General features: G+C 44.6%; 2 protein-coding genes across 4 annotated transcripts; both read left to right on the forward strand.

Moving 5' to 3' along the window:
* Positions 1-2802: 2802 nt before the first annotated feature.
* Positions 2803-86040, forward strand: RALGAPB (Ral GTPase activating protein non-catalytic subunit beta). 3 transcript variants are annotated; one of them, XM_045885759.3, is made up of 30 exons: positions 2803-3079; positions 15845-16060; positions 19042-19244; positions 24328-24491; positions 26095-26281; positions 29354-29485; positions 30142-30320; positions 31763-31911; positions 32041-32257; positions 35730-35931; positions 38740-38907; positions 39443-39557; positions 39941-40088; positions 42666-42730; positions 44586-44715; positions 46490-46611; positions 48112-48294; positions 49369-49520; positions 55934-56121; positions 58464-58570; positions 60353-60505; positions 62691-62900; positions 64697-64855; positions 68310-68475; positions 71065-71187; positions 72794-72930; positions 77611-77719; positions 78501-78579; positions 81244-81392; positions 82093-86040. In XM_045885759.3, the coding sequence occupies exons 2-30, from the start codon at positions 15875-15877 to the stop codon at positions 82284-82286; spliced, it is 4476 nt and encodes a 1491-aa protein (XP_045741715.1). In that variant the 5' UTR covers positions 2803-3079; positions 15845-15874; the 3' UTR covers positions 82287-86040. The 3 variants fall into 3 exon arrangements, with proteins under 3 accessions (XP_045741715.1, XP_045741714.1, XP_054366066.1); XM_045885758.3 differs by having other exon boundaries at positions 2804-3079; positions 46478-46611; XM_054510091.2 differs by lacking the exons at positions 2803-3079; positions 15845-16060; positions 19042-19244 and adding an exon at positions 25716-25840 and having other exon boundaries at positions 24354-24491; positions 46478-46611.
* A 2203-nt stretch (positions 86041-88243) lies between these two features.
* Positions 88244-94950, forward strand: ADIG (adipogenin). The gene is given in 4 exon segments (XM_045886257.2): positions 88244-88785; positions 92351-92430; positions 92433-92466; positions 93540-94950. Coding segments are annotated over 4 exon segments (459 nt in total). The 5' UTR covers positions 88244-88660; the 3' UTR covers positions 93760-94950.
* The last annotated feature ends 49229 nt before the right edge of the window (positions 94951-144179 follow it).

A 144179-nucleotide genomic window follows, 5' to 3' on the forward strand; every position in this document is an offset into this window, starting at 1 on the left:
GCCAAAGGCAGATGCTTAACGACTGAGCCACCAAGGCGCCCCAGCAATGCCTTTTAATACACAGTATTTAAGTACACAATACAAAGTGATATTCTGACATAACAGTTTCAGAGGAAGACACTCCCCCAATTTATTCTACTCTTCTAGTTAGAAATTATGATGTGTAACATGTTTGAATTGGGCACTGTGTTTGGAGAAACCGTAAGGTTTCCCTCTGTACAGCATTTCATGTTTCCTCAGTTTGTTGCACAGTCTGAAACACTTTCCTCACATGTTTCAAAGTGTTATGTTTAGTCTTTTTTCCCCCCACAGGTGTGCGTGTGTGTGTGTGTGTGTGTATGTAGGTTATAACTTTATTCTTATGTTGGTTTAAGTGAAGCCCTCAAAAATTTTTTAAAAATGGTAAAGAAAAAGGTGCAGAAATGTATGACCTTTAAAGAATGACTCTTGGGGCATCTGGTTGGCTCAGTCAGTAGAGCATCTGACTCTTGATATCAGGGTCGTGAGTTCAAAGCCCCACACTGGGTGTGGAGCCTACTTAAAAAACAAAGAAAGAATGACTCTCTTGTATCTTTTCCCCACCAACCCCCACCAAATATTAAATCTTATCTTCCGACCAGTATAATAGTTCTTACATTTTGCATTTTATGTAAAAGCCATACTCTTTTTTTTAAAGCCATACTCTTGACTTAAAATTATTTATTGCTTATATAATTTTTATTTGCATTATTCAATTGATATATTTTTCTATTAAAATATTTCAGTGTCTTGGGTTGGAATTGAACTTTTTTTTTGTTTTCCCATTAAAATTAATGGAAACATATACTCCTTAATTTAACAGCTTTCACTTAAGAGTCAGAATTTTCAGAAATGAATTGAAGTCACTAGGGGGGAACTAGATGCATTTTCGTTCTCTCCCTAAGAGCTTTCAGACAGCTTCCTAGTCCTGTGTCTGTCACTTTTCCAATTCCCACCATCTGTTGCTCTTTCATTCTGTCACCTTCATTATCAGCCCTTACCTGTCTGATATATTACAGATATTCAATATTATGTTAGAAATGAGTCTGGTTGAAAGTAACATATAACTCAACAAACTCTGGTCTAAAGATTTTCCTCGTCTCATAAAACAGGAAGGCAGTCCAGGGTTTGTGCAGCTGCTTCAATATGTCCTAAAGAACCGGGCTTCTGGGGCGCCTGGGTGGCTCAGTCCTCAAGTGTCTGCCTTCAGCTCAGGTCATGCTCCCAGGGTCCTGGGATAGAGCCCCGCATCAGCCTACTTGCTCCCCGGGAAGCCTGCTTCTCCCTCTCCTACTCCCCCTGCTTGTGTTCCTGCTCTCACTACCTCTCTGTCAAATAAATAAATAAAATCTTAAAAAAAAAAGAGAGAGAACCAGGCTTCTTTTGTCTTTCTGTTCCACCTTCCTTAGCACAGTCCTCCTCATGGTCTCAAGATGACTGCAGCACCTCCAGGTGCTGTGCCTGAATTCCACGAGTGAAGTAAGGGAAAGGTGAAGGTCACCAATGTCTCCAAAGACTTCCTTTTTATTCTGGAAGGGAAGATCTCCCTTTGGACTTCGTCTGCATCCTATTGGCCAGAAACTTCGTTTTGTTACCACTCCTAGCTGTAAGGGAGGTTGGGAATGGTATGCTTTGCTTTCCAGTCTCTGTAATTCTGAAAGGCAAGGGATAAGTGGTTGGAAGAGATACTGAGTGATCCTCTTACAGTGTCTGTCACACTGTGTTTAATTGAAATGCATTGCTTTGATCCACAAAGTGTCCTGCGTATAGCCCCATTCCCGTCCTAGAGCATTCTTACTCCTTGTTCCTCTTTCCTCTAACAACTTTCCTGGGGTGGAGCTGGGGGGAGGGGGCGCGGCTGGCAAGGTCTTGAGGAAACACTCTTCTCTTTTATCCTTTTTATGAGAGTATCAGTTCATGGTCTCTTCTAACCGAAGGTAAGGAGGAGTCAGCATTTTCTCTGCTCTCTTCAGCCCTTTTCAGACAACCATGCCTTCAGCACTACTCAACACCCTGATCCTGTCTTCTCTAAATATCAAGGACAGTCTCAAAGCCGTGGCTTCCCTCTTCTTCTCTCAGCCCAAGTTTCCCCGTTTACACTCCCAAGGCACTTGAGCTGTACCTACCTAAGGGTATTTATTATTTTCTTCGTTGAGGCTGAAACCAAATTATTGAAAGTGGTAATGTTTACATAATCTATGGTGCATCATAGGTGCTCAAACCGTTATCTCCTGCTATTATTATCACTATTTATGTCTTCTCGCCTATGTCAGACTCAGCTCCTTAACCAGAGGCTCTGATGTCTGATTCATCTTTGTAGTCTGCTCCTGGCCTGGAATTGAGTATTTCTTACAGTTAATGCTATGCCCAGGTAATAAGGGAGCAGCGGGAAAAGGGCAACATTTCAAAGAAAGGGTGATGTAATGGTGGGATGTGAGAAACTTCTAGAACCTGGGTAGGAGCCAGAATCTTGCAGAGAAGCCCTTAACTCCGTCCGCACAGAAAACACGGAACTCTGGACTGATTCACAGGGATGCAGGTGGAGCACCCCCTCGGCAGTGTTGAGACGAGGTAGTTGCAGCCGTCACTTCACTCCTCCCACTCCACTGGATCCGGAAAGGAAGGAGGGAATGTGCCCCGCGCGGCGATCTGGGATTGCTGCGCACGCGCAGCTTCCGGCGCCGTGTCTCGGGAATTATTTGACGCCGCGGCTTCAGACCCGCAGAAGTCTCTGAGCGGGCACGCCGCGCACGCGCGGTGGTCCACTCGGTTCGGGGAGTTATTTGACGCTGCCGCCCCTGGCAGTCGGAAGTTGCCAGAGCAGAGCTCAGCCGGCCGGCCTGACCGGCCTTCGTCGTCCCCCGGGCGCCCTCGGAGAGTCGGTGACGGGTGGACGGACCGACCGCCTGAGGACAGCCGGCCTGGGCAGCAAAAGAGCCGGCACTATGGCGCGGGTGGCGTGAGGCGGAAGGCCGAGCGCGGCCGGCGGCGGCGGCGGCGGCGGCGGCGGCGGCGGCGGCGGCGCCCGCCCCAGCGATGCGGGCCCCGCCCGTCGCCTCAGGTAACCGGACGGCCCTCCCTGTCGCGGCCGGACCCTCCCCTTCCCTCCCCTCCGGGCGGTCCCGGAACGGCCAATTCTGTCTCTCGGGCCCGGGTGCCCCAAGGGCCCTGCCTTCGGAAGCACGTCTCTGCCTTTCTCGGGGGATCCCCGGGGTCCGGTGGAGCCTGGCCCTGACTCGGGGCTTGGCGGGGGGGCGGTGGTGGCGGGAGTCGGCGGCTTCTATCGGGTCTATTCCGACCGGGTCTAGCCCTTGGGAGCTGCCCGGGCCGGGCGATGCGCTCTCCTGGCAACCTGGGGGAGGGGGCGGGTCTGGAGCGGAGCTAGACAACTCCGGCGAGGAATTTGGTCCGGCAGAAGGGTTGCTTGAGTTGCTGCCGTCCAGTGGGGACGATGCTGCCCATTGCACGGTGACAGTCGGGTGAGGAAGAGTTAATAACGAGAATAAACAGCAGACCCTTGTTAAGCGCTCACTACACGCCAGGCATTGTGCCAGGCCATTACGTTCACCACATCTAACTTCACAACAAGCCTGTAAGGTAGGATGGTTATCCCCATTTTACTGACGATGCAACTGAGGCTCTGAATGGTTTGGTGACTTACTTGCCCAAGGTCACATAGCTGGTAATTTGGACCCAGGCAGCCTGACTCCAGGTCAGTGGCTGTCCAACTTTGCTGCATGTTAAAGTCCCCTGGAGCCCCTTTTAAAGATTCCTGAAGCTTAGGCCGCAGACCCAGACCGATTAAATCAGAATGTTTGGGGGAAGCGGGGGAGTCAGACGTCAGTATTTTTTAAGGCGCCCCATGTGATTCCAGTGTGTAGCAAACTTTGGGAACTGCTGGGGTGGGCAGTCCTGTATCTCAGAAGACGTTTCAGTGAGTCTGCAGTTTAAGTGTGTAGGAGAATCATCTGGGAGTTTGTTAAAAATTCGAGTTCCACTTGCAAAGATCGTATCTTTAGGCCCAGTGACTACCCCACTTTGAAAGCCACTTGGAGATGGAAACTAACTTTCTCTGCAGGATTTCTGAGTTGCTGTACCTTTACAGTGAATGCATCTCATGTAAAACTGTTAGTTTCCAGTTTTCCTGGATATACAGTACTCACGGGTCTAGTGTCTTTAACTTCTGGGTCATCTTTGCATATGCTGTTCTTCTGCCTAGGCTATCCTCCATGCTTTGTCCCCACTCCACCCAAACGCATACACTTCTGCTCTCTCTTATACATGTGCACAGAGCTTTTTCTTCCAGTCTCTGCCTGCCTAACTCCCAACATGCCCTTCGGGATGCCTATGTCTGTGACACTCAACCACCTTGGGTCGTTCTTATATGCTCTTTAGCACCATCGTAACGGAATTTACCAATTCTTTATCTATGTCCAGTAGAAGAGACAGAAATGCAACACATTTCTGTCTCTTCTACTGGATTATGAGCAACTTGAACTATTTTTTTTTAATATTTTATTTATTTATTTGACAGAGAGACACAGCGAAAGAGGGAACACAAGCAGGGGGAGTGAGAGAGGGAGAAGCAGGCTTCCTGCCGAGCAGGGAGCCCGATGCGGGGCTCCAGGACCCTGGGACCATGACCTGAGCCGAAGGCAGACGCTTAACGACTGAGCCACCCAGGCGCCCCTTGAACTATTTTTTTGATCTCTGTTCCGCCCAGTGTTTTGATATAGACTTACACAGCTTTTACTGATTGGCATGTTTGAGTCTCTTCTATGTCATAGACTTAATGCTGTAAACAAATTCTTCTCTATTTCCATTTTTGCAAGAGGTGTTTGGTAGTTCTTAGCCTATAGAGTTTTGTTCTTTTTGCTTAGAAACACTCTAGTTAGGTTCATTAATTTATCCATCCAGCAGTTGGACAAACACATTGAGTTCTCACACTGGCAAGGCACTATGTAGGATATGTAATCAACACTGGTTGATTTTTCTTAAAATCGGATTTTATCATAATCAGATATGATCAGTTCTGCAGTGGAGACCTTTAATTGTTCTTAGGCCTTTGCGTATGTTCCCTACCTCGTTGTCCAAAATAGTGTTTAGTTGTCATTTACTAAATGTTATTGCCTTGTTGGTACTTGATAAATGCTAGTAGATGGAATTGGCTATTAGTAGTAGTTCATCCTGTTCATTAGGAGAGATGACATAAGTAGTACTTATGTCGGAACAGACCCGACAGAAGATTAAAACCTTGATGTCAGAGGATTTGACAAACTTAGTATATATTTATTGTAAAATGCCCAAACTGCTATTGCCCAACATATTTACAGATTTTAAAGAAAGGCAGGCCAGTAATTCAGATTGTATTTGTTCTTGGCTGGTCGTCAAACCATGTAAAGTTTATAAAAGGGAATGAGTGAATGAATATGTATGTGAAGGTCATTATGAAGAGGTTTTTGGACAATAAAGATCTTTTTTATAGCAGTTAAATATGGTGAAGTATGTGGACTAAATAAAAATATATACATTTTATAAAAGACATTCTTTACAGGATAAGGATTGTTACAGAAAGATTCTCTTGGTTCTGTTTTGGACTGTTTTGTCAATTTTTAGGCTAAGGCTAATAGAGAAACTGATGGGACAATTCTTGTTAAATTCAGATACTCAAGAAACTTGCCCTTGTTTCTCTCTGATCAGATTGGACAGAGTATCCAGTTCTGGCCTTGGCGCATGGAAGAAACTCAATCTTTAAGCCTGATGTTTTACTCTGTAGTTGATATCCAAAGTAAAGGTGAAATATTTCACATGTTCATTAAAGACCAAAAGTGGGTCCAATCAAGATAGCCTGAGACTTAGAAATGGATTCTGTTTAATTTGAGATATTCATCATTGTTAGCAGATGTGTTTTCTGACATGTGTAAAGACCTTTTGGGTAGAATACATGATTTCTTTTGGTACAAGATGATTAAAGTTTTAAAATTAAAGTACATGGAGTTTAATTCTAAGTGGTTAGAGGTGAAGAAAGACTACCCAAGACTACGTGGTTGGGTTCTAGCACATCAAGGGCTAGAAAGCAGGTTCCTTCCTCTGCACGCAGTATTTCCTTCCACCTCCATGCCCCACGTGAGAGGATGTCTTGTTTGTTGTTATTTTGTGTTTGTGTGTGTGTGTATGTGTGTGTGTGTTTTGGGGTTGCAGAAATGACAGAGTAGTCTGCTATGTTTGAGATACTCAATTAGATGTATAGTGAATGCTTGGTGTGTGACATGTATTTTATATATTGAGGATACCAAGATAAATAAGACACAGACTCTGTCCTCAAGGAGTCTATAGTCTAGTTAGAGTTGTAATAAAAATAGAAGTATAGTATCTAAGGCAGCTCTGCTGGGTAGAATTTTCTGCAGTGATGGAGCTATTCTGTATCTGTGCTGTCCAATATGGTAGCCCCTAGCCACATGTGAGTACTGAGCACTGGAAAGGTGACTAGTGTAAATGAGGAACTGAATTTCTAATTTAAATGTAAGTAGTTATATGTGGATATGGCTACTGTATTGGACAGAGCAGGCATAAAAGGCATAAAAGATGAGAAGTGTGGTGGTGCTGGTGGGGGGCGGGCAGGGTATTCATAGTATTCATGGTTTTTTTTTTTTTTTTTTAAACAGACTAGCAGAAACTACCTATTTACCCTTTTAGGGAGGAATGTCTGTCTTTCTTGTGATTCAGGTGTTTGATAGGATCCCCAACAGAATCTGGTGTATAGGTGAATACATTCCTTTCTGATGAAACTTGATTGATATTTGCCTTGTAGGGTCAATGGGACTACAACAGAAATGTGAACTATAATCCTTTTGTCTTTATTCGTCATAAAGTTATATGGGTGACCTTGAGAGCAATGTGTGCTTTAAAATCCAGCACGGTTCATTTATTTACTCAGTGTTTTGGCACCCTGTGTCCTATTTTTCCTAAGAGAAACAAGGCATGCCTGATAATGTTTACCTTGCCTTTGTACATCTTAAAGTATGTTGACTTAATGTCACTTTATTTGATCCTTCCCCTGAGTTACTTTAGGTAGGTACTGCAGGTGTTCTCCCTGTTTTGCAGATGAGAGAACTATGACAAAGAAATGCCAAGTGACTTGTCCAAGGTCATAATGATGAGGTATGGAGTCAGAACAAAAGGGAAGAGCACTGGACTTTGGAGCAAAAGGTGGAGTTTCTTGTCCCAGCTCTACTGTCACTTGATGTGACTCTGAGCAAGTTATAGCCTTTTTTGTTTCCTCACCTAGTGTGTCCAGTACCTCTGTCTTACTGAACTTTTTAGGCTTGTTATTGGAATAAAATGAAATAACATGTGAAAGCTCTTTCAAAATGATCAGTTTTACAAAGGTACATTGTTATCAGGCAATGTTTTTCTCTTGTTTGATGCTGACTTCAAAACTCACCATGTCAGTTAATCATGTTGAATACTGCAGTACTCTGGTGTTGTCATAGATTTGTCTTCCTCACTATGAAACCTTCCCTTGGGCAGCCATCGTGTCCTGTTTATATCTGCATACCTATACCTAGGACAATACCTGATACATAGCAGGTGTGTAATAAATTTGTTTCATGAAATAACTGATGTCTGGATTTACTTTATAAAGTTTTAAAAAAAAATTTCTCTGTAATTAGACTTGAAGCTTCTTGGGAACAGGGATTTTATTTATTCACTGTTATTATTCCCTATAAATATTGATTGAGTCAGTTGATGTAATTAATGTCTAGCTGTGGTCTCAGTGCATCTACCACTGCCACCATATCGATCATTTTGGTAATCTGTCAATTAGACCAAACCTTCATGTTACTCTGCGGGTAGTACCTACAAACCATAAGCTGTTACCAGCACACGGTCACCTGATGATAGAAACCTCCAGGGAGATTACCTAGAAAATGGACACATAGAGTTGGGAAGAAATTAAGTGATCTGCAGGGGAGCATTGTCATCATCATCTCCTTCCTCCTGTCATATTTACTTCTGGAGACTTCTCTGCTAGTAGCTCAGGGTGCTAGCTGACTGAGCCTATCTGGGGAAGATCCTTAACTTAGCAGTCAGAGCCCTTAATTATCTAACTTCAGTTATGTCTTCTTTTCTCACTGCAGTGCCCGGGCCTCCCTGCCTCGTCCTCATCCTTCCCTCCCTCCCCCTCCTCAGTATATTAGCTACACTGGAGTTTACTTTTCTATTGTCCCTTCAGCCTGTCTTGGACACTTAGACGAAATTCTAGTTTCTGTTGTATCATTTCTATGATAAAGTTAATATTCTCTCATTCTCTGCCCCAGTTTTTACTGAATTAATTATAAATCTCCAATCCTAGCATTCATACTCTTTCAAAATTGGTCACCGTTTATCTTTGAAATCTTATCCCTTCTACATACAGCTTTTTTTTCTGCCACTCTAGGTTTTTAGTTTCTGGTGCTGTTTGTTGCTACTTGAAGCAGGCGTCCTTCCTCGTATATTTTTCTTTTCTACCCGCCTCTTTTTACTCTCACTCTTATTCAGTTAATTTTCTTATCTCTGTTAAAATCGTAACCTTCCTTCAATACCCCATTCATTCTTCCCTGATCTTATCCTGTTGTTTTCCAGCTCAGCCCTTCTTTCAATCAAAAGTAATCTTTTGTCCTCTGAACTTCCACGATGTCTTTCGGATAGCTTACCATAATATGTTTAGTTAATATCCATCATCTCCTATAGATACATAAAAAGAAAAAAATATTTTCCTAGTGATGAGAACTCTTAGGATCTGCTCTCCTAACAGCTTTCCTGTATGTCCTATAGCAGTGTTAACTTTAGTCATCATGTTGTACATCATATCCCTAGTGTTCATTTATCTTGTAACTGGAAGTTTGTACCTTTTGACCACCTTCCTCCAATTTCTCCTCCCCAAAGCCCCCATCACTGGTAACCACAAATCTGATTTCTTTTTCTAATTTTGGTGGGGTTTTTTTGTTTGTTTTTAAGATGCCACATATAAGTGAGATCATACAGTATTTGTCTTTCTCTGTTTAGTTTCACATAGCATAATGCCTTCACGGTCCATCCATGTTGTTGAAATGGTAGAATTTTCTTGTTTCTTTATGGCTAAGTAATATTCCATTATACACACACACACCCCCCACAACTTCTTTATCCATTCATCCATCAGTGGACACTTAGGTTGTTTCCATGTATTAACGTTGCTATGAACGTGGGGGTGCAGATATCTTTTTGAATTAGCATTTTCATTTCCTTTGGATATATTCCCAGAAATGGAATTGCTGGATCATATGCTAGTTCTTTTTTAATTTTTTGAGGAAACTTCATACCTTTTTCTGTAGTGGCTGTACCAGTTTACAATTCCACCAACAGTGTACAAGGGTACCCTTTTCTCCACATCCATGCCAGCATTTATTGTATCTTTTTGACGATGGCCATTTTAACAGGCATGAGGTAAAATCTCATTTTGGTTTCAATTTGCATTTCCCTAATGACTAATGATGTTGAGCACCTTTTCATGTACCTGTTGTCCATTCATATATGTTCTTTGGAAAAATGTCTATTCAGATTCTTTGCCCATTTTTAATTGGATTATTTGGGGGTTTTTTGCTATTGAGTTGTATGAGTTCTTTGTGTGTTTTGGTTATTAACCCCTTATCAGATACATGGTTTGCAAGTATTTTTTCCCATTCAGTAGGTTGTCTTTTCACTTTGTTGATGGTTTCTTTTGCTGTGCAGAACCTTCTCAGTTTGATGTGGTTCCATTTATTTTTCATTTTGTTGCTTGTGCTTTAGGTATGATTTCCAAAAAATCCATTATCAAGACCCATGTCAAGGAACCTTTTTCCTATGTTTTCTTCTAGGAGTTTCATGTCTTACAGTTAAGTCTAATCCATTTTGAGTTCATTTTTGTGAATGGTGTAAGATAGGGGTTGTTTCATTTTTTTTTACATGTGAATATCCAATTTTCCTAGCACCATTTATTGAAGAGACTTTCTTTTCTTGTATATTTGACATTTTGAAATAAGGGCTACGGAAGTGTGTATGTAGTTCTTGTGATTGTGTTCCCGATAGCAGTGTGTGCTATCAGCAGCTCAGATGCCACCAGTGGCATGGCCTTCGGTGATGTGATTTTTGTGAAATGGTCAACAATTTTTTTTTTTTTTTAACAATTCTTGATATGGTAAGGTTCTAAACATAAAAGGTCCAGTCTTTTCGCAGTTTACACAATTGCATTACTGGAAAATTCAGTGTATATTAAAATAGCACAAAATATTTTTTATTTTTGTATAAAATGGAGTTACATTTCTAGGTTTAGACAGTTAAGGACAGAATGATTTTCTGGCAGACATTTGATAGTCATGTGAAAAGTAGCATAATTGTTCCTGGTGCAGGACTGTCTCCTGCATTGCAGGATGTCTAGATTTCCTGCCTCTGCCCATAAATACCAATAGCACACCCCAATCATTGTGCTAACCAGAAGTGCACTTAATATTTCTAAAATGCCCTCTAGGCGGCAGTTCTTCTGTATTGAAAACCATTGACTTAAATTCTTGAGTGTGTCTTGTTGGCCTTATCTCCTAATCAGAATTGAGTTTTATCACTTGTTTTGCTAGTTTAATAGGTACAAAACAATATCTTTGTTGCTTTGCTTTGTTTTTTTTATTCATGTTTGTTTCTAATGTTATTTTCTCTTCATTGTTTTATTTAATTTGCCTGTAATTATAACACATCTTTGTCTTAATACTTTTTGTCTGTATATTTTGTTAAAATTTAGCATGTTTTTTTCTGTTACATACATTTTAATAGTTAAGTTAAACTTTTTCACTATCTTTTCTATACCTTTCTCCTTTACACGTTTCATTTTCTTACATTTAATTATTTAAAAATACATTTAAAGAATTAAAATTTCTTACATTTAAGTTTTTAAGAATTTAAGAGCTATTAAACCTGTTTTGATTGGTCTTTCACAGTATTGTTGTTGTTTTTAAAGAATAATACTGTCTTTTTTCAGAATTGGGAGGGATAGCAGCTGTTTCTTAAAAATGCTTATTCCCAGGTCCCAATGTAGACCTATACAGAATTTCAGTTTCTATTGATAGGGCCTGGAGATACGCAGCAGCACCACCACCACCCCTGTCCCCCCTCCATGATTCTTACGTGTGCAATGGAGTTTGAAAGCTAACTTTTCTTTTTTTATTTTTCTTTGAAACCATTTTTATCCTCCAATAGTGTGTTGTCTGGAATGCATGCTAAATATTAATGAAATGTTCTTTAGATATTTGGAAACCATCTAACTACTTTTTAAAAAACTAATAGTATAGGGGCACCTGGGTGGCTCAGTTGGTTGAGCATCTGCCTTTGGCTCAGGTCATGATCTGGGAGTCCTGGAATCAAGCCCCGCGTTGGGCTCCCTGCTCATTGGGGAGTCTGCTTCTCCTTCTGATCCTCCCCCTTCTCGGGCTCGCTCTCTCACTCTTTCTCTCAAACAAATAAATAAAATCTTAAAAAAATTAATAGCATAAAACAAATGGACATGTTCCAATTTTATTTGTGTGTGGCATGCAAAATTTGGACATCTCAGTGGAATAAAGGGAACTTTCTGATGTCTTCCTGTTTCCCACTGGTAAACCTTAACATTCTGAAACATTTATTTACTATCTACTGCATGCTAGGAATTACTCAAAGATTTAGGAAGTGAGGTTTCCATTCAGAAAAGGTTGATACCCTTATGGCGAAGATATCTTTACACGGCTAACAAATAAGTTAATGTGAAGCTTGATATGACCAGCCTGAAATACGCACATGGAGGAGGGGTGATTTGAGGAGGGTAGAAAAGCCTTACCAAAGGGGGGACATTTGTGCTGTTCCTCGAAGGAGTAGTACTTCATAAAGTGGATCAAGGTGGGGTGTGGCAGTGCAATCAGTGGGAGTAGCTCGAGCAGAAAAACCTTGTTGGGTTTGAGTGATCTGTCAGTAGTCCTTTTGGCCATAACTGCAGGGAAGGGTACGCGTGTTGGAAAGTGTCAGTAGAAGATGAGGCTGGGAAGGTGGAATAATCAATCTCAATTAGATTCCTAGCAAGGTTTTGTTTATTTTTTTAATTGTATAAAATCATCTTAAATTTTATATAGAAGAATACATATATAATAATTTGCTCTGAGAACAGCCAATGAAGTTTTGAAAAAGAATAGGGGAGGTGGAGGGGGCTTCCTTTTCAGATCTTAAAACATTGTATAAAGCCACTGAATTTAAATCATTATGGCATTGGTATGGGAATAGATAAATAGTTGAATGGAACAGATCCATAAGTAGATTCCTTTATAAATGAGGATTTAGTATATGACAAATTGGTGTTTCAGTTTGGTGGGAAAGGATGTATTTTTAATAGACGATGATGGCACAATTGACTGTACATCTACAAGAAAATAAATTGCACCTTTCCTACACCACTTACAGAGAAGTGAATTCCAGATGAATATAAAACTTAAGTGTGAAGAAATAAGCAGTTGTTTTGCAGGAAATCTGGGAGACTACATAAACACTTGAGGGTTACATTTTCACACTTTTGGACCTAGTCCCATCATAAATGTATTTTACACTGTGACCCAGAAATATGCATTTATGAAAAGTGAAACAAGTTTCAGAGAATATTGCTTACCTTTACTATGTGTGATGCCTTTATTGTATATCTTATTCCATGTAATTAAAAACAAAAGTGTTACCCATTACATTTATTTCATGACCCACAGTTTGAAAAACACTGATAGAGGAGATGAGAGGCAGAAACCACCTAAGCCATACTCAAGCTGCAAAATGGAAATATGTGACTAGAACAATGAAATTTCACTTCATACCTATCAAACTGGCAAAGAAAGAAAGAAAAAAGCAAGCAATTCCTGGCAGGAGAAGGGGAGTGAGAGGAGGGAAAGGCTCGCATCCATTCCTAATGTAGATGGAAGTTGTTACAGCTTTTTTTGGGAAGCAATCTGGCAAGACCTATTAACAACAAAAACAAATGCCCTTTGACCCAATAGTTTCATTCTTGGGAACTTGTTCCATAGAAATTAAAAGGCCAGTGTTTATATGAACAAACATGTTTATTGCATCATTTCCTGGTGACAAAAAAATGGGAACTGAAGTAAATACACATCATTAGGAGACTGGTTGAATAAGTTATACCACACCCATGCCATGGAATGTTACACAGTCATTAAAAAGAATCTATTATTAGTTGGAAGGATGTTCATGAGGCATTGTTGAATGGAAAAAAAAAAAAAAAACAGAGAAAAGTATACAATGCCTATCTATGCAAGTATGTATATTATTTTAACATGATTGAGTTAGGGTAGAGAAACACAAGAGGAAATGTTAGGTTGTCAACATGGATTATCTGTCTAGGGAAGTGAATTATTTGGACAGGACATGAAGCCAAATAAAATGAAAAAGGTAAAAAAAAAACTACACTAAAACAAAAGTCCCTGCGGTATAATATTCTTGTGCATTTACGTAAGAGACTATGTATGGTGTGTATATGTGTATTATACTGTGTATGCACTGTATGTATATGTATGCATATATGTTGACTAGAAGAGGTGAGAAAAAAATGTGTGGCGTGGGAATATAAATTGTCACCTGATGGGGATGGCTCCCTATCAGAACTTTCCCTTTTTCCCCTTCCATTATTTTGGGAGGGCTGGGGAGGGCACCAGAATATCCTTGGGGAAATTCCTTATAAACCCAAGGAAACTGAGGCAATCTTAATAGTCGAATCCACCCTTCCTTCACATTGTAGGTACCTTGTTAGATGCTGGCCCATCTCTCTTGCCTTCCCATTTTCAGGGCCTTTTTGTCCAGAGGAGGACATCAGATCTCATAGGGTACCGAAAGGTACCAGGGCCCAGAGTTCATCAGATTCCCAAAGAGGATGAGAAGTTTGAGCAGGGTTGGGGGTGGGAGGTATGCAAGAGGGGAAGAGAAGGTGGTGGGTTCCTCTGTATGGAAATGTGAAAGAAATGTAGCTTGGGACCAGTCTGTGAATGACTTTGACTTTCGTGCTGAGGAGTTTCGTTGTCATTCTGCAGGCCTATAATTCTCAAATGCCATATCCTCTTGAAAAATACTGATACTTGTTGAGTTGGAATGAGGTTTTTTTTAAGATAAAATTGAACAATGCTAGTCTTTCCCAGTGTGAAGAAAAATTAGCTTAAGGGATAGACTTTTTATTTTTTTTAATTTAAAAAAAAATTTTTTTTTTTTAAAGATTTTATTTATTTGCGAGAGAGAGAATGAGAGACAGAGAGCATGAGAGGGAGGAGGGTCAGAGGGAGAAGCAGACTCCCTGCTGAGCAGGGAGCCCGATGTGGGACTCGATCCCGGGACTCCAGGATCATGACCTGAGCCGAAGGCAGTCGCTTAACCAACTGAGCCACCCAGGCGCCCAAGGGATAGAACTTTTTAAAGATTAAGTGTACCCATGTATTTTGCTTAAACTCTGCTGGCTGGGCATACAGATTTCAGAACAAGTAGAAGTTGGAAGTTAACAGAAATTAATTGGAAAGAGCTAACCATCCTTGATTCTCTTCATGAGCATGGTGTTTATGATTGTAACATTTACATTGTATTCATACAGATATGTTTTCTGTGGCTGAAAGTTTTTCATTTGTATGGTAGACATAGATCATTTCATGGAGAATATACAGCACAGGGTGAAGCAGTACATGCATGGAGAATGTATAGGATAGGGACAAGGTAGTACATGCCATGGTTAAGAGAATGGTCCCTGGAACCCAACAGATATGGATTCAAACCCAGCTCCACCATGTTATAGCTCTGAAGCCTCAGGTAAGTAGCAAACCTCTCTGTCTCAGCTTTTTCATCTGTGGAATAGAGATAACGTTCATTAATATTCACTGAGTTGGGTTTTTTTTCAAGATTTATTTATCTTTAGGCGGGGAGAGAGAGAGCGAGACCATGCATGCATACACACACACACAAGTGGGAGGAGGGGCAGAGGGAAAAGGAGGGAGAGAATCCCAAGCTGACTCCCTGCTGAGCGTGGAGCCTGATGTGGGGCTGGATTCCAAGACCGGAGCTGAAACCAAAAGTCGGGACGCTCAGCCTACTGAGCCATCCAGGCACTCCTATTCATTGAGTTGTTTTGATGATTGCATGAGTAGCACGTAAATGCTCAGTGAGTGGAGCTCTTAATATATTTTCTGAAGAACACCGTGACTTCCAGTCTACACTGTTGTTAGAAATTTGTGTGTCACTGCTGCAGGGAATGAAATAGTCTCAAAGAATTTTATGTCTGATTTGAGGACATTGATGGGAAATTGCAGGGGTATGTTTCTAGCATGTAATAGGTAGTTGGAAATTGTTGACTGAAAAATCTGGATCTTGGAGTAAACTCTTTCCTTTGTCTTCCTTTCCTACTTAGGGCGCTTCATTCTGCTATCTTTTTCTATCCTGGAACATAGAATGAGGAGGGCTCCCTCTTGTTATGAGTACCAAATCAGATAATTTTATCCCCCTGCACAGTGGCATCTGTCCCAGTTCCATTCCAGGGCTTCTGCGGCTCTTTTGGGGAGGTGCTCAGACAGCTGCTTCCCAGGATCTGCCTTCCTACCTGATCTTGCCATGAGGTTGTTTTAGGACATTCTCAAAACATTTAGATGTATTTTTTTCTCAGTCTATTTGGCAGTGTGTTCGTAGCTGCTTTATCTTACCGTGTAGGGTAAATCTGTGTTTTACTTATTTTTATTAATTTGCAACAGTGTAATTTAACAGTAATTCTGTTTTGTCTTTTCAGGTGCCATTTGGATAGTCCTTTAGCGGCACGATGTACTCTGAGTGGAGGTCACTGCATTTGGTGATTCAGAATGATCAGGGCCACACGAGTGTGCTGCACAGCTATCCAGAGAGCGTTGGGCGAGAGGTGGCAAATGCAGTGGTCCATCCCCTTGGGCAGGCCTTAGGTACCCCTTCAGTGGCTGGTAGTGAGAGTTTATTAAAAACTGACAAAGAAGTAAGTGTTTCTTCCTTTCATTCTACTGTGTGAAAACATAATTTTGTTACTGAAGAATTTATTTGACATTGTCCTTTTAATGGGTTTCTGTCCAATGCAGTACAACTTTTTAAAATTTTGACCTTTGTTTGGGTTGAAGGTTGGGGCTGAGAGTTTGTGGGGGTCAAGGAATAGGTTGTACCATTGTGCTGCTGGCTCCTTACTAGCCAGACCCAACTCTCTACTTGAGCTGTGTGCCCAAGACAGAGGCTTAAGTGTCAGGCCCTTGCCTCTAAGCTCTGGGCCCAGTTTTCAGATTTTTATTCAGAGGTGTGTTCGGAAGGTCTTCATTGCTACTCCAGTATGGCCTCTAACTGAAGGCCTGTCTTGTGTCAAGTTTTCAGGCTTCACATATGCACTGAACTTGAGGCCCTCCTGTGTCTCCATGTCTGCCTATCCTTACCTGACTCTCAGATTTAAGAGTGCTGCAGAGCAGCTAAGCGCATATGGCTATGAGCCCAAGTGGTTGGAATGGGGGTTGTGTTTGCTGTCCCTGAAGATAAGGGCTCCTAGAGTGGCTTGGCCTGGAGGTGGTCCTCTGATCTTAGGTTCAGGTGACTGGGCTGAAGTGAAGTTTTCAGGGGCAGGTCATGAAGGGACCCTGATAATGAAGGGATACAGGAATTTGCTAGTGTGATGTCTGGCTAAGATATGGGATTAGAACTTTGTCTCTGTACTTGAGGAATACAGCCTTCAGACTTCAGGTTAACTTATTTTCCAGACCCACTTTTTCTCCCCCTTACTTTTTGATTTCTTTCTGGTGAAGGAGAGATTAGACCTAATCTACATGGAAGACTGGATACAAGCCTAAGCTTATAGCTCTAAAGGCAGTTTATTTACCCTCCACAGGCCATGGGTTGCTGGAGGATGAAGCCTCTCGGTCTGAGGAGCGTTTTTCTCTCTTCAGAGTACCTTAGCAGAGACTTACCCTGAGGTCCAGCGCTTGGCCTGGTGCACTCTCCTCCTGGTGGGTCTGTAATTATCTCCTGGGAAGAGAGGGCACATTAGTGGATAGAGGTGCTGTGCTGCACTCTTGTTCGTTCTCCTTCCCCACCCTTAAAAAGATACGAGAGAATAGTCCTTGAATCCAGTGCCCTCTAGAATTATACAATTGAACTATTATGGAGATATCACCGGAGATATTTTCTCCTTTGTCTTTTCATCTGACAATTACGGACTTGCAGTCCCTTTTAAAATCCTTTCTTATGCGTGGTTAAATTCCTCCCACCCTCCTATATTTGTCCCAGCTTCACTGTGGTGTTAAAGCCTTTAAAGTTTATCACTGTTGCGGATAATATTGTATTATATTATCTATGTTACATTGTTGTTACGTAATTTTACCCTTAGTCTTTGTAGTTGTTTTTGAGCTTAAAATTTTCTGTACATGTATTTACCTTATTAGATTCAACTTTTGTTTTAAACTGCTAAAGTCTTTTTGAATCCTGAATTTCTATCTAACAAGTTAGCTGTCCATTTTAGCTTTGTGATATCTACAGATGGTCAGCCTATAATCTGTTTTTCTGTCTTTTCCTAAGTTACAAATCTCAGCAGGGCCTTTGGCATGCCACTGGGCACCTTCTTCAAAATGATCTTCCTGCATTAACCCACCGTGTTCTCTCATCTTGTGTCTCAACCACTTATAAAAACAGCTGTTCTACTTTCCTCTGGGCCATAGGTCTCCATCCTGTCCAAAGGATATCCTGCATCTGACCACATTTCTTGCTAAAACCCAGGTCCCCCTAGCCAGACAAGGCTATTGATAGTATGGTGAGAGTAGCTTCAGATGTCTAGCTGGAAGACTAGGGCCCAAGTTTTCAGTTTTACCATTTCCACACCAGTGACTTGGGCCAAATTGCTTAATCTTCCTAAGTGTCATTTTTCTTATCTATAAAGTGACGATAGTGTACCCTCTCACACAGGGTTATTTTGATGGTTAGATGATATTTATGAAAGTTGCTTTGTAAATTGCCAGGGTTATGCAATTGTCCACTGCCTTCATAGTAACCTGTTAGTAAAGGAATGAAGCTTGTCTGGCATGACTTGTTCTTTCTGAGTAGGCTGGTTCCTAGTGATCATGCTTCCTTTTTGTAAGTGCTCACTGATCATCTGCTTAGTAATTTTGTCCCACGGTTTTGTCTGGCATTCACTGAAACTTTCCAGTCTACAGTATCTGGAATATTGTTTCATCCTCTTTTGTAAATTATGCTATTTTCCCTTTCTGCTCATATCGTATTCATTCTTCATGACTGCAGGCAATGGTTTGGCAGTTTCTTAGGCAAGTTCTCTCAGCCTCTATGATGTAATGCAGATGGGTCAAGAGGCTAGCACTCATTTAGTGCAGCTAAGTGCCTTGTTAAGATCTTACCCAGCTTAAGTCCCTTCTCACTTGTGTTTGTTCTTACCTTCCCATGTTAATTATTTTCTTTGGCAGAAAAAGTCACAGAATAAGAGTTGAGCAGTTAATATTCCTTCCTGTTGCTTGTTAATGTTGCATAATCTGGAAATGGAATATGATTGAATTTATGTATATGATTTCCTAAATGACACACATACCTGTATACAAATTAAAAGAAGAAATATAGCTAAAATTTTCTATTTCTGTGCCTCCAGCCTCTAGGGAAAATCAAGATGGCCCGTAATTGCTTTTTATTTCACATAGCAAACAATAATAATGTCTAATGGGTAAAAGCCAACATGGGCTTAATATTTAGAAATAAATAATTTATTTTCTTCTTAAATATTTTGCTTAGGAAATGTTGTCTGAGTATGTTTTATCCATGGAAAGTACATTCTTGAGAATAAATCTGATGATACATAGTTGAGATGAATATACTGTCACTTGAGAGGTTTTTGGTAATAAAAGAGGTAAATATTTTAAATCAGTCTACTGAAATATAGTAGGGATGTGTGATAATTCTGTATGTATATTTTCTTTTGTTTAGGTGAAATGGACGATGGAAGTAATTTGCTATGGACTGACCCTTCCATTGGATGGAGAGACTGTAAAATATTGTGTTGATGTATATACAGACTGGATTATGGCTCTAGTATTGCCGAAAGATTCTATTCCATTGCCAGTTATTAAAGAGCCTAATCTATATGTTCAAAGTATACTAAAACACCTGCAAAATCTTTTTGTACCAAGGTAAGCTATACCTGTCTGTCTGGCCTGTTATCAGGATCATAATAAAATATTCATAAATGTTACTTTTTTGTATTAATAGGAGCTGATTTCATTGTTAGTCTTTTGAAAAGTAACTTTCATTACTGTTCAAAGAATGTATTAATATGAATGATAAGAGAGATGGGCTTATATAATGTTTACTAAGTTTTGTTTTTTTTTTTAAGATTTTATTTTTTGACAGTGAGAGAGGGAACTCAAGCAGGGGGAGTGGGAGAGGGAGAAGCAGGCTTCCTGCTGAGCAGGGAGCCTGATGCAGGCTCAATCCCAGGACCCTGGGACCATGAACTGAGCCGAAGGCAGACGCTTAACGACTGAGCCACCCAGGTGCCCCTTACTAAGTGTTTTTAACAAGTATGTGTTCACTAAAGGCTTTTGGTTTCCTTTCTAAGATCTGATAGCTGTTAGATATTAAAATGCTATGACACCTTTCCCCTCCATTCAAAAAACATACTTTTGCCTATCATAATTCTTTTCTAGGCACCTAAGTGTTTACCTTAAAATGAATCTTTCCTATGAGAGAATGAAGACATTGAAGTAAGCAGACTTGAAATTATGGGCAAATTCATAGTAGGCCAAAAGATTATGTTAACAGTTTGTTACTGATTTTTTTCTCCTATCTTCTAAGACAAAGATCTTAAATATCATAATATGTGATAAGTACCTTATGTGGGCTTAAAATTTTTTTTCCAGGGGTGCCTGGGTGGCTCAGTCAGTTAAGTGTCAGGCTTCAGCTCAGGTCATGATCTCAGGGTCCTGGGTTCAAGCCCGCTCGGCAGGGAGTCTGTTTCTCCCTCTCCCCTGCTTGTGCTTTCCCCATGTTGCACTCTCTCTCTCAGATAAATAAATCTTAAAAAAAATTTTTTTTTTCCAATTCTAAAAGATTGTATGTCATTGTAAAGAGTTTGGGAAATAGAGAAAATAATGGAGAAGAAAGCATTAATTAGTTTCTTATCCATTCATGAGAATTTCCTTTAAGAAAAACCTGTCTTTAGCGATTTCTTAATATCTTTGAAAGAGGCAAAGAGGCTTCCTTTTGGAAAAGTTCTTGTTACAGCTTTTTCTTTATCAGCTGGTGAGGGACTTTGAATCATCCAAAAACTACTCTATAAATTTTAACTTTTTGAATTTAGAAGGAAGTTTACTTTGGGGGCACCTGGCTGGCTCAGTCGGTAGAGCATGCAACTCTTGATCTCAGGGTCATGAGTTCAAGCCCCGCATGTGGCATAGAGTATACTTAAAAAAATTATTTTTTAAAAATTTTATTTATTTATTAGTGAGTGAGAGAGAGCATGAGCAGAGGGGAGGGGCAGAGGGAGAGGGACAAGCAGACTCCCCACTGAGCAGGGAGCCTAGCTCAGGGCTGGATTCCAGGATCCCGGGATCATGACCTAAGTTGAAGGCAGACGCTTAACTGACTGAGCCACCTAGGTGTCCCCCCCAAAAAAAATTTTTTTAAAGAGTTTTAGAAGATTACTTTGTAAAATTTGAATTAAAAAAAAATCTCATTGAGGGGCACCTGGGTGGCTCTGTCGTTGGGCATCTGCCTTCAGCTTGGGTCATGATCCCAGGGTCCTGGGATTGGGCCCCACATCAGGCTCCCTGCTCTGCGGGAAGCCTGCTTCTCCCTCTCCCACTCCCCCTGCTTGTGTTCCCTTTCTCCCTGTGTCTCTCTCCGTCAAATAAATAAAATCTTCAAAAAAAAAAAAAATCTCATTGAGAACTGTGATGTGTAGGATCAAATACAAACTCCTTGCCTTGTGTGAAATGCTGGCTATAATCTAGCCAGATTATCTGCTGCTAATTCTGCATGAGCCCTGCTCATTGGTCAGACTCATAAATTACACATTCCCTTAAGACTCCTTAATGATTTTCCACATCTTCACCTGGCCTTTTCTTTTTCTTCCTCTTCTCCCTCTCCTAGTTGTCCACATCTCACTTTTGTTGGTTCATCTTAAATCCTGCCTTATAAAAAGAAGCCTTACTTGACCATCCTGACCCACAGTGATCATACCTTTTCTGAACCAGTGTGTTACTTCCTGTGTCACTCTTTTATGTCTTCACTGTTTTATTGTTTATCTTTTAAAATGTGTGTGTCTCATTTCCCCAGCTAACCATCTGGAAGGCAAGAATTAGGTTGTACATATTTTGGGCTTCCACAGTACCTGGTGCAGTCCTTACATTACTTTAGGTGTGAATTAAATATTAGTTGCTTATTATTTATTGATTTCAAAGAGAAGTAGTAATAGGAAGTAGTTGGCCATGATTAGCATATTATTTGTGTCTAAGCAGGCTCTTCTAAAATGGTGTAATAGTTTTAATGCTTTTGTCACTCCATGTAGGAGACTAATTTACTGGCCTTTTTCTTTGGGCATGGGACAGTTTGATGAGTAGTATTGTCACTGTGTTTCTTTCCTTTTTGTACTCTTACCACCTCTCCATGCTCAATTCATTTGTATTGATAAAAAATATCAATGGCATTTGAGTTAATTGGGCTTTTGCTTTTTTTCCCTTTTGAGAACATGAGTACCTTGTTCATTAGCTTGTTTTCTCAAGAGTGTGTGTGCATTCTTTGGAGAGGATATTGAACTGAGTACTAGAGTTCTCCTGGCCAACAGTGTCTTAGGGAGCTGAATATTTTCAGTGCTAAGTATTGGGAGGTATGATCTCCTCTCCCTTTATTGGAAGTATCAGGGTTGTTTTTTTTTTTTAATTCAGATCACAAAATTGTCATCAAGTTTACTTAGTTGTTTTTATAAAAAGTGACACTCAGAAGAAACTTTTTACCACTTTGCTAGAGATAAGTCAGGAGTAACCTTTCTCTTTTTGCCTATCAGTTTTTTTGTTTGTTTGTTTGTTTGTTTGTTTTTTAAAGATTTTATTTATTCATTTATTTGAGAGAGTGATAGAGAGAGAGCACATGAGAGGGGGGAAGGTCACAGGGATAAGCAGACTCCCCGCCGAGCAGGGAGCCCGATGCGGGACTCGATCCCGGGACTCCAGGATCATGACCTGAGCCGAAGGCAGTCGCTTAACCAACTGAGCCACCCAGGCGCCCGCCTATCAGTTTGATCTCCTTTTTATTTGCATAATGGAATGAAGAGTGAATCATCTTTTAAAATCGATTAGGGTTTTCATTGCTCAAATATAATGTAGTTTAAAAAATGTAATATTCTTCTAAAGCAGTGGTTGGCAAACTTTTTTGATAAAGACCCAGATAGTAAATTTGTGGGCTATATGGTGTCCTAACTACTCAACTCTGCTGATGTAGAGAAAGCAGCCATAGATAATGTATAAATGAATGAGCATGGCAGTGTTCCAATAAAATTTCAACAAAAACAGGTGGTAGTCCAGATTTGACCCATGGGCTATAGTTCACCAGCCCTTGTTCTAAGAACAGTTTTTCTGAAGATCATAAATTCTTTTTGAAAATGTTGAGGGGGCACCTGGGTGGCTCAGTTGTTAAGCGTCTGCCTTCGGCTCAGGTCATTGGGAAAGGAAAATCTCTGGTGTGTAGACCTTTCTGTTTATTTTTTAGTAAAGATGATCCTGTTTCTCTTAGCTTTAGAAACTTGGACACTGCTCCTAAATTTAGGTCTTCGTAGTGAGGCTACAGTTACCTATAGAGCAGATGTTTCCTTTTGTACTAGCAGACAGGTACCTGGAAATAGTGGGTAGGCCTAGGTTACTGGCTTGGAGTCTTATCGCTAACTTGGAAGAGTGTCAAACCCAGAGCTATTCTTATTTCTTATTCTGGACTTCTTGTATGGCTAGATGAGATTTGGGGCTATTACATAGTTTTCTACTGTTCTTCATGTAGCTAGAGCAACAGACACAAACTTGAGACTCATGGCTTCACATGAGCTGGATTCACTGCCAGCTGAACATGGGACGTCTCCCTGCTCTTTGGGGGTCTTTGTCTTTCCTAGGTGAATGTCTCATTTTACTCTTGGTAGGACTTCTTTAGGAAAAACTTATTGGTGTCATTTGTTTGCAACTTTAGGGTAAGTGTCTGGTTTTCTGGGCCATGGCCCAGAATCTGAGAATCTTCTATCCTCAGGTTGGGGCGGGAGTGGTAAGGCCACTCACTTCATTTTCTAGATATTTTGAGGAAGCTCTGTTTTAGCAGTTCTTTGTGACATAAGTCATAATATAGAAACTTGTCCTCGAGATTTATTTCAGTAATATTAGTTACTTGTCTTAGGTTTCACATAGGAGGTCTGGAGGCCAACTCACCACTCATTTATGCAGTGAGTTTCCTACTATTCTCAAAATTCTCAGGTGGTCCACTTTGGAAAGTAGGGATAAGGGGCTGGGGCTTGGACCTCTTTCTTCAACTCTAGCTCCAATACTTTGATCTATTTTATTCTCTTGAGAAAAAATGGTCCTGTAGACTAAAGAGAGTTATAAAACTTTTTTCTAGGGTATCTTGGGAACCATTGGAACCCCCATCTTAGGTTAAGTTGCCTTTTTTATTAGAACAGCAGTAGCAGGGTGCTCATTTCTGAGGCAGTTGCCTCCATACCTCATCAGTTTCAGGGTGAGGATATTCCATTGGGTCTATAGGCTCTTCTCTAGCAGACATTAGCTTCAAAGGAACTGTGACCACCATAAATTCACATTCTAAATTCTCGTGAATGTGTGTTTAAAAAATGTTAAAAAGAATACAAAGGCCATTCTGCTTCATTGTGAGCAACAGAAGGGGCTGTGGGTATTTACTCATTCACTCAGCAGAAAATGGTGTGCCTGTTATGTGTCAGGCACATTTTAGACTTAGAAAATCCAGAGGTGAAGCTTACATTCTACTGTTCCCCCCTGTCCCCAGGAGCTTTTCAAGCTCTCATAGAAATGGTAGGTTGAGATCCCAGAATGCCAAACTGTATGGTGGCAAAATATCTTTGAAATGAAGAGGCTGCACCTTGTCCTGTCCTCTGATGCTCTTAGGGAGTGTCATTGGACCATTGCTTGCTGTGTCCGTAAGTCGCCTGTCCTCAAGCCTTTGCTTTTTCTCCTCAAGGCTTGTCAGTGATATGTCTGTCTTCTTCAGACAGGAACAGGGCTCCAGTCAGATCCGACTATGCTTACAGGTCCTGAGAGCCATTCAGAAACTGGCCCGTGAGTCATCCATCATGGCACGAGAAACGTGGGAAGTCTTACTGTTGTTTCTTCTGCAGATTAATGACATACTTCTAGCCCCACCAACTGTTCAAGGTCTGTTTATGTTTTTTCTAATTTATTTCTGAGCTCTGGAGGCAGTTCATTTTAAACTCAATGAGTAGTAGACTCATTAGGGATTTACAATTTGGCATGACATTTGACAAACCAAGGTTAACAGGTCTTAGAATGGAAGCCCTGAAGTTATTTTACTTTCAGTGATGATTTTGCTAATCTAGGGAGAGACTCAGTGTGTTAATGCATATTTGATAATGATAGGAACAGTAGGTTTTGTTTAGTCTATTAAGATAGAGCCTATATAAGAAACAGCTAACTGAAGTAGAACCTGTAAGTACTGTGCCTGATTACAAAGTAGTTACCAAAGTAGACGCTGAAAACTTGACAGCTACAGAAGATATTTTGTTCAGCAAATGAAACATACAAAATCTTAAGGGTTCTATTTGGAGATATGACAGGATGCCACTCATTACCTTGTCATTAAGAAGCCTCCAGTTTTATGCCTTCAGAATGTATTTTAGAGGCCCTGCTGTGTATGTTACAGCACAATGTACACAAATTGTAAGTTGATATTCTAGTTCTAGGTTCCCTTGTTGCCTATTCATCTGTGTAGTCTCTTACTACAGACATACAAGTGTGCACTTGTGATCTCGCACAAATGCAGCGTCCAGGAAAGTATCTAAAGGAAATCATAGAATTCCACTGTTGAAAGTGAGTCCATAGTAGGAATACCTTGTCTGTTATGATGATAGCTAGCCAGTCATTGACTCATTAGCTCTTTGGTACACAGTCTCCATGCCAGGGGTCTCAGCAACTCAACGCAGGCAGTTTCTCCCCTTCTGGGGCTCATTGTTGAAACTTCATTTTTGCTTATTTGAAATATGCATCCTTATAACTTTTCCTACTAATCCCAAGTTTGCCTTGTGGAGCTATGCAGAGCACAGACTACTGCTTTTCTCCCTGGTTGCGGGGCTCAGAGCAGAGGAACAGGTCTGTTTTTCATGGTTGAGCCTCTGTCCTGCACAGCACCGGTCCTTTTGCTCCCTTCTTTATCTCCCTCTCCCCGAAGGGTAGCTTTCAAACACCTGAAAGTTTTACAACAAAGGTTGGAGGTAGAAAGACCTGAGTATTTATTTGCTCTGATTCCTTCACTTACTGACTTTGTAAACTCGGAGGTTACTTAAATTTTCTCATCTAAGTTTTCTCTTCTTCAAAATGTGTTTAATTGATAATTGGTAAAAGATATAAATATCTATCTTGCAGAATTAATGTGAGGAATACGTGAGGTCATGTGCATAAACCAGTCAGCACAGAAACTGACCCAGTAGTCACACATCCTAGACATTCGTCCTTCCCCTTCTCCTCTGTGTCTGTCCCACTTGCTGAAGGTAAAGATCTTTGATAAGAACCAAGCAGGGTGACTTGAAAACTTGATAAATGATAATTGGTTGATGTAGTCATGATTTTCTTCATAGGAGCTCCTAAGAATAGTTTCTCATTCCTACTTAATAAGTGGCTATTTGAAAGTCAGAACTTAACATTGCAGTTATTTTGATTTTTTGACCACTTATCCTGAATCAATGAATTAAAGGTTTTTCTTTAAAAATAAGTATGCCAAAGATGTTTTCTTTTTGTTGGTAAGGTGGCATTGCTGAGAATCTAGCAGAGAAGTTGATTGGTGTTCTCTTTGAGGTTTGGTTACTAGCTTGTACTCGGTGCTTCCCAACACCACCTTACTGGAAAACAGCCAAGGAGATGGTGGCAAACTGGAGGCACCACCCGGCAGTGGTGGAGCAGTGGAGCAAGGTCACCTGTGCGCTCACTTCAAGGTAGGTCACTCTCATTGACTTGCCTGCCTTCATCTACCTGGTCTAAGGCAGCTTCCTTCTAGTTCCATGTCTTCCTGGAATTCACGGAATATGTTGTGAGAAGCCTGTATCCTGTGTCTGTTATTACTTGCATTTTAGGTACAGAAGCAAGCCACTTCTTAAATATGGATATAGCAGTTTGGCTACTGCCTGGCAAATTTAAAACCTTTCAGATTAAGCAAGTATGGAGAAGCAGTATGGAGAAGAATTCTGTACCCTGCCTCCCTTGCCAAAATCCCGTTCTTAATCTGATTACTAAAATACCATGATTATTATTTTTAAAAAACCATAGAGGGGCGCCTGGGTGGCTCAGTTGTTAGGCGTCTGCCTTGGGCTCAGGTCGTGATCCCAGGGTCCTGTGCCGCATTGGGCTCCCTGCTCAGTAGGGAGCCTGGTCTCCCTCTCCCCCTGCTTGTGTTCCCTCTCTCGCTGTGTGTCTGTCAAATGAATAAATAAAATCTTTTAAAAAATAAAAATAAAAGAAAATGTGTTCTCTCTCTTGCTCTCTCTCTCTGTGAAAATAAATAAATAAAATCTAAAAAAAAAAAGAGAGAGAAAAGAAACAAAGGAGACCTAACCATATCAAAAGTACACCATGTCACTATTTGATCCTAGGTTTAAAACAAAAAAAATAAAAATAAAAAAAGAAAAGAAAATGAAAAACCATAGAAAGGTATGAAAAAAGTTAAGTTCACTAGAAATCCTATTATATATATTTATACATAGTTTTACAGAAATGAGACATCCTATAATGTGCTATATTATAACACAAATAGGTAGTTTGTTATAATAATTTTACCTTTTTTACCATTTATATGTAATGTGAGTAAACTTTAGGCTTTATTTTTTTTCAGACTTGTTTTTTCATTTCAATTCTACATATTTTTTTCCCTACAGATTTTATTTATTTATTTGAGAGAGAGTAGAGAGAGAGCACAAGAGCAAGGTGAGGGGCAGAGGGAGAAGCAGACTCCCCGCTGACCAGGGAGCCTGATGCAGGGCTCGATCCCAGGACCCCAGGATCATGACCTGAGCTGAAGGCAGATGCTTAACCGACTGAGCCACCCAGGCGCCCTCAACTCTACATATTTTAGTATGTAACTCTAAAAGATGAGGATTCTTTTTAAAACAATCACAGTACAATTATCATACCTAAAAAATTTTAACAGTTCCTTTAATATCAGTTAGCCATTCAGTGTTTAAATTTCCCTTGCATGCCTCCTTTTTTTTTCTTTTTATGGTTGATTCCATTGAATCAAAACAAGCAAGGTTCTTAAGCCTATCTTAAAACTGTAGGTTCCTACTCTCTCATTTTTATTTCTTTGGGGTTTTTGTTGTTGAAGAAACTGGGTTGTTTGTCTTAGAGTGCTTCCACATTCTGAATTTTTCTGATTATGTGCTGGTTGTGTTGTTTCTCTGTCCTCTGTGTTTCCTGTCAGCTGGCATTTAGATCTAGAGACTTGATCTGATTTAGATTTGTAGAGGGGAGAGCAGTGTGAAGGCAGGAACAAATAACTTATAGGTAGCATTATGTATCAGAAAGTAGACTGGTCTTTTTCTGAGTTAATGAAATGTTTATGTTTATATCTTTATCACTATTTAAGGTAAAAAAAAATGGAAGTTTTGGAATATTCTTTTTATTGTTATATTGTAGTGAATGTCAAAATTATAAGTCTATTTTTAAATAATAATTAAGTGTAAATGAAAAATAAAGGAAAAAAAACAAAACAAAAATTTTTAGCAACCAAAAAAAATAGTCATCTAAATAATACCTGTATCATGTTAAATAAGTCAACTAATTTCTGCTCCAAAAAAATAAATAACACTTCTTTTTATCTTGATTATAAAAGCAATACATTCTTAAAATAGAAAATTTGGAAGATATAGGGAAAAATATCCATCACTTACAGATAGCCAGTGTTGTTAACATTTTAATGTATTTTTTCCATTTCTCTTTATTAAAAAAAATTGAGATTATTCTATATAGTATTATCTGTTTTTTTAATTTGATTCTTGTCCCATTAATTATAAGTGCCTTTTCCATTCTTAAATCTCGAGATCATATTTTTAATGTCTTTGTAGTTTTTCATTATATAAATGAAATTATAATTTATTTAATAATTGTTCAGACATTTATGTTCTTTAAAAATGTTGATATGATACTTTATACAAAGTGTGTGTATTCTGGTTATTTCAGTAAGATGTAATTTCTAGATATAAGATGATTGAGTCAAAGTTTAAATACATTTGGAATAGTACTATTAAATTAAGTAATTGAATTGCTGAATTACTTTTAAGGAACACTATAAATTCTGAACTTCATGCAAGTTATATAGCAGTTATGGATAAATTATAGCTTAGTTGTGTTGAAGGAGTTTGCAGTAGGATGACTCTTTTAAAAATAATTTAAATAACAATTTATATTATAATTATATAACTATATAAACATCAGTTTCATATTATATGATTATACAATTTACTCATGTTATTTGCAATTATTCATAAATAAAATTTAATAATTCATAATTTGTAATTTGATAATATATGATTTGTAATTTTATAAATTATGAAATTATATCACATATAATTTTATATATTACATATTATATATTTAAAAGCTGTTATATAAAGTATAAGATCATAATGTGATACATATCTAATGTATAACATTATATATATAGTTTTATAAATTATAGATACATTTATAATATAAATTATATAACAATATAAATAGGTATTTAACTAAATAACAAATAATTTTTAAAACAAATACATTATTCAAATGTTGAAACATTTTTTTTAATCTTACAAAACTGGAAATCCCCTTATAGTTTGTTTCTTATCAACAAGCGTTTTCATTTATCTTATTCACTTCCGTGAGGTATAATACACATCATCTATTTTCTCTTGTATTTCTGTTATCATATTTTAATATTTAGTATTTTAATACTTAATACATATTTTAATACTTTAATATATTTTTCATTCTGCTAAGAAAGGAACTTGGTATTATGCATTTTTTTTGTATTTCAGATTGCTACGCTTTACATATGGTCCTTCATTTCCTCCATTTAAAGTTCCTGATGAAGATGCCAGTCTGATCCCTCCTGAAATGGATAACGAGTGTGTAGCACAGACATGGTTTCGCTTCTTACATATGTTAAGGTACTATTATTTAGTATCGTGTGTGCTCTTTCCCCGGTGTCTTAGGGCAGGAACCATGCTATAACTTTTGTGTTGGTGCTCAGTGTGTGACGGCTAAGTACAGCCCTCAGATGGAGCCACGTTGGACAACAGGCCCATCTACATCATTGCCTCCTGCTCTCCCTGTCCCAGCAGAGTCAGGCTGCCCTCAGCTGCACTCAGTCTGCAGTCTCTAGAAGCTTGTCCCCTATGGTACATGTAACATTTGTTCTCATGCCTACTGCTGCAGCCTTGATATTATCTCTCCCAGGACCTGCTCTCTCTTTATAGTAATTCTGTTCAGTTCGGTTTTATTGCTTCTTACTTTTCTCTCTACTAGCTACATCCTTGTGTCCTGTGGAACTTTTGTTCTGTTGCATACTGCCCTAATTCTTAAACCATTTTCTCTCCATATCTTCTCATTCTGGTTTGACTGGCCTCATTTTTCTGTTTGTGTTTCTAAATTACCCTTTTTATAAATTAGGGATGTTAACTATTCTCTTTTTTCCCAGTTTGTGTTTTTCATCTTTCAGTGATTTCAGTTTTGTTAAAATGTCTTTTTCTATGATCATTTTCTATTTTCCTTTAAAATTAGAAAGCCTTTCTGTGTAATTAATTCTTTTTCTCTTTTTTGATAGTAATCCCGTGGATTTGAGTAACCCAGCCATTATAAGCTCAACTCCCAAATTTCAGGAACAGTTCTTAAATGTGAGCGGAATGCCACAAGAATTGAATCAGTATCCCTGCCTTAAACATCTGCCTCAAATATTTTTTCGTGCCATGCGTGGAATCAGCTGTCTGGTGGATGCATTCTTAGGTGAATTTTGTGTATGTTGCTAAATGTTTGGAGACCTACATGTAGATAACTCTAGAGTATAGATTTAGAAACTTATGGAAAGCCCAAAGAAAAAGATGAACAGATTTGATTACAAATGACAAAGAAGGAAGAATTATTTGCAACAAATGTAATAGTTGAAGGCTTTTGTTGTCTTTATATAAATAGATCAAAATATGTTAAGAAAAAGAATAAGACTTGGTAGATAAATGGAAAAGGATATGAATAAATGATTTGCAGAATCCAAGAAAATACAGATTAAAATACATTAGGTATCAATTTTTTGTGTGTCACTGGGAAGCAGATTAGACCTTTTGTGAACCACTGTTTTATTTTATTTTTTTAAAGATTTTATTTATTTATTTGACAGAGAGCGGGAGAGGGAACACAAGCAGGGGGAGCGGGAGAGGGAGAAGCAGGCCTCCCGCCGAGCAGGGAGCCCGATGTGGGACTCGATCCCAGGACCCTGGGATCATGACCTGAGCCGAAGGCAGACGCTTAACGACTGAGCCACCCAGGCGCCCCATGAACCACTGTTTTAAACCATTTTGGGGCAACTGAGTGGCTCAGTCAGGTAAGTGTCTGCCTTCGGCTCAGGTCATGATCCCAGGGTCCTAGGATCGAGCCCCGTATCGGGCTCCCTGCTCAGTTGGGGGCCTGCTTCTCCCTCTCCCTCTACCTGCCGCTCCCCTTGCTTGTGCACTCGTTCTCTGTCTCTCTCAAATAAATAAAATCTTTAAATAAAAAACCTATTTTTCACATTTTAGGAATGTGAAAAGTCTACTTTTAACCTACCGAAAGGCATTGATATTTAAGATCTATTTTTTCTAAAACATTTATTATGTGCACTTGTTAATACATTACATAGGTAATATATTATTCAAATTAAGTTTGGCCACATAACAACCAAAAATACCAGTGGTTTGAACAGGGTAGTTTATTTTCACATATGGTAAGGCCAGGGCTAGGCAGTATAGGGCTGCTATAGCTATTCCATTATTGTAAGGGACCCAAGGCCCTTCTATCTTGTGGCTCTTTGTGTACTCTCTCATGGGCCGTGATGGTTAAACGAGTTCCAACCATCCTGTTCAGGAATTAGGAAGGGAGGAGAGTCTGTACTTGATTGGTCTTTCTAAGATTTCTTGGAATACCCACCCAACAATCACCCACTTCTCTATGGTCAGAACATGGCCACATCTAGCTGTAAGGGAGGCTAGAATACGTAGTTGTGTATTTGGGGTAGCCATGTCCAGCTAAAGTTTGTGTTCTGTAACTCAGGAGGAAAGAACGAATAGATACTGGGAGGCAGCTAGCAGTGTCTGCCGTAGTCTGTCCTGAGCCTTCACTGGTGTTATTTGAGGCAGATTTTCTAACCACACGTTTGAAACTATGAAGAATAACTCCATTTGTTTTTTTTCTTAAAGGCATCTCTAGACCCCGGTCAGACAGTGCTCCTCCAACACCCGTGAATAGATTAAGTATGCCTCCGAGCACTGCTGTCAGTACCACCCCACCACATAACCGGAGGCACCGGGCTGTTACTGTGAATAAGGCCACCATGAAGACAAGCACAGTAAGGGTTTTTGTCTCCATGATTATGCTGTATAAAGTTGACTTTTTAATCTGCCAACATTTTAGAAAAGTCCTGCTGTTTTCTCAAACTTTTCTTGAGTGTGGATATATTCTCGTACTCCTCTAACAGGTTAGTACTGCTCATGCCTCGAAAGTTCAGCACCAGACATCGTCCACCTCTCCTCTGTCAAGTCCCAATCAGACCAGTTCTGAACCCCGGCCGCTGCCTGCCCCTCGGAGACCAAAGGTTAACAGCATCTTGAATCTCTTCGGATCGTGGTTATTTGATGCAGCATTTGTTCACTGCAAACTTCATAATGGGACAAACAGAGACAGCAGCATGACTGGTAAATATTGCTCAAGAAATATGTTACCACGTTTTTCTTCTCTTTTCTTTTCTTTTTAATCTTTCCTACCTGCAAGATTAATATGTACCTTAAAAAGCTTTCTGTCTCTGACCAAGCAGTGTCTTGTGTTTAACCCCTTCCAGCTGCAGTAACAGAATTTGGAAGTTTTCCTACCTGTCCTTTTTATGTCTATGAGGTTTGGCTTTTGTCTGGTTTTGTTAGACACACTTCAGGTTAGCCACTTTATGTTGAATCAAATTCCTTTCAGTAGGTGGCCGGAAGTTCCCTTCATGTCAGCCAGGATAATAATACTGATAGTAAGAATTAAAGATTTTGACCAGAAATTTATTCACAAGAAGTGTTTTCTTAGATGCTGACTGACAGCCATTCACTTATTGGTACATAAAATATTAGAAAATTTCTGCTTCATCAAAAAAACTTCTCAGGTTTTAGTCCAGAGAACTTTATTTCAGGGCACACTTTAAAAAATACCATTTGCTCTGGAACTAAATAAGACTGGTGGCGAATTAATAACTCAACCCCGATATCTTCATTTAGATTTTATTACAGAAATGACACTATTTAAATGAAATCTGATTGACTTGGAAGTAGTGGTGTAGCGTGCAGGATGGGAGTGTGGGGTAGTGCAGAATGTACTGGATATTTATGACATGTCTTATAGAGAACAATAATCATGGACAGCATTTATTGAGCTGCAATGACTTTGTGCCCAGACACCCTGTTATATGCACTAATGAATGTACTGGTTGTTTGGTAAGAAAGCACTTTTCCAACTGGGGTTAGATGTAGGTTGAGAGAAAAGGATGCCTAATTGCTTTAGTTTATGCATCTCTAGGGAGAATATTAGTTCCAAGGATTAAAACTAATATGATGACCATAAAACTAATATGATGACCTAAGATGAGTTCTTAATCATCTCAGAACTAAGGTCTATATGAGCGTTATACATGTCTAATCATTTTGGATGTCCTTACAAATCTTTTAAATAATTTAAAAAGGTGTGAATATTAAGATATTTTTGGGAGTATCATTTGAGATTGCATGTTTGAGTTTACAGATTCCTTTGTTTATTTTTTCAAATTCAGACACTTTATATTCTACCATTTCCATATTATATTTTATTTATAAGTTTGAAAGTCGTGCTTATGTATGGATAAGTAAATGTACTTATGACTAAATGAAGACTTTTAGAAAACCATTTTTGGCTTATATTTTCTTATGTTCATGTGCCTTATATTTTGAGTTTTCTGAACCATGCTTATATTTATTAATTCATATTGTATTTTCTAGAATGAATCAGTCATATTTTTAATTTTTATTTTTATTAAGGTGCAATTCTTAGAGTTGTAACTTTTGGGTATCAAGCTATTGACACTAAAATCCCTGAATCCAGTATGGCTCAATCTCCTGCCTCCTTGGTGGGCTTGCTTAAAGGGAATATACAGATCTTCTCACTCTCTAGGGAGTTTGTAACAGCTTTGCTCACCCTCTTGTGCCAAAAGATGGATAATTCAGAAAATATGTGGGCAACCAATTTTTACTTTTAACATCTTCCTCGGTACAGAAAAGATAGAAGCTCCTCTTTCCCCTATTGTGTTTGGAGATGAGAAAGGCTGTTACATTACCCAGGAGATAGGAGGTTTCCTGGTATTTCACTGGGTTTGAGTGCTATTGGGTGCTGCTCTTGAAGTCGTGGGGGTGGGGTTGGAGGGGCGGGGGTGGAAGGTTCAGAAATACTAACACTGTTAGTCTGTTTTCTAAGTACTGGCTGCCATCAAGGAATTCTGCCATGCAGTTCACCTCTAACTTAAAATGTTTGCTTCTATGAACTGGTTAGCTCTAGACTGATGTGACATTACACTGTAGTTTGTGAAAGTAACATTGAGCTGGGAAGGGTTAATGAACTAAAATTTTAATGCACGTTATTGGCAGTTCAAAACCTCAATTCTTTGTAGTTGTGTAATTTTCTTTGTTCATTGTTTTGCATGATACAAAAATCATAATTTTGGATCTGAATGCACAATTTCCTGTTTTTGAACTAGCTTGTGGTATCATAAAGCTTTTAATCTAACTTTTAAAAAGCTAAAAAGCTTCTTAACTTATTGTAAAATTTCACCATCTTTGAAGTATTTTATAATTACTGCTGTCCTTTGATTTGTTTCCATTTATTTCTATTATCTTGCAGCATCTTTTATCCAAATTCTTCTTTCTTATAAATCTTGTAAGTAGGAACCAGAAGCTTCTCCTTAATTGCAGTCATGTTTTTATTTTTTTCATAATTCCATTAAAAAATTTGATTGTCATTGTCTCTTGTAGTTTTTGCACTTGGGAAGAAAAATACTTTTCTGTGTTTTGAATGGGGAAGATTGTTGGCAAAAGCAAATTAATCTGCCTGAATCAGTCCCATTATTTCTGTACACTAGTCTGGTCATGTCATGAATTCCAGGACTTTGCACTAACTGTGTTTTGGCTTTTTTATTTTTTTTTTTAAAGCTTTAAGCTTATTTTTATACAGATTTAGTGTTTGATTTGTATGCATTCTGCATGTAGTGTTTTTCAAATGTATTATTGCTGGATAGCTTTTTCAGGACTAAAAATGGCTCATGGGAAGTTGCATAAAGATTTATGCTTGACTCTGCATTCTATTAAAACTATTACAAAATAATTTAAACATTTCATGTGGAGTGATAAAAGATTTCAGAGTGATTATTCAGTACACTGTGAAATCTTTTGTTAAAAATAAAAGCAACAAAAGCAACTTTCAAAGGGCTTCTGTTTCAGTGACAACGAATGACCATGATAATCTTTCTTACCAATCCAATTTTCTGATTTATCAACCTCAAGTTAGCTGCTGTCTGTGGTTGTTAAAATTCATTCTCATTTTGCTTGGTTGGGCGATTCTTTGGTGTGTGTTTTGGATTTGGGTGGGTGGTGGGAATGCTCTCTCTTCCTCCCCCCCCATTTCTCATCCTTACTTTGCCCTCTCCCTAAAGTATACAAACTGGCATGGGCTTGCCCATTCACTTATGATGTCTGTCTGGGGTAGTGTGTAAATTGAAGTAGCTATTTTTCTTAATGTTTAAGCATCATTCTACAGGGGGAGGAAAAAGCAGAATAAATAACAGAAAACCCAAATTCTTTTATTATATATCTGTATTGACATACAGATATATACACATGTACTCTGCTGATCAAAAAATTTAGTTGAAAAATGCTTCTAGTAGAATCTATTAAACTGATAATACCAGTGTAAATTAATTGTTGCCATTTTCAAAGAAGATTTCAGAGAGCCCCTTTTTAAAAAAATAAGACGTAGTTGCCAAACAAAAGCATTACTGAATTCTATTTAAGTAAAATTTAATGACACCAACACTTGATCTTTGTGTCCAGGGTCCCATGAGCCTATTTGCATATTGACAAATATAATAAAATGCTCCTTTTCTCTCCTCAGCCATTACAACACAAGCTAGCATGGAGTTTCGACGGAAAGGGTCACAAATGTCCACAGACACCATGGTTTCCAATCCTATGTTTGATGCAAGTGAATTTCCTGATAACTATGAAGCAGGAAGAGCTGAGGCTTGTGGGACACTGTGTAGGATTTTTTGTAGCAAGAAGACTGGAGAAGAGATTCTGCCAGCTTATTTATCCAGGTCTTAGAATTTTTTCGTTTATTTTTCCATTTATATAGTTTTGATAGTGAAACTCTATTATAGCATGGCTTGGTAGGCTGAAGTGATAAGTAAATTTGGGTCTGAAATACTTGCAAATGTCTGTAAGTAATTGGAATTTTTGCTTGAAATTCTTGCATTTTACCTGCCTCATCAAATTTGGTAAAGATCCTTAAGATGCTTTTTATTTTAGAAGTATTACTTATTTCATTATATTTTACTTTTATTAATGATGGAGAGATTTGGAAGGATCACATTACTCAAGTAAATTTTTAGCACAGTATTAGGCACTATAAATGGTCCAGAAATGTTAGCTGTAAATCTGGTCTCTGAGGAGCTTATCTTCTCAAGTGAGCAAAGCCGTGTACTTAAGTAACAATGATCCAAATAGTAATAGGAAGTTGGTAGGAGAGAGGCAGGGATCAAGTGCTGTGGGCATTCAGAAGCAGTAGCAGTATACACTTACCCCAGGGGTTCAGGAAACAGTTCCAGAGGATGGGATGATTGTGCTGGACTTAAAAAGGATGGGTAGTGTTCAGCCTGTGTTAGCAGGTTGGGTAGGGTCCTCTTACCCAAATCGGTGACTTCAGCCATCTTGGTGAATGGCTCCGGCAGCCATTTAGTTGCTCAGGCCAGAAACTAGGAGTCATTTTAGACTCTTCTCCCTCTTTATCTTTGGATGGTGAACAACTCCTGCCTTTCTGTTACTTAACCCTCTTTCTAATCTCTCCCCTCTGTCCTCACCATGACACTTTAGACCTTGTCACTTTTTTCCTAAATTAATTTGTAGTGGCCTCCTATTTTTCTTGACTCTGTTTTGCTTTCCTGAACTGATCATTCGCATAGCTGCTAAAGTGATCAACAAGAACATTCAGGTGTCTGTACCTGCTGGGTTCTCAGGAATGAAGATTAAGCTGAATCAGAGGGAACTGAGTGCAGAATCCTATAGGCCTGAAACAGAATGGTACATGCAGGCAGCTGATCAGGGGTATCTTAATAGGTTCTTGGCTTTAAGTAACAGGAAACTCCTCAATGTGATTTAAGCAAAAATGGTAATGACTTATGAGAAACTGTGCTATTTAATACATTCTAAGGTTAGGACATGCACCAGGGCCTCAAAAAGGGCAGGGATGAGAAACTAGAAAGTGTCCAAGGAACAAAACAACTTCCTTTCTGTTTCTCTATCTTCATGGTCTCCCATGCTTCATTCTTCTCTTCTCTGCAGATTATTTTCTTATATTCAGTATGCCTCTGAGTTCCCAAATTCCATGACTTTGGTCTAGATGACCAGCGGGGCCAGTTAACATTTCTGAAGCCTAATTTCAGATTCCTGGGAAAGAGGATCTGATTAATCAGGTGTCTTCCTCTGGTCTAGCCAGCAACAACTGTGAGGGTGGGTCACACGAAGTGCTGGAGCTCATCCCTTGTGGTGGGGGCATAGTCTCAGGAGAGAGACTATGGGTTGGGGAGATACTCCAAAGAGTAAATAGCAATAAGGGAGAAGGCTGTGATCGTGAGCTTTCTGTCTGGCCCCTAAGACTGGATGGGTGGGAGTACAACCACCTGAAAGAGCAGATTTGTTAGAGGGCAAGTGATGAATTAGTTATGAAACTATTGAGTTTGAGATGCCTGTAGGATATTAATCAACAAATATTTAAGTTCCTACTGTGTGCCAGACACTGTGCATAGGAAGTACTGGAGTAATCAGTACAAATTATCAGTAATCAATAATTAGACATGACCTGCTTTCAGGTATCCAACACACTTTTGGTTAACAGATCTGGGGCTCACTTGAGAGGCATGGGCTAGAGATTGGTTTGGTTATATTCAGGAGCTTAAAACCAGGTTAGTGCGAGAGAGCTTATTAGAGAGTGGAGCTTGACAGCCTGATGGATACCAGTATAGGAGTCAGGTGGAGTAAGAGGGTCTATTACAGAAAACATCTACAGAGGTCACAGAAGGAAAAGAAGAGAAGAAGGGAGTAATTAAAGGGTTGAATGCTTTAAAAAAGGCAGAGGAAGTTAAGACTTAGACATGTCTTCTGGATTTAGCAGTTGAGCGGCTGTTGGTTATTTGCTGACATGGTTTCAACTGATTCTAGGAGGAGAAGCTAGATTGCAGTGTGCTGAGTAGTGACCGGGAGGTGAGGAAGTTGTTTCCCGAATAGGTTTGTGGAGAAAAGTGCCTCATGGTGGTAGAAGAGTTTACCGATATAGTTGCTCTTGAATGATGGAAGATCGAATACTTAGTTGATTGGGGGTTAGGAGAGGAGGATAAAAGAAAGTGGGCTCAGGATTATTCCTAAAAGGAGTCTTACTCAGACTCACCTCCATGTCGTGGTAAATGCAGGGTTGAAAGGTTTCTTTCTTTCATTGTCGCCCCGGAAATGATGGGGAAAGAAAAGCCACAACACACACTTTTTTTCTTCTTCAGGAATTGGGAAAGGTTGCAAAATTTTACTGGCATGGAATTCAGTTCACTGATTACTAATTACTCCAGTCATTTGTCTTGTTTTGGTGACTTCATTTGCAGGCACCTATAACTGAGTTGCAAGGCTTAACACTTCAAGAAGGTGTAATAGACATGAATCTTTTTTCTCTTTTCATTGGGAAAGATAATTTGGTTTTTAGTATATTTGCTTTTGAATTGTTCTAACTCTAGTAACACCTCTTAAAGGATAGAAGTAGTGAAGAATGGAAATAGACTTTCAGATGACTGTGTAGAAAATATTAATAATTATGAAAACAATTGATCAGCAGTTTATTTAAAATTTTTTTCTTGCTTTCCTAGATTTTACATGCTTTTAATTCAAGGTTTGCAGATAAATGATTATGTGTGCCATCCTGTCTTGGCCAGCGTTATTCTAAACTCCCCTCCTTTGTTCTGCTGTGACTTGAAAGGGATTGATGTTGTGGTTCCTTACTTTATTTCAGCTCTTGAAACCATTTTGCCTGACAGGTAAGTTCTCACTCTGTACTAGCATATCACTTGTTGGGTTTGGCCTGGTCTGTTTTGGTGCTTCCTCCCCAGTTTCCTTATTTATCCTGTGCAGTTGTCTTTATAGCCCAAGGGGACTCAGATCACATTACGTGAGCATAGAACATCCAGATATACCTCATCCCTGAATTCATTTAGTTCTAATTTGTCCTGGGCATGTTGAATCCTTTTTGGCCTGGTTTAGAGGGCTAAGAACAACCCCAGCCCTACTTTTATAGGTAGGTCATACATTTGAAATCAGTCAGTCAGATTCTAGTTTAATTCTCTAACAGTTTAACGTAAAAATTCACACACATGCACACATACACACACCCCGCAGAATATAAACTCAGTGGAAAGTAGTTACTGCATTCTTTATGAAACCAAATCCAGTGCTTATATTGTGAAAAATTGACATAATGTATATTTGGCAATAGCTAAAAACAAGCTTTGGTTTGGAAATACCAATAGCTATTTCTTTTTTTCTTTCTTTCTTTCTTTTTTTTTTTTTTGGCAGAGAACTCTCAAAATTCAAAAGCTATGTAAATCCAACAGAATTGAGAAGATCTTCCATTAATATCCTCCTTTCTTTGTTGCCCCTCCCACATCATTTTGGCACAGTCAGATCTGAGGTAATGTTTTATTAAAGTTTTTTATATTCTATATTCTGTTTTGTGTGGTTAAATCTGTCACATTGTATTTTAAAAATGGAACATGAGCTTTTTAAAACTTTTCTCAGATTATTTCAATCAAATCGACAAAGCTGATTTATTGTGGTATTTCTTCTTTCAGCCAGCCAGCATGCCTTGGTCCACTATTTCAGGTGGCGATAGCTAGTGACAGCTAATAATAACACATGTTGAGTGAGTTAGCGCCAGACTTAGCACAGGAGCTAATACTAGTCAGATTGAAAGCCTTGCTTGTTAGCCTGGTCTCTTTGTCCACTGTAGGAGTTGCCACATGGGCCTAGTGCACCACAACAGTTGATGTTGAATATTATTTGTTTCTTCCATAGGTGGTCCTGGAAGGAAAGTTTAGTAATGATGACAGCTCTTCATATGATAAACCAATAACTTTTTTGTCCCTGAAGTTGAGACTTGTGAATATACTAATAGGTGCCTTGCAAACGGAAACGGACCCCAACAACACTCAAATGATACTAGGTTTGTGTTCACACATTTTTTTGTAAGTGAACCCACACACTGTTGACCCCAGGCATGCTTGGAAGGCAGGGGTCAGTGATGAAGCCTGAGCCTAATACAGCTCTACTTATTCTGAATCAGAGGCAGAATTTGTTTGCTTTTATATGTGAAAAAGTTTAAAGGGGTGAGAAGAAGGAAGGGGAAAGCATTATAGTTGTTTTAGGGGGTCATTTTTGCTTAGTTTTATTTGTGTTATTTTTCTCTTTTCCTCTTGCCTTTCCTCTCTCCTCCTGTCCCCTTACCCCCTTCTTCCTCTTCCCTCTCTCCTCTTTCCTTCCCTCCCTTACATCTACGTTTTCCTCTGCCTCCTGCCCATTATGTCCATGGGGAAAAAATTTTGAGTTGGGTGTAAATCTGGAAGCTATGTCAGAACCCTACCAGGAGGAAACTGTTGCTGTGCTTCCTTCCTTTTTCCTTAATGTTCTCTGTTGGTCTCCTGATCGTACTGATTCTCTGTTTTATTTTTTTTTTTTAATTTTTTTAAAGATTTTATTTATTTATTTGACAGAGAGACAGTGAGAGAGGGAACACAAGCAGGGGGAGTGGGAGAGGGAGAAGCAGGCTTCCCGTGGAGCAGGGAGCCCAGTGCGGGGCTCGATCCCAGAATCCTGGGATCAAGACCTGAGCCGAAGGCAGACGCTTAACGACTAAGCCACCCAGGCACCCCTCTCTGTTTTATTTTTATTAAAAAAAAATTTTTTTAAGATTTTATTTATTCATCAGAGAGAGAAAGAGAGGGCACAAGCAGGGGGAGCGGCAGGCAGAGGGAGAAGCAGACTCCCTGCTGAGCAGGGACCCCCCCCCCCCCCCACCGATGCAAGACTTGATCCCAGGACTCTGGGATCATGACCTGAGCCAAAGGCAGACGCTTAACTGACTGAGCCACCCAGGTGTCCCTGATTCTCTGTTTTAAATGGCTCCTCATCATTATGCCCACTGCCGTATTTTAAGCCCCCATTATTTGTCAGTTGATTACTACAACTGTACAACTGTCTCTTTCTGTACTTCTGGCTTTTTTTTTTTTTTTTTACTTCTGGCTTTTCGTCAAAGCCAGGAGCATGGCCCTAGGTATAGGTGCTCTGAGGACAGTACTAAAGAACTGAATGGCATGGCTTTCATCCTTGAGCAAGTCTTATTGCAGAGATTAGAATATTCTCACAAAGTGTGAGATAATTACAGCGGGCAGAGCTGATTGCATGTCTTGTTAAATGTCTTTACTGTTGAGAGAAGAAACCAAAAGAGCAAGGAAGACTTCATGGGGGGAAGTGGAAGTTAAATTTGATCTTCTAGGGCAGAATTTGAATAGGCAGAAATGAGGTTAGGATTTCATTTCAGGAGAGGAAATGTCATGGCCAAAGAATTGGTGGTAGCAGGAATAGTTGGAGTGTTTGGGAAGTATAGTATGTTATGCAGTGAGAAGGTGGAATAAATAGCGAAGAATAAATCCTTTCATTTTGAAAGAGTTGAAAGAACAGAGGTTAAATCTTGCTATGAGGGGGCCTCCAAGTTGTAGTGTTTTAGGTTATTCAAATAATGTATCACTTGAAATCAGATAATTTTCTACAGAGTTGTTATTTAGTTTTGCTTTACCCTTGTTTTGAAGAGCTCCATGTGTACATCTCAAGGAAGAGTCAATTGTCAACTCTTGCCGTAGATTGGCAAAGCTGTGTCTGTCCTCTCTTTATCCATTCTGGACAAGAGTACTCCCATACTGAGATGAGAAGCAGTGTGCTAGGCTCACCATCTTATTTCTGTTCTAGCCTTTCTAGTCCTGTAAGTTCCTTGATAGTAAATATGTGCAGCCTTCAGAATATGCAGACAGGGGTAACCCTGAACCATGTGGCTTTAATCATTCTTAAAAAGCAGTCTGATCAGGGGCACCTGGGTGGCTCAGTTGGTTGAGCATCCGACTGGTGATTTCAGCTCAGATCATGATTTCATAGGTCATGGGATCAAGCCCCACATCTCGAGCCCCAGGCTCTGTGCCCTGCAAGGAGTCTGCTTGAGATTCTCCCTCTCCCTCTGCTCCTCCCCCAACTCACACCCTCTCCTTCTCTTGCTTTCTCTCCCTCAAATAAATAAATAAATAAGCAAATCTTTTAAAAAGGCAGTCTGATCAGAAAGACATAGCTGTGATTTTTATTTTGTTATTTTTCTTTTATTTCTAAAAGAACAGAATCTGTTTTTTTAAAGTATTCCATAATAATTTTTCTGTTTGTAGTAGCCTTGAAATTGAGATGCTTACATCTGGTCTTAAATATCAGTTTAAAAATATCTGATAGTGGTCATGTTTTTATATAGGTAAGTTTGACCCTCAAGTTTATTTTAGAAAATGTGGTTTTAAAACTTTGAAGGCAGATCAGAATTAGGGCATTTCTAAAAAGTGTTTTTTTCATACGTCAATAGATTTATTAGTAATTTTATGGACATTTCAAGAATAGTCAGCTAAAATCATATTCTTATCTCTATTGAGATATTTTAGCCATTTTAGTATTCTTGTCATGTATTTAAATAAAATGCATTTTTTTGCTGTTACAGGGGCAATGTTAAATATTGTTCAAGATTCAGCACTTTTAGAAGCCATTGGTTGCCAAATGGAGATGGTAAGAAGCATACCACATGTAATCTGTCAGAATATCAACATCTGATTTTATGTAAATTGCATTCCAAAATGTCTGTCCTTGTGATTTTTTTTTTTTTTTTAAAGATTTTATTTATTCATTTGAGACACAGAGATACGGAGAGAGAGAGAGCATGAGCAGGGGGGAGACAGAGGGAGAGGGAGAAGCAGGCTCCCCGCCGAGCAGAAAGCCCAATGCGGGGCTCGATCCCAGGACCCTGGAATCATGACCTGAGCCGAAGGCAGACGCCCAACCATCTGAGCCACCCAGGCGCCCCTGTCCTTGTGATTTTTAAAGGCATTTGTTCATAAATTCAGCTCACTGATTCAGAAGGATCATATTTTAAAATATATATTTTGAGGTTTCTTACCTTTGAGTGTTTCCTTAGCCATTCATCAGGTCCTTGAGAGATTCTGCATGAGAGAAATTTCAGCTAGATGCAGTCTTTATTTCTGGGCAGTCTCTACTTAAAGCTCTTAACTTCTTTTGCCGTGCTGGTGAACTGGGCTTGAGTAATCTAGGAAAAGCCTCCTATTCCATAATTCCTTCTATCCCTAGTAGATTTAATGCTGTCTAGAAACAAGTATTGAGTTTATTCTTTTCCATCTCATCAGCTCTTTTAGCTCCTCTAGACCAAAGTTTGAAGGTCCCCTTAAGCACCAGTACTTCCAAATTAAAAAAGCTTCCCAGTGGGGCGCCTGGGTGGCTCAGTCGTTAAGCGTCTGCCTTCGGCTCGGGTCATGATCCCAGAGTCCTGGGATCGAGCCCCACATCGGGCTCCCTGCTCAGCAGGAAGTCTGCTTCTCCCTCTCCCGCTGCCCCTGCTTATATTCCCTCTCTCACTGTGTCTCTCTCTGTCAAATAAATAAATAAAATCTTTTAAAAAAAAAAAAAGCTTCCCAGAGACTCCCACTGACCCTTGCTTCTGGCTTCAGGATATGTGATCCCCACACCTGGAGTAGAGGCAGGAGAGAGGGGAAATTTATAGGGTATACTGGAATGAGCTGGGTAGATGTAGGATGGGTGATCAAATTATTATTAAGGAAATTATATTTGTATCCCAGTAGGTAGCTAATAATAGTCAACTGATCTGGGTATAATGAATTTTGTTTATATGGGGGAAAATGAGAGAAACCTTTAACAGATACCTTTGTTAGCCCACATACATGTAGAAATTAATCTTTATACTAACCATGATATCTTATTGTTTGTGTTCTATGATGTAACTACATTTGAAAGTTACTGTTGTTTATTTGCGTTTTGTTTTTTTAAGCTTGTACTCCTGAAGTCTTGCTTAGGAGACATGGGGTAATTGTTTAAGGGCCCAGAGTCATTAGCTAGTGAAGTCTAGTGAAGATAGAAAAGGTCTTGGGCTGGCCCTTTATAAACAGCAGCAAAGAAGACTCCAGAATGGACACCCATAATCATCAGACCCTTCATACCCTTCAGTAGATGGTGTCTACGCAAAAACACCACAGTAATTTTAATCCCTTGTCCGGTTTTTTAAGATTTTATTAATTCATTTGACAGAGAGAGAGAGAGCACAGGCAGGGGGAGCGGCAGAGGCAGAGGGAGAAGCAGGCTCCCCGCTGAGCAGGGAGCCCGAAGCAGGGCCTAATCCCGGGACCCTGAGACCATGACCTGAGCCGAGAGCAGACGCTTAACCGACTGCGCCACCCAGGCACCCCTCCTCCTCAATTTTTATCTGTATATCAGTTTGTGCTACTTAGTTGGCCCATTCTGTTTTATCAACATGGCTTTTAATGACTGACTTCTATCTGTACTTGTCAATTTTGGTTGTAGCTCTCAAATCTTTGATCCATTTTTATTTGACTAGGGTGGTGGAGAGAATAACCTGAAGAGTCATAGTCGCACTAATAGTGGTATTAGTTCAGCAAGTGGTGGAAGCACAGAGCCCCCAACTCCCGATAGTGAAAGACCTGCTCAAGCTCTCCTAAGGGATTATGGTAAGCCATGTTTGTTTTTTTGAAATCCAAAGATTATTGAATAAGTTTTAATGCCCAGATTCATAAAACAATCTTTTTAAACAAAATTGTAATGTTCATGATTTTAATGTATTTAAGTATAATACTTAATAACCTAATACTTATTAGTCTAAAAGATTTTTTAAAAAGAAAACAAATCTTTTAAAATTACCTCTATAGCTTTTAGTAGCTAGATTTTGGGTAGTTTATTAGATTTTATAAATGATTATAGTGGGGGGGTCAGGAAAAATTTATGGATTCTTTTACCAGATACTGGTAATATGGAGAAATAGAACGTGCTCTGCCTCAGGCTCTAATGATAGGGATAGCCAGCACATCAATTATTGCATTGTGGTACGTGAAGTGATAAAATATACATTAGATGGAACCCAGAGGAGAGAGTCTTTGTATTTAAAAATTATATACCCTATAAATTTTAAGCAAAAGTAAGGAAACATTTGCTAGCAGAGCATCCTCTTCAGTGATGTCCTGTACCTTGGCACTTACTTTACGGGTTCTGTGAATTTGTGGGTGCCTTTTTTTTTATACATGATTATTAATATTGTATTGAGTCTGTGAGTGCTAGTCCAACATGACTGGAATGAAATCTAGATCCTTGGATGTAAATTTAATTTTTTAATTATCTGGAAAATTCATGAGCCTAGGAGTCCAGGCATGTTTCAGTTTGCTTTAAGTATCCTTGAGCATGTCAAATACATCTGGTCATTATGTTAAGGTTATTAAACAAATTTAAATATTGCATTTATAAAGCAGTTATTTAAATTGTTAACTTATTCATTATGTTCATGGATTTAAGTATACTGTGGGTGAAAATTTGTTTTTCATGCTTTCTAAAACACTTCTGAACTAAAGAACTTTTTGAATTATTGTATGTGTTCTAATATAAATGTTTGAAGTGATTATTGTTTGTTTCAGCCTTTTGAACTGGTGTTAGTGAGTTCTGCTTGTAATGTCGTAAAGTAGTTTTTACTAAGAAATCCAGATTTGTGTTAGTGTCGCATGAATGTCTCTCTTTAATGATCATTCCTTTTTCTGTTGTCACTGCCCTCTTTCTGATAGGATCGACAGGTATAATGTCCCTAAAGCTTCCTTTATAAAATCAGTTTAATTTGTCCTAATTTATTATTAGCTAATTAGTAATTACTTTTAAATGTAGAACTAGAGGCCAAATAAAAATATGTTGACTTGGTTATTTAATTTTTTTTAAAGAAACATTAAAGTAGCTTTAGAGAATTAAATGTTAAAATGTGTTTGAAAAGGCATTGCATGTGACTTTTGATAGTTTAAACCCTGAAAATAATTTCAACAGATGTTTTAGGGTATTCCTAACATCTGAGGAGATTCTAAAATGTGAATTCTTTTTTCTATAAAATTCCAAGGCAGTAATTGATAGCCTTTTCATTGTTTTTTTGAAAATGTAACTCTCTATGAGTTAAGAAATTTTTAAGATATATTGAACTGCCAAATCCTAGTGGATGTCTGTGTAAAAGTACCTGAGCTGGGAGCTAGAAGCTGCTTTGGTCCAGTGTGTGTGCCCTGTGCACTGTTGTTCAGTCAGGCTTGACGCTCAGGCCAATGGGGTGGGGAGCATAGCACTGTGTGGGTGCCCGTCGTGCTCACTGTGGCTGCTGTGGTCTGTGCCTGGTGGAATGCTGTGCTTCTCGTTACTAATGCTTAGTTGTTTTCCCTCCCTGTGGGACGTGGCATTGGGGTTATATCCTAGCTCTTAATACAGATTCAGCTGCTGGGCTCCTGATTCGCAGCATTCATCTTGTCACCCAAAGACTCAACTCCCAGTGGCGGCAAGACATGAGCATATCACTGGCAGCTCTAGAGCTCCTTTCTGGCCTGGCAAAGGTGAGGAGAACAGTCCTTTTATTTTAGCCCAATAGCTTGGGACCGTGACTCTTTTTCCCGTATCTCTCAACTCCTTGAAATGGGTTTTACAGCGTTGCTTATACTCAAACATAGTTCTATCCAGAGTGTGCAAAAGTAAGCCTCCAAGTGAAATTTTACAAAGTGAACTTTACTTTTTTTAATAGGCTCAAAGATTACGAATGATACTTTTGCTGTTAAGTTACAGGAAACATTTCAGTACTTCCTATTTATTTGCACATGATAATAGAATATCTGTTGATTTTTTTTTTTTAAGATTTTATTTATTTATTTGACAGAGACACAGCGAGAGAGGGAGCACAAGTGGGGGAGTGGGAGAGGGAGAAGCAGACTTCCTGCCGAGCAGAGAGCCCGGTGCGGGGCTCAATCCCAGGAGCCCGGGATCATGACCTGAGCTGAAGGCAGATGCTTAACGACTGAGCCCCCCAGGCGCCCCTACCTGTTGATTTTGTATTTTCTTATAATACCCTTAAATTTTCAACGTGACATTTTGTGTCATTGTAGGATCATCTGATTTTAATAAATGCACATAAAAATGTGCATAAATTTCAAAATATTTATGCTGAGTAGAAGAAGCCAGACCCCCTCCCCAAAAAAGAATACAATACATATGATTTTATTTGTATAAAACTCTAGAAAATGCAGATTAACCTGTATTGACAGAAAGCAGATCAGTAGTAACCTAAGGAAGGGGCACAAAGGAGTGGAAAAAAGGATTAGAAAGGTGCATGAGGATATTTTAGGGGGTGATGGATATTTTTCACTGTTTTGATTGTGGTGATAGTTCACAAGTGTATACTTATGCCAAAATTTATGAAATTCTTCACTTTAAATATGTGTAGTTTCCTATATGTTAATTATACATCTGAACAGCTATACAGAACTTTATAGCCCATAGAGCATTACTGCAGGGTTGGGTTAGGGGGCTTCAGAAATGTATACATGTTCCATTGCCAGATATTCTTTTGATATCTGACGATGATGGATAGGTGCACCCCAGGAGTTTAGGTTTTTAGCCAATGAAAAAATATGCTAAAATGAAATAACTGTTTTGGAGTTTGAAAAATGTTCTCTGATTTTATAGAGTATTTTATGATGATATATCTGAAATATTTCTCTGTATAAATAATACTTATTTTTAAGATTTATTTATTTGAGAGAGAGCAGGAGGAGGGGCAAAGGGAGAGGGGGAGAGAGAATCTCAAGCAGGCTCCACCACCAGCACAGTGCCTGACATGGGACTCGATCTTACAACCCTGGGATCATGACCTGAGCCACAATCAAGAGTTGGACACAACCGATTGAGCCACCCTGGTGCCTTTGTATAAATAAAATTTTTGAAAGCAAGGCTTCCTGTGGTGTATGTATCCCAGGGTCAGAAAGACCAGGCTGCAGTGCAGATAGTTTAAAATCAGTACAGTGGTTCCTGGCTAACTGTGTTCCCCATATGAATATGCTCAGGTGAAGGTGGTGGTTGACTCCGGAGACCGGAAGCGAGCCATCAGTTCCGTGTGCAGCTACATTGTGTACCAGTGTAGTCGGCCAGCTCCTCTTCACTCCCGGGATCTGCACTCCATGATAGTAGCAGCTTTTCAGTGTCTCTGTGTCTGGCTGACAGAGCACCCTGATATGCTTGATGAAAAGGTTAGTTTACTAGGTCTTAAAACAGGAAGGAGAAACAAAAATGTATGTTGGGAAGATGCCCTTAAAAGAGAATATTTAAGTACAATATTGCATACTTTAAACTGAATATACTTGTTATATTTTGGTAGGACACTTGCTCAACTCAAAAATTGTCATCATGCTTATATTTGGTTGCAAATTAATCCATAGAGAAGTTCTTTTGAAAGATGGAGACTTGACTAATTTATCTGAACTATCAAGAAAATTCTTTCTTGAAAGGATGTGGTAGCTTTGAGATGGCCAGAAGGCACTTTGGTCACCCATTGCCAAACTTCGAAGGGCAGTTGGTAGCCAGGTTGCAAACCTAGAGCACAGCTTGCCGTAACGGTTTGCCTGTATATTAAAAATTTCATTTCACACATACTTTCCACTTTCAAGTAGGCACAGATATATCTAGGCTGATTTCCCTTGCCATTGTTCCATTTAATATCTTCCTTATAGGGAGGCAGGTGGTTATCAAGAATTCATAGTGTAAATAAGAGGTATCAGTCTCATTGAATTTATGGAGAGCTTTGTATCATTTTAAAATAATACTATTGATTAAATCTTAGTTATTTTCATTATGGCTTCTAATGTTATGGTACCAAGAATTGCTTAAAAATTTCAGTAACTGATGAACTTCCCTTTGGATAATCTAATGTCTTAGGTTTCCATCTTGCTCCTGAATTTTTTTTTAATCTTAGTGACTTAATGTCTTAAACCACCCCAGGTTTAACTGAATTACAGTTCTGTCTCTTAAACTGGGGCTTTCATGATTTTATAGTCTGTGGTAATTTTATAAGAATTATAACTGATAAGATTGAATTGAATTTATCATTTATTATCTAACTCTGAACATTCAAATTCAGTTCTTTAAAGAAAAATTGGGGGGCAAAGTTTATTATATTATTGTGAAATTAACATACACCTTTTAAAGTGAGAAGGAAACTGAAGCCCACCACCAAAACACAACCACTGTTAGCATTTTGCTGCATTTCCTTATCTTCTCATAAGATAGGTTTATTACAAAAACTGATTTGCCTTTCCTGCTTCTAGGACTGTCTTAAGGAAGTATTGGAGATTGTGGAACTGGGTATTTCAGGAAGTAAGTCCAAGAACAGTGAGCAAGAGGTCAAGTACAAAGGAGATAAGGAGCCAAACCCTGCATCTATGAGGGTAAAGGATGCTGCTGAAGCCACCCTAACATGGTATGGAAAGTGACTGCACAGGGATTGCACCTAGCAGTTAGATGGGGCTAGCTGCGATCCACGTTTCTTCTCCTCCCCAGTTGTTCAGCATGAAGTGATGTAATCTTCCAGGGTACTTTTTCTTTAGAAATAAAATGGAAAGGAAAAACTTGTTTTGGGGACCAAAAGAAACCAGGAATATGGGGCTGAGAGTTTGGGTTCTTGTTTTTCTGTGCTAGTTGGCTTTAATTGAAGTCATATCATGTTAGAGTTAGACAGGATCTCAGAGAGCCTTACTCTTCCTCTTCACTTTGGTGCCTGAGTCCAGAGATGGGATCTGCCTGAGGTCACACTATTAAGTCTCCTGCTTCTTAGCTCAGTGGTCTATATTCTGTTACATTTATATATGTATTAGAAGTGCATTCAGTCAAGATCTATGAGCTCCCTCTTTTGAACTTATAATAGGATTGTAAAGATAAATCAGATTTAGTCACCACCCTCAAGGAGCTTCTTGTCCAATAGGGAAGGTAAGAGATGAGCACAAATAGCTATAATGTTAGGTGGAGAGTAAGTGCTGCAGGAGAAGAGGTATAATAACATGCTGGAAGGGGGAAATGAATACTTCCAGATATGGGGCAATCAAAGATTTCTAGAGAGGATGACATTGGACCTGACTTTTACAGGATGGGTGTAGTTTCATCAAAAGCCAGATTACAGAGTGGTTAAGAAGGCAGCAAGAGAAGATTTCTGTTCTAATCATTTTGGTAGTAAAGGGATGGAGACAGGTTGGAACCTTAGAAAAATAGCAAAGATTGCTGAAAGAGTTTGGATTTGGCTGGTACTTGAGGAGAGTGGAAAGAGGGAGGGAAGGCAGTGTAGGCATATTTATGGATTGGAGGGAAGAGTTGAGTGGAGAAGATTAGGTAGAATCACATAGCAGTTGGAAAGTTGGAGCTTATGAAAGGGTAGTGTGGGTGAAGACCCAGAAAATATAAAAGCAGGAAGGAGGATGTCAGGTTAGTCTGGATTGGCTCATCTTGGTTGTAAAGTGGTAGGCAAGACTGCTTGCAGATTTGTATGTAAATCAGCCCTTACTAAGATCCCAGAATCTTTTGAGTTCAGTGGTCTATTTATCACTTGGGGCGTGCACAGTAAAGTTGGATTTATTTCTCTTCCTCTTGGGCTTTGGTCATTCAGTACATTTTTAGAAGCATGCATGCTTTTTTTTTTTTTTTTTGTGGAACAATCATAATATTTTTAGTGAGGAAATACGAAGATTAAAACATACAAAAGTATATGAGGAGAATTATATGGTATTAAATGTGTCCCTAGAATCAGAGGAAAAGAACAGCTGATAAATTTAAGAAAGATTTTAACTGGAAAAGATTACAGAAAGTAGAAAGTAGAAAGTCCATTCACCTTAAGAAAAACAGTAAACACCCACAAACTTCCATCTTCAGGTTTTCAGTAATGTTTTTTTTTTTGTACGACCATTAGACTAACCTCCCCCACAAAATTCAACCAACCGTCATAAAAATTAAGTTGTGGACAGGTCCAGCTGGCTATATTCCATGTTTACCCTTAGACGCTTTTCCAGCCAATGAGGGTAAAGTTCATGGTGCACACAGCAAGAATAAACAGAGAATCACTTCCCTTCACACAGAAGGAACCCCCCATCTTGAGCATCTTGCTGCACTTTTCAGTGTGAGGTGTCTCAGTGCTTGCGGGCACCCTTCAGCCCCATAACTGTGAAGGCAGCAGCTGTCAGTTTCTCATAAACCAGGACCATGAGAGCAGCAGTGAGGACTCTCTGTAGCAGTTTGGCTTCAAGGCCTTTGTAGAGTCCCATGATTCCAAAACACTTTACTCGTTGGTGAAGATCGAGAACATTCCGAAGACTCCCCAAGAGAAGCATGTATGCTTTAGTTTAGTCCTGCTTACTGCACTGGCTAGGCTCTCAGTGTGCTTCTGGAGGTTTGGCTAATAGCTAGAAAATTAGGAAAATGTGAATGCAACTGTTGAAACATGTACTTACACAGGCGATGAGTACTAGAAATAATACAAGTTCAGAGGGGTGCCTGGATGGCTCAGTCAGTTAAGTGTCCAGCTCTTGGTTTGGTTTGGTTTTTGAAGATTTTCTTTATTTATCTGAGAGAGAGAGCTTGTGCACGAGTGGAGGGAGGGGCAGAGGGAGAAGCAGATTCCCTGCTGAGCAGGGAGCCTAATGCGGTGCTCAATCCCAGGACCCTGAGCCAAACACAAATGCTTAACCAACTGAGCCACCCAGGTGCCCTTCCAACTCTTGGTTTCGGCTCAGATCATGATCTCATGGATGGTGAGATTGAGCCCCGAGTTGGGCTTCGCGCTCAGTGGAGAGTCTGCTCCAAGATTATCTTCCTCTGCCCCTCCCCTCACTCTGTGTGTGTGTGTGTGTGTGTGTCTTTCAAATAAGTCTTCAAAAAAAAGTTCAGAGAGAAGACCGTGTTGGGGGTGGGGTAGACTGAAAAGCTTTATAAAAGAACTGAGCCTTGATGTGTGCCTGGAAGAGTAAGAAAGATATGGAGAGAAAGGGGGAGAGCATTTCTCACTGGGAACTCTGTATTATACAAAAGTAAGTTTGCTGCATCCTAGCCTCATTCCTGTGAGAATATGACACTGCAAGAATTGGATATGTGCTCAGAATAAGTAGTGAGCCCTGGCTTCCAGGCAGCCTAGCCAGTGGTTATCTATGTGGCTCATCTGTTTTATCTGCAGCTATCTGGTTTCTGCTGCCAACTCCACAAATGTTATCTCCAGTTACCAGTCTTGAAGAGGGCCCTGCAGAGTATTGTCATCATGAAACCTGTCCCAAACCAAATCTGTCTGTTCCCTCAAAATTACTGCTGTTTTCTAATTATGCAAACATAGACCTTTGGCTTTTTTTCTGAGTTATCTCTGCTTTATCTGTCATTCCCCATATGAAGCCAGTGACTGAGTCCAGTAGACTTTATTTTTAGAAGTATTTTCTCCATCCCCTCTAACCTCAGCATCCTGGTCTAGGCTTTTCTCACTTCTTACCTAATTTCCCTGTTTTTAATCTCACCCTGTTCATCTTGCATTCCATTTTGTTTTTTTTTAAAGATATTATTTATTTATTTGACAGAGATAGCGACAGCAGGAACACAAGCAGGGGGAGTGGGAGAGGGAGAAGCAGGCTTCCTGCTGAGCAGAGAGCCTGATGCGGGGCTCGATCCCAGGACCCCGGGATCACAACCCGAGCCGAAGGCAGATGCTTAACAACTGAGCCACCCAGGCTCGCTCCCCTTGCATTCCACTTTTTAACTCATCCTTAGGCACTGTTTTTTTTTTTTCTGCTGCTTGAGTGGTTGAAAACTGAATAGATCTGTTTCCTGCCATGTTGTCTGAACTCCTTGTTTGGCTGTCAAGGCCCTCCTTATTCTGTCCCTACTCATACTGTCTGATCTTTCCCAGCACATCCCTTCTGCCATAGTGGGACCTGGCAGGCCATTTGTGGGCATGCTCATACCTGTCTCTGTGTATTCCCTGGGTTTCATGACTTCCCTCTTTTCCCTGCGATCACATCCTCCACTGTTCAGTGCTCACGTTGGATCTGGCTACCTCCATGGGACCTTCCTTGGCTATTCTGCTTCTGAATGATGACTCTTTTCTGTGCCTCTGTGCTCATTCAGTCAGACCCGACTGCATAGTATGGAATTCTATACTGTCACAATTGTATCTGGTTATATTTGATACATGCTAGTGTTGTCTCCCCAACTTGGATAGAGGCCACATTTCCTTCTTCAACACCTCTCACAGTGCTAAGAATAGTAGACAGTTATGAAGTGCAGATTGGCTGGTTGGGTGTTTTCTCCTTCGTGTGCTAATACAAATTCAGAATTAGGACTCTTGGAACACCTTTCAGCAGCCCTTCTATGAAAGCCCCCTGTAAGACATGTATACCGAGTTATTTAGTCCCTAATTTTGGGATACTCTAACCTCCAGGGTTCCCATTTCATTTTTATTGTTAAAAATTTGATGTTTACATTGAACTGAAATCTATCCCACTTTAACTTTCACCTATTGGTTCTAATTCTAACTCTTGATAGTGGAGTCCTCTTTCCAGGCAGTAACGATGTCTGAAGATAGTGCTCATGAAAATAGTGATTTGTTTCTGCCATTACTTTAAGCTATTTGTTGTATGACAGAGATTCAAGTACTTTTATCATTCTGGTCATTTTTCTCTCAGCGGTGTGGGTTTGACTACATATGTACCTCTTAAAGGTACTGAGTACAATATTCTAGGTGAGTTGGATGATCTTTACGCTCTGTAGGATATTATATTTTCATTAAAATGTACTTTGAGACTGCATTGGCTTTTTGAGAACTTGATGATTTGCATAAAGTCAACTAAAATTAGAGTCTTTTTTCACACATTTATCTTTTGTCTGTTTTTCTCATCGTGTACTTACTTGTTTGGGGGTATTTGGATGTACAGAACTCTACATTTAAACTTGAGATCTCTTTATGTAAGCTTTACCTCATTATTTGGATCCCAACTCTTCCTCTGACATATTAACTCTGCAGCTCAACTTTGGTCAACCGCAGATTTAATGAGCCTGCTATGTGTGTGTCCTAATCAAAGACACTGGTGAAAATATTGAACAGAGAGAGACTCACAAAGCACACCATCAGAGATTTCCATTCAGGTTGACAGGGATTTTTCAATGTTGTCTCCAAGGTTATCACCATACACTGTCAAATACTTGTATGTCTTGATTTCAGAGACCATTTTTTGCCTTTCCAGTCTGGTCACTATCAGAAGAGAAAATGTGGTTAGGCTGGTGTGATTTGATCTTAGTAACCTATTTCCTTGCCAGCAGCCCATTTGATATTGTCTTAGAATCTTGTGTGGAACATGACAAACTCACATGGTCCATATACTTTATGACATCTGTCTCTGTCCTGTATTAGAAAACTGAAGTCACATTTTCCTATTTCTGGTCTGCTGGTATTTCACCTGTTTTCCACAAATCCTTAGAGACTTGAACTCACCATCAGATTCTCCTGGTCTTTGAAATTTTTAGACCATCCTCCTCCTAAGAGGAGAGAACATTTTGGATGGAAAACATCTCTTGAGCAGTGTTGCCTTCCATTATCAGAGGTTTTTGTGTTCAGGCATTAGAATGAAGGAGAAAGGGAGAGGCCACTCAAACTAAGGATTGAGATGACAAAAATGTGTTGGGGAGTATTAGTTTTCCAAATGAAGTGTATATGGGGAAGGCCTTCTGATACACTGGTAGTACGTCAGACTCCAAATGAGATGCATATGAAAAGGCAGGTGATATTAGGACCACAAGGTAAAATCATTACAAGATACTTTCTGTGTTTCAGTTTTTTCATTATAAAATGGGAATAATAATGTACTTACCTCATAGGGTTGTTTTGATAGCTAAATAAAAGAACGTGTGTAAAGTGGACCAGTGCCTTATGATAAGTGCCAGTTATTATTGTTAATTGAATGTATGCAGAAATCTCTATGGACATAAACATTGCTGAATGTTAAAGTTTTGTTCAGTTGAGTTCCAGTTTACAAAGCATTTTTTTAAAATAGTCTTATTTAGTAATTACAATAGTTCTATAAGGTGTACTATTAGTACCTTCAGTCTTATCTGTAAAATGAGGATGATGTCTACTCAGGACCACACAGTGAGAAGGCAGCAAGCCCTGGTTCCTGGTTGCTTAAAAATCATTTATCACATCTGAGCCTGAATTTCCTCATCTGAAATATTGAGGTTTGGCTGGTCTTTGGATCCTTTTTTATGTCTAGAATGCTTTAGCTAGCATAATCCTGACACCTGGAGCACATAACATATTTTTTTTAATATATCTTTGGGAGCTCCACAATTTAGAAGTGTGGTTAGTTGGGTTCTCTGGATAGCAAGCTCTGAGAGAAATTTCCTTGCAAGAAGTTAATTGGAAGGTGCTCTTAGGATCAGCCGCTCTGTGGGAGTGAAGGAGGCAGGACTGAGCAGAGGGAAGCACTAAGCTGGGGCAGGTGCAACAAAGAGCTTTGAGGCTGGGATGGGACTTGATACCCCCACGTCACCCTTTCACTGGCTGTGGGCTGTCCCAGGGCAAAGCAGAGATTTGGGGTGAGGTGCTTCTTCTTGGCTGAGAGCGGGTCCTAGAGAGGGATGCAGTTGAAAGCTGTGGCCACCATCTCTCTGCATCTGGGGGACTGGAGCTTTCAGTCTTGGAGGCAGGATTCTGGACCACACACCACAACGTCCACCACAGGGAGTAAATCTGACTTGCAAAGAGGAAGCATGGCTGTGGTCAATTAAAATTCAAAGAGCAGAAGGACACATCGATGCATGAGGTAAACTTAAGATTTTGCTTTGGGGATTAACTGTTATCTTTTGCATTCTCCATAGTATTATGCAGTTGCTTGGCGCATTTCCTTCACCCAGTGGTCCTGCCTCTCCTTGTAGTCTGGTGAATGAGACCACTTTGATTAAATACTCCAGGCTGCCAACCATAAACAAGCATAGTTTCCGGTACTTTGTCTTGGATAACAGTGTCATCCTGGCAATGCTGGAGCAACCTCTTGGAAATGAACAGAGTAAGTTTCAGCACTTTGGGCCTTCTCCACTGCTAAATCAATGTGTTCATCAGTACTCACAGGCTGTTTCCAGGATCAGGGAAGGAAAAGACTGCAAATGCACACAATTTTGCATTTGTCAAAAGGTCTTCTAGCTGTGTGATAGTAGTAACTGAAAAATTAGAGGGTCAGAAAATAGAATACACATATTAAATAGACTCTCTTAAGAGGTTCTTTGTATGTATCTGAAATACATACAAAGAAATCTCAGAAAGGAGCTCTGTAGTTCTATAAAAAGTTTACTTTAGTGGGGTATTTTCTCTTCTGTACTATGTATAAAAATGATTATTACTCTTCTTGAACTTCGGATCCTGCCCTTCTCCTCCTCTGGCCCTCACTCCACATTGTTGTATTTCTGTTATCCGTGCCACCCAAACAGGCAGGAAATTTGAGGAGTCATCTTGGCCTGCTCCTTCCTGTTTCTCCCTTCCATAACTGGTGTCCAAGTTTCTGCTTACCCAGTAACTCTTGCATCTTTTTTTCCTCTGCATCCCACCCAATACATCCAAATGTAGGGCCTTATTATTTTTTACTGAAATTATTGTGGTTGCTTCCTACATGGTCTGATCCCCCCTCCTTTGGTTCCAAAATGTCTTATCCTTACCCCAATCCTACCTGCTGCCACCATTATACTCTTCCTCAAGTATGGATCTGACCATGCCAGTGCCCTCCTGAAAACCCTTTAATGATTTTCCAGTGACACAGCATACACTCGTTCCCTCCTCAACTTCCCTCCAATTATAAGCCATCTCAAGGTATATGATTACCACTGCAACCCAGGCTACTCAGAGTATACTTTTTTTCTGATGGCAGTTGGAATCAGCCAGTATGTAAAGGAAGCATGTTCTCAGAGAGACCCTTATTTCTGGGAAAGTGAAGGTTACAGAACCTATGGGCAGAGAGGGTCCAGGGAATCACCCACTGTTCCTTCATTTACAGGTGAAGAAACGGAGGCTCAGAGAGGGTATGTGGTATGTGACTTGGTCAGGGTTACCCGAGAAGCACGTGGTATGACTGGGACTAGTGTCCAAATTTTCTGAGCCTCGTACTGTCCTTTTCTGTTGTCCCTGCCCCATAGGATTTTCTCAGTAATTAAAGACTTGTTACCTTTACAAAGGTGAACAGGGTCTTACAGTCCCATGCAAATTCTGTTGAGACTATATGAGTAGAATCTCATGAATCCATAAAACAAAAATGAGACATTTCCCTATAGTTCACAGATGAATAAATACCATGACAGGTTTCCATTATCTAGTGGTGAGATACAGTGACTTTAATATAAAATAGATGTGGCCTTTAATCATTGCCCAGGTCCAGAAGTGCTAGTTCCAACTATTCCCTGCATGCACTTCTTTCTTCTCTGTCCCAGACCCAGGGCTTGTTTCCCTTTCTTCCCTGGCTTGTGCATTTTATTCATGATTCCTCCATCCTTCTCCTCCCAGGCCACCTGCTAAAGAGTCTAAAATCTCCATGTTCCCTTTGGGTTTCCTGGCCTGAGGGGCAAGTCTCAGCCCTCTTCCAGATTTTTTAGGACTTCCCTGCTCTCATTCCAAGTAATTTCACGGTACTGGAAGTGTACTAAAAGTATAAACAGTTGGGATTTTATAGATATACAAGGACATTTTAATAGTTGATTATAATAGTCAATAGAAGAAGTGAGAAAGAAAAGTTTGAAAAAGTTTAGTTCCCACACCAGGACAAAGGAGGGAATAAGAAGGAAGATCTGGGTCGCTCAGGAACTCCATCTTGAGTTCCTCCCTGCCTCCCTGCCCCCCCAGTTCCCTGCCCCTGAACTTCCCCTGGGCTGGCACAGTGACTGCCTGTGGTGGAGAGCAGTACGCAAGGCGTGGGGGAATGCAGTAGCAGCACTGCAGACACCCCGTCCGTCTGTCTGCACTAAGCATATTGGCTAGGACAGGGTTTGCCAAAAATGTGTACGTGTGCCACTGGACGCAGGAGGTGGTGGTAGTCAGTATATTGGTGAACATTATGTATTGTTAAACATGTGTTTAAAAAATACATTATTAGCACACCAAAATTCAGTTTTCCATTTAAAGATACACAGTTTCCTTTTAAAATAGATTTAAGTTTAAAAAAGAAAGTGGTTGATAAAAAGTAAGATAATAGTACTTACGGTATGTGGATATGGCAGAAACCGCAGAGGTGGCACACGGACAAGAACACTGTGGCTTTCAAACACTGTGCTGGGCTTGGATTATTAGAGGCTCTACAGTTAATAACAGGTGTATTTTAAATCATTGTTGTCTGAAATAAAAATTTTTTACACCAATATTTTATTCTAGATGATTTTTTCCCCTCTGTCACTGTGCTGGTCCGGGGAATGTCTGGAAGACTTGCTTGGGCACAACAGCTTTGCCTTTTACCCAGAGGAGCAAAAGCAAATCAGAAGGTATCCATTAGAAATTACAGGGAAGTGACTAGGAGTGAGTGAGTGCGTGCATTCGAGTGTGCGTGTGTGTTATGACTTAAAGGTTAAATAACATCCCAACAAAATTCATTGATAAAAGAGGGGGAGACGGACCATGAGAGACGATGGACTCTGAAAAACAAACTGAGGGTTCTAGAGGGGAGGGGGTGGGAGGATGGGTTAGCCTGGTGGTGGGTACTAAAGAGGGCACGTTCTGCATGGAGCACTGGGTGTTATGCACAAACAATGAATCATGGAACACTTCATCTAAAACTAATGATGTAATGTATGGGGATTAACATAACAATAAAAATATTTTTAAAAATTCATCGATAAATATTTTTGATCCAGGGTTCAGTCCCTTGGTTCACATCAGAATCATCTTAGGAGCCCATAATTCCCACATCCACTAAATTACTCTTTAAAGAATCTTCATGACAGGTGTATTTTCAAAAAGCTTTCCAGGTGATTCTGAATCTGCTTATGATTAAGAACTACTGTTCTGAGCCGTGGCCTCATTTTTTTATGTTGTGTTAAATATAATAAAACTCAGGTATGCGCCATGTATGAAAAAAATTTGGCCAGACTCTCGATCTCTCTGGCAACAGGGCTTAGTTTCACATTGTTTTTATATAATTTATTCCTGTATAATTGGTAATATGCCCTATAATTTTTTTAATATGCTGTATAATTTAATGAAATCTTATTTGGGATGGCATAGTTTATTTTCTTTGTAATGTTTGTAATTTTGTGAATAAAATTTGCTCATGGGAGAAGTTTGGAAAATTCAGATAATAAGGAAGAAATTTTAAATCATCTGTACTCTGACTTTCCAGAGGTAGTCACTAAGTACTTTAGTGGATTTCTTTACAGCCTTTTTTCCTTTCTGTACACGATAATATTAAATAGAATTTGAGTCCTTTTTGTATGCCGTTCTTTTCACTGATTACATTACAAGCTTTTACTTACGTTACTAGAAATTCTTTAAAACATGATTTCATAAGATGTTACCAGCGCTTAAGAGCGACCACCACAAAATTGGAGCATGTGTCTAAAATCACTTAACATCCTGGCTGCCTCTTTTAGATGAGATGTGTTTTTACCCTGTGAGGAGCACACGCCTGTTTTTGCTTGGTGGCATCATGCAGATCACATTCTGTCAGCACTGTAAGCCACTAAATTAGCAGGAAGGAGACCAGGAAAGGAACTAAAGTTTGTTGATGCTTTAATGTGTGCCTTACACATGTTTATTTAATCGTTACAACATCCTTGTGATGGATTATTTCCACTTTTCAGATGCAAAAGCAGAAGCCACACAGTTAATGTATATCAAAGCAGGGATCTGGAGCCACGAGGATCTAGATTGGGACTCAGTTGAACTCCCTCCCTGTCCAGAGAGGCCCAGGGGACCTAAACTTGTACTTCGTTATGCGGGATGATTTGAGAACCCTGGGAGGAGAGGGAAGTTTGAGCCTTAAGTTCTGAACTGCCTTATCCATTGGTTTACCACTTAATATGGGAAATTCTGGCCTGGGGCTGTTAGAGTCACAAAATCTGCAAAATGATGAACATGTTTATAGAAACAAAGGAATACACTGGTACACAGGCTGTTTACCTTCAGTGTTAGCAGTGGTATTTGCAGATGCTGAGTTCCAGTGTTATGTAATCCTAGGGAAACAGGCATCTAAGAGACCAGGGAAGTACATGTCATTACAGATGGCACCAAATGTAATTCATATAACATTATTTGTTTTATTTTAACAGCTTTTTGTACCTGAACCTCGTCCAGTTCCTAAAAATGATGTTGGATTTAAATATACTGTCAAACATCGACCATTTCCTGAAGAGGTGGATAAGATTCCTTTTGTGAAAGCAGATCTGAGCATTCCAGATTTGCATGAAATTGTCACTGAAGAAGTAAGATAAGTTATTGTCAGCTGTTGTTAACAGAATGACTAAACATTCTTGAACAACTGCCGTGGTCGAGACTTTTTTTTTGATGTTATTGGAGGTGGTTCATAAGATAACCTAGATCTCTGTCATCCAGGTTACCATGTAGTAAGAAGTATTTGTGGCTGATTGAAAGGACCTGGACCCCTCCTAGAGAGGCGTCTGGGCTGGTCCATGGTAGGTTTCAGCAGGATGGGGACATGATCAGAATGGTGGAGGATATTTGGAGACGGGAGACCAATTCAGAGATTTTGATGACCATCAAGGCAGGGAAAAGGAAGGACTACCTGGCTGATAGTGGAAGCTGAAACACATGGAATGTACTGTAGAGGTAGACCCAAGCAGTCTTCGATTGATGAGAGAAGGAAAAAAAACTGAAGAACTTAGATTCTGAAGCTGAGTGACAAAGGAGATATCGGTGCTATTTACAGAAATATGGATTATTTAGGAAGAGGACATGTTTGGGAAGATGGGAAAAATGTATTTGGTTTTAGATTAATTTAGATAATTAGATTAAGTAATTGGTATCTTAGATCAAGAGAGAAGTTTAAGAAGTAGGGGGCAGAAGTATGTCAGGGCATGAGAGAATAGGACAGGAATGGAGGCTGCTTACAGTAGTCAGATCAGAGAGAAGGAGCACTAAGTAGAGGCCCCTGGATTTTGGCATGAATGTGTGGGTGACCTTTGAGAGCAGGTCCAAAAGAGTGTTAAAATCAGGGACAGGAGTGTGAGGGGCTGGAGGGTGAGTGGTTAATGAGAGGCACTGAACATGAATTACACAGTTAGCATTTAAGAGAGTGGATAATAGCATGAGGAAATGGCCTAGCTAAGTCAAGGCAAAGCTAGTTTTTACTTTTCTTTTTTCTTTCTTTCTCTCTGTTTTTTTTTTAACTCATAGTTGTGAGGAATATGAACATGCTTAGAGGCTGAAAGGAAGGAAGCAGTGGAAAAAGGGCCTGTGTCTGCTAATACTGTAAGATGGGCTAGGAAAATGATAAGTAATCAAATAAGGCCGTAGAGTAGGGTCAAGAGTCTGAGTGATTGTGTCTAGAAAAACCATATTTCTGGTAAGACAGGAGAGAAGGAGAGAACAGGTGGAGGTTCAGAGACATTTGAAGGTGGAAAGGAGGGAGCTCATGTAAATTTTAATTTTAGTTCTTAGCAGTGAAATAGGAAATAAAAGATAGCTCATAAAATTGCCAGGCAGCCCAGCCCAGGTTAAATAGAATTGTCTCTAGTGAAATTATTTAACTTACTGTGCTAACTTTCTTCTTCAAAAGTCCTTGGGATTTGGAGGCATTGAGTAAAAAAATTTGAGTGGTGTGGAGATTGATAGGGGTAAGAATATGGAAGAATAAAAAAACATGGCCATTTATATGTTTAGAAGAGGGTACTAAGATGTTAGATTTGGGGTGTTAGGCTTGGCTGGGAAATAGATAAAGCCAGGATACTACTGGCTGGGACAATACGAGGAGGGTTTGAATGCTCACAGTGCTGGGAAAGCACAGCTTAGGGAGGGAAGGTGTGGGAGAGCTGCAGAAGGGGGCTTGTGGTTGGAGAATGGAATCTCATCATTGTAGCTCTTTAAAATACGGCTTATCTGAGGTACAGAGTGTGCTCATAGATGGCCAAAGTTGTGAAGGTTGAGGAGGTTATAGAAATACAAGCCAGGCTATTGGAAGGATCATTGCTCACCACAGAGGATGGAGTTTAAGCTAGGATTGATCAGAAGGGAAGCAGGCGGTCGGAGAGAGTCCCTGAATCTAGTAGAGTAATCCATATGGATGAGGACTTTCAACGTGAGGGGCTGTACGGTGAGGGTGGACAGTGGTGAGGGAGAGTGGGTGAAAGCAACAACTCTGCCCTCTTTCTTGCCCATTTGAGGGGAAGCAGAGACAGAATGGTTTCATTTACAGCAAGGAGATGAAGGACATCATTGTTGGGGCTACAGGGGAGTTTTTTGGGTATTTGTTTTAACCTTGAAACATGTTTGCTTAGTTGCATTCTGTATTGAATTGAAACTCAGTGTTGATCACTGAAAATTATCTGCATTTCCTTTGTTGCTTAAAGCTTTATTTTTATTCTTAAATTAAGATTAATCCTATTACTTTTATGATAATTCCAAAATAATAAAATATTTGGTTTATTTCAGTTAGAAGAGAGACATGAAAAATTAAGGAATGGCATGACCCAGCAGATTGCTTATGAAGTACACCTTGAACATCAAAGTGAGGAAGAACTGCAAAAGAGAAGTTTTCCTGACCCAGTTACGGATTGTAAGCCTCCACCACCTGCCCAGGAATTCCAAACAGCACGCCTTTTCCTTTCCCACTTTGGATTTTTGTCCTTAGAAGCATTGAAGGTAATTTTCCTAAACCTCTATGAGTAAATATATTCATAAATTAACATGGAGTTGATAATAGCTAAAACATTTTTATGAGGACAGAAGGAATTAAATAAATAAATCTTACCCTGCATTGCAAGTAGATGAAATTCTGTGGTGCTATAGTTTTTACTCTACAAGTCCAAAACCGTTTGTCCCATGAATCCTTCCGGATTGAGGGGACGATCCCCCTGTCTGAGGGGGCTGCTTTGGTAATACACATAGCTCTGAAATTCCCTGAGTACTGTAGGGCCCATATCACATGTACAAATGAAATCTACAGATAATTAGAACAAGAATGTTAAAAATCTTCTCCTATCAGCATTTATGACTGAAGGTACAAGCTACAATGGGCTCTGCTCTTTAATGCCACTTTTAAAAAGTAACAAGTATTTGTGAGCAGAGAACTTCCTATGTTGTGCAGGTTTTAAGATCAGACTGGCTGGGTTTATGTCCTGGCACCAGTGCTTGCCAGCTCTGTGATCTTGGGCAGTTGCCCGATGTCTCCAAGTCTTAGCTCCTCATCTGAAATGGAGACGATAAAAGTACCCACCTCACTGTGGCTGTTTGAGACTGTGTGAGACGCTTCATGCAGTACTTAGTGCACAGCCAGCCAACCTGGAAGGTAAATATTGCCATTCTTTTTTTTTTTTTTTAAGTAGGCTCCTCACCCAGGATGGGGCTTGAACTCACAACCCTGAGATCAAGTGTCGCACACTCTACTGACTGAACCAGCCAGGGCCCAGATATTGCCATTCTTCTTTTTTTTTTTTTTTTTTAATATTTTATTTATTTGAAAAAGCACAAAAAAGTTTAAAATGTGGGGAGGTACAGAGGGAGAGGAAGAAGCAGACTCCTCACTGAGCAGGGAGCCCGATATGGGGCTCGATCCCACGACCCTGAGATTATGACCTGAGCTGAAGGCAGATGCTTAACCGACTGAGCCACTCAGGCACCCCTATTGCCATTATTCTTAATTCCATTATCCTTAAAACAGTTTTACAAAAAAAATGATACTATCCCTATTTTACAGATGTGGAAACAGGCTCAGAAATGTGAAATAGCTTGCCCGAGGCGGATTTGGGGTTTGTACTAAGGCCTCTTTGTTTTGAAAAGCACAACTGACATGTGCTAGGCAAGAAGTTGCTCATTGCACAAGTTGTCCCCTGCCCTCACTCCCTAGTAGCTACTTGGTTAAAGGCCAAAGGTTAACTTTTTAGGAAAGCAGGGGCAACATTGCTGGTTTTGGGTTTCAGCACATCAATGGAAAATGTTCTGTGTTGTAGAAAAGTGAGTTGGTGATGGAGAGTATGAACATTACTCTGAGCTCACACAAGTGGGTGGAGGGGCATAGGGAGAGGGAGAGAAAGAATCTCAAGCAGGCTCCAGCATTGAGCCCAATGTGGGGCTCAGTCTCACAATCCTGAGATCATGACCAGAGCCAAAATTGAGTCGGCTAATTAACCGACTGAGTCACCCAGGCTCCCCCCATGAAATTTTTTATTTTTTTCTAGAAAGCGTGATATATTACAGAGAAAATAGGATCCAAAATTATATATATAGTATGATCTCCATTGTCTTTGACAAAAAAAGCAATTGAAAGGAAGTATACAAGAATGTTAAATAGCTTTTCTAGTTCAGGATAATGGTTGTGCTTATTCCTGCCACTTTATAATTTTTTTACTTAATATTTATTAAACCATGAGCAAGTATTGCTTTTATAATTAGAATAATGAAAAGAGATGATAATTTCTCCTTTCTTCCTTTGGTGGTAGGAGCCTGCAAATAGTCGCCTACCTCCTCACCTTATTGCACTTGACTCCACGATACCTGGATTTTTTGATGACATTGGGTATCTGGATCTCTTGCCATGTCGTCCCTTTGACACAGTTTTTATTTTCTATATGAAACCAGGTCAGAAAACAAACCAGGAGGTAAGATTTCTGAATTTTGGGGATAATTTTTTATGCTATAAGTGTTAAAAAGTTTTACTTGGCTTGTGTTTATCCGTAATAGGAGGGAGGTTATACTTGATGCTTAAAGAATTGTGAACCAGTTCAGAATGAAATTAATGAAAATTGTGATGCCCAGAGTCCTAAGTCTTTTGACACTCGAACGTGATTTAGAGAGGAGCCATAGTGTGTCTTTCTTCCCCTTGAAGAATTCAGGTTGATAGGACAAAAGAAACTGAAATATGGAAGGTTAACCACAAAAAGCTAAAGCTAGGCTCAGTTGCTTAAGAAGATGAAAAACAGCAACAGATGTTCACTGAACATCTTCTGTGTGGCTCACCGTGCCTGGGTATAGAAGTGAGTAACAGTCTTTCCTCTCGAGGAGCTCACCTTCCAGGTAATTTCACAAGCAAGTAATTTCAGTTGAGGCATGCATAGCGTACGGCGGGGAAAAGAACACCCTGAAATAATGTAAAAGACAGAAGTGGAAGGCTTAAGTAAAACTTAGGTTAAAGAAGACTTAAGTTGGTGCATGTATCAAAGAGAGTAGAAGGATGAAGAAAGATATAAGATGAGGGATAATGGGAAAACTGAGAGTAAATGACAAGAGATTTGAAGTGTCTATTGGAAATGAATAGTTGAAACATGGAATAGGCAGGCAGTTACCAACTTTTGACTAGGAAAGGACCAAAGGAAGATTTATGAAATACAGTATTAGATGTGTAGGGCACTATGACTACATGATATTGGAATTTTACTGTAACCCTTATAACACTGTTAGCTAATCAAACTGATCATACCTTAAAAAATTTATCAAAGTCACAAAATATTTCTATTAGAAGCACTATTTCAAATAATTGGTGAACTGCTAGAAAATGAGATTGCTTTATGAGAAAGTTCTTCTCATCTCATGCTATTGATTCAATAAATATTTATTAAGTGTCCACTATCAGGTGCCAGGGTTACAGTGGTGAACTACAAGGTATCTGAGATCAGATCAGATCTACAAGGTATCTGAGTCCCAGAACTACTGTCTAAAGGGGAAGACAGATGACTAAATAAGCAACCATAGTAAAATGTGCTAATTAGAAGCATGTTATAGTAGCCATCAACAGGAAAACCTAATCTCGTTTTGAGAAGGTTAGTAGAAAAAGACATTTTAGCTGATAATCTGTGGTTACATTGGGAGTAGGTAAAAAGGTAGAAGCAGGTTGTTACTAACAAAGTCGTAGCATGTGTAATGGCCCTGAAGGTAAGAGAGAATTCCATCTTCACAAAATTCACTGGAGTCCAGTATACTTTGGAGCTTGGGAGAATGGGCTTATGATAGCTGGAGGTGAGACTAGTGGAGTCCAGGTTTTTGAAAGAACCCCAGAGTGGGGTTGATTGCAGGGGTTGAGGATTTGTTTGGAAGAATTCTCATGCATGGTTCATTCGTATAACAATAATAGGGCCATTTTTCTCCTTCCTGTGAAAGAAGACACAAACTGTTGAGGTAGCTCTTAAACTAATTCAGTTTCCTTAGCTTTCTAGGAACTGAGAGTGATTAGAGCATTGCAGTCTTTGCAGCCTCCTATAGAATGTCTGAGCCCTACTTTCCCTAGCTGCAGGGTAGCTTTAGGTTAATTTCTAGCTGCCAGCCAGTGGCCAGCAGGTTGAATTTGACTCATCTATTGTGTCTTGACTGACTTTTCAGAAATTGTTTATTTAAAACTTCCACTTCTGAATAAAAATTTTAATTGAAAGAAAACTGGAAGTGGCTGTCAATCAGGTTCCTGACACTTACAGGACTGTGAAGGGCTGTGGGTGAACTACATAGGTGTACTTTTAACGAGAAGTATTTAAGACATGATGGCCTGGCAATTTTCGCCCAGTGGATTGACAGGTAATAGAGGGAACATCCCATATTTTGATTTGATCAGGCCTCTGTATGGTCTTGACATAGATTAGTATTGATGAACCACATCTGTGACTTGTGGACCAACTCTGTCACTGTCAATTGGAGAGTTTTAAAAATAGTGATTCCAGGATCCTTCTTCTGCTGATGCTGTGTAGAAGGTCTGCAGTGGTCTCAGAGAATCTCATGTTTAAGAAATTGCCCAGGTGGCAGATGTATGTTTCCCTGGTCCTATAGAATCAGTGTCAGCTCACCCCTCTCTGAATTCAAGAATGCCTCAAATCTCTGTATGCTGATTTTGAGTGCTATCAACAGTGATATCTATTGCTGTGTTCAGTGTCAGGTGATCCTTATACTCTTTGCTTTCGTGTTGTATGATTTGTTTATGTGTTTTATAGATGTCGTGCATATTGCGTACTTTTAATATTCTACTGCAGATATTAAATTATAAGTTGAATGATCTTAGATTAAGAACTATAGATCAGGTAAATCACTTAATATTTTAGTCATTTATTCTCACAATGGAAATAACAATGCAAAATTAAATAAAAGTTAAATGTTTTATAATTATTATTGAATAAAAAGTTTAATGAAATGTTCAAGAAAAAATATTCCCTTGGTGATTTTGATATATTCTCCCCTTTTCATTTATAATTTGTAGAGAATTTCTCATTTTCCTTCCCTTAGCATAGGGTTTTCAACAGCAGTGCTATTGCTATTTTAGCCTAGATAATTCTTTGTTATGGGAGCTGTCCTATAAATAGGACATTTAGCAGCATCTTTGGCCTCTACTCACTAGACACCAGTAGTACCCCACAAATTGTGATGACAAAATGTCTTCAGACATTCCAGTTGCCCCCTAGAGGGGAAATCACCCCCATGAGAACCATGGTTTTAGGGACTTTTCGAGGCCAGTGAAAAGCCCAGGTATTAAATCTGGTATTTAGTTAAGAGGGGAGAACCTTCTGGTCACTTTATTTTTTTCTGGAATGGCTGCATTCTCTTCTTTGGACTAAGAGGAGGATGTTTTCTCACTTATTATACCTAATCTTTATTGAATTTTTAATAGATTTGTACTTTTTATATCCTTTGTCATGATGTGTAATAAAATAATCACATACCTGTGTAATGTATCTCACTAACCAGACAGTAAAGTCTGTGAAGACGGGGACATAGCAGTTTTAATTTGCTTTTAGTAAACACGTCTAGTTTAGTAATTGTTTTTGCTAGAGAGGAAGCTAAAGGCTTTACTTGCATTATCTCACTTAATCTTCACAAACATCATTATTATCCCTACTTTAGAGTTGAAGACACTGAAACGGTGAGGTTCAGAAACTTTCCCAAGGCCCAGCCAGGATTTGAACCCAAATCTGTCTAACTAGAAGCATCATTTTTAACTATAGGGATGTATTCCCAAGTTTATTCTGAGCTTAGACTTAATTTGTCAGATACTTCAAAGCTAACTAATTTTTATGGAGATTTATTTTGATATGCTCTTTTGTTTCCTCCATTATAGCTGATGATTGGTATGTATTTCAGATTTTAAAGAATGTGGAATCTTCCAGAAATGTTCAGCCACATTTCCTAGAATTTTTGCTTTCCCTTGGCTGGTCAGTAGATGTGGGCAGACACCCTGGTTGGACTGGGCATGTTTCCACCAGTTGGTCTATTAACAGTTGTGACGATGGTGAAGGACCTGAACAAGGTAAAACTCATAATGGTCATTGTTTTTTCTTGTTTTGTTGTTCTTGATATCTCCCTCTTTACTATAAGTTTGTAGTCTTATTTTACAAAGAAACAAACAAACCATTAAGTATATCAAAGAAAAGTTTTCTTCCCCTAGTTCAAGTCCTTAGAAGAGGCCACTTAACACTAGTTTGTATATTCTTTCAGATGTCTTCTGTATAAATGGGGGAAAAGAATTATAGACAGATAGATAAAGTTAGTTAATATAAAATTCATGGCTTAAATAACATAAGGCTAATAACTTCTCTTTTATATTGTGAGTGAACAAATTCTGTTTTCTGTAAGAGTATTATAATAAATTGAGATTTATGTTTGCTAACATATATTTTGTCCAATAGTTTTCTATTAACAGGTGTGTTTTATAGACTTTGTGGCTATAATTAAAGGTTACATTCTTGGGATTTTTTTTTTTAAGATTTTATTTATTTATTTGATAGAGAGAGACACAGCGAGAGAGGGAACACAAGCAGGGGAAGTGGGAAAGGGAGAAGCAGGCCTCCCGCTGAGCAGGGAGCCCAATGTGGAGCTCGGTCTCGGGACCCTGGGATCATGACCTGAGCCAAAGGCAGATGCTTAACAGCTGAGCCACCCAGGTGCCCCACATTCTTGGGATATTATATAGAAACCTTTGTAGTAAACAGCTATCTTGGAGAGATTCATGCCCGTATCTACAAATCTTCTTGAGAAACTGTAATCATGATAACAAGTACCAGAGCAAGTATAAATTTGAATTTAAGACCTTTGCACTACCTGGCTAATGCTCTTTGTTCTGAGGGCTCCTGAAGTCACTGAAGAGTTAATATTATCTCTGAAGTGGGTGATACCTGTATCCAGTGCTTTGAATTATCAGAGTTGCTCTGTCAGTAAGATTGTACTCTCTCGGGGTTTCCCACTGAATACCATGGTGACTTGTGACCTGTCATTTTTTCTAATTTCAGTCAAGTTTGAATCGAAGTATTTGGGGATATACTCTAATTTTAATTTCCACATATCCTTTAATATATGCTTGAGTATATTTAATTCCTATAAGTAAATTGATAAAGGATATGCACATTTTTCAATTAGATAAAAATATCATTGGATGCTTATGGTTGCAGTAACAGAAAACTTGACCCAAACTGGCTTATATTTTAAGGGTCATTTATTGTCTGATGTAAATGAAAATTCCAGAGGTTAGTATACATTTTTGTTGTCATTTGATCAGCACCCCATTCTCTTGCTCAGCAATTTTCCTTTAGCTCTGCTGTTCGTATATTGACTTTGTTCCTAGCCTGGCTTCTCTCATAGTACAAAAAGGCCGTACCAGGCTTTACATTCACATACCAACCCTAGCCTGAAGAGGAGAGATTAGCTGGGTCTCAGAACCTCCCTACATCCAGGTCCTGAGATACACAGTGATTTGGCCACTCCAAACCTGCTGCCATGGCGAGAGAGATGGAATGACCCTGGTAGAGAGCTATAGACAAGGTACAGCTGGTATGAAGGGTCAATTCCACACGGGTCACACCTGCCTCAGAGTGGGTGTTGGGGCAGTAAGCAAAGTGTCTACTACAGTAGACGCAACGTGCCTTCCCACTGTCTAAACCAGGAGTTGGCAAACTGCAGCGCTCCCTGTTTTTGCAAATGAAGTTTTATTGGAACTCAGCCACACCTGTTTATGTATTGTTCATGACGGCTTTCATGCTACAGTGCTTTCATATTTGAGTCGTTCCGGCAGAGACCATTTGGCCTACAAAGCCTTATTTACTATCTGATCCTTTACAGAGAAAGTTTGTTAACCTCTGGTCTAAACTTCTGTTTGCCACATCCTCACCCACATTAGGTATCTTCCAATCTGTTAGCTGAGAAATGATTGAGTTTCAGCATTTTTTCATATTTTTATTTCTCTCCTGAGTCAGGACTACTTGTTCATTTCCTCTTCCCAGTTTTTTGTCAGGTTGTTGGTCTTTTATGTATTATTGGTAAGGCATTATGTTCGTTTTAATTGAGAACTATACTAGCTGTCAGGAATGTTACTTTTGTTAATTCATTCTTGCTGGCTCAGAGCAGATACTGTTACTCAAAATGCCTGTACATTTTATGTTCTGTCACTGACCATTGAGGAAAGTAGAGCAGAAGCAGAGCTGAGGAGAAGTAGAGAGACACCAGGGACAGAAATGCCTTGAAAGCAAGAGTATAAAACACACAGACACCTGCCCTAACTCCTTTCAGAGGTCTGTGGTGGTCATCTTCCTTTGGATTATTACCTCTTCCCAAAAAACTGTTTCCATAATCTGCCTCATACAGATGAGTTCAAGTCTCTGCTAATCAGAAGTGGCCTAATTTAGAGTAGTTTCAGAAACTGAAATTAAGATTTTATCATTTAAAGTTAGTGTAAAGACATTTGATGAACATTTATGGTTTATTCTTCTTACACACTCATTGGTTCTTGCTGGAAACGTGCCTTCTGTTGATTACCATTTTATTAACAGTTAAAATTTCATGAAGCAGGATGAAACTGATTTTTCCCACTTTTTTGGAGCAGTAACGGAGTGTTTCTCATTCCTAGATGAAGTGATTTCCTCTGAAGACGTTGGGGCTAGCATTTTCAATGGACAGAAGAAGGTGCTGTATTATGCCGATGCCCTTACTGAAATAGCTTTTGTAGTTCCTTCTCCTGTGGAGTCCTTAAGTAAGAGCATTTTTTGTATGGTGCTGTTTTAAAATCTATTTTTTGTATTCACTGGTTTGTGCAGAATTGTTAGATGACGATTCTGAAGTCATCTAAGTCATTGTTTAACTTCTAAGGCATGATAGCATTTAGATTATGCAGAGGTATAGGATGTTAGCTCTTCTTAACTTTCTTAAGGACACTAGTTAAAGACAGGTAGACTGAACCTCTCTTAATAATCTTTAAGTAGAGAAAGGGACCCACTTCAACCTGTTTTTTGTCTTTCTTTAATTAATCAATACATAGAAGTCTTGTTTTCCAGTTTATTCATTTTTTCTCTATTTATGAATGAGCCCCCACCTACTTGCCTGTTTCCACGTGAGAGCCTTATGTCAAACCCCAGAGAATCCTACAATTGGAAGACTCTCTACAATTGGAAGATAGCATCTGGCTGATCTTCTGACACCAAGTAGGAGAAACTTCACAGCCTAGAAAAGGTGGCGAATTAAGCCTGTTCTTCCAAAGAATCAGGGGTGATTATTACTTCTCAGTCTGAACCCATAGTCTCATCTGGCCTAGAACCTTTGCTTCTTGCAAATTAAGTCCATTTCTTTGTGCCTGACCAGGCAGTAGGTGGAAAATTTCACCTTCTTCATTGAGACCATCTGTAGGATGGGCTGCTATACATCACACTGTCATGGTCTCGTCTCTAGGCTAATGACTTTTCTCGTGCCCTTGCTTTGGCAGCCTCCTGACCTTTGTACTGGGACCCTTGATTTCCCACACTAGGCCCCCTACCCCGTCTTATATTCTCAGGCCAGTCGTTTCCCTGGCAGGAGCGGCCTTCCATGGTCTAGGTCAGTATCCCTAGCAGCTATTTGCCTTCATGTCAAGGCTGTGATCTACTCCCTAATTCCAGAAGCCAGGCCCCATTTGTCCTCTGTGAGTTGAGTCCCTGCTTCGTCTGTAGCCCAGCCTGTTTGCACCAACAGAGCTAGAGCCTTGTCCTTGTACTTTAGTTGCCACAGTTGGGTCTTCACCTCTTGTCATGAAACGTTCTCAGTTCCGACTGTGCTCCTGCTCTGACTCCGCCTCCTCCTGTGTCTTGAGATTTGTCTTTGTGTTTGTTTTTTCTGACTCTCTGTGTGCTTGTCTCCAACCAGATCACTTCTTAGTCACAGAGACGAGGTCCTCTGTAGCTTTGGAATGCCCCAGTGCCACTTGCTACCATGCTACATGATTGAATGTGTAATCAAAATAATTCAGAGAATAACAGATGTCTTATATTCTGCATCTGAAAAGTCAAAATATTTTCTCGTCTTACCTCAGTTATCCTGTAGCACAGGAGCTGGCACGCTGTGGTGCACAGGCCAAAATCAGACCACCAAGTACACTTTCTACATTTTTAGGGTTGTAAATAAAGTACAAAAAAGAATATGCAATAGAGACCTACATAGCCAGCAAAGCCTAAAATATTTACTGACCCTTTACAGAAAAAGTTTACCAACCTTTTGTCTAGAGGCAGTGCTTCTCTTAAGGGACTTAGGTTAGACTATTAGCATAATTAGTTTAAACACTTCTCTTAAAGAAGTAGTAAATATAATTGATTTTTTTCTTTACCCTGTAGCCGATTCATTGGAAAGTAACATCTCGGACCAAGATAGTGATTCAAATATGGATCTTATGCCTGGAATTCTGAAACAGCCATCCCTGACACTTGAGCTTTTCCCTAATCACACAGACAATCTTAATTCCTCACAGCGGGTAAGTAACTTCGTTGATACAGCTCTGAAAATTTGTCATGCAGTAGGGGTAATTATAGAATCATGCCTTTAATCAACCTTTTAACTGTAACCTAGAGAGCAGTGATAGCAGTACTGATTCATTAGTATCTTAATTTTTTAAAGTCAAATTCTCACAATTTTCTTTTTTTCACTTTGCAACAAGTAGATCATTCTAGGACAGCCTCTGTTGTTTTCCTTGATTTGGTCATTCTGGTACCATGCTTGGGTCTCACCCATTCCTTCTCAGGCCTAGGTTTTTATTTGGTCCCCGTAATATCCACTAAAGGTATAACAGTAGTGGGGCGCCTGGGTGGCTCAGTCGGTTAAATGTCTGCCTTTCGGCTCAGGTCATGATCTTGGGGTCCTGGGATCGAGCCCCAAGTTGGGCTCCATGCTCAGCAGGAAGTCTGCTTCTCCCTCTCCCTCTGCCCCTCCCTTCCGCTCATGCACACACTCGCTCGCTCTCAAAACCTTAAAAAAAGAAGGGTACAACAGCAGCTGTACGTTCCACATCTTTACTCATGCGCCATTTGACTTTACAAGTCTTCTCTGTACAAATGGCAGCACTTTGGACACTAGCCCAGTGTGTGACTAGACACGATGAGTGAGGCACACAGCGGCCACAAGAGGGGAGCATTTTACTTTTACACCATTTTTCTTGCCGTCTAAGTAGATGTTATGTCTTTATTTTTGTTTTCTCCTCATGTTACTTCTTTATCCTTACTGGAAAGTGGCAAGTGAGTGGTAGGAGGGTATAGGACAATTTCATAAATGTGGGAAGATTGATTTATAACAAATAATAAGAAAGACAAAAGAAGTGTAAACTTGATTGAACCATTCTTTGATTTTACAGGATTTTAATTTGGCTCCTTCCCCATGAAAGTAGTTTTTAACATGAATAAAGTTGACTCTTGAACAACAGGGGTTTAAACTACGTGGGTCGACTTATATGTGGATTTTTTTTTTTTAACAAATGCAGTACAGTATTGTAAATGTATTTTCTCTACCTTATGATTTTCTTAATAACATTTTCTCTAGCTTTACAATACATAATATATCTAATATACAAAATATGTGTTAATCGACTATATTATTGGTAAGACTTCTCTTCAACAATAGGCTATTAGTAGTTAAATTTTTGGAGAATCAAAAGTTACACTTGGATTTTTAACTGCATGGAGAGGAATCAGCACCCCAACCCCTGCATTGTTCAAGGGTTAACATATATATGCTTGAGAGAGGATGCAGGAGAAGTATTGACCTTTAAAATTAATTTAGGAAGGAGTGCCTGGGTGGCTCAGTTGTTAAGCATCTGCCTTCAGCTCAGGTCATGATCCCAGGGTCCTGGGATCAAGCCCTGCGTCGGGCTCCCTGCTCAGTGGGAAGCCTGCTTCTCCCTCTCCCTCTGCCTGCTCCCCCTACTTGTGCTCTCTGTGTGTCAAATAAATAAATAAAATCTTTAAAAAAATTAATTCAGGAAAAACAGTTAAGTTGTTTAAGACTTTCTGAAGTAGACTGATTTTGAAAATCAGGAGTTGCATATTTAAAAGGTTTCATAGAATACAGTTTGGAGATGAACATGTCTTTGTAGGGTGGCAATGTAGGATTTTAGCCAGATCTAATATTCAGTGATTGGTGGTCCTTGTACTCCTTTTCTGAATGTCAGTATGGTTATCCCTTAAAATCCAAAATCTTTAAGGCACCACATTTTTATTACTTACACTATGCAGACTACTACTAACCTTAAAAATAAAACTTATTTTATCAGCAAAAATGGGTTTACTCAAAAATAGCAAAGAATTCCAATTGGGGACATGCAAGCTATGGCAAAACTATTGGCAAATCCAGCAAACGAAGGAGAGGAACATCATTTTATGGAGAATGAGGAGGAAGGTGGGAGGGGTCGTTCTGAGTGGAAATCCATTGGAGAAAAGCAAGAGTTCAGGATGAGAATGACTGACCAAGGTTTCTCATTGGCTGAGTTGTAGTGGATTTCTTGGCAGGAGATCCTGTGTACATCTTTTCTGGTGGGGCCTATAATTGATGATTCTTTCCTGTTGATGATTCTTCTGTTGTGGTCTGTAATGGACAGTTCTTCATGTAATTGCTATTGGGTGGTATGGCTCCTTTTCCTAGCCCCCCACTTTAGTGAGGTTTCCCTTTATTAATTTTCACACTACTAATTAAAAAAAGAAAAATATTATCTCATTAGATACAGAAAAAGCAGTTGACATAAAATTCAACATTCATTCATGACTTTCAGCAAACTCTGAATAGAAGAGAACTTTCTCAACCTGAGACAGAGCTCTACTGGAAGCCTAGAGTTAAGATTACACTATACAGTATTGTTGACTGCTTTCCCCGTGAATGGAGGACAAAGCAAGGATGTCTGCTCTCACCACTTGTATTTAACATGGAGTCCTATACAGGGAAATATGACAAGAAAAAGAATTAAGTACATAAGGATTAGAAAGGAGAAGTAATACTGTATGTATTTGCAGATGACATGATCATATATATAGAAACCCTGAGGAATCTTTTTTAAAAAATCTACTAGATCTACTGAGTGAGTTTATTAAGGTTATAGGAAAAAAGGCCACTGTGTTAGGCTGAATTCTAAGATGATCCCCAGGGACTCTTGTCCCTATATGGTGTCCTCCACTTGTGTGGGTAGAACCTGTCAATATGATGAGATATCATGTGAGTATGTTACATTATATAGCAAAAGGGATTTTGTGGATATAATTATTAAGGTTACTTTGAGTTGATCAAAAGGGAGATTACCCAGGTAGGCCTGACCTAATCATAGAAGCCCTTTTTTTTTTTTTTTTTTTAAGATTTTATTCATTTGAGAGAGAAAGAGAGGACATGAGTAGGGGGAAGGGCAGAGGGAGAAGCAGACTCCTCGCTGAGCCTGGAGCCTGATTCTTAATCCCGGGACTACAGGATCAGGACCTAAGCTGAAGGCAGACGCTTAACTGACTGAGCCACCCAGGTGCCCCATAGGAGCCCTTTAAACCTAGGGCTGAAGTCAGAGATTCAGAGCTGATTAGGAGCCATGCTAAGAAAATGGTCTCTGAGTATGGTTGGTGTCTGCCACCAATTTGGAGAAGATCTCTTAGTCATTTTCTGTGACTGCCACAACACAAATAGAAATGGAAATAATAATCTAGGGGAATTGCCATCGTCTCTGTCATCTGCTGAACACAGGTATATTTCTGTGCTAATAAAGCAGTTTTATTTTTAAAATTCAACTTAGATAGTCTCTCTTCTGTCCACATAGCTTTGTTTAGGGCTTTAGCATAAACTCATCCCTGCTGCATGCCCTCAAAGTGGTGGTGCTCAGAGCACCAGTTTGCTAAAGGGGAGCCACAGAGCCCTGCTTGCCCTTGAGAAAAACTTCAAGCCCATCAGGTGGGCGGGGAAGCCAGAAGCAAACTGCATGATAGCAAAGACATAAGCAACTCTTTTTTTCTTTCTGTTGACAAGAAAAAGGACTTTTTTGGCCTAGATTGCAGTAGGAAACTTCTGGCCTAGAAATGAGAACTAGAAGTAACTTGCTGATGGGACATTTTAGAGATAAGGCTCCCCAGGCAAACAAGTGACATTGCTGTGATGAGGAAAGCATTCTGCTTGCTGGCCATAGATGGATAGACTCAAATCCTTTGAAGCCCTCATTAAGACATTGCCCAAAAAATTTTCAAAGACTTTATTTATCCATTTATTTTATTTTATTTTATTTTATTTTATTTTATTTTATTTTTTTAATAATTTTTTATTATGTTAGTCACCATACAGTACATCATTAGTTTTTGATGTTGTGTTCCATGATTCATTGTTGCCTATAACACCCAGTGCTCCATGCAGTATGTGCCCTCCTTAATACCCGTCACCAGGCTCACCCATCCCCTCACCCCCCTTCCCTCTAAAACCCTCAGTTTGATTCCCGGAGTCCATAGTCTCTCATGGTTCTTCTCCCCCTTTGATGTTCCCCCCTTCATTTTTCCCTTCCTTCTCCTAATGTCCTCCATGCTATTCCTTATGTTCCACAAATAAGTGAAACCATATGATAATTGTCTTTCTCTGTTTGACTTATTTCACTTAGTATAATCTCCTCCAGTTCCATCCATGTTGATGCAAATGTTCGGTATTCATCCTTTCTGATGGCTGAGTAATAGTCCATTGTATATATGGACCACATCTTTATCCATTTATTTTAGAGAGAAAGAACGCACACTAGTGGGTGGAGGGGCAGAGGGAGAGGCAGAAAATCTCCAGCAGACACGGGGCTCGATCCCACGACCCCAAGATCAGGACCTGAGCTGAAACCAAGAGTCGGATGCCCAACCGACTGAGCTACCCAAGCACCCCGCCCACAAGTTTTATTTTTATTAATGTAAAGTATAATTGGTCAGTATTCCTTACCTTCTTTGAGAATTTAAGACCTTCATGTCTTTGTTCTAGGTTGAGACTTGATAAACAGGAGTCAAAGAAGAGCTTTTTTGCAAATATATTTCACTTTTTTCCTCAAGTGATTTCCCATGACTTGATATTTACATCACTGGGCAGCTTGTTGAATATGTGGCTGGGTAGTTTTATTAAGCCGCTTCTTTTTTTTCCCTCCCCCTTCTCCTTTTCTGCTTTTCTCTATCTCATATAGCTTAGTCCCAGTTCCAGAATGAAGAAGCTGCCTCAGGGTCGCCCTGTGCCTCCCCTTGGACCTGAGACAAGAGTTTCTGTAGTCTGGGTGGAGCGCTATGATGATATAGGTACTGTGTGTAAGGACTTTGTCCATAAGTAAAATTATTGTAGAATGACAATGACTTGCTGAATGTCTAGGGAGACACAGCACAGATGTGATATGGTGGCCAGAAGCTGGAGCTGGAGTTCAGCAAGCCTGTGTTGGCATCCTGGCTCGGCCTCTCACTCAATTTCTTTAAGCCTTAGATTACTCATCTGTTAAAGGGAGACACCCATGGCACTTCCTAGTTGTGATGACTAGTGGATGTAAAACTTTTAGCTCTTCTTGATATCACAGTGAATGGCGTGTTGTGAGTTGGTCCCACTCCATGTAGCTCCTGGTCATCCCAGGACCTCTGGAAAGGGGAAGGGGGAACACTTCCCTCACCTCTGCATGAACCTACTGTCTAGTTCTGGTGTAAATATTAATTTGTCCTTAGGAATTCTGCTTTGGATAAGTTTCTCATGAATTTTTATGTAAGCAATATGAGAGCATTAGAAATGCATACTTAGCCTAGAATCTCATCCAGTTCAGGGTTTGTGGAAAAGTGTGATCATTGCTTTCCAACCAAGCCCTCAAAGACCACACAGATCATGTTCTATAAAAACTCAGCTTTAGATGAACAGCTAAAATTTGTCTTGAGGGAGATTTCTTTTTGGTGAGGAATGGTTAGGATTATGTATTTTAGGATACCACAGTCCATATATTTATTGCACACTTGTATAAAGAGATTAGGAAATTAGAGTTCATACTATTTATTTTAGAAATATAAGGGAGGTATTAATTGTAATGCTGTTACTTTCTTCCAGAAAACTTTCCCCTCTCAGAGCTGCTGACAGAGATCAGTACTGGTGTGGAAACTACTGCGAACAGTAGCACTTCTCTGAGGTACACTCTTTCTTTGCCTGAGGCTCATCAGCATGTCTTGAAGCCTAGAGAAACCTATTCATGATAATATGTCAGTTGCGATTTCATAAAGAAAGATGTAAGGAAACAAAAGGGATGAAGGCAAGAGGAAATAAACATAGGGGAAAAATCAAAGAAGTTGGTAGATAACGTGCACAAGGTGATAAATTAACAAGCATTTTAAAATGGCATAATTAATTGCCGTTTTACATTTTATCTGCAGCAAAGAGAAAAATGGTGGAAGCAGTTAAGTATAAATGAAGACTATAATAACAGACTGTCAATATTAGATAGGAGTAATAGAGTTAAATTGGTCAAAACATTCTGGATGGTTAGAATGTCCTAATTAAATGAGCTATTTAATGGAAAAATATTTCTAAGTAAAATGTAATACTAACTTTATTATAGTTAAGATTCCTGTTTTAGCTGCCCATGCACAAAAAGGATAAAAGGGGATAATTGGATTCTAGGATTAATAACAATGTATCTATGTAGGCTTTATAGTTTCGAGGCTTTTTGCTTGCTTGCTTTTGGTTTAAACAAGTATTTTAAAACAATTCACAAGAGGTGCCATTATCATCTCTGTTTTACAAATGGAATAAAATAGGCTGATAGAAGTTATTCTTCAGTATCACACATTCAATAAATGAAAAGGAAAGTGATCTGAACTCAGGCTTCTGACCCCAGATGCCAGCCTTATTTCGTACATCGGAGAGCTACCCTTGATATCAAGCCAAATGATCTGATTTGTATTGCATTTAAGATGAATTTGTTCTTAACATCATTAGATTGTTGTCATAGAATTGGAGTAAAGATGGTTTATTTTAACATCGTATTTTTAAATTTCCAGAAAAGGATAAGTCATTCTTTTTTTTTTTTTTTTTTTTTTTATGTTCAGTTAAGCCAGCATATAGCACATCATAAGTTTTTGATGTAGTGTTCAACAGTAGTTGTCTGTAACGCCCAGTGCTCATCACAACACGTGCCCTCCTTAATACCCATCATTCGGTTACCCCATCCCTCCACCCCTCTCCGGGAGGACAAGTCATTCTTAAAACTTCGTGTTTTTTCTGCTGAAGTATTTTAAAGCAAGTTACAAGAGATCCTGACATTTTAAATATATCAGTCTGCATTTCTGAAAAACAAAAACACTTTTCAAATAGATAAAGATAAAATTATCACAATAATAAAATTAGTAATAGTTCCTTAATTTTATCTAGTAACCAGTTCATATCGAAATTTCTCCATTTTCCCTAAAATATCCTTTATAGTTGATTTATTCAAACCAGAATCCACTCTGGGACTTTGCGCCTGATGTTGTTATGCCTTCAGGTGCTTTTACTACAGAACAGCTCTTTTTTGTCTTTTTTTTTCTCCATGATGCTGACTTACTGAAGAGACGAGAGTAATTCTCGAGGTGAACTTTTCTAGAACTAGTTTGAAAGAGAACTTTTAAGTGTCTTGTGTTGGTGGTGGTGGTGGTAACGGTTTCAATCTTTTTAGGTCAAAAGTTACAATATGGGGGTGGAGGATGGGTTAGCCTGGTGACGGGTATTGAGGAGGGCACGTACTGCATGGAACACTGGGTGTTACACGAAAACAATGAATCGTGGATCACCACATCAAAAACTAATAATGTATTGTATGGTGACTAACATAACCTATTAAAATTTTTTTAAAAACTTATAATATGACTAGACTGTAAAAATCATATTTTGTTGGTAGACTGGTAAAATCAAGAATTTGTCTTGATGACAAAATTAACTATACGATTGATTTTTATATAATGTATTGAAAATTGACTCAATGTTGCTTTGGCCAGAATCACTTTACCTATATAGAAAGAAAGCAAAAAACACCAGAAATGCCAACATACATGTAGCAAGTATCACAGAGTAATAACATGGGTACCTCTAGACGTGGTGACATATCCCTGAGCATGATGGGTGTCTCAGTCTTCTAAAGGCACAGTTGTGACATTAGCACCCATTAACACCCATCTACTGTTCAGAGGCTTTGAAGGCTTTGGCCTTGCCAAGATACAGCCATTTATCACCTTTGCTAAGGAGGACATTTGCAGCTGGCCCAGACTAATGGGCCTCCCAACCTCCTCCCCCCGACCCCTGAACAAAAATTGTATCAGAGGTTCTCATAAGGGGGCCTCAACTATATTCCCACTTGTGCTTTGAGATGCCAGGGTTGACTGTGGTGGAATTCCCTGCACTCCGGCCACCCCCACATTTGTTCCCTACGAGAAGGAGGGACTAAGTGAAAGAAAGTCAGCCAGTTGCTGGGTTCATAGCTTCCTGTCAGAGATTCCTCTGCCTTTGCATCCACCCTTTCTCCCTAGTGGTTGGTTGGTTTGTTTTTTTTACCTAGTGGTTTTAAAACACATTTTTAGCCCCTTTTTTGTCAGTTTGAAAAGCCCAACTCCAGTGATGGGCATTTAGGGCCAGGTGTTGATGGGGGTGGGAGGGTGGGTGCAGCAACATGGCCTCCCAGAAGGAGGATTCTGAGCAGACTGACACGTTGGCTCTTATCAGACTGTATCAAGCCCGGCCTCAAGTGTCCTTCATTTTCTTACATTACACATGGGGCACTTCAACTTTTATATGTTTGGAGTAAAAAAAATTTTCTTTTCTTAAGATCTACCACTCTTGAAAAAGAAGTTCCTGTCATCTTTATCCATCCTTTAAACACTGGATTATTCCGGATAAAAATTCAAGGAGCCACTGGAAAATTTAACATGGTCATCCCACTTGTGGATGGGATGATTGTCAGCAGGCGAGCACTTGGTAAGGTCTTCATATATGGCCAAAGAGTTAAGGTTTCTCTCTTTTATTTATTTATTTGTTTGTTTAAACATTTTTATGAACTAAGAAGAAGTAGAAATAAGGAAATGGTGAAATTACTTAATAGATCCCACATGTAGAAAATGCTGTGGTTTGGGGCGCCTGGGTGGCTCAGTTGGTTAAGCGTCTGCCTTTGGCTCAGGTAATGATCCCAGGATTCTGGGATCAAGTTCCGCATCGGGCTCACTGCTCAGCGGGGAGTCTGCTTCTCCCTCTCCTTCCCCCTGCTTGTTCTCTCTCTCTCACTTGCTCTCAAATAAATAAAATCTAAAAAAAAAGAAAAGAAAATGCTATGGTTCTTGTTAAATAAGAAGCATGTTTTGTTCTAACTGCGCTTCATCTACTTAAGTACACGTAGAACTACGATTCACAACCTTCCAGGCCTGGGAAATCAGATAGCTGTATATAATCCAGGGCAGGAAAATGGGTTGTCAGACCAGATTTTTGCTTCTGTTTTCCCTTGTCATGTATTTCTTCTGGCAGTTTTATCTTGGTAAAGTGTTGTCCGTCTCTCCAGGGACAGGGAGTTTTGCAAATAGAATGAACTAGGTTTGACTTTGCAGAGAGTAGTTCACTTGAATACTGACAGTTCACCTAGATGGCTAGTTACTCACGTTGATTTTAATACCCTCTGTTTTTCAAGGTTTTCTGGTGAGGCAGACTGTAATTAATATTTGTAGAAGAAAGAGACTGGAGAGTGACTCCTACAGTCCACCACATGTCCGCCGGAAACAGAAAATCACGGACATTGTCAACAAGTACCGGAACAAGCAGCTGGAGCCAGAGTTTTATACTTCACTTTTCCAGGAGGTTGGACTCAAGAACTGCACTTCTTAGATACTGTCTGTCTAGGACTCTTGAACTCCAGTTTGGGGCTATGATATCAGAGCAAAACAATTTGATAGGTGATCACTGTAAAAAGAAAAACAAATCACTCCCCAAGAGCTTACTGTTTAATCACCAGAATAGAAGAAACACATAAACCCATTTGATAGAAGACTTTTGGCTTTCTAGTGAAATGGGCTCCCAGACACAATCATATTCCTGCTGGTAATGATGATATACATTTTAGCCATAAACTTTCTTTTAAAAGTGACAGTTTTGGTTAAATATAAGCCTTTTGAGGAGAAAGGCTTCATGCATCTCATTTAAACACGTGCATTGGTAGCGTCAAATTTGCAAATTAGAATGTGAAGGTAGTTTTATACTTCACTTTTTAGGAGGTCATGTTCAGAACTGAAATCTCTCTCAGAATCTTCCAGGATATTTAAAGACTCATGCTGATGATAGCATGGAGGAGAAGGAAAAAAATCTCAGCTTTCTGCTCACTTGTAAGTCCATTTGTCGTCCAGCTGTCCAACGGACAGAAATGAGCATAAATGTGTTTGTTTAGATAAGAAGCCTGACATTAAAATATTTCATGTTTCCTCCACATTTCACAAAGTTATCGTCCTCATTACTGTACAGATCTATCTGAAGGCCTCAGTTTCTGGGCAGCCCGGGAGCAGATCTACAGTGGAGGCGTGGCCCTGTCCTTTAACGGGGACACAGATGGCATTTGTGGGGTTAAAAGTTGTAAGACAGCAGCGATACCTCCACTCTCTCCATTGCTGTTTGTGGCTTGGGGACATGATGACAGGCCAAGCATTTGTAATTCCTTGGTAATTTCTTGGTTAAATTTTGAGAAATGTAAGCTCACAACAAGGGTTGAAAATTATTTGGTTTCATCCGTTGTCTCTTATTTCAGGACCAAGCAGGAAACTGCAGTAGTTTATGAAGGATTGTAATTTGGGGTTCAGGAAATAACCTCTCAACACTACTAATTCAGATCTCTCCCAGAGAGCTACTGGATTTCATCAAAATTGACAAACGTTAGTGACCACCCCCTAGGGTGGCTGCTCTTAGAAATGGCTGTTGTGACCATGTTTTCTGGACCTTTGCCAGCTGAAGGCACAACAAATCCCTGCCCGGGTTTTGGAAATACTTCTGTTACCTCACTGCTACTTTTCTGCCAGGGATAAATGTTTTGAGGTGGCCAGACCCAGAACAACCTTCCAAGGATTCCTGTTACAGTGCTAGAGTATACACTGCTCGTTTCTCCTATTCTTCTCTGCTTTCTTCTTCATTAAGATTATTTTATGTTAAGAAAATAAGTGACATTTGAAGTCCAAAGAGGAGTCCTCACAGCTGTGTTAAGGGTGGTTTCCCGCGTGAACTCTGGTGTCAATAGACTCTGTAGGTCAGGGCCGCAGTGGTGTGTTTGGTTTGATGTTTGGGGAGTTCATTCGAGGGTCGGGGATAATGTAGGGCCTAGTTCCCTGTGCAGATATTTCTATTCCAAACGTATGTATTTTGTCATCTGTGAGCAAGAAATTTGGGTATCATAGCAGCTCTTGGTTTTAAGTTTGTTGTACCCTTTTCTTCATGTTTGTTTTAAGCTCAGGTAAAGGTTACCTCCTCCTTCTATGACTCCAGTTTCCATTCAGGGTATGATATTATTGAATAATTGATTTTCTTTTTAATCTGGGCAATAAATCAGTGTTTCCAGATGGTAGCATGGGGGTAGGGGGTGTAGGATAAAGATGAGCAAATTCTACCCTAAAAATGTTTTATTAACTCAGCAAGTATAAGGTGAGGTTTAACAACTTTCATGGAAATTCCAGATTGACATTTCAAGGAAAAAATGGGCCCTTTTTCTAGTGGACATGAACAAAGAGGGCTTAAATTGGTAGGCAACTTATAACATTCCAGAGGTTAAAAATAACGGATGTAGGTATACTTCCTTGGTGTGATTCTTCAGATAAAACTTTTACCTTTAGCATAGTTTTACTGTCAGCAAAATATACTGTGATGTGCGTGTTGAGGGTAGGCTTCCTGATCCTTCAGTTTGCTCTATTTCTGGCAACTCTTTGTAATTCTCATGACTGATAAGTGAATAACCGTGTTGAATGCGGTTTGCAATCTGGAAGCCTATGATCTCCCAGGGAAGGAGGGATAGATTTAGAGCTGTGCAGCCCCTGAAGGCATGAGACCCCAGTGTGTACAGCACAAACAGAATATAGGGTACATATACCTCGTGAGGTGCTCCTTCCTTCTGCTCAAAATAACATTTATCTAAAAAGGGAGTGCGGTAAGAACCCTTGGAAACTTTTACAAGTATGGGTTTGAGTTCATGGTCACTAAGTTCACCCGACTGCCTTTGTCAAAAATCACTTTGAGTAGAATAATGCCAGAGGAGCATATTTAGTCGCTAGTAATAACCTTTAGTAGTCCACTTGATAAATTTGCTAGCGTGTTTTCATAACACTTGGAAGGGAAGCGAGGACCACTTTGGTCTGTGGCTTAAACAGTAAAGTTGCTGCATGTGACAGGTGTTATCAGGGTGGATGAGTGTGGCTTTTGGTGACAAGGAAAGCATTACCAAGGGACAGAGGCAGGTAGCCCCTCATAGTCCTTTTTCCCATTCGGGAGATGGGGGCTTTCCTCCTCCTTTCTGGTTGGGAGCATTGACGACAGTGAGGAGGCTTTGCCTTTCCTTGGTCAGCGAGCTACCACTTTCGTCCCGTGCTTCCTCCTAAGACCTCCTCCTACCTAGCATTGGCCCTCTGAAAGGAATAGTTACATGGTGGATTCACCCCCTCCTGCCCTGGCCATACACACCCCCACGCACGCATGCTCTCCGCCATTTCCTGGTCCTCGATTTCAGGGCAGCCCATTCTCCTCTGGACTCACTTAGAAATACAAAAGACCTACATCTTTGGCCAGTAGTGTCAGTTGCCCACAGGTTGTGTGTATGAGGCCTTTATGAATGGCTACTTTCTACATACTGTGGGGAAGCATTTGTCAGGCTCTGCAGAGTGATTTTCAGAGGGACAGTCTTCGGGAGCATTTATTTCCGTTGGAAGGTGAGACTTTACCCAAGGTGGAAATCAGCTTTGCTCAAAGACCTGTTTTGTGGTAGATCGTAAAGATGTATTGGGGGTAATTTGACACTCCTGCTGGCAGTGGTTCTCCATTCAGCATTTTAAAACCCATTCAGTTTATATCTTCCTGAAAAGAATTGATTTCTGTGTTTACATGATACAATAAGTTGAATTAGATGGTCTGTTTTAAGGATTTCCGTGACAGCCTCTTTCCCCGAGATGGAGAGATGGGAGGTAATCCACCCGCTCAGTGTGGAATCAAACTGTGGGTTCTCGGTAGCTGAAGAAGCCATGTACTGTATAGTGTTTTTCTCAGAGTATCAACTCACGTTCTTCAGATGCTTTTCTTTTTTTAATGGTGAGGGAAAAGGTGTAATTTGGGATTCCACAGTGCCTTGCATATAGTAGGCGCCCAATAAATATTTGTTGAAGCAAACCAAGTTTCCCAAGTCCTTGCCTCTTGCAGTGACCAAGAACATCTTTCTCCTCTGAAGGGCTTGGCAGTTGTGGCTAAAAAATAAGCAGTATCATTATTTGCTTGAAATCACATACGCAATTTGTATGAATTTCGGTATGTTGCCAAGACATGATCTTTTTCTTATTGTATTTTCTGTAAATATTTCTGGCACTGAACTGTAAAGTAAAGGCGAAATGTAAATACGAAGGTGTACCTGTGTCTCTTGCCTTCTGTGTTTTCTCTTCCTCAGTTAGGGGACAAGGCCCAGAGGCTTTGTTTGTATTTATGCCGATCCTTTGTCCAGAAGAAACCCATGGAATATTGAATGTAATACATTTAGTCAATTAAATTTTAAGGAGATTCTTATCTAATAATGTTGTGTGTGCTTTTGGTGACACGCGGGGTTTGACTCCTGCACGGTTGTTTCTCATTTACTCTTCCCAGGGCGCGTGTGCTCTGCTTTGCCTGACCTTCATAATTTAGATCTGTGGGTTTTCACGCTGGTTTTGTAGAGTTTCACGGAATACCCAAAATTAGATTCGTTTTTAAAAATAATTTTTAACCGAGTTATAATCGACATACAGCATTACATTAGTGTCAGGGTACGACGTAGTGATGTGCTGTTCTTGTACACGATGAGTTGCGTACCTGCGTAGATAAAAGCTACTCCGTCACCGTGCGAAGTCGCCGCAGCGTTTGTGTGATGCCATCACAGCCAGCGGGAGCCCCCGTACGGAGGCTGCTGTTCACCAGGCGGCTGGCTGCCCGTATCTCAGCAACACGCAGGGGCAGCCGTGCTTTCTGCCTGCACCAAACCCGGGCTCTGCCGGGGCTGGCAGGCAGGAAAGGGGAGACGCAGAGGAGGTCACCCTCCCCCCACCCACTGCCCCTGTGACTAGGGTTGGCTTGAGAAGGGTCCACGCAGCCCGATGAGCACCTTCCTGCCTAGACCACGTGTGTGGGGTGGTTGCACCACCCCGGGAAACAGCAGGGAGAATGCTTGACTCGACGGGACCTTAACATGTGACCCCCTGAGCTGCCTCCCCTGTAGCTGGGCGTCCGTGCCTGCTCTGCCCGCAGGACCTCCAGCTGCTCCTTGGTGGCCAGCGACGCGTCAGGCTGATTGCAGAGTGGCCCTGTTTCGGGCTCTGGGGAGACAATGTTCGGGCCTTCCCCACTGTGCTGCTCAGCCCCTTCAGGAGCCAGTACCTAGAGATCCGCCGCCCCAGCCACTCCCGGTCTTGGCCTCTGGGCCCTGAGTGGCACAGCCTGCCAAGGCACTGTTCTTCTCGGACACGCGTTCTAATGCTGTCTGCCCCGGCTGCCTCTCCTGGGGACTCCAGTCATCCCACCGTCGGGCTGAGGCCGTCTCTGAGCCACGGGCTTCCAAGCTCCAGCTCTCCCCGCCCCTCCCCTCCTCCCACCCCTTCCCTGTTTTTTCCTGTGGCTGGCCCTCTTGCCTTTCTCCCTGAGCTGGTGTCCTCCAGTAAGGGGGTCCGTCCACCCCATGTTTCCCCCAGATCTACCACCCACTTCTTGCGGCTGCTCTCCCAGCCTGGACCTGGGTCGGCCTGACGAGTTGCCGTGGCGCCAAAGCCAGGGCTGCATCCGACTGGTTTGCTCATTACCATGGTGTCCTAAGCCTCACCTGGAGGTTCTGACTCAGCAGAGCAGGGGGAAGGGTCGGAATTGGTGTGTTTCACAGACACTTGCCCGTAGTGACTGACGTAGCTGGTCCAGGACCCTCTTGGGGCCTGCAGTGCTCCTGGCCCCCTCCCTTCCACAGGCACCAGCCATTCCTCCTGTCAGGCTCCCTGTCTGGCCAGAGTCTCCCTCCAGCTGGGGGCTGGCCGGGCCCTGGAGGTCCAGGGCCTCCTTCCTGCCACAGGGCCTGGCACATGGAGGTGCACTACTACATGAACGGATGACAAGAGGAGGTGGGAAGAGAGAAGAATGGCATTGGAGAGCTTTCTCTCTCCTTGGGAGACAAAGGAACAAGGCGAACCACTTAGAAGCCCCTCACTGAAAACTCTAATAAGGAGAGGTGCAGAAGTTGCCAGATTAAATATTGATTGAGGGCCTACTGTGTGTTAGAAAGTTTTTAAATGGCAACCCAGTGGCCCAGGCTGGCCCAGCAGACTTGTTTTCTTGAGCCAGCAGTGTTTCAGTGCTTGATGGGGCATTTTTAAATTGGGAGGTTTCACATAAAAATGCAGATTTGGGGGGCTCTCTTGGGAAAGGAGCTGTGGCACTACTGGGCCTGCCTCTCCCACGCAGCAGTTAACTGCCTGAAGCTGCGACAGCTGCCCGCTTTGGATGCACCAAGCTCCATCCAGGTCGCCGCAGCCCCCGCCACCGCCACCAAGTGCGAATGTGGGCACCTGTAGCCAGAAGGACAGGCCGGCACCTGGCTGGCCCCTGAGGGAATCTGTGACCTCAGACTTGAACAGCCACCTGGGGGCGATGTTTGTCCCATCATTTATTCTTCTCTAACTTTCAGCAGCTTGCTGAGGTAAGAATTCTTTCCATCTTACAAGAGGATCCAAGGAGGTGTCCCATGCACCCATAGCATCTTCGCAGGGATTTGGACCCAGGCCTGCCTGCCTGGAAGCCTGGGCTTCTGTTCTTGGCCGAACTGTCTCACTGCCACTGGCTTCCACCCGCTCGTCCAAAACAGCTCTCCCTTGGCCTGAAGGACACTGTGACGTCCTTGTTATGTCACCCGCTCAGTCACAACTGGGCCGAGAACAGAGTGTGGCCCGGCCCACTGGGTCCCCAGGGCAGCCCCACCAGCGCAGCCCAGGCAGGCCTGGCTTAGCCACGCACGCACCATGAGGTACCCCCTGGTGCCGCTGGTGAGCGACCTCACGTTTTCTTTCCTGGTGCTCCGGCTCTGCCTGCCCGTGAGCTTGCTGTTGGTCCTGCTGATCGTCCGGCTCCGCTTCTTACTGAGCCAAGGGGAGCCGCCCAGGCCGGGCCCTAAGCGTGGAGCCGGGCAGGGGATCCTGGAGCAAGTGCAGAGAGAATTTCCTTCATGCGCCTTAACCGCTGGCTGAGACAAGCAGTCACCTGTAGGAGCAAAGGATTAACTGAGTAGTTTAGAGGCCAAGAGTGAGCCCCTGAGTTGGGGAAGCAGTGTGTTTGTGTGCACACCTGTGTCCCGTCAGGGCCACTGCTTGGCACAAATCAGAGGTGGCCCCTGCGCCCAGATGAACTGGTCCAAGGGACCCTTTCCTGTGACTAGCCAGGGCACAAGGCTGGGGGAACAAGGTATGGGCTGGACTTCAGCCCCTCCCAGGCCCTCATCTGGGTACTTTTGTGCAGTAAACAACTTACACAATGGGATATGGCAGCCCTAGGCATTTTTCAGGTGCCAGGAGACCACTCACACTTCCTGCCCAGACTATACATCAGGGAGGCATCTGGGTTCTCGGGGTCGCAAGATCATGGAGGCTGACGGACACTTGTCCTGAGCTCAGCATGCCACCCAGAGGAACAGGGGGCAGGGTGGAGCTGGCCACAGCGGAAGCTGGGGGCCGGTGGCAGGGACGGCCTTCTGCTCCGCGGGTATCCTATCTCCCTGGGCGCTCCCCTCACCACGGGGCCTCTCCCCGGGGACCTTCCACCTCCTGCTTCTCAGTTCCAAGACCTCTGGTCAGCTAGGCAGGGAGGGTGCTGACGTGGGGCATTGAGACAGGGTAAGCGGTTCATCCCCAGATCTGCCCCATGTGCTCACGCGTGGGGGCTGGTGATGGCATCGTCATTGGGAGTTCCTGGCGAGAGCGTCCAGAAAATGTCTGTTTACATCCTCCTATTCCCGGGGTGGGCCGCAGCCCTCCCTGAGGGGCGCAGCTCGGGCGTCGGGGGTGGCTGGTGGGAGTCAGGGCACTTGTCCGTGAAGTGGCTGTAAAAGCCATCTCTCTGGAGGCGAGGACGTGGGCCCGCATTTTAGCCTTGCCCCTTCATCGCTCAGAATAACTGCTCACCTTTCTTCAACACTGTACTAAAGGTTGCACCAAGCAAGATGATGTGCATCATCTCATTTAATCCTCAGAATAACCCTGCGAAGTAATCCTTATCACACAACTGAGGAAACCAGGGCTCGGGGAGAGAAGCCACGGGCCCAGGTCACACACCTACGAAGTACTTGACCGTGTCGGTTATCTGGTGCCACATCCTGGCTCTGCCTCCCCCCGGCTCTGTGACTTGGGGCAAGTCCTCTCTGGGCCTTGGGTTTCTCACCTGCAGGACGGAGCTAATATCGGCCCCTACCCTTTGAGGCTGTGGAGAGATGCGTGTGCAGGGCAGGGCAGCCAGGACGTGTATACACACGGCACAGAGTAGGTGGTTACAGGCTGCGGAATAATCCGTTTCCGTGGCGGTTTTGTCGAGGTGGGAGGAAGCATAGGCCTGGCTTCGGCCGGCTTCTCCGGAGGCAACGTGGCACCTCACCTACAGTCTAAGGCACTGATCTCCAGCAATTCATTCTCCTTGCAGGCCCTGCTCTGAAACCATCCACCGCCTGCCCCGTCCTGATCTTTTTTCAGACTTTCTCCCACATCTCACATGGCCCTTCGCGAGAAGGCATTTGGTAATTTGCAATGACCAGAAGCTGTCCTTAAAGTGAAGGGAGCGGTCTTCTCGGAGCTCTTAGCATTGTTGCCCTGGTCACGTCCTTGTGCCAGGGTCTGGGCCTGCCGGGGCTTGGGGGAGCTGCTTCTCAAGGACACCCTGGCCGGCGGTTTTCTCTTCTGCTGCGGATCTCTTCGTTGGAATCTGTTTGGCCTGGAATCCGGTGCGAAAAGCAGACAGGACTAGCTCTGACCCTCCCTGCTCAGCAGGGCAGTTCCGGGGCCCGGAAGGTGGCCAATTTGAGCAGGGAGTGCCATGTGGCCCAGGAGGACGGAGACGGGGCAAGGGGAGAAGGGAGCTGCCTGGCAAGCTTGGCACTGGGGCAAGAAAAGGTCGTGGGCAGCTGAGCCCTGGAGAAGCCGGCCAGTGGGGACAACACTAATCCCGGACCATGACCGGAGGACAGGATGAAGCCACGTATGCCCTTCAAGGGGAAGGGGCTCCTCTGAGGACATTTCCTTTGTGATCAGAAAGGAATTCGCAGAAGGAAGAAGAGAAACCTTCAGAGAGATGGATTTAGGGCTGAAACATGCCTGTTGAGGGTCCTGCTCACCTCATGGTGATCCTTGGAGCGAGGTGTTAAGTGCAAAGCTGCCTCTGAATCCCCCGACTTTAAACAGGTGCACCCCATGGAATCGCAGGGCACTGGTGCTGGGAGGCTGATCGGAGTCCAGCACCACCACTTCTGGCTGTGAGCCTGGACAGTCCACCTTTCTGAACCTTCCTGTCCGTAAAATACAAGTAACACTAGTAATTGCCTTCAAGACATCGTTAACAGGATTAAATGAGGAAATGCACGGGAAACACTTAGCAGGTAGCATGTGTTCAAAAACCAATCACAATCTGTAGTGAAGAGCAGTCGCTTTAAGCCCTCACACTGATTTGTAAATCCTCATCACTGCCAACTCGGATGAGCACCTGTTGTACATGGTCTACGTCAGTTAAACCCTCCTCCTAGGGCTGTAATAGGCCCATTTTACAGATGAGGAAATGGAGCCCGCCTTTTCTGTCTCCTGCTCTTGGCCTGCAAGCAGAGGGCTCTCTTCGGCCTCCGTTACTTCTCTGTCACCAGTGAGACACCTTAAGAGTATAGTGAGAAGGAGAATTCCCCCAACCCTTCTCCTTTCTCCTTCACCTTGCCCTCCCCAGAGACGTCACGGTAGCGAGCTCATGCACCTATCTAACAACACATGCAGGTTTTCCAAAAGAGTGTGGGCAGATTGTTACTTGTTTTTCCAGAAAAAAAGGGGGAGGAGATCCTACCCTATACATTTCTCTGAAACTTGCTTGTGATGTATCACAGACATCCTGCAAGTCGAAAGCTACATTTAACAGCTTCTGACATGCCACTGGATGGAGAGGCAGCTCTTTATGCAGTGCGCCTGTCCCACACCTCCATCACCCAGACCTCTCAGGATGGACACACACACACACACACACACACACACAGTTTCCAGGGTATTTTATTGCTTGTGCATGTTTCACCACAAAACAATGCTGCAGAGAAATCTTGCACATATATGCTGAGATATTTGTTAATAAATGGACTGGTGGACGAATGGATGGATGGGCCAATGGTTGGGTTTTTGTCTCCTCAGTGCCTGCTCTTGGACCCACCCAATGCAAGTAGGTCATTTGTTCGCCTCTAGGGCCTGTCCCTAGTTAGTAGGTGGTATGGCCACTTTCTGAGTCCTAGGACAACATTTTTTGGTCCCTGGTCACCTTCCATGTCCTCAAGTCTTCCTGAGATCTCAAGGCTGTCCCATATGTCAGGGTTCTGCCTTGGCCCCTTGGTCTCAGACAAGGTTGCAGGGATGCCCCAGGCTTGGCAGGGGGCTCCTTTTGGGTCAGGATGTGACCACCCAAGAGGCCTTATCTTGTACCTCCACAGATTCAGAGGAAAATGACTCAGATTTATGCTTTGACTGGGAGCCCTGGATCAAAGGTCCAGCCCAGTTTTGCTGGGAGGGATACTCCGTAGCTAAAAGGAGGAGAGGCCCTGCTGGTGAGCCTGTTCAGCCAGGTGAGACCCTTCTGGGGGGCAGGGGGCAGGAATGGGGAGCCTCGGGTCCTACCCAAAGCCTAGGGCGGCTGCCATGTTGCAGGTCCGCTTCCTCCACCACGCTGGAGAGCTTGTTGTCTCTGCCATGTTGGGGAACCCTCTGCTTCGTTCTGTTGGAGATCTGTTTTCACCATGTTGGAGGACCAGCCTCCTCTGCCATGAAGACTTCCTTTACAAAGTTCCCCTACCCTTTACCTCCATGACCTCACCTCCCACCACTCTCCTTACTTAGAGTCTTTGCACTGACCGCTCCTTCTGCCTGGAACTCTTCTCCCCCACATCCACTTGGCGCACTCCCTCACCTCCGAGGTTGAGCTCAAATGTCCCCCTTACTCTGCTCTAGATTGTGTTCTGCCACAGCACTTACCACCTCCTGACGTGCCCGATAACTGATACTCCAAACCCAAAGCCCTCCCAGCACTCCTGACACACAGCTATTTGTAGGGGGAATGACACAACGCCAGTGATGATGCTCGCTGATAGTCTTGGGACACTTAAGAGGCAGCAGGGCCTGTGCCGAGCACTTCCCTTTCACAAGCTCATTTATGAGATCCTATGAAGAGGGTATTATTCTTACCTCCATTTTGCAAATGAGAACTCTGAGTGGCAGAGCAGTAAGTAATTTGCCCAAAGTTATTGAACACCTTGGAAAGGCCTCATCCATTCCAGTGCAGTTAAATGTCATCCCCGTGTCAATGACCCCAATGCTCTAATGGTCCTTCTCAGCTCTATTATAAGAGCCCCATGCTTGCTTTAATGTTCTGCTGTCTCTCGTCTTAAAATTTTTAATTTTTGAACGAGGGGCCCCACACATTCATTTTTTTAATGGGCCCACAAATTATGTAGCCTGTCCTGTTTGTGTACAATTAGTGGGGTAAGAAAAGGAGACTTTTGGACTCTGCTCCAGAATCCTGTCCCATTCATATAGAACCCTTCCCACCCCATCATGTATCTGTTCCTCTCTCACCCTTTCAATCCATTGTCATCCCTAGGCCCAACCTTCCATGCTTTTCCAGCCTGGCTTTCCTGGAGTCAGCGGAGGGGTGGTGGTGGTAACCGAGGTGGATGGGAGAGACTCACTGGTGCGGGAAGAGGACTCTGGCGAGGGAGGTGCTTCCCTGGGGTCCCCAACTCCCCTCCTGCACCGATGGACTCAGGAAAGCCTCCAGAGGACCCAGCTCCTCTCTCACTACAGATGATCTCCCAGGGTCCCTGGGGAGGAGCCCGAGCCTGTGAAGATGGGATAGGCACTTGGGGAGAAGTTGGCCACCTGAACTCAGATGAGGTCCTAGGACAGGGCTGGGCCAGAAGGTGTGGGTCCGTATTAAAGAGACGAAGGGGTTCCTGTGCTCAGGAGACCCCTGATAAACACACTGGGCCTAGGCATTCATTTAACAAGCTGTGGGCTCTGGGTCCAACCCCCGGCACTGACTCCAACCGTCCTTGACCATCTTTGGGAATGCCTGACTCTCTCCCACCCTTTCAAAGGGTTGGGGGATCTTGCCCTCAGCTCCCATTCTAAAATTTCACACTCCTTGATTCGCCTTTAGGTTGACTTCAATAACAAATACTCCTTTTATAAATACAGAGCGGCTACCATATGCCTAGTTATAAAAATAGCTCACATTTAGTGAACATCTACTGTGTACCAGGCGCTTTTCCATGTGCCTTATACAGGGGTTTTATCCCTCACCAGAATTCTATGAGGTAGGGTCTTTGGTTATCCCCGTTTCACAGATGGGGAAAATGAGGCACAGAACGACCAAGTGTCTGGCTTGGAGCCATGCCAGGGGAGTTGGGGTTTGAGCCGAGGCCCCGACTCCACTGTGCCGGGTCTTCTCCAGCGTCGGGTGTGGGGGACGTGCAGGGGAGGCAGGGTTCTGCCCTTTGAAGAAATCCCCTGTCCTTACACCCTCACTGGCTGCCCAGGGGCAGCAGAGTTGATGGCAGGAGAAGGGGACTAACCCTCCTGGGGTCCCTTCCTCTGCCACCCCACATCCCACCAGTCATCACAAGGCTCTTCAACTATCCAGAGGAGAGAGAAAGGAGACTAAATTATTAGCTTGTCTGGAGTTTGGTCTCCCCAGCTCCGCTTTTTCTGCCCTGTCCGAACAATTCATCCAAAACACACATTGGAACATGTCCTTCCCCCTGCTTAAAGCCCTCTACGGCTCCCTATTGTCCTAGGGCTAAAGTCTTGAGTTCCTTGTGTGGTGTAGAGAGTTGCCCTTTGGGAGCCGAGCCCTACTAAATTTGCTGGACAAGGTTTCTGTTCCTACCGACAAGGCTACGGTGAACACCCTCGAACTTTTATCTTGGCATAAGTGTGCTTCTATCTAAAGGATAAATCCCGGGAGGAGAAATTGTTGAATTTAAGATCTATGTGTTCACATGAGAGACGATGGACTCTCAGAAACAAACTGAGGGTTCTAGAGGGGAGGGGGGTGGGAGGATGGGTTAGCCTGATGATGGGTATTAAAGAGGGCACGTTCTGCATGGAGCACTGGGTGTTATACGCAAACAATGAATCATGGAACACTACATCAAAAACTAATGATGTAATGTATGGGGATTAACATGACATAATAAAATAAAATTAAAAAAAAAAGATCGATGTGTTCACATTTTGCAGATGTTGCTGAGTTGCCCCACCATATGGTAACACCGAGGGTGTGCATTAAGTACCTGCTTCCCCAGGCCTTTGCCCTACTCTACATGGACCCCCTAACACACACTCTCTCCCTCTCTCTCCCTCTCTCTCTCTCCCACATATTCTCCCCCATCCCCTCACCCCCCACACCCTTTGCTCCACACAGGTCTCATTCTACCTGATGAGATTTTGGCAACCTGTGTTTTCCTGGGAGGTTTGCTGGCATTGAATAAACACTTTTGGTAACAAATATCCCCTGTGGCTGAAGCTTCTCTCGGGCTTTGTCTGGCATTTTCTCCAACTTCCCTGCTCCGTGGAGTCCCATGCACTGCTTGGTCACCTCTGCCCCCTTTGCTGTGAGGGCACATGCTGGGGGTCAGCTCCTGTGCTGACCTAGGAAAGCCAGGGGAGCCACCAAGTCCCTCCCTCCCGCCCCCAGCCACTCAGGAGGAACCAGAGGAGCCTCCCGGGGGCAGCTCAGACCTTGAGGGAGAGTGGGCACTGCCTGGCTCTGCAGGGAGGACATCTGGCCATGCTCCCGGGAGCACCTGCAGCAGAAGGCAGGGGACACAGCTCTTTGGGGCTCCTGGCAGGTAAGCAGCTCTGGATGGTAGTTGGTGGGGGCTGTGGGAAGATGCCCTCCCCGCTCTGGGTGGGAGGCGGAAACCCCAGGCCTCTGAGGGGTATGGATTGAGGCCCCTTTTTAACATTTTGTTCTGTAAGGCAGATTTTGTGTGGGGGGGGGATAAACACAGCCTGTGATCCTTCCTCTGCCACCCCACATCCCACCAGTCATCACAAGGCTCTTCAACTATCCAGAGGAGAGAGAAAGGAGCCTAAATTATTAGGTCCCCAAGAGACATCATCCCTATTATAGCAGCCGTGGCTGAGTGCCTGCCCTAGGGCTAAGCACTTCCCATGAGTTGTCTTATTTGATCCTCGCCACAACCCTGTGAGGTGGGTCATAATTCCATTTTCAGATGAGGAAACTGAGGTCAGAGAGGTTAGGTAACTCACCCAAAGTCACACAGCCTGGAAGTGCCCCATTTTCCTGACTGAGCTGAGAGGTATGTCTCAAGATCCCCAGTGAGATCCTGGGCTCTTCCTAGCCTGGACGATGCTGCTGAAGGTCGTGCTGTTGAAGTCTGTAAGGCACACGAGTAAACTCAGATCAGTAAGGGGACGTGGCTCTCTCTTTGGACCTATGGCATGACACATCTCCCAGGCATGCCCTTATTTTCCACCTCTATCCAGAAGCTCTGGAACCCTGAGTGCAAGCCCCTCCCTCTCCCACCCCCACCCCCAGGAGCCTCAGTGTCTTGGCAACATGAGGCCAATCCTCTCTGTATTCATTTTTCGTGCGGCGGCCACCACAGAGCAGCACAAACTGGGTGGCCTAGAACAACAGAAATGGATTGTTCCAGGGCGCCTGGGTGGCTCAGATGGTTAAGCGTCTGCCTTCGGCTCAGGTCATGATCCCGGGGTCCTGGGATCGAGTCCTGCATCGGGCTCTCTGCTCCTTGGGAGCCTGCTTCTCCCTCTGCCTCTCTCTCTGTCTCTCATGAATAAATAAATAAAATCTTCAAAAATAAATAAATAAATAAATAAAAATTAAAAAATTAAAAAAAAAAAAGAAATGGATTGTTCCACAGTCTGGAGGCCAGAAGTCCAGAGGGTGCTGGCATGACGTGCTCCCTCTGAACCTGCAGGAAGGATCCAGCTTCTAGCAGCTCCAGACGTTCCTTGGCTTCTGGCTGTATGCCTCCAGCCCCTGGCTCCCTCTTCACACAGCCTTCTCTCTGCGTGTCTTTGCATCGTCTCCCTCTGTGTGTGTCCGTCTCTGTCGAAATTGCCCCTTACCATAGGGACACCTCATTGGCGAGGGCCCAGCCTAATGACTGCATTTTAACTTGATTACCTCTGTCGAGACCTGATTTCCAAAAAAGGTCCTATTCTGAGGTCCTGGGGGCTAGGACTTCCGTGTGTAGTTTCGGCAGGAGGCAATAATCCCTACCACCCTCTTGGGTGAGGACTTGGCATAGCCATGCACGGAAAGCTCTGAGCACAGGGCTGAGCCGACCCTGTGTAAATGCTCTGTACGCCGCCACCAAGGGAGCTGGGAATAAGGTGCTTGGTGTACATCGTGGGCCAGGCACAGTGTGAGTCCTTGACACGAATTATCCCACTGAACCCTCACGGCCACCCCTCGAGACAGGCAAGATTTTCATCTAAATGATGAGGAAGCTGTGACTCAGAGAGGTTAAGGCACTTGCCTGAAGCCAAACAGCCTAAGCGGCAGAGTGGGGATCAACCGCGGGCCAGGGGGAGCTCCATCTATCACACTGGGGGGGCCACCTGGATGTTGGGGAGGAGGAGATGTCAGAGGGGGAGAAAGGCAGGGCGGGAATGCTGCACACAGAGCACACAACCTGGGGAGCTTTCTGGGTCCGAGGGGCTGGGAAGGCCACTCAACAGTAGTGAGTAGGTGGGCTGGTTCCCAGGCTCCACTGTGACCTAACCCACGTGACCGATACTCCAGGGCTGGGACCAGGCCCGGCGGGGGCTGAGGGGTGCTGCCCAGAGCGCGGCATACTTCGCCCTATCCTGAGTACGTGTGGCTCTCCAGAAGCTGAGAGGTGGTACTTCCTTTAGAAGCTTGAAAGTGCAGCTTACTCAAGATTCAGGATACTGTCTCCTCCTCTTCGCTTTCTTTCCAGGGCTTCCCTACACCTAAGCGAGGGGATAACAAGTTAGGTTTTCTGTTCTGGACCAGAAGTTCATTTACTCAGGTACAAACTTGTTTACTCATTCAAGCATTATTTATTCCTTCACTCATTTGCTTTTCTACCCATTCACTTAATGGCTCACTGATTTATTTGTGCACTCATTTACGCTCTAACACATTCATATACACAGCTATCTGCCATCCATCCATCCATCCATCCATCATCCATCCATCCACCCGCCATCCATCCATCCATCATCCATCCATTCATCCATCCATCCATCCATCATCATTCATCCATCCATCCATTCATCCATCCATCCATCCATCATCGATCCATCCATCATTGATCCATCCATCAGCCATCCATCCATCCATCCACCCGCCATCCATCCATCCATCATCCATCCATTCATCCATCCAACCATCCATCATCATTCATCCATCCATCCATTCATCCATCTATCATCCATCCACCTATTCATCCATCCAACACTTAGTAAGCATCTACTATGTTTTACACACAAAGCTCCTTATGGCTCCCAAAGTACTTTTTCACCCACTTTCATGGCTACTTCAACTTCCCTGTTGGGAAGGAGGGCTTCTGCACCAATGGGACCTTGAAATACTTGACCTTCTGGTGGCATGGTTCCAGAGTCTCCTCCTCAGGAAGACCTTGGGAAAAGTGGACAGTTGGTCATCTGCACAGTCCTAGTCTCCATGTGAGAGCCAGTGACAGTCACCTGAGACTTGAGGCCCCTAAGGGCCCTTTGTCCTCTGGAGCCCTTCCCATCTTTTGATGCGAGGGCCATGCATAGTCCTGGGCACTGTGGCTCTCCTGGGGTATTATTTCCATTTGTTGGGCTCCATTTCTTGCTTCTCCCTGGCCAGAGCAGACTATGATGATCTATGGACTTGGGTCCCCATCCTTGAGTTGCTCCCTAGGGCCACTCTTCTTCGTGTAAAGTCAACTATGCCCCCTGGGAGGGTCATTAACACTCATAGACTTTGAGGAGGGCAAGGCGGGAGCCCAGAGCAACCTGGGGGAAGACCATAGTGTTCTGTCCTGGCTGGAGAGCAAGAGGAAGCCCTCCTGGCCCCTAGCAGATGGGGACACAAGCCAGTGAAAATGGCAGGAATGCCCCTCACTTGTCCCTAAATGCCCCACTTCCTCGCTTTTTCATGTGCCGAGCTCCTGATCCCTCACACTCCATGAAAAATGTCAATTCCCAGAGAGGCCATTCTGGACCCCCACATTCTGCCACTTCCCTTTCCTGCCCCTTAGCCTCCTCTCCCACCCAGACCCTGCTCTTCTCACCCCCTCAACACAATCATGCTTGCTTGCTTTCCTGCTTCCTGGCAAATGGTACCATCCCCATTTCACGGAGGAGGAAACCAAGACATAGAGCAGGTGGGCTACCTGCTCAAAGAGTGGCCAGGCCAGGGTGAAGATCCCTGAGTCGTGACTGCCTTTTCTAGCCACGTTCATCAGGTACTTTGTTAATTCAGTTTAATTTAAAATTGGATGGCTGCAGGTAATAATGCCAGGCAAATAATATTTCATGACTTTTTCAAAGGTGCCATTTTTATTTCACTGTTGTGTGGTGGGTGGGTGGGTGGGTGGGAGGGGGGGGTCTGTTTGTGTGGGTCTGCCTGTCGGTGGCCCCGGCTGAGCCAGCCCCACGGAGGGGGGGAGGTTGGACATTTGGGGGTGTCTGGGAATCGGGTGCGTCACAGAGCCCCGCAGCCTTGTTCCTGTGTGAATCATTGAGTCAGCCCCACAGGGACAGCAGTCCGGCCACCGAACTAGGAGCCATGAGGGTGCCAGCCAATGGCAGGACCTGCCCTTCCCCCCGCAGCCCAGATGGAGAAGCTGACCCCCCGGTGCCATTTGCCTCCCCATGTCTCATGGGCCCATACCGCCAGGCAGCCGGGGCGCTGTGCAGACATGGGCTGAAGGTACAGCCATCATGGGAGGGGAGCGGGGAGGTTTGGGCCACTGGTGTCTCAAGGCCAGGCCTGAGGGGTAAGGGAATAAAGTGAGGATCTACTATGTGTTAGGAGCATATGGCCTGTCAGTCCTCAAACACCCCCATGAGGGAAGAATTCTCATCCTATCCTACAGATGAGGAAACAAATTCAGAGAGGTCAAGTAAATGACCCAAGGTTATCAGCTGCCAAGTGGTGGGGATGTATTTCAAACCTTGGTCCATGGACTCCAAACCCAGCCCCTTCTGGGACACACACTGCCCTGGACTCCTGCTCATGGCCTTCTGCAGAGGACACTGATTTTCAGATTCTAAGGGATATAAGGGACCTGCCCTCATATGTGCCATTATCCCTTCCTCTGAATATAGAGAGTATTAGGGACCCTAGGGTTTATTTGGGGTTCAGGATTCAGGATCTTAAGTTATGGGGTCTCAGCTGGGTCTGTGTGGCTGTTTTATGACCAAACTACTTTTTTGTTAACATCCTATGGTGAAAATTTAGGCCGTTTCCTTTCTTTTCTTCTTCCCCTCCCTCCCTTCCTCCCTTCCTTTTTTCCTTCCTTCCTTCCCTCCTTCCTTTCTTGTTGCTATTTTAACTATATGCATTGTCTTGGACATATATATCTTTGTGCACTTACCTTATGCTAAATTCCCAGAATAGGAATCACTGAGTCCAAAGGTCTATACATTTAAAACTGAAACATATGGCCAAGTGGTTTCCCAGAAGGCTGTGTCCAATTACAGACTCACGGAGTGGGTGCCAGTTTGGTTTTTTATATTGACATTCTTGACTGGACAGTGTTGCTCTTTTTAGCCTATGGTAATTGTATCTTGTTTTTAACAGCGCTTTCTTATTAGTGCAGTTGAGCACCTTTTCACATGCTGAGTGCCTGGTTGCAGAGGCAGGAAGACTATTTTGAGTCTAGCGCAACAGTTGAGGTTCCCTCAACACAGTGGGTTAAGTGACTTGGCCAGTTGCACACAGATAACTTGTGGAATAAGTCCTTTTTACAAAGTCTGCCTAAACTCATGCTTTGCTCATGTGTAGCTCTGAGGTCTTTGCCATGGGTTAATGTCACCATATGTCTCCAGATATCATGTTTTTTAACCCCCCAGGCACACACCCCTGTATGCGAACCCAAGCACCAAAGGATCACCCGCACACAGTTTATCTTTTTTTAAGATTTTATTTATTTCTTCATGAGAGACAGGGAGAGAGAGAGAGGCAGAGGCAGAGGGAGAAGCAGGTTCCCCGCAGAGCAGGGAGCCCGATGCGGACTCGATCCCAGGACCTCGGGATCATGACCTGAGCCGAAGGCAGACGCTTAACCATCTGAGCCACCCAGATGCCCATCCCGCACACAGTTTAAAGGCATCAGTGGTAGAATTCAGCCTAAATCTCAAAGTCCAGCTTCCCCACTTACCAGCTGTGTGGGGCTCCAGGGAAGTTACTTAAGCTCTCTGAGCCTCAGCTTCCTTTTCTGTAAGATGGATGCAGCAACAGTTCCTGCCTTCTCTGCTATGAGGACCCAAGGAGATGAATGCATGTGAAGGGTCTAGCACAGAGCGGGGCGTGGGGAGCGCACCGTATGCATCAGACATTAGCAGTCTGAGGGAACACTCTGGGAAGGACTCAAATAGCGTAGATTTGTTTTCATGCAATAAGTAAATTCAGGCCTCCTGACTCCTTGGAGTGGTAGGAAGATCTGCATTTGAGCCCTAAGTCCTCGGCTTACCTCACCCTTCTGAGCCTGTTCCTTTATGTGCAACAAGTACCATTCTGATAGTTGTTATTGCTCACACACGCCTTCCTGTATGTCCGCCACAGAATGGCCACAGGGGGCTGCATTCCAACCACTTTTGCAGCAAAAGGGCTTGCAGGCAAGTTCTCTGCAGGGCTCACCTGGACTGACTTGCTCACAAACCAGCGAAGGACAGGTCCATTCTGATGGGCTCCATATTTCCTCTCTTGCCTCACAGTGAAGCGAAAGGAGAAGCCTCTCATTATGCTGAGGGGTTAGGTTGGGACCATTCACAGCTCTGGGATTCCCCACCCCTTCAACTCCCCTCCCATCAAGCATTAACAACTCCACCTGGGTTGGCCGGCAGACACGTGTAAAATGTGAAAATGTCTTCTTGACACTTGCCAGCCCTGGGTATTAGCGATCTTTTTGGTGTTTGCCAATCTGGTGGGTGAAAATATTTCATTGTTTTGTGTTTCTGTCATCACATCTTTTCATATGGAGCATTTACATTTTATCTCCAGTGGCTGTTAATTCATATCTGCTGTGTACTTTTCTTTTTTTTTTTTTCAAGATTTTATTTATTTATTTGACAGAGAGAGACACAGCAAGAGAGGGAACACAAGCAGGGGGAGTGGGAGAGGGAGAAGCAGGCCTCCTGTGGAGCAGGGAGCCCGATGCAGGGCTCGATCCCAGGACCCTGGGATCATGACCTGAGCCAAAGGCAGATGCTTAATGACTGAGCCACCTGGGCACACCTCTGCTGTGTACTTTTCTATGAGATGTTTTTTTTTTTTTAAAGATTTTATTTATTTATTTGAGAGAGAGAGAATGAGAGAGAGCACATGAGAGTGGGGAGGGCCAGAGGGAGAAGCAGACTCCCCGCTGAGCAGGGAGCCCAATGCGGGACTCGATCCCGGGACTCCAGGATTATGACCTGAGCCAAGGGCAGTCGCCCAACCAACTGAGCCACCCAGGCGCCCTATGAGATGTTTTTTGAAGGTATTTTTTTCCTTATTGATTTCTAGGAACTCTTTATATAGACTAGATAGTAACCTTTATCATTTGTTGCAAATATCCTGTCAGCTGATCACTAACTTTGTTTATGGTGTCTCTGTTATACAGGAATTTTGAATTTTGATGTAAGCAAAACTCAGGTATTGCTGGTTAATGGCTTCTGGGTTTTATTTCGCTTGGGGAGATCTTCTCCATGCCCTTTGTTTCTTCCCAACTTCGTTCTCATCAAACCCTAATGTAGACTCCCACCCACCCGGGGAAATTCCTCTGTACTTAGCAGCATAATAACTTGCTCCCCTTCCTGGGAGCTCTGCATATCTCATTCCCTCCCTGGTGTTCACTGACCCTTTAAAACTGAGTCCCAAGGTTGTCTCCTCCAGGAAGCCTTCTTACCGCAGCCCCACCCCACTCTGGTTCCTGTTCTGTCCCTCTGGGCTGTTTGCCCCATCTTAGGTAGTTTGTAGGCTGTGTTGAGGCACAGTTTTGCTTTTAGACATTTGTGGGGCACTTACTATGGGCCAAACGATTTGTGTGCATTACTTTCCTTCCTCCTCACAACCTGTGCATACTATTATCATCATCAGCCCCATTTTGCAGGGGGAGCTGAGAGACTAAGATATTTTCCCACAGTCACACGTCAAGAGGACAGACCCAGACCCAAACCCAGATAGTCTGACTCCAGGGCCTGGAGTCATACTAATCATATTTCAGGTGCTCAGTAGACCCAGGTGACCAACACAATTCCATATGTTGCCCAACCTATAAAATAATCTGATTAAGTGGCTCAGGTAGGGACAAGCTAGTATCCATGACCTAGCTTAAAGGAAGGATGGAGACAAGCCTCAACCCCCTGGGAACTCTCAGACCCTCTCTGGCAAGCAGGGCAGGGGCGCACTGTTGGCTGCAAAGCCCACTGGGAGGGGCAGCCACCCCCCAGCTTCTTCCGGTGGGCCCGCTAGTCGTCTGGCCAAGCTGTTTAGGTTGTTCAATAATACACTGTCTTGATCAGCTATCGCTGTGTAACAAATGATCTCAAACTCAATGGCAATCATTCACTAAAGCAACACTCATTACTCAAGCCATGAGGCTGCCGGCTGGCTGAGGGGTCCACGATCTGGCCCAGGCTCTGTGTGGTGGCTCCATTTCAAGCTGTGGGTCTGGCTGAACTTGCTGCTGCTGGCTGGGCTCCGGTCTGTGTTGTATGCGTCCGCTCTGGGACTCAGGCTGCAGCCATCCAGGGACAGTTCTTCCTGGGGTGATGGGAGGTGCAGGAGGGCCAGCCGCATCACACAGGCACATTTCATGCCTTGGCTTCTCTCATGTCTGCTAACATTCCATCGGCCAGAGCATGGCATGTGTCCCAAGCCCAAGTCAATGGATGGGTGGGGGGCAAGGGCTATAAGTAGGAAGAGGAAAAATGAATTGAAAATAATAATTTGGGGCAACCCTATTGGGACCCCTCTCGCTCTTGAGAGCTTTTTCTGTATCTTCACTTAATAAACTTCTATGGCTTTACTCAAAAAAAAAAGAAAAAGAAAAAATAATAATTTGATCTGTCCAGTACTAATTCAAATGACATAGGGACAACTCTTTGTCGGGAAGACATTTTCAAACACTGTAAAATATAGGACTGGACCAAAAAACTAAGTTCCTACTAAAAACCTCCTCCTGCAGCCCAGGGATCAAACCGCGCAAATGCCAAATGTCTGTGGCTTTTCCCATCTTGTACCTTGGCCTGTGCCCTCTGAAATCAGGGCTGGGTATGACTGGGTATATGGAACCAAGCACCTCTGAGCATCCAGGATTTGTCCTCATTCCACCTGAACCAGAGGCTGATGTCGCATTTTAGCAACTGGCTCTAAAACAACCCAATTCCCAAAGCATTGGCTGGTCCGTTTGATTTCCTGAATGTTTACAGAGGATATAAAAGACAGGGTCACATCACGCACCCCATGGCCATCCCTCCCACGGTGGCCATGTCTGGAGATCCACTCATACCCTCTGTCCCTCCTTTGTCTTCACCCCTGCTTCTTACCAGCCCCACGGGTTATCTACTTGGCCAAGGGGATTTTGGCATTTCCTTGACGGTGATCACCTGTTGCTCCTCCAGCATGCCCCGTGGGGATTTATCTCAATCCATCTCGCTATGATGTATCACTATCCATTGCTAATTTTTTTTTACAGATTTTATTAGAGAGAGAGAGAGAGAGAGAGAGAGAGCACAAGTAGGGGGAGGGGCAGAGGGAGAAGCAGGTTCCCCACTGAGCAGGGAGCCCGACATGGGGCTCGATCCCAGGACTCTGGGATCATGACCAGAGCCGAAGGCAGACGCTTCACCAACTGGGCCACCCAGGCAACCCTATGCATTCCTAATTATGAGCCAGAGGAAATCTTCAAAAGAGAGCAGCTGGTAAGAAGCCGAGCTGGGACTGAGTCTAGGCTGGTAGTATTCCCTCCCCAACCTCATGCTGCCTCTGGCCAATGGGGTGGGAAAAAAAGACAGAAAGAAGGAAAAGTCACAATTAAGAAAAAAAGTTGCACAAAGGGCTTATTGCATAGCAGTTGAGAATATGGGCTATGGAGCCAGACTGCCTGAGGTCAAAGCCCAGTCCTACCATTTACTAGACAGGTAATCTTGGACAAGTTAATTTCTGTGTGCCTCTGTTTTCTCATCTGTAAAATGGGATAATAAGAAAAGGAACTTGGTGGGGCGCCTGGGCGGCTCCGTCGTTAAAGCATCTGCCTTCGGCTCAGGTCATGATCCCAGGGTCCTGGGATCGAGCCCCGTATCCGGCTCCCTGCTCCGCGGGAAGCTTGCTTCTCCCTCTCCCTCTCCCCCTGCTTGTGTTCCCTCTCTCGCTGTGTCTCTCTCTGTCAAACAAATAAAATCTTAAAAAAAAAAAAAAGACTAGGAACTTGTGAGGATTACATGAATGACAGGGGTTCTTAACGGGGGCGATTTTGCCCCCCAGGAGACATTTGGCGACGTGTCACTGTGGCCACTTGGGCCTGCGCTGGTGACCCGAGCACCCAGGATAGGCCAGCTACTTTGCCTGGCTTCTCAGTTAGTTACCCTTCTTGTGACGCTCACAGTGACGGTCGCTCGGATCAGTCCCTCTCTGCAGAGGACACGGAGGCTCAGGGAAGTGAAACGTCTCCCCTGAGACGCAAGGCGAGCGCATGGGGCTCAGCCTCTGTGTACCCGGATGCCGCACGGGTAGCACAGCCCCTCCCTGCCCACCCTCCCTGCTTGGCCAGGGCGGTAAGTGCTCGGGAAATGCCTAAAAACAAAACCACAGCGAGAGACAATTGTGCTGTACGCTTAGGATCTGTGTGCACTCTTCTGCATGCACTATATGTCAATAAAATGTTGAAAACAGGGGCGCCTGGGTGGCTCAGTCGGTTAAGCGCCTGCCTTCGGCTCAGGTCATGATCCCGGAGTCCCAGGATCGAGTCCCGCGTCGGGCTCCCTGCTTGGCGGGGAGTCTGCTTCTCCCTCTGACCCTCATGATCTATCTCATTCTCTCTCTCAAATAAATAAATAAAATCTTTAAAAAATAATAAAATAAAATAAAAAATAAAATGTTGAAAACAATGCAAAAAAATGTGCTGTGTTTGTGAAGCTCGGACTGAATTTTGTGGAAGCGCCGAGCACCAGTGGTCGTGCTCAGCTGAAGACTCGTCACCGCACCGCACGCTGCGATCTCAGCACCACCACCCCTTTAGAACTGCCGGGGTTTGATTTCACGACTGTTCTTCCCTGGGCCCCCCCGTCTGACCTCCTTAGAAAGTTCACCCAGAGAAATGACGGCTCCTCTCTCGCTCTCAGCTGTCAAAAGGGAGGCACAGTTGACTTCTGTTTGGGTTTAGTCACTGAGGTTTTCAAATTGTCACAAAAACACACAGATGCTGGCAGTTTTCAAGCGAATCGCAAAACAGCTAAAGAAACCAAACTGTGCACCAGCCTGCGGGACCGAACGGATTCGCAGGAGGTGCGCCGACTAGCAGCTTTCTCAAAAAGCATAAATAGAGTGGAACAGCCAATTTTATAATTAACTGGGACTCGGTCTCCCGTCAAGCTTCTGCTCGGTGAGCATGGCCAAGCCGCTCCCCGGGGAGAGCTGGTGCCCTGCCTCTTCCTTTGGGCCCTGGCGGACCTGAGATGTCTCTGCTTTACCACCTTTGAGTGTGTTTCGGGATGTGAGTGTTTATCGCTTGGAATCAAGCTCAGTGTGTGGGCAGGACGCTTGGGAGAAAGGCGCAAGCCATGCGTCAAATGAACACGGAGGCCCTTGTTCAAACAATTCCATGACGATGATTAACCAAGCGGGAGGCCCTTCTAAGCAGGGGACCGTGTGTGACTGCTCAGGTCACACATCCATGACTCGGGGCCTGAGGACTGGATCACACCTCCAGAAGCTGGGGGGACATCAGTGGGTGGGATCTCAAGTTGTGGGCACAACACAGCCTCAGGGACTCGAGGGCACAGGACCCCACAGGACGGAGACCAGGTAGGCAGCAGGAACACAATCAGCCCCCCATCCTGGGCTGCAACAACAACTACAACAAACAAATCCAATAGAGCAATCCCTTCCGGAAAGCAACTTGGCAAGAAGTGTCACAATCTCACAATCTCCCTTTGATTCTGCAAATCGGCCTCTCGCACTCTGTTCTACTGTTACCTCTACACAAGGGAACGTGATAATGAACGTGAGGATGCTTACCGTCGTGTTACTTGTGACTGACAGATGGAAACAACCCAAGTCTCTGTCAAAGGGGTCGGATGCTGCCTCCCCAACAAGGATCTTTCCAGGAAAATGCGCCGTGTAGGTGACCCTCTTGTGACTCAACTACTCAGTGACATCATCTAGGACCAAGTTTTTAAGTTTTTTATTTATGTTGAGTGTGAGATCCACTTTGCTCTGAGCCTGGATCCCCACTGTGTGCCCACCACCTCCTTGGGGCTACTCGTTCTGCATCCTGGGCTAGAGCCGGTTGTCTCTATCCCAGAACTCCCAGCCATAGGCTGCATGTTCCCTTCCTTGAATCAATTCCTGTGGCTGGAGGAATGCACACAATGCTTTTCTTTTCTGGTTTATTGTTGTTTGTTTGTTTGTTATTTATTTTTATTTTTTTTTTAAGATTTTATTTATTTATTTGAGAGAGAGAATGAGACAGAGAGCATGAGAGGGGGGAGGGTCAGAGGGAGAAGCAGACTCCCTGCTGAGCAGGGAGCCCGATGCGGGACTCGATCCGGGGACTCCAGGATCATGACCTGAGCCGAAGGCAGCCGCTTAACCGACTGAGCCACCCAGGCGCCCCTTGTTTGTTTGTTTTTTAAATAATAGCTTGGCAGAGAGCTCGTCTGTGGTTGGCTTTTGGATGGAGGTGGAGCGGATCCAACAGAGGGATGAGCCGAAGGAAAAGGATGCAGTGGGGGTGAAGACCGGAGGGTGAGGGGCCCTGGCTGGGGCCTGCTGGGTGCCGGCAGGGGGGCGGCTTCTAGGAGGGGCAGACATGACAGGAGCCAGACGGGAACCGGAACAGGAAGGGGCTTTCCCTCGCATCTGGACTAGTGCAGTATCCTCTTCACTGGTTTCCCTGCCCTACCCTTGCTCCCAGCTGTCCAGTCTCCCCTTTCTCCACGTACACAGTCATGTGATCTTTTTATAATGTAATTTAGGTTATGCCCTCCTTAGAGTAATTCATTTAGCAAATATTGATGAGGGCCTATTACATGCCAGGTACTGTTTTGGGCCCTGGGGATACAACAGTGAACACAAGGCAGAATCTGGCCCCTTGCGGAGCTAACATTCGAGTGGAACTCTAAGCGCTCTGCTCAAAAGTTGACTGTCTCCCCGTCTCTCTCAGAGTGACAGACAACCCTGTGTCCGTGTTATCTATGACTGCATGAGCCCCCAAACTCAGCGGTGTAAAGCAGCTGTCACTGTGATGAGGATGAGGAGGATGATGATGGGGAGGAGGAGGCGGCATCACCCGGGGGTTGACAGGGCTCAGCCAGGCAGTTCTCGCCCAGGGCCTAGAACATAAGCTCCACAAGGCCGGGGCACTGTCCATCTTCACTGCTGCCTCCTCAGTGCCTAGACCCGAGCCAAGCACATTCTCATACTCCATCCTTATTTGCTCAGTGAAGGAGGGAAGGGAGAGAGCATCCACACGGAAACCTCCTTGGTTTGGCATGTAATTCAGCTACGCTAGCCCATGGTTTCCAAAACATGTGGTTGTATGGGAGACAGGGGTCCCCCAAGGGCCTGATGATCTGCCGCAGCGTCTCAAGTGTGGAATACACATCCCCGGGCACAGAAGAGGTGGTCTGGGGAGATGCCCCCACTGCAGGAAACCGACGGCCATCGTGATCTGGCCAGCAATCTAATTCCACACAAAACAGAAGGATTGGGGCCGGGGTGGATAAAGGAGAAGACCGTGTGGACAGCTAAATAGACACAGGAGCTTTTTTAGACTCACAGGGCAACGGGAGCCTCTGGGTGGCACAGGGCCAAGAATGTTAATATAGTCATTGTTGCTCATTAACTTCTACTTGCAGCCCGTGGTGGTAGATGCTCCCTTTAATGGTTGGGATATTGGGTTTTTTTAAAGAATAGATGTAAGTTGGGCGTGTGGGTGGCTCAGTTGGTTAAGCGACTGCCTTCGGCTCAGGTCATGATCCTGGAGTCCCTGGATCGAGTCCCGCATCGGGCTCCCGGCTCAGCGGGGGGTCTGCTTCTCCCTCTGACCCTCCTCCCTCTCATGCTCTTTGTCTCTCATTCTCTCTCTCGCAAATAAATAAATAAAAAATCTTTAAAAAAAAATAAAGAATAAATGTAAGTAAAAATGTGACTCATGATTAGGGGAAAATATTAAGGAAACAATTGTACAGGACAATTAGATACAGATAAAAATTATAAAGGTGGTAGGTGAATGTCTCGATTTCAGGAAACACTGGTTCATTGAAAAGATCCTGCACAAATGACCCGTGATTAGCAGGAGGGAAAAATCTCTTGGCATTACAATGGGACCGGTGCCTCCCCCTGCCAGCACGTGTTAGGGGAGGACCCACAGAGCTGTGTCTGCCCTGGAAGCATTTGCTTGGCATCCAAGTACAGGAGACACGTTGGAAGACTAGGGTGTCTGGCTTATGTGTGCCATCCAGGCACCACAAAGGCAATTTGGGGTTTTTTAAACCACCAGCAACCGGTCGACTAACTTGGTCACACGGGACACAACCATACACCGACCCCCCATCCCCAGTCAGCTCACATGTGTGTGCAGCTTCCTCCTTGAGGTCTCATCTGTTCCCCGTAACAAGGAAGGAACACACCAGGCCAGTGTTTCCCAGGTGCTCCAGTGACCTGGGGAGGACGTTCCAAGTGCAGATTCCCAGGCCCGGAGCCTGAGCTCCTGGGTGGAGTCTCTGGAGTGGGACTCAGGACCGATTTGGATGGACGGTTTTGCGGTGGGACCATGGGGAAGCATAGTGGAGGGGTGTATTCCATCGTAAATTAGGTCTTGAGTAGAAAGGGACTTTCCTCTGCACAGCAGGGCCCGCGTGATTCTGTGGTGGTCTCCGCCAGATCCCGGGAGAGGGAGTGAGTTCATTGCTACATTTCAGAATCAGAACATACGGGGGCCTCCTCAGCCTGCTCTGTTTCCCAGGGGTGGCTGTGTCATCGGTTGACATCCAGATAGTGGTTAATCCCATCAGTATCCCCCGTATTCTCAGGTGTCTTATTAGATCTCTCCATTGAAAAGTGTGGTTGGTGTTAGGGGGTCTCGTGACCCGATACGTGGATGCCCCTTGCGTCCACGTGAGTCTGTATTCTCACATGTGACTACGGTGAGTGCCTGGTAGCTGTGTGTGTTCCTCTGGGTGTTCTCCTCTGTTGGCAGAAGGAGAAGCCAACTCCCAGCGGCTGCCGGATACAGGCCCGTCAGGCCTCCTCGGCCGCTAGGGCTTGGACAGAGACCACCAGGGGCTCCCATGCACCCTGATACAGCCCCAGGTGGCAGCCGGGTGCTGCCGGCTGGACATCTACGCCTGCTAAACCTGAAGACAACACCAGGCACTTGTCAGAGATGTCGGGGACCTCTGTGGGGCCTTCCGTTCAATGGTGAATACGTGGCATAAGGGTCCCTGCAGGCCTTGGCTGCCTGGGGCCTCTGGGATGCCACCAGGTCCTGCGTGGGACAGCGGTTCTGTCGCAGGGCTGTGTCGGTGTGTGCACGCGGAGAGCGTGAATGCTCGTCTGTGGGCTTGCGGGCCGCTGTGTTCCCGTTTTACATGCAGGTCTTCAGCAGCTGTGAGACCCTGGGCAAGATCTCTGAGCTTCGGCTGCACCGTCTGTGGAGGGCTTGGGGAGGGCTCCTAAGTCGGGCCGCCTATCCCGTGCTTCCCGCGTGACTAACTGGGAACTGTCTGTCATTTGCATAGACGGGTCTTCAGACAATGGGGCCTTGGGCATGAAATGCACCCAGCTCAGGCCCCGGGGCTTCTAAGTCTCGTCCAGGTAAGTGGCCTGCATTCCCCGGGCCTGGCCATTGCCCAGCTGCACCGCGGGGCTGCGCGCCGAAGTGAGAGGGCGCCCAGCTCGGAGTACTCGCCCTTCCCACGGGTTGCTCAGGCAAAGGCCTGAATCCTCGGCCTCAGAGCTTGCTTCCTGCAGTCACCATCTCAGACCCTAATCTTAGGCAATTGCTACTGAGTTTAGTGGGCTTGAGCAAGGGCACAAGCCTGGGAATTTGCTTCTTGGGGCTCTGGGCTCGGAGCCGATGGGGAGGCAGCCCGTTCCGACTGCCTCTCTGTTCTCTTTCCAGCCACAGAGCTGGGGCGACTGAGGGTGTAGGCAGCGAGTGGAGGGTGCAGGCCTCCCCGTGGATGCTGCTGGGCTCCTGCCGAGGGCCGGGCCAGCTCCGGGAGGCACCTTGCCGGTGAGCACGCCGCCCTGACGGCTGGTGGCCGGGCCCCGTCCTCCAGCACCAGCACATCCCACCTCGCCCTCCTCACCCCTGCTGTGCTGCTGGGCACCCAGCAGACGGGGGTTGAGCCATTCATTCACTGAATTCGTACCACAGCTCTCTGCCGGGTAACTGCCCGCGCCAGGGCCTGGGGAGCAGGGAGCTACAGGCATTTAAACTCCTTCTTCACTTTAGGTTCATTTATGTTCTTCTTTGTTTTTACGCTTAGAAAATCCTCCCTAATCCAGCAAACTGACTTCCCAGGTCCTGCTGTTACCAAAAGGAAGAGGTTCTTCACTGACCGTATTTTGATGTGGTTGGATAACCCTAGGTAGCTGGCTCTGGGCCTTATTCCAGAAGCTTCCATGCACTGGCTTGTTTCCTTACCTCGCCCTAGAAGATGGGTGCTGTCACTGCACCCCCACCTCGCTGGTAGGAAAGGAGCAGTGAGGTTCAGAGAGAAGTGAGACAGCCAGCTGATCCTGAGGCCAGGACTGGAGCCCCCAGCAGCCCGACCCAGGGCCTTCCTAATGGACCTTTACTGTCCACCGCTTAGGAAGGATGCCGCCTCCCCCGGTAACCTCTACTCCAATGTGAAAGTACTGTCATTCACCCAAACAGAATGTTTCTTTTTCATTTTGAGATAAGTTTAGACTCACAAGAAGTTGCAAAAATAGTACAGAGTTCCCATGTACTCTTTACCTAGTTTCTCCCAGGGAAAATATCTTATGTAAGCACAGTACATCAAAATAAATTTTTAAAATAACGACTTTCTATTTCTAAAGCACCAGAGATAATTAATGCTCAACATTATCTTACCTTCTAGCCTTGATCATTTGATTTCCCCCATTAACCCATGCATGATGATGATTAATAATCTAAAGATACTACATATGGACCTTTTACCATGGATCAGGCATTACACCCAGTACTTTACCTTCATGATTTCATTTCATTCTGCTATGCTGGCCATAATGCCCTGAATAAATAAACTAAACAATTGTAATAGTTACAATTACTGAGCACTCACTATGTGTCAGGCACTGTGTTTTATATGTTTTATCTAATTTAATCTCCCCCACAATCCTGTGAAGTAGATCCTGTCACTAGCCCCACTTTACAAGTGAGATATTGACACAGAGAAAGGTAAAACGATTTACCCGAACTCATAGGGACCGTCAGACTTTGAACCCAGAACGTGCGACCCAACAGCTCACACGGCAGACACTAGACTGTACGATAGCCATAGCATTGTTACCTACAAGCACAGCATGTTTCCTTTCCCTTCTTAGGACCCTCGAATGGGGCCCTGCGGGATAAGCTGGTCAAGTCGTCCTGGCAATACTAAACAAATCCATCCGTCCCTCCCTCTTGCTCTTTTCCCCTCTGGCGGCAGGAATGCCTGGTGCTGCCTGCAGAACCCCACTGTGGCCTCTAGATGGCGCGGTTGAGCATAATGTATTTTTTCACTTGCTATTCTATCGTTATGCAGAGTAATAGGGAGAGGAGCATTGGAGCCGTGGGTGGCACTGCCAAGGGCAGAGACAGATGGGGCGAGGGAGAGCAACAAAGGACCAGAATAGAAGCAATGATGAGAGGCCTGTGCAGCGACGGTCGCGGGTCAACCATGAGTGGAGGGGACAAGGTGTCCATCCTGGTAGCAGGGACAGGCTCCCATCCTCCTCTAGGTCAGCTGCCCTGATGCACCTGCCATCTAGGACTGGATGTATCCCTAGTTGTATCTCTCCAATCCCTACTTGTATCTCTTCTGGGATCTTTGTGGGATCCTATGTGTGGGTCCGTGTCTTCTTCCTCTCCCTGCCTTGGTGTCCAAGAGGTGTCTACACTTTCTGTCCCCACTGTCATGCCTCTCAGTCAGTCCCCTGCTGTCTGGGCTACCCCAGATTTGGGGTGTTCCCTGAGCTCCTACAAGGAATTCCTTCACATTAAAGCTTCAATGATGCTGAAAAAGCCCCACTCCTGAGGCTCAGGAGGACAGGTCCCGCCTAAAACTGAGGCCACAGACAGATAGCCAAGGTATCCCCTGGCCCTCATGAACCTGGCACTGAGTAACCTCCAAAGCAAGGGTGAGGGACAAGAGTAAGAAGAGAGACGCCTCTGTGCTGTAGGCATCTAAGGCCTGCTGAAAGCTGAGGGCCGGGCAGGAGCCCTGGGAAGACCCAGCCAGCACTGGAGGCTCCCGTGAACACAAGGCAGCATGGCCCACCACTGCTGGGCACAGCACTGGGAGATGCCCAGCCCATACACCCACCCACCCACCCCTCTACTCATCCATCTGCTGACTCACCTTTCCCCCTTCCCTCCCTCCCTCCATCCATCAAGGCAGTAAGATAGGTGTCCTTTTTTTTTTTTTTTTTTATTCCAGAAACCAGCAAGTGAAGCTCTGACTCTTCTGTTTCTCCCCCACCAAACCCAGGCATTCCTTTGTGTTCTAAGCACACCAAACGTCAGCTGGTTCTCCCCCCTCATCCGACACCTCACACCTCTGAGTTTTTGCTTATGCACTTTGCTCTGCCTGCAATTCTCTTTCATTTTCAGAGACGGCTGAGCCCTGGGAGCTCTGCCCCTTCTTCCAACCTAGTTCAAGAGTCAGCTCTGTTGATGGCCCCACTCCTCCCCCAACAGGTACTCACCTGTGCTCCCATAGTTCCTTTCTCCCCTGTGTCTTTCAACTCTGAGCGAATGTGACTAAGACACATTAGATTATAATAATTTTTATCATAGGAAGTTTTAAAAGTCCCAGGAATACCTAAGTATTTTCTTGTTGCAAGCGTTAGTAAATGGGAGAATTGCCCCTCCCCCTCCCCCATGTGTATTTTCTTGCTTGAGTGTCTCACAGGTAGGAAATAGAGGAGTCCCGAGTGGAACCCATTTCTTTCAGACCTGCACACACGCTCTTTGTTATCAGGGTCCACGGGGTCTAGATTCTTCCAGCTCTGTCTGCTGGGTTCTGATCCAACAGACAGGCATGGGTTGATCTGAAGGTGTTTGGGAATTTGCCAGTGCAGGGCTGGCTGGGGTTTCCCAGAGCCTTAGCCCACTCCAGGTGTGTTCTTGGGGACACCTCTGCCTGAGGGTGCCTTTGAGCAGCTGTCCCACAGCAGGTACAAAACCCTCCAGCTTCTGTCTGGGAGACCGCTGTCCACTAAGCCCAGAAGTCAGCTCTAACTCTCAGATGCCCCTACTCCCTGGCCCCCTTTAGGGACTACATGCCCCCCCCCCCCCCCGGCCCCGACACACACACACATCCTACCAAAGTAGTGCTTCAGCCCCACGTTCAACAAATACGTATTGCCACCCCTGTGTGGAGGGCTGGGACAGGGAAGAGACACAGTGACCCTCCCGGGCTCTGCCTCTCTCCCCAGCAGCCTCAGGCCCCTGCTAAGATGTGATTCTTTCCGGCCAGGTCGCCTCTTTCTTGGTCGCCCAGGTGTGAAAACTAAACGACAGCTGTGTCCGCCCCCCTTCCCCCCCCCCCAGCTCGGTGACGGGGGCGTCCAGACCTGGCCGCGAAGGTTACACGCAGACAGGGACAAGGCGGGGGGCGGGCGGCCTGGAGGCGGCGGTGAGCGCCCCCTGCCGGGCGGATGGGGACAGGGACCCGGGGGGCCCGCACCCGCCTCCTGCAGGTGCTCGCTACCTGGCTGCCAGGACCGGCGCTGCGGATTCGGCCACCAGGGGGCGCGCCGGCCCCGTCGGAGCGGGCGAGGAGGCGGTGTCTCTGAAACCCGGGAGAAGACCCGACTGAGCCAGAGGGAAGTGGCGCGGTGCCGGGCCTTCCAGCAGCCATCTCCCCTACCCCACTTTCGGACAGCCTTCTGTGTGCCTGACCGAGGGATGGGAAAGTGGGGGTCGCATTGTGAGCTGTGGGGTGATTAGGCTGAGGAGAGGAGTGGTAGAAAAGAAAGGCCTTCCAAGAACACGAAGTGCTCCTGGGAGGAGTCCGGAGCAGGGTCCTTCTTGAAGTCCAGAACAGAGAAATTGACCGGCGTCGTGTTGTGCATGATGTACATTTATATAAACCTATATGCATGCGTCTGTAGGTGCACCGCATGCACTCCTGGTGTGTGTCTGAGGGTGAAGGCGTGTGCACACGTGTGTTTCTGTGCCTGTCTGTGTATGCACACTTTGGGGGGCCTTATGTATGTGCACGTGAGATGCTCTGTGCACGAACAGCTGGTGTGTATGTGTGCATCTTGTATTCCTAGCGTGGGTATTTGTGTAAGCGCATGTGTATGTGTGTTTATGCTCACACATGTGAATTCCAAGCATGCATGTGTGTCCTCTGTGGATGGATCTTCTTCTTTCTCTGTACACTCCCAAAGGGGCAAAGATCCAGGTGGCCTGGCCTGTCACAGATCCCCTGGAGGTGCCCCTGACTCCCAGCACCGAAGTGGCCCATGTCTCCAGGCTGTTCACAGAGTGCTTCAGTCCTGGCTTTCACAGGGTCAAGAAGGCAGTGAGGACATGAACAGTGGTAAGGGGCACCTTGCTGAGACAGGAGCCTTTCCCCTGCAGGGAGCAGGTGCAAGGAGGGGTCAGCCCCTCAGAGCTGAAGGCCCTTGAGGGGAGTTGCTCATGCCATTGGCTTTTCCTTTTCTGGGGTGTTCAGAAGTGGGTTCTGCAGCCTTCTTGGGGAGCTTCTTGGCTCTGAATAATAATGATATCTAATGACTGCCTACTACAGACCAGGTACCTTGGGGAATGCTAGAATCACCATGAAAAGAACAAACAGGAGCCCTGGACTTATCCACTCCCAGCCCTGTGGAAGAGACAGGAGTCAAAAGCCACAAAGTAAATATCAAGTTACAAACTGTATTCGGTTTTACAAGAAATACAGGGAGTAATGTAAATGTCAAACAACATACCTGGTATAGTTTGGGGAATGAGGTAAGGCTTCCAGGCAGAGAAAACCACAGGTGCAAAGGCCCTGAGGCAGCAATGCCAAAGAGCTGAGAGAGGATTAGTGGGGCTGATACACAGCAGTTGCTCCAGGATGCAAGAAACAGCTTGCGCTCTCAGGAGCCTCCTTGATGGGGTTGGCATGAAGGACTCTTGGACTGCCAGTCCTTAGCAAGTGTCTCGTCTACTTCCTCTTTGTATGGATGGGAAAACTAAGGCCCAGAGAGGGAAAGGGACTGGCCCAGGGCCACACAGCAAATGGGACAGATTCAGGAGTTGAACTCAGGATACCCATAATTATGACAATTATATAATAATTATATGATAATTTTGATTATCATATGTAATCATACAATATCCATAATCCACCTTGACTTAGAATTTGCCTCTCACAGCAGGCTCCTATCCCCATCTGTCACCCCTCATTCCACACCCCTCACAGCCTCCATCCTGATGCTCTGGTGACAGGGGACCCAGGGCTGGCCCCCCGGGACCATCCAGATGCCTCTCCCCTGCCTTTGGGCCCTGGGCCCCTTCAAGGGCTCTGGCTCTCCCAGGAGGGTTCTTATGTCTCATCTCGCACCTGACACCCCAAATCTGTGAGGGTTGGCCCTTCCAGGCTTGGGGTCCAGAAGCAGTTGATCTCGCTGCCTCTGGGAGAAAAGGTCAGTGGTTTTGTTGTCTCTACCTTGTGACAGCAGGTGTGTGAAGTCAGCAACATCCTCCTCTATGAGGTTGGAGGGAATATGTGTAAGTCCCGGGTGGGGGGTGGGGAACGGGGCCAAGCCCAGGTCCCCGGGAGCTCTTGAACTTGAGGGCTCACTGGGCCCCTCTGGGGGAAACCAGAGACCACTTTGGGCGGGGTGAGCCCTCCCCTCGGGCCTCTGTATTCCGTTTTACAAGAAATACAGGGAGTAATGTAAATGTGAAAGCAGGTGGGACCCGGCTGGGAGGTGGAGGGTCCCCGGATTCTGTGGAGTTTTACCTGGAGCTGGCCTGTGGCATGGGAGGGCAGAATTTTTTGTTTAGTGTGACAGTTGCCAGCACCACCGGTGAAAGGGGTGTCTCTGGGGCACGCTGGCTGGTGTGGCTCCTCCTGGACCAACGGCCGTGGATTCTGGAAAGGAATTCTGCGAACACGCGCCGGGCTCTGAGGTTTCATCGCCTGGTTTTGGGCAGCCAAGGATGGGCAGCTCTTCCCAGTTGCATTTCTCCAGTGCCGTGATTCTCACACTGTACCACGGGGTCAGAATCCCCTGGAGGGCTGTAAGGACGCAGCGGCCGGGCCCTGAGAATCCGCATCTCCAACAGGTTCCCCGGTGCTGCTGCTGCTGGTGGTGCAGGGACCTTCCCCTGAGAACCGCTGGCTGAGGAGCCGCGGCTAAGCCAAGGCTTGGCCAGTAGTGGTGCGTCCAGGGAGTGCTCCCCAGGCAAAGCCTCAGGAGGGAGGGTGGGAAGAAGGCGGAGAAGCGAGACGGCCAGCCGTGGCCACACGGGGGCGCGCTGGAGCGCAAATTGCATCAGACTGCTTCCCGAGAGAGGCCGGGGAGTCCGCCGTGCTTACCTCGCATCAGGCCGTCGTGGGCTGTGGGATGCCCTGACGGAGGCAGCTCAACCTCCCCTGCAAGGCACCTGACATCTGCAGAGGCCCATTCTCCAGACGGAGGAGTAGCTGTGAGCCACAGCAGCCAAGACTCACAGGGTAGGGGTGGGTGCTGTGCACTGGCCTGGCGAGGCCCTGGGCAGGCCAGCGGCATCTTCCCACCCACCACCTCTGACCCTCTTCGTCCCGCTTCCCACCGGTGAACATTGCCTGGACCCAGAGGCCTACCTCTTAGATCTGTATCGCGCCAACCCCATGGCGAGTGGGTCACCCCCCAAGGCCCCGACTCTAAGGAGCAGCCCCAGATGCCGCACCCCTGCCTCTACGGCCTGTGTCAGTGGGCCCCAGTGGGGGAGCACAGCTGCCTCCGGGAAAGGTCTAGATCTTCCTCCAAGGCGACCTTCTCCGCAATGGCTCTCAGATCCCGCAGAGGACTTGGGCTGGGGCTGTCTCCTCCCCTCCGGATCCCCCCACACACACACACACAGAGCCCCTGGCCCTTGCGCTCCCCAGCCCCCAGGATGGAGGCTCCTGCACTGTGCTCACTGTATGGCCACAGCACTGGGGGACCTGGATCCCCACGGAGTTTTGTCCGTGATTCCCAGCACCTCTATCAAGAGGCAGGTATTTTTTTCCCCCCAGGGAAAATTACTTTGAAAGTGGCCTTAGAGTATATCATGGGACAGTCCTGGAGACAAAGCCAGAAGAGCTTTGTGGCCTGGGCCAAGCCCCTTGCCTTCTCTGAGCTCCCTTGAAAGATGAGGGGTTGGGCCTCAGGCAGGGGGAAACAAGGCTCTGGCCGTGAACAGGTGGGGAGGGGGGCACTGGAAAGACAAGAAGTAGACCTCTCTCCATAGCTCACAATTTCAATGTTGCTTTGTAAAATCTTGTCATTCTGTAATATCATATTTAAATTCCGCTTGAAGATGAAAGGCACACGTGAAATATCGCTTTGACTTCATTCAAGTTTTTTTTTTCTCCTCAGTCCAGCTCTTCGTGGGTGTTGTCCCTTCACTAAGTGAAGCAGGGGGCTTGGTGGTGAGAACGCTGACGGTGTTTCTCAATGGGCTCTGGCCACACCTCGCATCTGCAGCTACTAGAGGGCCAGGAAGAGAACTCGGGAGAGGGAGGAATGGAGTCCTGACCAGCGGCTGAAGGTGGTGGGCATGCCACAAGGTCAGCTCTGGGATCCTCCCCCCTCTCATTTCCAAGGGTTCCAGGTCTCTCCCTTCCTCCTTCTCCTTTCCTGGGTCTGTCTCCTCAGAGCAGGGGAAGCCTCATCCATTCATTTATTCAACAATGAATTTACGAAGTGCTTAACATATGCCCAGGGCTTTACAATTTTAACCTCTGCAATTTGGGTTCATCCAGAAGCAACCTCTGAGACAATGATTCAAGTGCAAATAGTGATCCCAAGAAACCCAAGGGGGTGGGGAGATGAGAGGGGAGGCAGCTCATAAAAGGATGCATCATCAAACAGGTTACCAGGGTAGGCAACCAGAACTTAATTCTACTGGAGAATTCTGAGAAGCAATGTAGAAGATATCCATCTGACTTATCCCCACCTGCTTACAGATTAAGAGCCTTTGAGTGGCCTCAGTTTCTCCAGCAGCTCCATCCAAAGAGCCCACATTGGATGAAGCATGAGTTTAGCCCAACACTAGCCCCACAATCCCATGAGGTAGGTGTTACTATGGTCCCATGTTACATATGAAGGAACTGAAGTTCAGCAAAGTTAAACCATGGGTTCAAAGTCACACAGAATGAGATGCTTAAATGCCCAGTTCCAAATCTGGTGCTCTTTCAGCACCTGAAGCAGGATCAGGACCTGGTAGGTTCTAGTGAGAGAGGACAGTCAAGAATGGAAGTAGGGGGGAACCTGGGTGGCTCAGTCAGTTAAGCGTCTGCCTTCAGCTTAGGTCATGATCTCAGGTCCTGGGATCAAGCCCTATGTCAGGTTCCCTGCTCAGTGGGGAGTCTGCTTCTCCCTCCCCTTCTGTCCCTCCCCCTGCTCATGCTCTCTCTCTCTCAAATAGAGAAATAGAATCTTTAAAAAAACAACAACAACAATGGAAGTAGGGGATTGGGTACATTATCCTTGTGGGGGAAATACCATGGGATTCAGCCAAAGTTGCTGCTTCTGTTTCCCAATTCCTCCCTATCCCCACAATCCACCTACAAGTCCTATGGGACCTCCCACCAAAATAAACCCTAATCTACCCACTTCATTGTTTTGCTCCTACCACCATCCTAGTCCAAGCCACAATCATCTCAATGTCTTTGATGATGGTGATGGTGATAAGGATGGTGATGATGGTGATGGTGATGATGGTGGTGGTGATGATGGTGATGGTGATGGGGATGATGATGGTGGTGGTGATGGTGATGATGGTGGTGGTGATGATGGTGGTGGTGATGGTGATGATGGTGGTGGTGGGGATGATGGTGGTGGTGGGGATGGGGATGATGGTGGTGGTGGGGATGATGGTGGTGGTGGTGATGATGGTGATGGTGATGATGGTGGTGGTGATGGAGATGATGGTGGTGATGATGGTGGTGGTGATGGGGATGATGGTGGTGATGGGGATGATGGGGATGATGGTGGTGATGGTGGTGGTGGTGGTGGTGATGATGATGGTGATGGTACAAAGTCTCAATTGCTTCACTGCCTTCTAACTGTTCTCTCTTCTCCTATTTATCCTCTGTACAGCAAGTACAGTGGTCCTTGTAAAACAAAAACTTAATTCTTCTGAAAGCCCTCCTACTAAAAACCTTCCAGAGAGATCCCAGACCACTTAAAATAGTATCCAAGTCTTTGCCCTGGCCTATGAGGTCTGTCTAATGTCTCTCATGCCATTCACTCACAACCCCCACTTTGCAAAGCCAGCCACACAAACCTCCTTTCAATTCCTGAGACATACCAAGTTCATTCCTGTTTTGGAGCTTTTGCCCTTGCTGTTCTCTCTGCCTAGAATACTTTTAGTCCAGCCACTCCCATGACCAGCTCCTTCCACATCCGGGTCTCTGCTCAGATGTCCCTTCCTTCAAGAGGCCTCCTCTGACCATCCCACGTGACATTACCTCCTCCACCACCCTCTCTCGACACCTTAGGTAATTTTCTTCCTAACATTTATCATTACCTGAAGTTATCTTACTTGTTTCTAAATCATCTGTCCCCCCAAATACGAGGTAGCCCCTTGAAGGCAGAGACCATGTGGGGTTTTGCTCACCTTTGTGGATATAATGGTACATAGTAGGTGCTTAATAAAAATATGTTGGATGAATGAATGAATAAATGAGTCCCTCTTTGCCCCTCTGTCTGTTTCCTCTAGAAACTCATGCCTCCCCACCTAACTTAACTCTGACCTCCCTGGTCCAATGAGTGAAATGAGAAAATGCACTTGAAGTACCCAGTGTTCCTTCAGGGCCCTCACTATTATTAATAAGAACCAGGCAGCCTGAATGGTAACTAATGGTATTCTCTCCCCCATGGTCGCCAGCACCTACACTGGTACCATTGCCTTCCTCATTCTCTCATTTAGAGGGCCAGGATAACAGAGAGCGGTGTGGTTGGAGGGACAGTCCTTTAACCTGGGCAGGAGGAGGGGCAGGTGCCTCAGTGGGTGCTGTGAGCCCAGGCCCAGCTGTGCTAACTTAGCACCCAGCATGGGCCATCAGCCACCAGCAGAGGATCCCAGTTTAATCACATGTCAGCTTCCCCATTCATCTTCGGCTCTATCTGAGGGCTCATCTTTTTCCACCATGTGGCAACATGGTGATTGATGATCCTGCACCAGCTCTGCCTCTGAGTTAGCACAGCTCATACTGGGTGCCCAGCTTCTCCAAGCTCTTTGCAGTTGGGGCTGACTTGGGCTGGGATCATATTTCTTTTAAGGAACCCTGTTATGGACTTTCAAGCCCTAAACCCCAAGTTGACTGTTTTTGGAAATAGGGCTTTTAAGGAGGTAATTAAGGTTAAAGGAGGTCATAAGATGGGGCCCTGATCCCATAAGACTTGTGTCCTTATACAAAGAAGAGACACCAGAACTCTCTTCTGGCACAGAGGAAAGGCCATGTGAAGACACAATAAGAAGGCAGCTATCGGCAAGCCAGGGAGACAGTTCTCACCAGAAACCAAATTTTCTGCCACCTTGACCTTGAACTTCTAGCCTGCAGAGCTGTGAGAAAATAAATGTCTGTTGTTAAAGTCCCTCAGTCTGTGGTGTTTTGTTATGCAGCTGGAGCAGACTGAGACAAACCCTTCCTGCCTCCAACTTCTGCGAGGAAGGAGGATGAGATTTGGAAAGATGCCTTCAAGTGGGAGTATTTCCCTGGGCAAAGGCAGAAATGCCCCCTGGGCAGGGGAGGTGTCTCACCTGGCATTCAAGTGAGGCTTCTCTGGGACAGGCAGTGTTTAGTGGTGGCCAGATGGGGCTGGATGGCAGACCTGAGCTCCAATCTACCCATGTGGGGCTGCAGGTAACTTCTGTGTTCCTAAAGATTCTGTAGTTGCAGGTAACCTCTCTATGCTCCTAGAGATTCGATCTGCCATTCTTACGTCACCACAGAGGATGGAAGGATGACATGAGGGAATCGGCATCTACTCCACAATGACATTCAGTGCTCAGCACTGGGCTAGGCTGGAGCCAGAGTAATAAACAAGACAGGAAAGGTCCCTACTCTCTTGGAACTCATAGACTATCAGAGACACACAGTAACTTAGAAACAAAATTATTCTGGCACCTGGGTGCCTCCGTCGGTTTAGCATTCGACTCTTGATTGTGGCTCAGGTCATGATCTCAGGGTCATGGGATGAAGCCCAGCATCGGGCTCCACCCTCAGCAGGAGTCTGCTTGAGATTCTCTCCCTCTCCCTCTGCCCCTCCCCCTGCTGGGGCACACTCTCTCTTTCTCCCTCTCTAATAAGTAAATAAATAAATACAATCTTTTGGAAGAAGAAGAAGAAGAATGGGGCGCCTGGGTGGCTCAGTTGGTTAAGCGACTGCCTTCGGCTCAGGTCGTGATCCTGGTCCCGGGATCGAGTCCCGCATCGGGCTCCCTGCTCAGCAGGGGGTCTGCTTCTCCCTCTGACCCTCTTCCCTCTCATGCTCTCTGTCTCTCATTCTCTCTCTCTCAAATAAATAAATAAAATCTTAAAAAAAAATAAAGATAAAATAAAATAAAATAAAAATAAAAATAAAAGGAGAAGAAGAAGAAGAAGAAAGAAAAGAAAAGAAAGCCCCTAGAGAGGAGAGAGAGGGTGAAACGAATGTGGGCGGGTCTTTGTTTTGGGTGGCCAGGGAAAGGCCTGAATTTGGAAGCCCCCAGAAGAAGACCCTGAGCTAAAAATTGGAGGGCAAGCAGTTTATTTGGGAAGTGGTCACAGGAAGACCCTGTTGAGAGTAGAGATGTGGGCTAGGAAGGCTGGAGCCAGAATAGGGTGTGCTAATGAGCAGGTTTCAGTGGTGGGCAGGTGGCCCTCGATGCTGCAGGGATTTCTAGGAAATGGTATAGATATGCTTCCAGTGTCAACTAAGGGGTATAGAAGATACAGAAATTCCTCGGGCTGCTGCTGGGGGCGGGGAGCCCAGGCCCCAGGCACCAACCACCTGACCCCCCGTATTGGTTGAGTGCTGCTTCCAGGAGTGTTAACTCCGTGGCACATCTGGTCCATTTCACAGATACAAGGCTGAATCACAGAATGACCCTGTGATACAAGGTCATCACAGAATGGCCCCGGGCAGGGTGTCCCAGATGCTTACCATAGGAAGCCATCAGTGAGGACAGGATCGGTGGGCGCCAGAGGATGTGGGTGGGGCAGATGTGGGTGTAGCCCCTGCTACAGAAGCCCTCTCTGAGGAGGTGACACTTGAACCGACACCGAAATGAGAAGGGGCCAGCCATCGGAAGAGCCTGGAGAAGGGGTTTGCAGATGGAGGGAACAGACATATGTCAGCCAAGGTCAAGGTTGCTGGAGCAGCACGTGCTGGAAGAGAGGTTGTCTGGGCAGCCGGGCTAACAGAAGGATCAGGCTCCCTCCCAGAGCTTTCCCATCCTGCCCTCCCCACAGCCTTCCTCGGGACCCCTCCCACCCTTGTACCCACCCACAGCAGAGCCAGTGATTGGCTGCCCAGGGGTGGGCGGGACCTTGGGGGCCCACTCCCAGGAGGCCCTATCCATTCATTCGCTCCTGAGGGAGGTGGGAGGGGCGGAGAGAAGCTGCTCACCTAAGGGAGGTGAGAGGCAAGAGAAGTTGGAATTCTGCAGCCACTGCCGCCCTCACTTCTCCCAGTGCTAGAGGGGACGGTGATGCGCCTCCTTGGCCATTCAGTGATGCTCTGATGTCACATGGGCATGTCCCCTTCTGGCTCTAAGTAGTCTCCCCCGACCCCGCAACCCCGGTAGCCCCAGTCTAGTCTAGCGGCCAGATCAGGTGGGCAGAATGGCAATGAGGCAACCCAGTGAGGCTGACTGGGGTATGGGCCCCCACAAGGGGTGTCCTGTCTGCGGTGGCCCAACTGGGAGTAGAGCCCAGGCCCGGGATATTCTGTCAGAACATCCCTCGGGCATCCCCTGGCTTGGGCAGTGTCTCAGTATGAGTTCCCAGAAGCAGGCCAGAGACAAGGATTTGAGTGCAGGGCAGTGGGACCTGGGACAGGGAAGGGAAGAAGGCACTGAACCGTGAGCACTTCTTAGTCATTCACTCCTGAGGGGCGAGGAAGAGGTGTATTTAAAGGCCCCCTCCCATTAGTCATTGGCGGAGGGCTGTTTTGAGAATGTTTATTCTCCTGCACTTCCTACCCTGTCTGTCAGGGGGAAGCCCCATGTCCTTGGAACTTGCTGGAGCATGCTGAAGCCCGCCTTCAGCCTTAGGAATAGGGATGGGGTGCAAGCAGGGTTACCTCGCTTATTCATAATCCAATTAATCAGAGTTCTAGTCCTCGGTAATTCCTGCGAACCTGGGAGGCTAACCTAGGGTACCATGTCCCTCCTTTGACGTTTGCTCCCTCAGCCCTCTCCCAGCCCCCAGCTCCCCAACTCAAAGTGTCCAGGAGGCACCTTCCTGCGGGGGGGTGGGGGTGGGGTGGGAAGTGGGAATTCCACACCCACCAGTGCTCCTCCTCACTGGTGGGTCCAACCAGCGGCCCAGCCCTGACTCCCGAGGGGCAGAGCGAACCCCTCATACATTACCCGAGGCCTTCCTTGAAGTCCCTCCTCTGGGAAGACTTCTAACCCTGAAACCAGAAGAGCTCGGCCTGCCGGCACTTTGGGCACTGGGATGAAGGGGAAATTCCTTGAGCTGCCGCTGAGGGCAGGGAGCCCAGGCCCCGGCAGTGGGTGAGGGTGGGAGGGTGCTGCTGGGACCCGGTTGTGGGCAGATGACTCTCCCCGCCTTGTCAAGGGTCCATCACCCCTCCCTGCCTCTCACACATGGAGACCACAGGATACATGCAGTTGGGGCTTTAAGGGATCTATAAGAGACTTCATCCTTAGACCGGAGGGGGGGGTCCCCTGTCTTGGTTTTCAGGCCTCGATGGGGAACAAGTGAATGTCGTGGTGCTTTGCAAGTCCTGGAGCCAATGTTAGGGTGGTGGAAAGAAGTGATTTCTGGCAAATCCATCCTGCTGTCTTCTGCCCCTCTCTGGGGGCGGGGGGCAGCGATGAGAGGGTGGGACATGCCTTCTATTGAAAACCCTCATCCCACCCCAGCCACTTTGCATTCTGGGGGAGGGAAATGGGAGCCACTTGTCCTTGTCCCTGAATACTGGCTGGCAGGAAGCCAGGGAGGGGGCTCCCGATAGGGAATCTGCAGCTGCCTGTCTTTAAGGTAAAATTACCGTAATTACTCCAATTACCAAATCCATCAAGAGCTCCGCTGAGGAGGCCCGGAAAACAATTGGATCTAAGGCGAATGAGTCATGGGGAGGGGGCACTAAGTGTAGGGGGGCGGCGACTGATGTTAGACCAGGCTCTTGATTGGGGTGGGGGTGGGAAACTGCAGAGAAATCATGATTAGCAAGATGCCACTTTGCCCCCTCAGTGAGATTTTCCTCCTTGTACTGGGTAGTCTCCTATATTTTCTCCAGCATATTTTTCCTATATTTAAAATAAGAAAATAACTCTCTCGGGGGCTTGTCCCTTCACAGAACCCCACACCCCCTTAGTCAACTGACTTGGACCTTCTTTACCTCCTATGAGAGTGAAAAGTAAAAAAAAAAACAAGAACTAGCGCGGGCATCTCCTAGGCCCTTGCTCTGGGCCAGGCCCCGTGCAAAGAGCTTTTCAAGCTTCCTCCCTTCCAACCCCATGGAGCAGGTGTCAGCCCATTTTACAGACTGGGGTGTCGTGCCTTTCCTCTTGGCCTGGATGCTCCAGAGACCAGACACAGGCTTGGCTTCCTCGGCACCCCACCCCCAGCCCACCTGGTAACCTGCACTTGGCACACACTCAAAAGATATTTGGTGAAGGAAATAAATACAAGATGCAGATTTTGTGGGTAACTGGAAAAATCACTTACCTGGACATGTCCCTTTAAATCACCCCATCTCCTCCTCCCGTGTCTTCTCCATCCAACTTGCAGCAAGGACGCTGGTACCTGGAGCTCCTGATGGGACTCAGCCTGCTTGGAAGATGGCCATGACCCTGCCCCTGAGACAGAAGGGTGGCCCCGAAATCCCATGAGAACGATATTAGAGCTGTATTTTACCGTTATTAAAAATGTATACTAACATAAAGTTAGCCATTTTAACCATTTTTAGGTGCACAGTTTGGTGGCATTAAGTACACTCATCTTGCTGTGCAACCATCACCACCATCCGTCTCCAGAACTTTCTCATCTGCCCAAACAGAAATGTTTTCCCCATTAAACACCAGCTCCCTGTCCCCCACTCCCCGCAGTCCCTACCAGCAGCCACCGTGCTTTCTGTCTCTATGACTCTGACTTCTTGAGGGACCTCATGTAAGTGGAACCATAGAGCATTTATTATTTTGTGACTGGCTTATTTCACTCAGCATCATGCCTTTGAGGTTTGTCTGTTTTGGAATTTCCTTCCTTTTTATTTTGTTTTTAAAGATTTTATTTATTTATTTGACAGAGAGAGAGAGACACAGCGAGAGAGGGAACACAAGCAGGGGGAGTGGGAGAGGGAGAAGCAGGCTTCCCGTGGAGCAGGGAGCCCGATGCGGGGCTCGATCCCAGGACCCTGGGACCATGACCGAGCCAAAGGCAGACGCCTAACGACTGAGCCACCCAGGCGCCCCTCCTTCCTTTTTAAAGCTGAATGATATTCCATGGTATGGATCTGCCACGTTTTGTGTACTTGTTTGTTCATCGATGGACATTTGGTTGTTGCACATTTTGGCTCTTGTGAATAACGTCGCAGTTAAGTGTTGGTGTACACGTACCCGTTCAAGTTCCTACTTTCACTTCTCCTGGGTATAGCCCCAGGAGTGGAATTGCTAAATCATGTGGTTAATCTATGTTTAATTTTTTACAAAATGGCCACAATTTAAAAAATGATGTTAACCTGTTACATGGTTATTTCCCGCATATTCTGGATTTAATGGACTTTCCAGGAAGGGGCACCCATGCCTTCTGGCACTCTCTGCTACCCTGCCAGGCTACTTATGTACCTTTTTGAAAAGAAGGGCTATCTTCAATCGTTGATCTATTCATTCCACAAATACTGGCTGGGTGCCCTCAGCGTGTCAAGAGCTCTGCTGGACACTGAGGATATGATGATGAGCAAAACTGGATACAATCCTGGCCTCCAGAAGCTCATGGACTAGAGGAGAAGCAGGCCTTGGTCATGGGATCTCTGTCCTGTGGCATGAAAGGCCCAGAAGCCGTTTTCAGAGCCCAGACCTGGAGGCACTGTCTCAGCCCCCAGCAGGAATGCTTCTTGGTGGGCTGGTCAGACCCGTGTCCCTTCTCTTCCCTTGGCCTCTGGCTTCTCTTTTTTTTTTTTTTTTTTAAGATTTTATTTTTATTTATTTGAGAGAATGAGACAGAAAGCATGAGAGGGAGGAGGGTCAGAGGGAGAAGCAGACTCCCCGCTGAGCAGGGAGCCCGATGCGGGACTCGATCCCGGGACTCCAAGATCATGACCTGAGCCGAAGGCAGTCGCTTAATCAACTGAGCCACCCAGGCGCCCCAGCCTCTGGCTTCTCATCTGGGAGAGGGGGTGATCCCTCCCCTCCCCGCCTCATTCATTGTCTCTTTTCTTCCTCCTCAGAGCGATCAGCAAAGGAGAATTATCATGCCCATTTTGCTGATGAGCAGACTGAGGCTCGGCAGGGCAGGACCAGTGTCGCGTTTGCTCTGCTGAGTCCTGGCCAGGGCCTCTCACTGGACAGCCTCCATCCTTGGGTCTTCTCTCCTGCCCCCAGTCCTCTGCAGCCTGAGAGGCACAGCCTGCTCCTCCACGTGGGCTCCTGGAAGGTCGGTGCCCCCCAGTGTCCGAGGGCACAGGCAAGGGGCTCGCAGGACCGTCCTGGGGCACCGCCCCTGCACTCGCCACCTTCTACCTAGCAGGGCCAGCCTCTGGCCTCCCGCTGGGGCAGCCTCGCTCCAGGGCACCAGCGGCCTGGGCTGGCTTGCCCGAAAGCACCTGCTTTGTGCCACGGTCCACCCCACCCACGGGAGCGTGGACTCCATAGTCCCGCAGACATGGCCTTGCTTCTCAGCTGATTGGTGGGGCCTCAGGGGAGCTGCTGGGTGCCTCTAGGTCTGATTCCTCGTCCATGAGACCGCCACCACTGCTGGGGGATGGGCTGTGCCCACTGGATGGGATGCCACTGTATTCGTCAGCTCGGCCACCATAACAGAACACCACAGACTGGGGCTGAAACAAGAGACATATTTCTCACAGCTCCGGAGGAGGCTGGAAGTGCAAGATCAGGATGTCATCAGGCTCACTTTCCCCTGAGGCTTCTCTCCTTGACTTGCAGACATGCTCCCTTCCCACCGTGTCCTCAGAGGACCTTTCCACATTTCTTTCATCTCTGGGGGCTCCTCCTCCTCCTCCTCCTCTTCTTCTTTTTCTTGTTTTTTTTTTTTTTTTTTTTTAAGATTTTACTTATTTACTTGAGAGAGAGAGAGAACACAGAGACAGAGGGAGAGGGAGAAGCAGACCCGCCGCTGAGCAGAGAGCCCGTCGCAGGGCTCAATCCCAGGACCCTAAGATCATGACCTGAGCCCAAGGCAGATGCTTAAACGACTGAGCCACCCATGCACCCCTCCTCCTCTTCTTCTAAGGACATCGGTCCAGTAGGATTAGGGGGTCCCCCTTATGACCTCATTTAACCTTAATTACCTCCTTGAAGGTCCTCTCCCTAAATACAGTCACATGGGGGTGAGGGCCTCAAACTATGAAATTTTTTTTGTGGTGGGGGGGTTACAATTCAGTCATAACAACAACTCAGCAATCAAAAGGAAGAAATGAATGATAAACAGGGACACCTCGGTGGCTCAGTCAGTTAAGCGTCTGCCTTCAGCTCAGGTCATGATCCTGGGGTTCTGGGATCAAGCCCCGCGTCAGACTCCCTGCTCAGTGGAGAGCCTGCTTCTCCCTCTCCTCCCTGCTCATGTTCTCTCTCACTCTCTCTTGCTATTTCTGTCTGTCTCTCTCAAATTAATAAAAAAATCTTAAAAAAAATAAAAGAGATAGCAAACCAAAAAAAAGGAGAAATGAATGATAAACAAGAGAAGCTGATGTAAGCTGTATTCACTATATGATTCCAATTATCTCTATGAAATGCTAGAAAAGTCAGAGCGAATCTATAGTAACAGAAAGCACATCTGTGGTAGCCAGACTGGGGAAGGATGGGTGGGAGAATTGGTGGGGGGACTGGCTGAAAAGGGACAAGAGAGAACTTTCTGGGGTGTTGAAAATGCTGTATAATGATGGTGGTGGTGGTTGCATGGATGTATACATTTACCAAAACTTGTTCAACTGTGAAAACAGGTGCATTTTATCGTGTGTAAATTATACCTCAATAAACCCTAACTCGTAAGGGTTAAAAATAAGGTTCTCGTGAGGTTGCTGTTAGGAGTAAATGAGTTAGTGCCTGCAAAGTGCATAGATTGGAGCCTGGCACAGAGTAAGTGTGCAAGTAAATGGTAACCGTGGTAACCTGAAAACAAGACTTTGGCTTGTAAATGGGGCAAGAGAGAGGAATAAACACAGGGCGTACACACGGAGAAGGGGCGTGGGGATGAGCAGAAGAGGAACAGACAGGCTGGGGCTGTGAACTTTGGCTTCCAGGCTCAGGGGAGGAGCCCCCATCATGTCAGTGGCTTCTGGCCCCGGGGTACCAGCCACCTGCATTCTGCTTAGTCCTGATGCTCGTTTTCTTCACTCATCCATTCCCTGAACATGTACACTGGACGACCACCCAGCACAACACAGACATCAATAGCTGCTTCTAAGGGTGCCTGGCTGGCTCCGTCTGTAGAGCCTGTGACTCTTGATCTTGGTGTTGTGAGTTCAAGCCCCACATTGGGAGGAGAGATTACTGTAAAGAAAAAATAAAATCTTTAAAATAAAAAAGCTGCCTCTATTGAGTGTCTTTTATATGCAGGATGCTGCTCAGTGCCCGACATGTAAGGTTGAACCAAATGAGAGAGTTGATAGTCAAGCAGTTTTCACTCACTGACACAGTAGTTTCCCATGGTTCAAATATGTGATCGCTCTCATCCTGATGACAAGTCTATAGAGGGATATTCTTCTCTTTGTGGCGGCGAAGAGTGGTGTTCAAGGAAGGTGAAGTGATGAGCCTAAGGTCACACAGCTGTTAAGTGGCTGGACAGGAATGCAGGTCCGACCCTGAAACCCATATGTTACATGTTCCTTGCCTTAAAGAGACAATCTAGTGGGGAAACAAGCACATCAAATTGTCTCCCTGGGTCTCTCTCACCCATCCCCAGGGTCCCCAGACAGGCTGCCTCCTTCAGTCTTCAGACGCTGGATGAGAGAGTCCCAGCCTTTTTCCAGGGTGCCAAGGGGCCGCCACCTCTGCACATGGCTCCGGTGCCCACCAGGACTTCCTATCCCCACCTGGCTTGCTTCTCCCCCGGCCTTGGGGGGGGCTCTGGTCAGGGCTGTATTTGCACTGGCCTCATTCTGCCCATCTTATCCTCCAGCCTTGCCTCCTGAAAGCCTCCCTCCAGTTCAGATTTGTCTTTAATTCACAGCTCATTAGCAGATCAAAGAAGATGGAGATGCCCTGCATCCAGGATACCCCAGGCAGCCCCCTCCTCACACTCCACTGGGCACCCCTGTTGGCTCCAGGCAAGGGACACCCCTTGGTTGCTCTGTAAAGCTAGAGTGGGGCTGGGACGCGGCTCCGGACTCCTCCATCTGTAACTGGGCCAGAGATTCAGCTGGCGGGGGGGTGAGGCTGAGGCACCGGGAAGCAGCCTCAGCCCCCTCCTCCAGAGCCTGAGCAGGACAAGGACAGTTAATTCCTCTGGTGTTATCAGCTGGGCACAGGCCTGGTTGCATAGCAACCCAGATTGCTCTCTGTCTCCAGTGCTCAAAAAAAAAAAAAAAAAAAAAAAATCAGCATTTTCTCTAAGCACACATCAATGAGATGGAAACGGGCCCTGGGGCAGGCCAGACTCAGGCCCTCTTTGCAGGAAGACTCCACCTACCCGCACCCCCACCTCTTGCCTCCGGGTCAGGGTCAGAGCGGGGTAGGAATTCACCGATCATCTATTACTGCCCTGTAGAGCTGGGTCAGGGGCTTGGTCTGGGCTTGTGGGAGGGAATGCTGGGCAGGCAGGGGGCTGGGTGACAGGGCAGGGACTGGAGGAGCCCTGGTTGGTCCTGGTAATGGAACGGGTGGAGTCACTGATTAAGAAATACTTACTGAGCACCTACAGGGTGCCATGATGCTCAACTGCCAGGTCTGCAAGTGGCCTGTTTGACCACTGGAAAGTGACGGTGGTGATACCGCGGCTCTGCCACTGGGTCCTAACAGATCAGCAGCTTCTGCCTTTGCCACCTGAAATGCTCCTTCTTGGAACCCAACCACCGTGACTGGAGGAAGCCCAGGCAGCCACGTGGAAAGGCCCTCCTGAAGCCCGCTATCATTTGCCAGCCACATAAGGAAGCCACATGATGCCACGTATGCAGAAGAATCATCTCGCTGAACCCTGAGCAAATCCTAGACCCACAGAATCAGGAATGAATAAAACTACTCTTGCTTTAAGTTAGTAAATTTCGGAGTAGCGTGTTACGTACGAAATAATGACGGAGACCCCAGGAGAGTTTACTTTTTCATGCATAGACTGTCAGATATCCACTAACACGGTTTAAGTACCAGCTGTCACCAGGTCGTGTGCTGAGCTCCACAGCAAAACGCCACTCAAGAGAGCTGAAGTCTAAAATGCTGGGGGGCTGGGGGTACCAGGAGATGGCGCAGAGGCAGGAGCATGGAACCAAGAGCTCAGAGACAGGAGCAGACAATAAAGCAGAAGCCATCTGCAATTAGAGGGGTCAAGAGAACAAGTGGGGAAGGCAGCCTCAGTTCCTGAGCAGACTACATAGTTGTGAATTTGGGTACCAGCTCTGCTTATTTGGAAATGGGTGCCTGGACCATCCTGGAAAACATTCTGAGGCTAAGTCAGCCCCCCCCGGGTAGAGAGAACTGGGATTGATTAGTGATGTCTGCAGTGGGTGAGGTGAGGAGACTAGAGGTACATGCGTCAGACATGCACCCACAGGGCTGCTGGCCTCTGTGACTAACTCTTCTGGGCCCCCTTGGATGTGGAGAGAGGCTGCAAAACAGGTTGTCCAGGCAGATTTCACGGGGGCTGGAGCAGAGAGGACCCTGGGCACGCATTCAGTACTTGGAGATCGGGAGTTACAGACCTCCATATATACCAGCAGGGCAGCTTCAGAGGGTTTGTTGTTTGTTTAGTTTTTGTCTTTTGTTTTATTTTGTTTTGTTCACAGCTCCTAGTCAATTCAGTTCCAAATCCCACTGTCTCATTCTGTGTGCTTGAGAAAGACTTTCTTGACCCTTACTGCATGTCAAAACCACCTGGCTTTTTAAGATACTGGTCATGGACAATAGGCATGGGGTGGGGAAAGACGTGTTATTGTAGAGGACAGGGGGCATGATGGGACGAGATGAGAAGAGATAAGGCTGGAGAACTGGGTTATTTTTTTATTTTATTTTATTTTTAAGATTTTATTTATCTGACAGAGAGACAGTGAGAGAGGGAACACAAGCAGGGGGAGAGGCAGAGGGAGAGGGAGAAGCAGGCTTCCCGCTGAGCAGGGAGCCCCATGTGGGGCTCGATCCCAGGACCCCAGAATCATGACCTGAGCCGAAGGCAGATGCTTAACCGACTAAGCCACCCAGGCGCCCCATGGAGAACCGGGTTCTAAGTGTGGTCCGCAGACCAGCAGTGTGGGCAACCTGGAAACTTGTTAAACCTACTGACTCAGAAACTCTGGGGGTGCAGAGCTTGTGTTTTAACAAGTCCCCAGGTGGTTCATGTTCAAGTTTGAGAAGCCCTGGGCTAGCAGGAGGAGAAGGAGCCACAGAGGGGCTAGTGTGGGACAAGGAGGCATTCTGGGCAGGCTGCGGGTCCAGGACTCCCCCTGGCTGCCTCCAAAGACTTCCTCCTCCATGGAGCTGCCCTGATAAGGTGTGGGAGGAGGCAGGGCTGCCCTCTCCCTCTCTTTGGGCAGCACCTGACTGTAATGCCTGTCCTTATCTCTCTCTCCCACATGAGGACACTTTTGCCCTGAATTACAGCATCAGTCACAATGGTGTAATCAAGGGTGATCATGGGCGATTCCCTCATTCACGTGCCTGCGTTGTGTAAGGTGTCACGTCAACCACTCCTACAGTTCAGTCCCCACGTTGCGATTTCTGGAAGAGACGGGCAACTTCCCGTGTGTAACAACTGGACAGGGTCTGCCCGGCACCAGTGGATTTGCTGATGGGGCAGCTATGGAGAAGGAAGCCCCTGGAAGCATCCTCCACCCCTTCACCTTACTCTTGGTCTGACTGACTCACATAAGCTCAGGGCCTTGCCAGCGTGCCGCTTCTTCCCTGAAGCCCTCCTTGATGGTCAGTCCCCTCCCCCACCCTCCAGGCAGATGGTGCTCCCTTCCCCATCACCGTGAAACCCCAGCCCCCTCAAACTTCCCCACTGCAGCACCTCTGTGCTTTTCTCTAATGTGTAACTGCCTCGTTCTCTACTGCAGGCAGGGACCTTGGGTTCCTTGCCCAGCAAGGCATCCCCAGCACCCTGCCCAGTGTCACCGCCCTTCGAGCAGCTTGTCATCCCAGTGTCATGCGGGGGGCTGCACAGGCACTGACAATGTCCTATTGATGTAGGAAAGATGTTGGGTTTCGAAGCCAACAGCCAGGAAAGAATTCTTGAGACGTCTTTGGTGCAAAAGGGTGATTTTATTAAAGCGTGGGGACAGGACCTGTGGGCAGAAACAACTGCACCAGGGTCACGAGGAGCAGCCCATTACAGACTTTCAAGTTGGGAGGGGGTTAGGGATAGCATAAATCTCTAAGGAATTTGGAAACAAGGTTTCCAGCATCTTGAGGGGCTAGCTGAACCCGGAGCAAATCCTAGACCCACAGAATCCCAAGAAGGACCCACAGAAGGAAAAGGTCATTTAGGGCGCCTGGGTGGCTCAGTTGGTTAAGCGTCTGCCTTTGGCTCAGGTCATGATCTCAGGGTTCTGGGATCGAGCCCCGCATAGGGCTCCCTGCTCAGTGGGGAGCCTGCTTCTCCCTCTCCCACTCCCCCTGCTTGTGTCCCCTCTCTTGCTGTGTCTCTGTCAAATAAATAAATAAAATATTAAAACAAGGTAAAAGATCATTTATTACTATCTAATCAAACCTTAGTCATGAGACCCTTCAGATGTATATCGGTGGGTCATATGCTGGGGGGATGATTGTCAACATGTATCTTGGGGGTATAAATAAAAGAAGTTTCCAAAGGAATTTTTATATCTTAAAGTAGACTTACAGAATCCTGGGGGGTGGAGCTAAGATTGCCTTTTGCCCTTAGCAAAGTAGAGGGAGAGGAGTTCCTAGAGGAAAGTCACTCGGCCTGTTTCAAGGACCAAAGCCACTGGGCTGGTGAGCCACAGGCAGCCTGCCTCCAACAGATAAACACATTTTGTTTTGTTAGTATTGTTATTCTTGTCTTTCCAAGGAGGGAGGGAAAATGAGCAATTTTCCTGAGCGTCTTCATCACCCCTAGAGGCTGCAGCCCCTTCCTGACCACTGGCCCCAAGTGCTGGCCACACGCCCTTCATGCGTCTTGTCTTGAGACCAGGGGCCACTAGGTTTGGGGGCAAGGAGTCCGCGTCTCTGCTGCGACTCAACTCCGGCACGGCCATGGGGGTCTCCAGGGAACTGTCCCTGGGGCCCTGCCCGGCAGCTCCCACAGCTTCAGCTTCCCTGCACTCCCAGCTGTAGCCCAGTGCTGCAGAGCTGCAAATTAGCACCGGAAGGGCCTTTTTTTTTTTTTTTTTAAACTAGTCAGGGCTGTGATGGAGGCCAGACTGGCCCTTTGCTTCCCCTCCTCCCAACCCCCAGATACTGGTTTTCTGTGGATGGCAATGCTATGATTTCCCATTTAAATAAATGTAAACGTAGTAAGTAGTAATAGTGACATTTAGTAAAGTAGTTGAAAATAGTAAAATAGTTGAGTCAATTTAAAGAACAATATTAAGTAATTAATAGTATTGATGGCACATGGATAAAACATACATTTTAATGGTGAGGTGCAAATGATTAAAATAGGGAACGCTTCCTCAGTCCTCAGAGGGTAAGAAGGTTGAGCTTTCAGAGAGAAGCCTGGAGGAGATTGGAGGCTGAGGGTGGCCCTCAGATCCCACGACCCATGAGATCATGACCTGAGCCCAAACCAAGAGTCCATTGCTTAACCAACTGAGCCACCCAGGCTCCCGGTAAGGACCAATTTTAATCAGTAACATATATTGCAAAAGGGAAGGGTCCAGTGTGACCTGAACTCAGCTTTGGTTTGTGCAAAGGTGACTGGGTGTTTCAAAGGGAGGATGAGGGATTAGGCTCAGTAAAGTCAGGGCAGTGAAAATTTACAAAAAGTGTGTGGGGGGGGGGGGGCGCTGGTCCATGTGAAACCCATCTGGGTTTGCTCCTCCCCTCCCACCAAGGCTGGAGAGAGACCCGAGCCCTGTCCTCAGGTGTCCTCTGGAACAAAGGGTCATTTCTTTTGGAAGCCTTGTGTTTTCTCAGGCAGGCACTTTAGGGGGGCTAGGGTCATCTTAGGGGTGCAGCCCTGAGTGTGTGAGTGTTTGTTCAAGGCTTTATAGGCCTGGCTTGGGGCCTCGCTGAGAATCGGGCTCAGAGGAACCCGGCTCGAGTTCCATCAAAGAATGGGTCACCTCTGAAAGCGTCTCAGGCTCACCGAAGCCCACCTGTGCTCTGCTTGGGGTATGTGGGTGCAGGCATTGTCCCCAGCACATTAAAGAGCGCCATGGCAGGGATGCGCTGGAGCAGTGACAGGGACAGGATCACACCGGGTCCGGCGGGCCACTGTGAGGAGTCAGGGTTTCATTCAACCCCGGGGGTCAGAAAGGCCACCCAAGCCCAGTGCCCGGGTAAGAACTGCGTGTCCGGAGACACTCGAGCTTGGGCCCAGTCCGGCAGGGCCCTGGAGCCTTTGGGGGCCCGCAGCTGCGTCCTCTCCTCCGATCGCGGGTCCCTTAGCTCCTCTTCTGCTCCCCGGCTCAGCAAGTACGGGAGGGAGGGGACGCCAGTGGCGTCCGGTCGGCGTCCTCGCCCCTTCCCGCGTTGTTTCTCCCCGGGCTCCCCTTTTCTCGGCAACAGCCGGTTTCCCGCCCGGCTCCGCAGCCGCCCGCAAATGCGAAGTGCGGCAGTTACTCGTCAGCGGAGCCGGCGCTGCGCGGCTGGGGACAAAGCGCGCGCCTTGGGGAGATCGCGGCCGCCGGCTGGGGGCGGACACCCCCTCATCACGCGCCCAGGCCTGGCCCCCGGAACCCGCTCCCACACCCGAGACCTCGCTCGGACCTCTCCCCACGCAGGCGCAGAGAGCGCGGCGGCGGGAGCCCGGGGGAGGGGGCCCTGGGGCGGGGGGGGGGGGCCTGGGAGCCGGGCGGGGGGGTCCGGGGGGGGCCGCGTCTGCAGCTATGGCGGGCGAGTGCCCTTTGTTCCGAGGCTCCGGGCCGGGCTAGTGGGGCGTGCACGTGGTCGCGGGCCAGAGCACCCCCCCCCCCCCCCCCCCCCGCACACACCAGCCGCCATCCCATGGGGAGTGCCAGGTGCGAAGGGAGTTTAAGTTGAGTTCGGCCCAGTCCTGCGCCAAACCCTGGACCCGGCTCTCCCGACCTTCAGCCCGGGTCTGGCCCCCTTCCTCTGTACCTTCATTCAGTGTGGACATCCATATTTCATACCCGGGAGGTGGTATCAGGCACTCTGGGAGCCCCAGAGCGAGGCCCCCAAAACCGGCCCGTGGGATCCGGGAAGATCTGGTGGAGCCACGGTGGGTGGGGTTAGGTCTTGGAGGTCCCTGAATTCCAGGCCAAGGACCTGGGTGGGGCCATACCTGAGGGCAGCAAGAATCCGAAGAGAAACGGTGGGGGAGGTGGATAGAGGGGTCTTGATTTGTGTTCCAGAAAGATCCCTCTGCCTTTGGGGGCTGGATGCGGTGGGAAGGTGACACTGGAAGCCAGGGGACCTGGGAGGAGACCACTGCTGTTGTCCAGATGGGAGAGGATGTGACCTGGGAAGGGTGGGTCTGGGGGAACAAAGTACAGGTGGAGACTTGAAGGCTATTTGCGAAGTAAAATCTACAGAACTAGTGGCCAGTTAGATTTAGGGGAACGGGGAGGAGGAGTTGAGGACCCCTCAGTATTGTGAATTCCTCCACCATGCGGAAGGTACACCACTCCTGAGAAGCGGGGAAGGAGCTGAGGTTGCTGGATTCAGCAGGACCTTCCCCATTGCTCCCCATGCCCTTTTCCTGCCCACTCTTACTTTGCAATAATGACCACCTAAACTTGTATTTGGATTCCTCTATTCGCTTGTCTGTCTCCCCCACTATACTGTGGGCTCCTGGAGCTCTGTTCTCTGCGGTATCTCCAGGTCCTGGAGCAGCCCTGGCTGGTATTTATTGAATAAATCAATGAGGCAGTGCAGGAACCAGGCCTCCCCTGCTTGCTGGTGTATCTCAGATCCAGCACTAAGTAGCAGTTTCTTTTATAAATGCAGGAATGAATGGATGGTCGCTTCAACACCTACCATATGAAATCTAGAGTCAGAATGTGAGAAGGGGGTGCCATCAGATACTCTCAAATTTAATCCTCACATCAACCCTGTGAAGTAAGGGTTGTGGGTAGCCCCATTACACAGATGAGGAAACTGAGGCCCAGAGAGGTAGAATAATGTGCCCAAATTCACATAGCTGGTAAGTGGCAGGGCCAAGAGCTGAACCCAAGAAGTTGACTCTAGGGTCTGCACTGTTACCAAGTTACAGCAGTTAGGTTCTGTGGCTTGTTGGAAGGGTCAAAGGCATGCTCACAGCCACATGCAAGGCTCCTCCCAGGTAAGAGGATCCCTTCCCGATGGACCAGAGGCACCATGTTGCCTCCAGCCAGGTCCAGAAAGGGAGCACAGGTCTGAGTGAAAACACACCGCCAAGCCAGCTGGCCCTGGCCTCCACTGGGATTATCACTCTACTTCATGTGTGTTATATTTAATCTACACAGCAATTCGGTGAAACTCCTGCTGTTACCATTATTCCTATCCTCTGGAAAGAGGAAGTGAGGTGTAGTGTGGTTAACCAGCTTACCTAAAGCCACACAGCTATTATGGGGGAGAGCTGACATCCAAACCCAGGGTCCCACGTTCTGTGCTTACTCTGCACTGACCACAGCGGGAGGCTGGGTGCTGCCAGGCCAGGCCAGGCCAGCCAACCATTCTCTGTGCCAGATGGGACTGGGGCAGAGTTTACTCTGTGGCCATCCTGCCCCTGTTCAGTGATGGGGCAGCCCCTGAGAGCATCATAAACCCAGCTGAGGCTGAATGGAGATAGCAATCCGAGTCCTCCATCCCCTGTCACTGGACATCCTGGATTCAGTCACCCACATATTCATTTTTTTTAATCATTCCCTTCTTGACTATGATAAACTCATTTTTATAGTTCCGAGAATGTGCATTTCATGTAAATGAAGTGCACTGGAATCAATCAGTTTTGTTGGAGAATCAGGCTGATAAAGGAAGACCTATTTCAATGATCCCTTCCTTTTAACCAATTGTTCTCCAGCACAGTATTATGAGTCTCATTTAGGGGGAATGTGTATGTGATAATCTGCACACCCACTTCTAGAACTCTGGGATGCTAAGGAAGGCCGCCTGGAAGCCTATCTGTAGAAAGGGCATTTTTAAGGTTTTCGGACACTGCAAGGGTCCCTGTGTCCACACTTGGCCTTCAGGCCTTGGACCCACCTGTCTTCAAGAACTATATGAGTTTGGACAATGAGCATTTCAAAAGTCACCCGTGGGAACAATGACCTGCTCTGAGTAAACCCTTGTGACCTTAATTCAGTTGGCAGAGGTGGAGGTGATGGAGAGAAAGCTCAATTACGACTAGTTAAATTTCCTTCCTGGCCAGCTGGATGGGGACCTTAAACTGATTACATTTGGCTTAAGGAAATAATTGATGTGACAATTCTACCTTCTGAAAGTGTGGAGTTCATTCTACTTATTTCAGGGGTGTTAAATTAAAATTTAATCCTGCCTCATTTCTCATTAATTGTCCCACTCCCAAATCAGCGCACCACCCCCCCGCCAAGGGGCTAGGAATATAGTAACTAAAATAACCAGTTATTTTTCTTGCGGTGGGGAGGGCAGAGAGAAAAGGAGGGAGAGAATCTTAAGCAGGCTCCACACCCAGCATGGAGCCCAACGCAGGGCTCGATTTCACAACCCTGAGATCATGACCTGAGCCAAAATCAAAAGTCAGATGTTTAACCGACTGAGCCACCCGGGTGCCCCTAAAATAACCAATTCTAAAGCCAGACTATCTGGATTCTGAATCACATCCTCAGCACTTACTAGCTGTATGACCCTGGGTATGCCTCAGTTTCTTTCTTCATGTGTAAACTGGTGGTAATAGCAAGGATTAAATGAAATAATGCTGTATCTCCAATGCTCAGTAACATGCCTGGTATGTAGTAACTGTTCTTTTAAATATTATTTATCACTCCAGCTCTCCTCAAAATCTACAGAATAATGGCCAAGTCCCCCATATAGTACCTAATGCTCTACTCACCTCCCCAGAGTCATCTGAAATCATTCTTTCTCCTATGATCTGGTCACTCAGAACCACTTACCAATCTCCTTGGTTCCCAAACACCTCCCAATCAGTTCATACCTTTGTTCACATGCTGCTGCTTCTTCCTAAAATATCCCTCTCAGTGGTGCCCACCTGGAAGACACATCTTCCAGATTCATCCCTGGCATCAACTCTTCCATTAAATTCATACTCACTGCCTGACCCTCCAGCCCGAACAGATCCACTAGCTGGTTACATACAGTTGTGTTACTTGCCCAGCAAGGTCAGTAGAAGAATCACCCAATCAGCAGAATCACAGTAAAAAATTGTTGCTTTGTGCCTCTAAATTTTGGGGGTGGCTAATTGTGCAGTAATACACAACGAATAGAAGCTCCTTGAAGTCAGCAACAGCTGGCTTCAATTTATCTTCATCTTGACCATTGTCATGCACATGAGTACATAGGGATCCCTAGAACCACTGATGAAGTCAGGAGACAGTGAATACCCTGGATGAGCCCCACTCCAGGTATAGCTAGGATAAATGAGGGGCCTTCCCTAGATCATCCATGGAAGGACCCTAGTAAGAATGAGAACTTCCTGAGAGAGTACTTACCAACAGATCAACCGCAAACAGCATGAGCTGTCCAGGGTGCTTTGTTCTAGGAGAACCCAGTACCATTCTCAGTATCTGTCCCCTCCTGCCCCACGGTCACCTACTCAACCCCTACCCTAGGTGTGACAACATCAGTTGAAATCAACTTTAAGTAGAACGTTTGCATCTTCACCTTCCCTTCTCCCTTCCACCCTCCCTCTGGGGAACCATCTGACCATTATAATAAAAATCCAGCTTTATGTAAATACCCTATCCTCCAAGTAATAAATGCCATTAGCTGAGCCTGTTTGAGCAACCGCAGGCTTTTAAACATTCATTTGAAGATCTTTGAAAGCTCTCTCGGGGCTCTTGCTCATAATTCACTAAGTGGGATTTGGTAATAACTGTGTTAAATGGCCAGACTGCAACTTGCAGGAGGTGTGTCTGTGTGTTGGTGGTGGTGGTGGGGGGGATGTGCTGGGAAGAGGATGCTCTTCCTTCCATGCTGATCGGTTACTTATTTTTAAGAGTCTCCCTGGGGGTTCACAGTCCTTTGATGAGCCACTAATGAAAGAGCCAGATCTGACAATTAATTTCCCCAGAGTTATTATTTGTTGTTTTGGCAACAATTCTCTGAAAAGCCATAATACTCACCTGGCTTCCCAATGGTTGAAGGGAGCCATGAGTTGAGGGAAAAAGTGGATTCTATCTATTTGCTCAATAGTTATGTCTTGAGCACCAACTATGTGCCAGGCTCTGCATTAGATCAAGATACACCTCCTGCCTTCAAGGATCCCTCAGTTTGGTGGGAGTAGGGGGAGTGGAATAGACAGGAAAGTGAATAGGAGGTTATAATAGTTATAATACAGTGTGATACATGCTATGGAGGGGGTTATGGGAGTATGGGGTGGGGCACATAACCCAGATTTAAGGAGTCAGGGAAGACTGCCAGGAGGGAGAGTCTTTAATGACCACCTTACAGTTAGCAAGATAAATAAGAAAATAGGAAAAAAGAATGCTCTAGGAAGAAGGACCAGCATGTTCAAAGACTGAGAAAAGAAAGAGTGTCCATACATGGTGAGAAGGTGGAGTACTAAGTCTCGGTCACTGCTGGTAGGAATGTAAATTGGTACATTTTAGAAAACAGTTGGACATTATCTAGCAAATTTGGAGATACACAAGCCCTGTGACCCAGTAATTTTATTTATTTCTAGAGACACTTGTGTATATGACATTAGGAGACACATGTCTCCTACACAATCTCCTACACAATGATCATAGTAGCATGGTTTGTAATAGCCAATAACTGGAAACAACTCAAATACCCATCAACAATAAAATGATTAATTGTTGTGTAATCACACAACAGAATCCTATACAACAATGAAAATGATTGAACCATAGCTAAACATAGCAACATGAGTAAGTCTTTTTTAATATTGACACCAAAGAATACATACAACATAAGTCCATTTATATTAAATTCAAAGTAGGCAAAACTAAAATATTGTTTGGGGATGCATAAAAAGTGGTAAAACCATTAAAAAAAAAAAGCAAAGAAATGATTGACCATAGCAGATAGAATAGTGCTTTATTCTAGTGGGAGGATGAGAGCAGGATTGGAAAGGCTCACATGGGAAGTTTTAGGCAATGTTCTACTTCTTGATTTGGGTGGTAGCTACACAGGTGTTTACTTTAGGGTTATCAAATAATTACACATTTGTGTCATAAATTTTTGTGTAGTATATTTCATAATTTTTGTTAAAGGGGCAAAAAAGAAAGCATCAGTGTAGCATCAGTTCCTGGGTCTCTACTCTGTTCATATCCATGAGAAGCCTGGCATGGCAATGGGAGGGCTGAAGGTGGCTCTCAGAGACTAGGACCAGCATCCTGCGTGTGTGTGTGTGTGTGTGTGTGTCCCCCATAGGCAACTCTCACAATGGTAGTACCAGGCGCTTCCTGGGACCTGAAGTCCTTGGGAGTCCCCTTAAATTATCTCTATGACATATAGCATGGCTCTGTCTTCAGAGAATCTCAGGTGCACTTGGGTGAGTCGTACAGGTTTGAAAGGAGCAAGGTGATACTCTGAGGGAACCTGAGGAGATACAGGGCATTGCTTTGTCTTTTCACATAAGTCCCCAGGGTAGGCTAAGATCTAAAAGTGCAGTCTGGTCATGAAATCCAACTTCAGGAGCCTGGCTCTCCCACATGTGTTCTAAGGTGGGTGCACTAGAATGGACATCACTATGAAGATATAGTGTGGTTCTGGACATAAGTAAATGGACCTTGATGTAGGATATGGGAAGGAAATGGATGTCCCAAGGTGATCAGAGCTAGAAGGGATCTAAATGATCCCTTGAGTACAGCCCTTAATATTTTTTGGCTCTTGACTAAGTCTAAAGTCAACCTTATAGTTATTCAGTTATAAGAGTAATACATTCTTTTGGAACAAGTCGTACAATATGTGAATAAAGAAAGCATTATAGTTTCCCCCAAATTCCCTTATAATCTCATCCTGTGATGAAATCAATATTAATATCCTGGTATATTTCCTTCTACATGCATGCCAAACTCATACACATAAATACAAACAGAATCTGGGGCTTTCTTCTTTTTGTTTTTCAAAAATGGAATCATAGCATTACTCTGTAACTTGACATTTCACAATTCAATATATCATGGACATCATTTAAAATCAGCCCTTCCAGATTTAATAGATAGACTTCCAATAATTGTGGAATATTCCTCAGTATGGATATAGCATAATTTACTCAACCAGTCCCTTGTTGATAGACTAAATAATTTCCTATCTTGGCCACTAACAATAATATTCAATAAATATCCATTATATCCATATGTCCTGACACATTTTTTCTGTAGGATAGATTCTCAAAGCAAAATGGTTGAATGAAAAAATACACTTTTAAATTTTTTAATAAATTCTGACAGATTATTTTCTCTAAATGTTGTAGTCATTCACACTTTTTAAAAAAGATTTATCTATTTATTTTAGAGAGAGACAGAAAGAGACAGAGAGAGAAAGAGCTGGAGGGGGGCAGAGGGAGATGGAGAGAAATTGTCAAGCAGTCTCCCCACTGAGCACAGAGCCCAATGCGGGGC

The sequence above is a fragment of the Mirounga angustirostris genome, unplaced genomic scaffold, assembly GCF_029215605.1.
Source record: "Mirounga angustirostris isolate CCGP_5_RB_7025 unplaced genomic scaffold, mMirAng1.0.hap1 SCAF_10, whole genome shotgun sequence".
Taxonomy (NCBI): domain Eukaryota; kingdom Metazoa; phylum Chordata; class Mammalia; order Carnivora; family Phocidae; genus Mirounga; species Mirounga angustirostris.

Coding starts and splice junctions, on each gene's coding strand:
- RALGAPB (XM_045885758.3), top strand. CDS start 15,875: ATGTACTCTGAGTGGAGGTCACTGCATTTGGTGATTCAGAATGATCAG. Junction 19,245..24,327: donor CAAAATCTTTTTGTACCAAG/GTAAGCTATACC, acceptor TGTCTTCTTCAG/ACAGGAACAGGGCTCCAGTC. Junction 60,506..62,690: donor ATGAAATTGTCACTGAAGAA/GTAAGATAAGTT, acceptor GGTTTATTTCAG/TTAGAAGAGAGACATGAAAA.